Consider the following 142,280-nt stretch of genomic DNA (forward strand, 5'->3'; position numbering starts at 1 on the left):
CTGGGGGTTCATGTGTCATGGGGACAGAATTTCAGTTCTGCAAGATGGAAGAGCTCTGGAGACAGACGGCGGGGACAGCTAGACAACAGTGTCAGTGCCCCGGAGCAGGATGCTGAGAAGGGGCTACTGTGGTAAATTTCGCATTATGTGTATTTTAGCACAATAGAATAAAAGGACCCCGATTCACTGTCCAGCCCTGGGAGCACTCGGAGATGGCCAGCACCATCCTCCTCCCACACCAGCTTCTGGGGCTCCCAGGACGTCCCGCAGACTCGCCGGCGGTGGGTCAGGACCTGCGCCCGGGGTGGGTGCTCCTGAATAGAGAGAGACGGTGGCGGCAGCTGTCTGCAGTGATGGCTCGTTTTCCTAAATGCCCATTTAACGTTAAAAGAGCTGAGATCTGCTTGTCCCCCCACTCCCGAGATCACCCTGGGCCTCCCCTCCCCGCCCCCGGGCGGCCCCTTCCAGCACCGGGACAAACACGGACGCAGCAGAGGGACCAACCCAGGCAATCCTGTAACTGGACGAAATCGCCTTGCACCATCCCCCAAGGAGGGACATTCCAACAGCCCCCAGAGACCACCAGGGCTGCCAAAGGGCCCCTTCATGGGGAAGATCTTGCAAGACCTTAATTCACACATCTTCTCTCTGTATTTCCCCAAACCCCGATTCTAAGGTGTCAAGGATTTGGGGCAGGCCATGAAGCGGACAGAAGACCGTGTCCCCTCCTGCCTTCCAAGAAGAGTTCTTCTGGCTCTGGGTAGGGGGAGCGGCAGGCAGAAGGAGAGGAAGAAGCAGGCTCCTCGAGGAGCAGGGAGCCCAACGAGGGGTGTGGTCCCAGAACCCTGGGATCATGACCTGCCCCTGTGGTCTCTCTGCACTGATTCACTGCAGCCCCATCACAGTGCCATCCACAGGTGAGGAACATAAGCACAGAGAGGTGACATCACCTGGGGAAGGTCACACAGCCGCTCAGCGGGTGAGCCTCAACTCCATCCCAGGCTCTCCAGTAGCCTCTACCGGACTGTTCCGGCATGTCCAGCACCTCCCTGAAATGTGCGGGCTTCCTCCCAAACGCCAGAGCATCAGGGAGAGCCCGCTGGACATGCCGGAACCCAGCCACAGGGAGCCCGCCGGCTCCTGACTTGGGTGGGGGGAGGGAACAAAGGTGCAGTTACTCTGCCTGGCTCTTTGCGTTTGAAGACTTACTCACAGGCCAGGCTTCCTGGAAATCGGTCCCTGGGCACCTCACCTCAGGGCACAGGCCCCGGTAACTCACATCACGGCCCCAGGCCGGCAGCACGCTGAGCTGTCTAGCCAGCCAGCGGTGACTCAGCCCTCGGAAATTACAGGCTTCCGCGGAACGGTGGGTGCCTGTCGGGGAAGGCCGCCCATGTTGAAGGAGGCAAGCAGGGCCGAGCTGGCAACAAAACCAGCGGCCTGGGGGTGGGAGCAGGGCCTGTGCCTGGGGAGCCACAGACAGGCCCCAGCAGGAAAGACGCAGGGGGCGGGAGGCAGCCACCAGGACTGGGGGTGGGATCAACCCTCCTGGCCCGGTCAGGTGCCGCCTGAGAGAGAGAGGGGCGGGGGGCAGGGGGACCGGCCCTGTGCAAACACCCACGCGTCCGAAACCTTCCAGGGCTCTGCCTCACTGCAGCCTGGGGCAGGACTGGACAAGGGACTCATGTCGTCCTGGGCCCCCCAGCTCTTCCCAGGGCCCGGCCGGTCCAACTCACCTGTGCGCGACCCAGGCATCCCACTCCCCCCTTCGTCGCAGCGCACAGTGGGGTGTGGAAAGGCAATTTCTAGGGAAAGTAAGGGAACAGGAAGGGAAAGAATTGGCCACTTCCTTCTTGCTTTCATCTCCCAAGGGCTGCCCCAGCAGAGGGGCGAGAGGCAGGGGTAGGGGGATGGGGGTTGCTGAGGGGTTCCTCCGGAACTGGGACGTGCACTGAGTCCGTCTGAATTTCCTAGGCCTCCAGCTTATGGCGGGAAGACAGCAGCCCGTGATGCCCGTAGCGCCCCTGGAGGTGTGCGGTCCCCACCCCATTTGCTGCTGGAGGCTCAGCACCGGGCCACAGGGAACGGCGGTCTGGGCGGGAGAGGAAGGCGCTTCTGTCTCGGGAGGCCGCTCAGAAAGGCTGGCACGTGCATCCCCACAAACCCCTCCAGTCCGAGGGGAGACCGGCTGCGGGGGGGCGGGGTGTGTCTTCCAGGTGTCTCTGCTGGCTTCTCCCCGTCTCCCAGCAGCTGTCGCTGGGCCGCAGTCAGCTGTCTGCCGGTCCCCCAGCCAGCAGTGGAGAGCAGAGGCGCAGCGGTCCCTCTGCACGCCGTGGGGACGGCCGCTCCTGAGTTCCCCGGCTACGGGGCTGTGACGGGAGCTGGCTGACCTGCCGTCCAGCCCGGACCTCGTGACTCTGGCATGAGGCACTCACCCAGCTTTTCACAGGGGCCTGCGGTCGCCGCTTCCTTCAAACGGACCCTCTGTCACTCAGTCTTCATATCGAGGGACCCCAAGTCTGGAAAAGAGGGTGTGGACGTGTCTCTTCCCACCCTCTCTGCTAAGAAGCCTACAGCCCTAGGGGTGATACCAGAGGCAACCCACAAGGGATCCCGAAGAGCAGAAGGAGAAGCTGAGGCGGCTGGGACCCCGAGACCCATCAGGAGCAATGAGCCGCCAGGCGTCGTAGGACCTCCTGCCTGCACCGCACCCCAGACCCAGATACGTGCTTCCCAAGTCCCAACCCAGCAACAGAAGGCCACCAAGTAGGCTCATTCTGTCCTGGGCCCAGGGAGAGGCCCCTAAAACGGCAGGCCTGCCAGGCAGAACCAGCCCGGGAAGGGACTGGGAACCCCCAAACCATATTTGGCCAGGCAAGGGCTCCCCTTACTCACCCAGAGACACCCAGGGCCCAGGGAAGGCGCCCCCCCAGAAGCACGGGCCCAGGGGTGCTCTCTGGTCCCCTCCCACCGAGCGGCACCGGGCGGGCGGGCGGCCCTGTGTCCCCGCTCGGCCCTGGCTGTGAATCAGCCCCGGTGCTGGGAGCGCGGCCCACAGAGGTGCTGCAGGAACCAGAGCCGTGAACCGTCCACATTCAGTCTGGCCCAAGTCCCCTTCAAGAGCGACAGGGGAAAAAGACATCCTGTGACGGAGGAGACGAGAGGAATTCTGGCGAGCAGGCATATCCACGAAGAATGGCTTAGAGGAAGTTCTTCCAGCAGAAGGGAAATAATAAAAGAAGGTATCTTGAGCCTCAGGAAGGAATCGGGGATGATGGAAAGAGCAGAAACACGCTTCGGGACAACAGACGTCCCTCCTCGGGAGGCTTCCGAAGTGGATGTGGTGGGAGGTTAGGGCCGTCCCGGACTCCGACACTGAAGAGGGGAGGGTAACGGCCCCCACGGGTGGAGGTGTGTAAGTTTCCACCCGAAATGCTAACGCACCTGTGTCGGCCCTGGGCGGTTCGCCGTGGGGGGTCTATGCCCACGTGTGTGCGGAAACGCACACAAAACCTCAGAAACACCATAAAACCTCAACACGGGGTCCTAAAATATTGCCTCGGGTGGGCAAGGAAAGAGAAGCAAAGGAAGGAGAACCTGATGCCCAGAAAACACACCAAAAACCTCTCACACCCTCAAACGGCGGCGCTAAGCCTTAAACGGGGGCGCGGTCTCGACCCACTCACGAAAGGCAGAGAGCGTGGATCAGAGGGAAAACGCAGGACCGGCCAGACGCCACTCACAGCCGCTCTTCAAGCCAGCTGAGCCTGGAGACCAGAAGTAAGAATGGGAAAAAGACATGCCGTGCCAACGATTTTTTTTTTTTTTTTAAGCACGCGTGGCTGTATTCATATGAAATAAAGTCGGCTTCAGAGCAGAGAAAATTACCAGAGACCAAGAGGGACGTCACATGACGACAGAAAGATGAATGGATAGAGACACAGTCATCCTTCAGATGCCCGTGCGCGCGCCAAGCAGCGCAGCCTCGCAGCACACGGACGGAGACGAGCGGGGCTGAAAGGACAAACGGGCACACGGGCACATCTGGGGACTTCAGCCCCCATCCCAATCTGCGACCGATGGAGCCACCCGACCGAAAGTCAGCCAGGCCGTGGGGGATCTGACGGCCCCATCCGTCCCAGGATCCCACCTACAGACCTAGGAGACTCCACCCAACAGGAGAAGACAAATTTTTTAAAAAGATTTTATTTATTTATTTGAGATGGAGAGAGAGAAAGAGAGAGCGCACAAGCAGGGACAGAGCGGGAGGGAGAAGCAGGTTCCCCGCGGAGCGGGGAGCCCGATGCAGGACTCGATTTCAGGACCCCGAGATCATGACCTGAGCCGAAGGCAAACGCTGAACGACTGAGCCCCCCAGGCGCCCCAGGAGAAGACACATCGTGATCAAGTGCCCAGGGAACATTCTCCAAGATCCGCGGGTCCTGAGCCACCAAATAAACCTCAACACGTTTTTTACCACTGAACTCACGCCAGACACGTTCTCTGACCGTAACAGTGTCCAACTGGAAAATCAACAACAGAGAGACGAGAGGAAACTCTCTAAATGCTTGGAAATGAAACAACACACTTCTAGATAATCCAGGCTCAAAGAGGAAGTCTTGAAGGAAATGTAAGCATGGACCGAGTGAAAATAAATACACAGCAGGCCGAGGCGTGTGGGGAGCCGCCGCGCCGGTGTCCAGGGAGCACTGCACGTGAGCCAGAAGGAGGAGGCCTCAGGTCAAGTAGAGACGCAGGCAGACGCGGCACGGGGTGCTGAGGTGACCGTGGTGAAGGCCTCCCTACCCCAGGGGCTTCCGGCCCAGATGGACACAGAAGCAGACACACAAAGACCACACGTGCAGTGATGTCAGGGGCTTCCGTGGGGGGTAATGACAGGGAGCCAGGAGAGCACCGGCAGCATCGAATCCAGACTGGGAGAACCAGGGAAGGCTTCCTGGAGGAGGCAATAGTGAGCTGAGTCCTGGCAGCTGAGGGGAGAGCCTCACTGGGGAGATGGCACTCTGTGCTCGGGGGGGGGGATTCCTCCCAGTGTGCTGAGAGGAAGGAGAATGTGGCCCATGAGGGCACAGTCGGAGGGGGGCCAGGCAGGAGGGGCCTTCTGAGACCCTTGATGGAGTTTGGGCTCGACCCTGAGGTGGCTGTGTTTGCAAATACTTCCTCCCCTTCCACAGGCTGATTTCACTCCATCAGTTGCTTTCTTAGCTATGGAACCCCAGATGGGAAAGCGTTCTGTGCTTAGGTGTGGCCCACCATGATAATCTCCCCATTTCAAGGTGAGCTCCCTAGGGACCCCGAGGGCACTGCTAACCTGTTGGAGCCATGTCTAGACTGGCACTTGGCAGCACAACCAGGAGCAGCTGACGGCACGGCAGGACCGGGAGTCAGGACACCTTGGGACTCTATCCCCGCACACTGAGGGGAGGAGGCTGATGTCATTCAGCCGAGGCCATGGGCTGAGCCGTCCATCCGCAGTAAGGAAGATAGTAAGTTCTGGGCTGAAAGAGCACAGCGAGTCTGTCCCAGAGCCCTGGGGAGGTGCTGGAGCCTGAGTCCAATGGGGAGCTCTGGCCTCTGGGAGCAGAAGGGCAGGATCCGGCCTGGGAGTGGCACAAGAGCCCAGGCGTGAGGCCGATCCCTGGGATTCCCAGCACCTGGGGGCATCAGTGGGGGCCACCTCAGAGGGCCATGGTGCAGCCGGTCCCACAAGATTTAGGAAGAGGGTGGGGGAGGGCTGGGGATGGGAAGCTCCAGGTGACAAGTCAGTGGTCTTGCTACAAGGGAGATGCGACCAGCTTCCGGGGCTGCCCCTGAGCTGAAAGACAAGGCTCCTGCCTACCGTCTGTGAGCACAGCAGACGTGGGTCCTGCCACCGTGCTGCTCAGAGCCCGAGTCAGCATCTTCCTGGGAGGAGCACTTCTTGAGGAGTCCAGGGAAACACAGTAAGAAACGGGCTTTTGGTACATCCTCTGACCTCACCCTTTCTTCATAGCTCTCTGACCCTCATAATTAACTCAAAGTTATGCAGTTAAAGGTTTGGGTCATTACACAAGGCAGGCAAACAAGATACAAGTGACAAGGAGTTCACAAACTGGGGTTGGAGGTTGGGGGGAAGGTCAACCTGGTCCAGGTAAGCAACCCGGCGTAAGCAACTAACAGGGGGAATACGGGTTTCTAGCTGAGCACAGAGCAGGAGCACCCACCCTAATGTGGAGGGGTCAGAGAAGGCTTCCTGGAGGAGGTGGCCTCTAAGTAAAGGTCTTCAGGTTAGGCAAAGCAGAGAGAGCCATAGGGGACTGGAGCCAACTAACCTGGGCCAGAATCTCAGGTCCTCTACCTACTGGTTGCTGCTCCTCTGGGCCTCAGTCTCCCGTCTTCAAGCCGGGGAAGGAACAGCCTTGGGTGCCTGCAGGAGGACTGCTGGGCAGTGACCCCCCACTTGGTGGAATGAGGCTCGGGAAGATCAGTCCTAGAGAGAGTGTCCACTGCACATCCAAGCCCAGCTCTGGGGGTTGGACTCCTCCGCATGCTGCCCAGGACTCCAGGCCTCTGTCTTTCCTCAGGGATTCCCAGGATGTCACAAGACCCCCTGTGGGGCGGGCGGGGCCGGGGGGGGGGGGGGGGGGGGGGGGGGGGAAAGACCAGGTCTGGACAGCCCTCCCTCAGGCCCCGTCTGGATGGCGCACCGCGTGCGTTCCAGCAGGTGGCGCTGTGGCCCATGGGAACTTGGTCGGGCAGCTCCGGAGGGCGGAGCTGAAACCATCAGAGGAGACAGGGACAGGGGGTGGAGACACACATGCACGCACGTGCACAGGAGCACGTGCACATGTGCACATCACACACAGACACACACTACACACGTACATGCAGACACATGTGCACGTGCACACACACGACACACGTACATACAAACACGTGCATATGTGCACACGTGCATGCACGTACTGGTGGTGGCAGCAGGGAAGCCCCGGGTGGGGAAGCGAGGTCTCTGGGTGTGCAAGTGCCCTGTGGCTGGGTCCCGCACCAGGCACATGGGGAGGCGAGAGCTGGATGTCTGCGAGCAGCTAAGACCAGGGCTCTCTGACCGAACAAGGGCCGCTGGAGAGGGGAGCTTGGGACCGAGTTAGACACCCTGGAAGAGCCCTTCCAGCCTGGTTCTGCTTGGGGGCTGCAATCCTGCCTTCCATGGACAGGAGCAATGGGTGAGGCGCCCCCTGCCACCCTCCCATCCCGCCTGGGCCATAGGCCATCTGCTGCGCCCTGCCCACCAGAGCCTCGCTGGAGGTCGGGAGGCTCTCTGCCCTGCACAGCCGGGCAGTGCGGTCTCTGGGCTCCTGGGACCACAGGTGCCCTCACCACCGCCTCCCCTCCCTTTCTGGCCCTGACAATGACGCCTACAAGCAGCATCGGCTGCAGGATCTCACCAGACCCCGAGAGGCATTCATTCACGAGCTGCCCCAAATGCCGTAGGTCCCAAGGGTGTGCCGGGCAGAATGATGACCAGCCCTCGGGGCCCCCCTGGCGCCAGCAGTCCGAAGCCTACACTTCAGGGCTCAAGTAGGCCCAGAAAAGCGGCAGCTCCTGGAGGCTCATGTGTCTCCTCCACCACACCATCTCACGCCACCCTGGGGAACAGGGCATATGGGGCTCAGCTGGGGGCCCTCCCATTCCCAGGCACTGGCCTTTCTTCAGGCACCACCCAAACGCGCTGTTTCTGGGCTTTTCTTCTCTATGTCCTACAGCGAGCTACCCTACGGGCTCCAGTGTCACATGGTGAGTCACCTCCCAGCGCCTCCCAACTGGCCTTTGCTCTCCCTGCCCCCCACCCCGTGTCCTTCCTGCCAGGCCAATCTGTCCCTCTAGTGTCCTCCTGCTGGTGGAGACCACGAGCTTTAGTCCAACTTGGTGAGAGCTGGCGGCAGAAGCCTGGGCTGGGGGTCCCAGGGGCCCGACTGGAGCAGCCCGCCGACTGGCCCCATCACCGTGCACTCTCACTGCTCTGATTAAGTCAAATCCCCAGGGACACAAAGGCCTGAAGTCGCTTTTAAGGAACCAAGTTGACAGAACATCATTCACGTGCGACACGTCAGCCGTAAGACATTCCTGCCAAAGGTCTTCTACTCATGCCTCGTTCAGATCTAACACCCTATTCCCAGCAACATCAGGGACAAAGCAAGGGACGGTAAGCAGAAAGGATCGGACAAACCCCAAAGGGGGACACTCCACAAGTCACTGGGCCCAGTCTCTTCCGAGGTCCATGTCATTAAAAACCCAAGGGGGGTGGGTCTTGCTCTGGATGACAAGTGACATGAGACACTTGATCAAGGGCCGGGCACTGTCCTTTATCAGGTCCTGGTTTGAACAGCCAGCTGTGAGGACATTTGGGGGTGATGGACAGACCTGAATACGGACCGGGCGTTAAGTGACCTCAGGGAATTACGGTGGATTTTGTTGGTTGTGATAATGGCCTTATCTGAAGAAGAAAAAAGTCCTTGTTCTGGAGATATGTGTACTCAGATACTTTAGATGGAAATGTCACAAAGACAGTAATTTATTTAAAAAATGATTTCGATTTTTCCAGAATGAAGCAAGTACGTCAGAGTCTTAGCGCCTGTTAAACACAGAATGTTACTCTGTGTTTTCCTTTGTGTTTGAAATTTCACATAATGGTTTTCAAACTTAATAAAAACCAAGTACAGATCACCCGGAGGACGTAGGACCCAGGATAAACGCACAGTGGCAGCAATAAAGAGAATTTTGTGGCTCTTACCGAGGGGGAAGGAGGGTGGCTGTGTTGGAAACGGCACATGGTTGCTCATCAGAGGGCAGAGCCCTTGAGGTCCCCGGGGGGCCTCTCACTCTCTCAGAAGCACATGTCCCACCAGAAAAGCTGCCCAGGGTGACCCAGGCCTTAGACCAGCCCAGAGGATTCTGGAACTGTGGGGAGGCCGCTGTCCTCAGGCAACAGCTCCCCACCCCAAGTCCTTGGCTCTCTTCATCCCTTTACTGCACCTGCTGGAAGGCCAGGCTGCCGTCCACCTGCCGAGGCTTCTGGCCAAGGTCAAGGCGATCCTTTAATCACATGTCCCTACAGACCAGGCTCGTGCCCTAACTCCCCTCCAGTGAGTTTGTTCTGTTTCTGGAAGGAAGCTGTCCTTTGAGGCTGGCGGAATCTTCTGGAGCACAGTGCCATACACTGTGGGCTGCCCCCTGAGCGGTTTCTGTCCAAGAGCCTCTCAGTCGGTTCCCAAAGGTCTGGAAGGGCGGGAGCCTTGCCAGGAAGTGCCTGCATGGGGAGGGTCCTGGTGCTGGCGGCAAACGCAGCAGGCTGGCCGGTCCGTGGGTCCTCCCAGGCCACCACGCTGCGGCTGCAAGGCAGTCCTTGTCCACAAGAGGAGGCACGGTGACCTATCCCGACAGCCGCCCCTGAAACCAGACACAAGGACAGAAGGGTCGCGGGTGTCTGTGTTAGGGCCATGCGTCCACCAGAAGGACCAGAAGTGCTGGACCGTGCGCGAGCCCGGAGCCGGCCCTTTGGAAGGGCCGGGGCATACCGAGAGATCCCCAGTCAAGGTCATGTCCCCAGGGGGCAGTGCTGGTTCTTAGGGCCAAGTTCACGGGCTGTTCCCCATGTAACGTAATTCAGAGACAGACATCAGTGAGTGCCGACCTCTACACGGTGACTGTGCTCTTTAGCTTGTCTCCCAAACATCGGGTGACCCCCGAGGTAGCCTGCGCCCCTTGCTGGGAGGAGCCCCAGCTTTTGGGTCCCTTTCCCCTCCTGGGGCTCATCCAGGCCGCAGCTGTAGGGCCGGCTGCCTGTTCTCACTGGGTGTCTTCCCTTGGACACCAGACCCGTCTCCATCCGCTGGGAGAGGATGTGGAGGACAGCACGGCACAGCGGAGAGCCCGAGACCGCACCGGGCTGGGCTGGGCCTGGGCAGGGGCAGCGGCTCCAGGGTCCCAGTCACAGTCAAGAGCCCTAGAGGTTTCGGGCCGGTGGTGATCACCTCCGAGTGTGCGAATATGAGGTCTCGAGTCAGCCTGCCATCACTATCATTATCTGCCTCCTCGCCACGGCTAATAGTTCTAGAACCTTCCCACAGACGGGCCAAGCCCGATGCCTGTGAGCTCATTTCACCCGGAGACCAACCCTCCCAAGGTGCAGCGGTCTGGGAGCCTCCCCAGGGCTGAGGACTGGGACCCCGGGTTTGGCTGGCTCCCGGCAGGAAAATGGGCCACAGCGGGGCCGTCTGTCTCTCGGTTGGTGGACATGCGGCCGGTGGTGCAGGAAGGCTGCAGTCAAGGGGCAGGTCCCACGCCGCAGAGCACGGGGCTCTCGGAGATGCTGGGACAGAGACAAGACGCCCCCTGCCCCGCCAGGTGGCTCTGTCAGATGGCGTCCCAAGGGAGGCAGGGAACTGGGTGAAAACAAAATGGTGTTTGCCCCTTTGAGAGTTAACATCCCCCCACGCTGCCTGCTGTGGGTCAGAGCCGCGAGCCCGAGGACGCGAGAATCAAACGTGTGAATGACCGGACGCATCAAACTCAGTCCTTAGGGTGTGTCTGACCCCCCAACACGACACACACATGCCCCGGTTCTATCTCTACCTCCAAATAAATGTGTCGGTGCTTTAAGACAACCCCAGTCTGTGCTGAATGTCATTTACTAAACCCCAAGTCAGGAGAAGTCACCAGGGGAATCTGGCATCACGAAAGGACTCTGACTGGGGGTCCCTTCCGACAGCCTTGCCCAGGACACATCTGAACCCACGGGCTGGTGTCCCAGGAAGGTGTTTACAGAGCAGACTGTGGGCCACTAGCCTCGCACAAGGGACACGTCTATGCACTCGGGAGTTTGCGGTATTTATCGGGGAGAATGACGAAGGTGGCCCCACCATGAAGCTTACCGCGAAACAGCCAGTATGAAGGCTGGCATGGCGTGGAGGGGAGCTCTTCCCTGTTGGCCAAGTGTCCGGGCTCCCCGGCCGGAAGGCTGTGTTCTCTGCGCAGGATCAGGTGGGAGCGGGTCTGGGTCAGGGCCCAGCATTCAAGCGCTCTCGGCTCTCTGCACCGCCAGCGAGGTTCATTCATGATCGCCACGATTTCCAGGAGAGCGCTGGACCCTCGATGAAGTCCCACTACACCTTCTGTTAAAATCACGCTCATCACATCTACCACTGCATTTGCGATAGACCAAGCCCCAACCGGGAGCCCAGGGCAAGAGGTCAAACCCCTGTTCCACCACCACGGACTTGCTGTGTTACTTTGAGCAAATGTCTTAACCTCTCTGGGCCTCAGCTTCTTCCTCCCAGTCCTGAGTGTTGGATTAGAACTGTGATTCTCACCGGGGATGGTTTTACCCACCCAGAGGACAGCGAGCAACTTCTAGAACCGCAGTCCGTTGTCACAACAAGGGGATGCCAGTGGCATCTAGAGGGGAGAGGCCAGGGAGACCACTGGACACCCTGCAGTGCATGGGACAGCTCGCACAGCAGGGGACTATCCCGCCCAGGACAACAACAGCGCTGGTACCAGGAGACCCCGGAGCAGAAAAAGCCCCGCCCATGCCAGGTCCAGACCAGGCTGTGGGGACGACAGGACGGACATGCCTTATTGGGCTGGATGCAAACTGGGGGAGTGGAGAAGGTCCACTGCCCTTTCTCCATGGTCCTTCCAGAGAGTCGGGTGACATCTCTCAGGAGGTTCCCCCGCTCTGGGAAGAGCAGAGAGCAGGTCAGGGCTGACGGCCGCGTGACAGCCGCGAGGCTAGAATGTCCCATTCAGGGATCCCTGGAGTGTCGGTGACTGAGGCCAGTGCACCCTGCTTTGGTTTGTTCATCTTCACGGTGGCGGCCGCCGGCTACCTGGAGATGGGTTGGGGTCCCTGCAGGCGGCCCCTGCGACGCCCCTGAAACAGATCCGTGTCCACTCGGTGCTTCCAGAGGCAGAGACAGCGACAGTCTGCCTTTTCTTCTAAGGACAACCTGGGTGCCTCGTTCCAACCTGCGCTGGGAGCCAGAGCTGGTGCAGGGGGGTCCGGCACGGCCCGTCGCCCCGACGCCCGTCCGCAGCGGGGCAGGCTGGCGTCCAGGCACAAGAGGGCCGAGAAGCGTTCCCCGCGAGCAGCTGGCCTCCTGTCTTGTGACTTCCCAAACCAAGCAGCTTCTTGGGAGGCACGCTGGAGTGTTTAAAAAGGAGGCAATAAAATAAATCACTTGTTCTCGGAAGACAGCCTGTTGGTTATTAGGCTGCGTGTTTGTGCTGAGTGAACGCCGGCCGGGAATGCTGACGGCGGGGCCCTGGGCTGCCCGCCAGGTGCACTGACAGCAGGGTCCCCCCCACCCCACCCCGGGGACACAGGCCATGCGAGGGCGCTCTCGGCCAGGAGGGAAGGTGTGCAGGGACACCGGGCTCGCCGAGTGCTGTGATTTGATCCTGCAATATTTCAACACTTGGCACGGGCTCGCCGTCTGCAGGCAGCTGCCCAGCTGGCCCTGGGGCTCCCGACCACCTCCGCCTTCCTGCCCGCGCCAGCCAGTCCCTAAGCATTTCTAAAGAGAGTTTTTGTGGGTTTTTTTAAACATTTTATTTTTTAAGTCATCTCCACACCCAGCTGGGGGCTCGAACTCAGAACCCTGAGACCAAGAGTCGCACACTCCACCCTCGGAGCCTGCCGGGCACCCCCAAGAGGGCTCTAAATAGCTGGCAGTGAGGGTGCCTGGGGGGCTCAGTTGGTGGAGTGTCTGCCTTCGGCTCAGGTCAGGATCCCGGGTGCAGGGATTGAGCCCCGCATCCATCCCCTCCCCGCTCTCAGGTTCTCTCACTTTCTCTGCCTCCCTCTCAAAAAAATAAGTAAATAAATATTCTTAAAAAAAAAAAAAAAGAGCTAGATGTAAGTTTTGTCCTACAGCTACCAAGTCTGGAGAACGAATTAGGCCTAATCCAGTCCTCACGTGGCTCCTCACACAGAACCAACATTGGACGCGTCAGAGGTGTGAAGGTAAAAAAATAAAACCACAGAAGTACCTGAAGAAAATGAAGGAGAATTTCACATGGGGAGGTCCTTTCCGAGCAGGATGTAAAACCCAGACGCTCTCAAGGAAAGGAAGAGAAATCTGACGTCATAGAGACTACAATTTTCTCCTCGAAAACAAGCAAACAGCCCAAGCCCCGTGACAAACAAGACAGCCGCTCCCAGCAACAGTCGGAGCTAGAACCGCCAGCCGGTGGCCTCGCGGGACCCACGGGAACTTTGGGGCCTGGCCGCCCCACCCCCACCGCTGGCCTCCCACCTCTGTCAGGACGAGCTCCTTCCCGCAGGGGTGACAGCAAACCCTGAGGCGATTCCCTCCCACTTGCATGAGGTCCCTGAGGCTCAGGCAGCTCCGCAAGGCAGCAGCCACACCCCGAGGTGACCCCGACCCAGGCTGACCTGGGGAAGTGTGCCTCCTGCCCCCGCCAGAGGTGACATCGTCTGGCGGCCGGAGCAACCTCACGGGCTCCTGCGAGGTATGGGTGGTCCCAGCACCTGGTGAACTGAGGTTTCCCTGCCACAGCCCTCCTGCTGAACACACGCCTGTCCCACGGCCTCTGTGTTAGCGCCTCCCTCGTTCTAGAATGTTCTCCTGGAAATCTGCCAGGCTGGCTCCCTCACCTTTGGGTGAGGCCTTTCCTGCTCACCCAACTGAAGACTGCGACCCCATCCCACCCCATTACCCTGTCCGTTGTCACATTTACACTCCCCCGGCAGGGGTCACCACGTGAGATGACAGGAGAACGGAGATCACCTTAGCTGTTTCAAGCAGGATGTAATAGAGGCAGCGGCTGCTCATGTCTGGAAGTGGAAAGGGACACACTGGGACTCCCACCTCCAGGCAGCGGCCACTCACCTGGCAGCAGTGGGCCTTCTGGAAGCTGGGGCTGCAGGGTGGGACACGCGAGCCGCCATGAGGCTTGGGAGTGGGACACAGTGGGCGGTCATCCCACCAAGCCAGCCCCCGCCCCAACCTCACGAAGAAGCTTCCAGTCAGAGGCCATGAGGAAAGGGAACAAATGAGGGTCCAGCCCATAGGTCTGCCCGCTGCGCCCCCAGGACCAGGCAGGGAGGGCACCTGCCGCCATCCTGAGCCTGCTCTCCCTGGCCAGCCCTGTCTTTCTGCCTAGCTTCTAGGTACTCCATCCAAGCTCCCCTCAGGCTGGGGGCCACCGGGAGGGCTGAAGCTGGAAACTCTGTGGTGTATGGTGAATGTTACTTAGGCAGAAAAGTAAAGATAAGGAGAGACGCGCTGGAGACAGGAAGACCCCCAAGGGGCCACAGAGCAGCTCAGAAACAGTACGGGCTGAGCACAAGCCCCGGGCGCCTCCCTGGCACCAGCACAGGGACCCCTTTGCCAGATGCTTCTCCAGAGCAGAGGGTGTGGACCCTGCCAGGCATGGGCTGTTGCGATGCCTGACACCCCCCAGCTCTTAGCCTGGGCAAGCTAAGCCAAGGTAGGCACGTCCAAGGGCTGGGAGGAGACTCTGACTCACTAAAGAACTCCAGGGGTCTCTCCACATACAGCCATGGAGCCTTCTAGAAGCAGAGCATACTGTGTTCCTCTGAGGTTTGGAGTGAACAGAGGGCCGGCACATCCCACCTGGGAGCGATCAGACAGTGAGTGCATCCCGAGGGGCAAGCACCCCGCAGACTGGCCAGAGCCCCCAGGCCCAAGGAAGCATCAGCTCCCAGGACCAGGACCTCCCTTCCACACACCTCTGAAGGGTGCTGAGCTCTGCGCCCATCATGGTATGCAGAGCGTCAGCACAGACCCAGCACACCTGCTCACCAGCGCCAACCCTGGGGGCACGCGAGGGCAGCAGCATCCCTGTAGAAGAGCTTGCGGGGCGGCTCCCGGGGCAGCCAGCGGGCTGGGGCTCAGGATTCGCGCAGTGGGGAGGGTCCCTTCCCCAGCCCCCTTCTGGGGTGGGGCAAGGCAGTCTGCAGAGGCTTTCAAGCCTCTAGGAGCAGGGCCCAGGGTCCACCATTCTTTTAGGGGTCCACAAAAATGTTTTAACTTAAATTTCTTCTAAAAGAAGAAGAAAACAATGAGTATCTCAATGCTGAGTCTGTAAGGAATCTAGGCTGGGTCACACCCACCTTTAGACCAACCCACTCATGAAGTCTACTCATCCCACGTTCGCTCCCCAGATGCTCTGGGGGTGTCCATCCCGTGCCAGGCACTGTCCTGGGCCCTGATGGGGACAGACGCGTGAGAACAGCAAACATCCCGCCTCATGACCCCGCAGAGCTGTGCCTCCCTTGCCTTCTGGCTGGTTGAGCCCCCCGATAGAGGGAAAGAGAGAAGGTGCCAGAAGGGGCCGGTGTCCCCCTCCACAGCCCCTGGCTCCAACAGACGTTCAACCCACCAAGCTGTCTGTCCCTTTCCACGGGCGTCGGAGCAGAGGGGCAGTCAGGGGACACGCTCTCCCTCATGACCCCCTGCCATCCTGTGGCCATCGCATTCCCTCTCGGGAAGAGGGAGGAGAGCGTGCCGTTAAGCTTTCTTATTTCGCTTCTAACTGCAAGCTGTTCTTCCCGGAGTCTCCTTTAGTGGCGTGTCTTCCACCCGATGTCCAGTATGCTCTCTTCCCAGAGGACCCCAGTAGGCAAGGCACAGGCACTGAGTGTCCTCGGTGTGGGCACGGAACTCTGCACCCTTGTCCTAAGCAAGACCAGGACTGTATGGAACACGCCATGTTTGCAGAGCACTTGGAATTGAACAACACGGTCTCATCATCATTTGCTTGTTGTGTCTTTACAGCTACCCCGATGAGACGGGCCTGCCTCTTCCCATTTCATGGTAAATGATGGCAACAAGTTGGAGGTCTCCGGACTTGGCCTTCACAGCGAGAAGTGCGGCTCGGGGAGGCTAAGTGGCTTGCCCAATGTCCCCCAGCCTGCTGGACTCATAGCCACCTGCTCAGACACAGCCCTGTCCCCCCTCCAGGCTTGACCATCCCCAAGCTGCAAGAGCTGAAAACAGACCATTCTAGACTTTGCCACCTCAACTTGAACAGACCACAATTCTATTCTACATTCAGAATATAAGCCTATTGACGGAAAAACAAAAAAAAAACCCAAACCAAAACACATAGATATAAACCAGAGAAAGAGGAATCCAGATTAACCAGCTTTTTTTCTAAACGTCAAAGGCTTTGCAATTCTGGGGGTGTGGAGCACAGCTCCTGTATTAGTGGGGGTTCTCCAGAGAGCAGGAATCAAGGGAACGCATGCGTAGAAGATCTGCAGTAGGGAATAGGCTTGCGTGGTTACAGAGACTGACTGGTCCCAAGACCAGCAGTCAGCACCTGGAGACCGGAGGGCTTCATGGTGTTTTCTGGTCCAAAGGCCAGCAGGTTTGAGATCCAGGAGACAACTTTTTAGCCCAAAGGCAAGATTAGCTGATATCCCAGTTTGAAGACATTAGGCAGGAGGAATCCTCTCTTCCCTTGGCGAGGGTGGGGGGGGGCGGCTTTTGTTCTATTTGGGCCTTCGACTGATTGGATGCGGCCCACCTGCATTAGGGAACGCAGTCTGCTTCAGTCGGGCTACCCATCTGTTACTCTCATCCGAAAAAGCACATCCCCAGAAACACCCACGATAACGTTTGACTATGAACTCCCCTTGAACTATGGCTCCCCTTCTGAGAGATTTCAGGAGCCATGAGGGCTGGAGAACGTCCACCCTCGGCCCTGACTTGCAGAATGGAGCTGGAGAAAGGACGTTGCCACCACCCGACGTGGGGACGGAGGATGCGTGTCTGCTATGGGGCCACAAGGTGGCAGCGGGGGAGGCCCTTCCCTGGCAGGAGGAGCCGGGAGGGAGCCCAGCTTCAGCGGGCTGGAAGGCAAGGCTCCCCTTGGGGGCTGACCTTGGGTGTCACTCTGGCTGTAGCACCAGGACTGTCAGATCATGGGTGTAGACGGGGTTCAAGTCACGGAGACCCACACTGCTCTACAGACGGAGCTGGGGGCGTCCTCCTCCCTACAGCCGGGCTGCTTGCCCCTCGCTGGTTCCCAGAAATAGCCCGGAGAGCAGGCAGCTCGCTGTCTATCCTTCACGGGTCAGCGGACACAGGGCGGTTGGGCTGGTGCGCGGATTCCCAGTGATTTGCATATCCGAGGCTCGAGACTGTTTCTCAGTGGGTGTCAACATGGGTCCTGGAGACGGAGTTCTTAAACCCAAAGGCAAGGTCAGAGCGGGACACTAGTCTGGCCGCTGCTATTGGAAAAGCACGGGCAAGGGGCAGGGCTCTCGAGGACCGGCCTGACACCATGAGAACAACTGTGCGGTCCCCTGCCACCAGGGAGAGGGCTCCGTTTCGCTGTCCCACGCACACAAGCCCAAGATCAGATGGGAGCTGCTGTTCCCAGCTGCTCCAGCCCCGGCTCCAGTGAGGAGGACAAAGGAAAGAAAGCCTGAGTCCCAGCAAGAGAGCCGCTGTGACTCTCCCTCAAGGCAAATTACCTGTCTGAAGTCCTAGCCGAAAATACCACCACCCACAAACCTGTTTTCTAAAACAAAACACGGAGCCAGAGAAGCTCCTGAGTCCGACCAATGACTCACACCCAGGAGCTGCGCAATTGCCCCACACCCACGGGGCTGTCGAGACACCGTGGTGGTCTGGGGTTCTCACTGCGCTGGTCTGGTCCCAGCCAGATGCATCCCTATCGCTGGCCAAGACTCCTGGATCAACCAGGCGGACGCTGCGGCTGATATGGTGACGAAGAATAGAATCCTCCACATACGTTGACCCTGTTTCCTGCCCCTTTTAAAAAGTTGTCTGATTCAGGGCGCCTGGGTGGCTCAGTGGGTTAAAGCCTCTGCCTTTGGCTCAGGTCATGATCCCAGGGTCTTGGAATCAAGCTCTGCATCGGGCTCTCTGCTCAGCGGGGAGCCTGCTTCCCCCCACCCCTGCCTGCCTCTCTGCCTACTTGTGATCTCTATTAAATAAATAAATATTTTTTTTTTAAAAAGTTGTCTGATTCAGACACAGAGTGGTAGCACGCATGTACCACCCCATCTGCGGGCTCGCTGGCTTTGGGCCTTCAGGCAACACAGCCCTGAACCCCCCGTCTGCGGTCTCCCCCCGCACCCTGGCAGCCCGACCCAAGGGGGTGCGGCCCCCCAACTCGAACGCACCGCATGGACACCCACAAGCAGTGCTGCTGGCTAGAAATTCCCTGGCTTCCTTTCTTCCCCTAAAAATCCCAATTATTCCATTTCTTCCCCCGTAAAGCTCAGCCTTCGGAAAGCCTGGTTTCGGCCTGGCTGCCTCCGTCTCGCCGAAGCGACCCCCGGCGCTGTCCTGCTTTGCCCACCTTCAAGCCGTGTCCTCTTGGATGTCCCCTTCACCTCTGTCCTTCCTGATTTGTACGATTTTCCCCTTCTGTGCTTTTCTCTTAGAGCCTTATCTGCTGCATTTTTCACTGTGTCCTAGTTCTGAGTTTCTGAAGTGGTTTCATTCATTTCTAATTCTTGTCACTTCGTTTCTGGGCTTTTCTGATGCGTTCTTTCCTGTCCTGTCTGTTCTCTTAATGTCCTTTAGTTCCTTAAAACAAAAACAAAAACAAACGCAGACGCACACCCAGAGGACTTGTGGTTGCCAGAGGGGAGGGGGTGACGAGGGACAAACTTCCAGTCACGCAGTCGGGTGGTCCCAGAGACGAGAGGCCCGGCCCGGGGATGTCGACGAGGCCGTGGCGACATGGCCTGCACCAGGCAGCGGCCGCACGGGCCGCGGCGAGTGCAGAGGCAGGCACAGAACCGTTGAGTCGGTACGCGGTGTCCCCGACGCTAACGCAACGTCGTGTGTTCAGAGGAAACCGTTGACGTTTGTCTGTCTTGCAGGCACATCTTTCTGGCCTTTCCTGGTCTGTAGGACGCTCTGCGCCCGCTCAGCTTCGTATGGACTTGACTCGGGACGCTTTTCTGATGCTTATTTTTATGTGAAAGTAGATCGTAAACTTCCAGAATGAAAGGGGCTTCAAGAAAGCGTCTAGTTCTCCAGAGCTCCCTCTCCTGTGGCTCTGGGGAAGGTCACGCGAAAACCCTCCCTTCGCGGCTGCCTGCCCGGCTTCGGCCTCCTCTCCCTCCCTCACGCCCTGTCCCTAGTTTTCATCCCACTCCTGGCGGGCTTCCCTCAGTGTGGGGCCCTTCCCAGGGAGCCCGGCAGGCCGTGCTGGAAGCTCCACGGGGCCGACGGCCGCGCCGCACACACCGGCCGCGGGCACCCGGGCTTCCCCACCAGGAGGAGGGCTTCCCCGGGCCCTGCTCCCGTCCCCGCGACTGGTCCCCCCGACTGAACGCTGATGAACACTGGGGCTCGGGACTGTGCTGCTCAGGGTTTGCGCAGGTGTCTCAGCACCCGGTCGGGCAGTGAATGCTGCCCATACAGGGCGGGCAGGTCCTGGTAGAAAATAAGTAACAAACGTTGTCATTTTAACCCTTTCTAAGCCCACAGTTCAGACGGCTGCTGCTTTACACCGCATGCCGCGGTCCTGTTCCCTGAAACCCTGCTTTCCGAAGCCCTTTCATCAAACCAACCCGATTCACTGGGGGGTGGGGGAGCACCTGGGCAGCTCAGTCGGCTGAACGCCTGCCTTCGGCTCAGGTCACGATCCCGGAGTTCCGGGATCAAGTCCTGCGTCAGGCTCCCTACTTGGCCAGGGGTCTGCTTCTCTCTCTGTCTCCCTCTGCCACTGTCCCTCCTTGTGCTCTCTCACTAGCTGTCCCTCAAATAAATAAAATCTTTAAAACGAGATAAAACGGAGTCATTGGTGCGTCATGACATTTTACCGAGATCACCTCTGCCTTGAGCGGAGAGCTGAGAGGCGCCCTACGCTTGTGCTCAGGTACGAAAGGAAGTGATGCGTTTAAGCAGAACTACACATTGGAGGTTCGGCGACCCAGAAGAACACTGTGGCCGTTGTTCAGGACACCCCACTTGTCGCCTCGCTCTGAGACGGCCGAGAGACAGCAGCAGGCCACCCAGGCTCACCCGTTTCTCATGCCATCCCGGTGAGAGCCTGACACTACACCCACTGCCCGGCAGGCGCAGGCCCGAACCGAGGGCCGGCAGAGGCCTCTGCGCCCGAGAGGGGCTGCTGCGCGCCCTGCCCTCCCCCCAGCAACACGCTACGGTGGGAGGCACGCGGGGGCCGCTGCGGTGGGAATGACGCAGGTCACCTCCCTCGGCTGCTGGCAAAGCACAGCTCACGTGCGGCCACGGACGGGCGGCCACATCACGCACCTGCTCCGTCCCCTCCGCCAGCTCCCACACACCCTGACCAGGAAAAGAGACGAAGATGGGGACAGGCCAGCACGGTGTCTATCCCAGGCTGTTCTGGCCTTGCCACCCTACACACAACCAGCAAGCAGCCGGTGACAAGGGGGCCCAGGTTCCGAAGGTCCACACCTGTCCACTTTCTTCTTTCTGAAGCCACGTGATTCGAGGATCCGTGTCCTTACCGAAGAAACAGTGTCTCAGGCAGCCTGCCACAAGCCACGTCTGGCCTCACGGAGTCCAACGAACACTTGTAGGAGCGAGCGAACCGTCGGCTCCGGGTGGCATCTGTGGGTCGGCCGCTCACAGCTGCCATCGGTCTGCAGGGCCGCACACGTGACTGCAAATGGTCCCACACATGCGGGGCTCCACTCTGGAACTGGTAGAACCCAGCACCCTGGATCCAGATCTGTCCTCGACCTCTCCCATCTCCTAAGGTCCCACTCTCCAAAGGATGCTGCCGCGTCATGTCCCACAGGAAGAAAGAGACATGCTCGTCTTTAAACGGTTCACATTTATTATCGATAACAGTAAAAAAATCTTTTAAAGACTATCAGTATTGTATTACCAAAGGTGAGGTAATATGTTTACAAAACATTTACAGAATTTGATATGCAAATAAAGGGTTGAGGAAGAAAAGTGAGTTAAGACACTAGTAACATTGGGGAAACCAAAAGAACCCTTAGTGCGAAGAAAGGCGGAGAGTAAGAAATGCAGGGCCTGGAAGGAGGGGCACCGCCGGGTCCACGTGCCGCGGGCCCCTCTGAGGAGAAGCAGGTGCCGCGTCGCTCATGAGCAACCCTGCCGGCGTCTGCGCAGTGATGTGCTTTGAACTCTTAGAGACGCGTTCGACTCTCTGGGGACAAGACAGGGCCACTTCTGAGTCAACTTAAAACGAACACGTCTTCAGACTGGGGGAGGGAGGGACGGCTGCAACTCAGATAGTTCTACAAACATCCCTGGGCTGAGGTGGCCTGTGGAGGGAAGCGTGTCCTTGGCAGCTGTCAGCAAAACCGCCATCTGAGACACACACACAGAGAGAGAGAGAGAGAGAGAGGGAAGGGACCACCTTCAGGTCCTTATAATTTAGAAGCAGGAAGCACTGTTCGGAAGCAGCACAGGGGCACTACCTAACCCTAATGTGCTTTCTGGAAACAAGGCTTTAGGTGCCGTGCTGAACATATCTTTTCAAAGGGAACAACTCCAGGAAGGCCGGCAACCACGGAGAAGCCCAGTCTTCGTTGTGCGGGCCGCCTCACGGGCCTCACCGCCCAGGCATTCCTCCAGAGCCTGCTGGGGCTCACCCACGGGGCACCCACGCCCTCCACACCCTTGTCCACACCGTGGCCACCCGCCGCAGGCCCCGGGAGCAGATGGGAAGCAACGCGGCCCAGGCTTCCGTGCCTCACACCTGTCGCTAACAGCCACGTGGCTTTGGGCTCGTATCGTTAAAAACACGAACTCTTCCAACACCCACCACCACACATCACATCCTTATCACAAACACTAACCCAACGCAACATCCAGACAGATTCGCAAATGACCTGCTTTTCCCATAAAAAGCTGAAAAAAAACACGGGCCAACACAAGAACACTATGCTTGGGAACTGGGAATCCAAAACAAAACACAAAAGGCAAACCAGCTCATATTCTGATCTGCTTCTATGAAGGCTCCCTTGTAACTAGACCCCACTCTCCACCTGCCATTTCTCACCAACACCCCAGTGACGTCCACCCCACACCCCACCTCCACCCCTGCCACACACGCATGTGTACCCCCCACGCGCTGACACCCACTCCAAAAGCCCCCACTGCCACACTCACACACGTACCCCACACTGCCGCACTCGCCCACCCCACACACGTGCCCCATGCTCTAAGACTCACGCACGTGCCCCCCACTGCCCCACTCACATGCCCCACTCACATTGCCACACTCACACACAAACCCACTGGCACACTCACACGTGCATCCCCCATTGCCACACCCACCCCCCACGCCTGCACGTGCAGACACAGCCCCGCAAGCCGGCGGTTTCCGTCTATGCGGGGGGGGGGGTCCCCGTCAGCCCCTCGCTCTCCTGAGGCGGCCGCGCAGCGAGAACACTCATCAGCTCAGACGAACACTGGACAACTTTGAACGGCAAACACGACTGAGTCTCCAAAACAGCCTCCTAGTGACTAGGAAAACCACGTGGGCCCTGATGCTATTGAGCCAAGAGAAGGCAGAGGGCACGCAAGTCTCGAGTGAGCTTAGAATTAGCATTTGCAGGTAAGAACGACACCAGAAGGAAAAGGGAAAGGATCCCTGATGCGCGAGTTCACCTACAGAAAAATCCTGCTCTGAAAGTACCAAAAAGATGTGGAAAGGAGGAAAGAGAAGCTGTTTAATGGTGGCGGTGCTCTCCTGCTGCTGTGGGGGCCCCCGAGAGCCCCGGGCCCCACCCGCACCCACCACAGGACAGCAGGTCACCTGCCCAGGGGACCCGAGTGGGCTGCTCCCACAGGCTGTCCCCGAGCGCTCCCCATGGGAACAGCGCTGCTCGGAGGACAGGGGCCTGGTGGGCAGCCCCCTGAGCCGCGGGCCGTGCCAGGGACAGCAGGCGGCAACACCGTGACGTGGTGCGGGGACAGGCCAGCAGTTCCTGCTCCGTGTAGGAAGGAGGGCCACCGCCGGAGGATGGACGGATGGTGTAGCAATTCATCCGCTAAAGGACAGGGTGTGGAGGTGGCTGGAAACATTTTTTGCACCAACATTTGAGACGAAGTCAACCTCTTAATTGTATACAAACTACTTTGCTTTCGAAAGAGCCCTTGTGCTCTGGTTTGCTTTTGCGCACACTGTGTACAAAATCTATGGCTAAAGACTGCGAGTTAAAACGACCCGTCGAGACGGTCTGGGCTCAAGGCCTACGCCTCCATCTGGAGAGCTATCTGCTACCTAGAGGGTGGAGTCTGCACAGTGTGGCCGCCGGGCGGGTGGCGGGGAGCGGCGGGCTGTCCGAGGAGGCGCGCTGTCCCCTCCGCGCCCTGGGCACGGGCGCCGCGGCACTACCTGGAAATCATGGAGCTGGACTGGGACTGGCTGGAGGAGGTGGTGGCAGCGCTCAGCTGGGAGAACCCGCTGTGGCTGGACTCCAGGCTGGTCATAGAGCCTCTGCAGACGGCACAGGGAGGGGAGAGGCGTGAGGACGCCACGGGAGGCTGCCCCGCTTGACACCCCCAGCACTCACACGGCAGGCTCTCCCGGAACCGCGGCTCCCTGCCGGCTTGGCCCACGGGTCCCCCGAGCCCCCACCCCCCAACCCCCTGTGCTGCTGCGGGCCGGGGGCGGGGAGCCCGTACCGGAAGTCCTCGGAGCCGATCACCTCGGTGTAGTACATCACTTTGCACTTGTGCGACGACACCTGCAGGGAGGCCAGCACGTCGTCCACCCGCGGCAGGTTGGTGGCGGCACACGCAGGCATGCTGTGGAACCTCCACTGCAGGATGTAGAAGCCCGGCCACCTGGTCACGTGCGAGCCCTGGAACAAGTGGGGTGGTGCCGGCTGAGAACTCCCTCTGAGACCCCGCCTGGCCCCAAGCCCCAGCGCGCACCGCCCGCAGCCCTCCCCGAGCACGAGCGCGCTGGATGCAGCAGGCCGGCCGGCCCAGTGGCTGGAGAGTCGACTACGCGCTCCTGGGCTGGTTCCACTCGGGGTCCGCGGGCCCTGCAGCCAGGCCCCTCCCAGGTGCCACGTGGCCTCTGGGAGGGACTCTCGGCGCCTGTCCGCCCCCAGGACTTGCAGCTTCCGGGGAAGAAAAGCTGCCACAGAAGCAGGTGGCTGGTGGGATGGGATGAGGAAGCGTGGGCGGGGACCCCTCATCCAGCCTTCAGAGGCTCCAAACAGATCATCTGACCCGGCAGTGCTCTCTCAGACCTGCTTCCGATGCTCTTACTACAGCATTCTGGCTAACAGAATGCAATCTAGGGCAGAATGTCAACCTCTGAAAATTATCTTCTTCACTAATTCTAGAGCTTAAACTGTTTATTATTTTTAAAACCCAATAAAATACTCTCTTTTCCTCTACTTCTCGGCCCCCCCACCACTAACAGGCTCCTCCCTGAGAACTGTAAAGGCGGCAGAATTACGCATCTATCACACAGGCCACAGCACCTGAGAACCACCGCTCTTCGCATAAGGACTCAACATGACCGGCCACGATATGAAGAATGAGCTGGCAGAGCATTTCTAAACGAACGCGAGGGCTCAGTGACGACAGCTAATAGCTCCCCCAGCACATGCTGGTCTCCCTGCTGTTTAGGGTGACTGTCCTCTCGGGGAAGGCTGGATCCCAGCTGTCCACGGGCACAGAATGCCTTTCCCTGCCTTCCATGTCGCTTCTGTGAAACTAACTTCCAAGAAAACTCAGGCACTTGAGCTAAAAGTCATGAATTCATCCCAGAACCCTTGCTCGGGTTTGAGCTCCCTGTCTTCGGAGCCTCCCCGGGCTTCCCGGGTCATTCTGACCGTAACGAGCACTGGACACAGCCACGGGCGCTCCCGCAGACGGACAGCGCCAGCCACGCAGGACAGCAAGGCGGCAGCAGACCACTCCCTTTAGAAGACAAAACCCCGAGCTGTGGAGGGCCTTGGACGGCCCACCTGCACGCTCTCCCCTTCTCTGCAGATCAGAGGCGACTCCACCATGCTGTAGTCGCGGCCCAACTGCCAGACTCGGTCTATCAGCTGCACGTTGTTCCCTCCGGGGGAAGTGATGCTGTGTGCCCCCAGGGAGTCCTTCTTGGGGGGCTGGGGCGACCTCTTGGAGTGGTAGATGTTGAAGACGATGTCTCCTTTGCACACGTCAAAATCCCAAGTGATCACTGAAGAGGCATCCACGATCTGAATGAGAATCTGGAAGCAGAGAGTGCGTTCAGCAGGAGCCCCCGGGCCCCGGGCCGACACAGTGGCAGCCTCGTCTCTGCGGGGAGCTTCTGGGCCCTGCCGTGTGTGTCGCAGGAGGGAGGGAGGCCTGTCCCGTCAGCCCACCCACCCTTCCGCCTCCAGCTTCTCCTGCTCTCCCTCCTCCCGGCCCTCCTGCTCCATGTCACAGGCCGAGCTCCGCGCCCCCCCTCAGCTGCACCCGCAGCCCAGACTCCCCACTGCACGACCCTTAGCACCGACATGCCGGCTCCCGGCCGTAGAAATGCCAGAACAACACAGAGCAGAAGTGACTCAAGGTGGTTCAGAAGTGGTTCCATGGACTGTTCTAGGCTGGCGAGCACGAGGACGTCCCAGAGAAGGTGGGAGCTGAGTCAAGGGCACGTGGAGGGACAGAAGGGAGCGCTCCAGGCAGGGGCGGGGGACGACTCACAGGAACAGTGGCAGCCAGGGCCCGCCAAGTGGCCTGCGGCAGGGGAGGGCCGTGGGGACTGAGCGCCCGCCTCAAACGGGAACCTCCTCACGGCGCCCCGGCAAGGTTCCCGGCAGGGACTGGTCCGAGTCAGACCTGAGCGTGTTACCGGGGGCGCAATGGGAGAACCGAGCGCGGTGGCGAGAGCTCAGGCGGCGGCGCCCCCTCCTCCCGGGGCGACCCGGCTGGCGCTTCGCCCGTCAGGCCGACCCCGCGATTCCACCACTGCAGCTTCTCAGCACACAGCCACCCCCGGGATCTCCCTAAACAGCAGATTCCACGGGGCACGACAGTTCTGTCTGGGCAACGCAACCGTCCTTCCGCGGCACAACAGCTGCCCCGGGGCCAAGCTCTCCCCAGACGCGGCCCCCTCTGCGGACAGGCCCCCCCACCTTCACCGCGGGGACACGGAGTTCAGCCCTTATTTCCTGGCTCTTATGGCCTTCACTTGTGTTTTACTTAACCCCCAGGGCAGGGCTTAGCATTCCGAAGTAGAAAACTTCCACCTGCCACATGCCCCGCGACGCACGAGAACCGTCCCCGCCAGGGAGCTCCCTACCACAGACCACAGACCACAGACCACAGACGAGAGCGAGATACCTGAGACCAAGAAGAACTCGGCCCGCACCAGGCCTCTGAATACGGAATTACCAGAAATAATCCTCAAGACACAGCCATGAAAAATCCGAGACGTCCCCACTGAACCCACACGCGCGGCAGACCAGATCTGCCCCTGCCCGTTCGAACACGGCAACCGCAGCCACCTGCGCCACAAGCGGCCACGCCGGGACACACGCCAGCAAGGACGGATGGCAGGTGGCAGTAAGGGGTCGGCTGGAGCGCACGGCCCCGGCGCTGAGCCCTGGCTCCGTGCCCCGCGCCGCCGTCCGGAGCAACCACCCCCCAGGCACAAACGGCGCCGCCCAGAGCTCGGGAAAGCCCACTCGGTCGTGAGCCTCAGAGCCCAGACTGCCCGCCACATCACAGGACACACAGCGTCAGCAGCACACGGCAGTCCCCTCGCTTCCTCCCCTAACGTGACTGTAAGAAGGGAAAACAGAAAAGTGCTACTTTCTCCGGATCCTCTCGACTTACAAAAACGGGCAAATTCTTCCACGAACAGAAATAACCGAAGCGCGGTCATGAAGAGACAGACACGGAAACGAGCCCTGCAGTCGTTAGATGACCTCAGGCGCAGAGTCCGCGTCCCACAGGGAAGCCTCCCACCAGCCACCTGCCCCGCGCCGGCGCGTCCCTGGCAGAGCAGAGGTCAGGAGGCCTCGCCGCCTTCTGGGCGCAGGTCCCTCGAGAGACGCTTGTCCCTCAACGCACACTTTCACCCCAACTAAAGCTTTGGGGAAAAAAAAAAAACCCTAAAGGCCAAGACCAGAAAAAGCATTTGATGCTTCCTAAGGCACTCCTGCTGGGAAGATGCGCTGAGGAAGGTCCCTGGGGAGATGGGGTTCCTGCCACCCAGGCCCGCGGCGCGGACGGCGCACCTCGTGGGGGGCTCCTTTGAAGACGCTTGCAGACTGGTAGATGGTCTCGGTCCAGAGCCGGAGGTCCTCGTTCTCCAGCTCCTCCGCAGTCCTGTACAGAGACTTGGGGACCAGTCCGCCCTCGGGCACCTCACACTGCAAACACAAACACAGCAGTGAACACTGTGCACACGGAAGGGGCCCTCTGAGAACCAACGCTCCGTGGCGGGCCACGTCCCGGCAGGCGCAATGACCCTGGCCGCTTGGGAATGGAACACGCCAGCACCATCCTAATGCTGGCCGCAGGACTGAGCAACGTAACTTTTTAAAACCTCTTAGATCTACGTGTATAGGCTGATGCTAATTTCCCAGAAAATTTACACTACTATGTTAGAGGTACGGGACTCCGTTACTAATGCTGCTTCGTGGAAGAATGACAAGCAGTTACACGGCACTGTAAAGAGAAAACACGATGCTAAGAAATGTTTTGTTCTCGGGGCGCCTGGGTGGCTCAGTGGGTTAAGCCTCTGCCTTCGACTCAGGTCATGATCTCAGGATCCCGGGATTGAGCCCCGCATCAAGCTCTCTGCTCAGCAGGGGGCCTGCTTTCCCCTCTCTCTCTGCCTGCCTCTCTGCCTACTTGTGATCTCTGTCAAATAAATAAATAAAATCTTAAAAAAAAAAGTTTTATTCTCAGCAACTACAGGCAAGTTTTATTATAAACTATGACAGTTAATATATAATCAACAATGAAAGCTTTGTTGTCTAACCCAAGTCGGATCAGTCCACAACGCGAGACAGAAAGTAATTAAGGAGAGCCCCTTCTCAGTCCGCCTGCAATGGGCTAGGTTAATTAGAATCTATATACTTCACACATTTCCTAGCTGACCTTGACCTAGTGACTCAACACTGAGGTTCAGAGAACCCCAGCACCTCCTACGCGATCAGCCTGGGAGGTGGTGAGCCAGAGGCAGCCTCTGTTCGACGGACCCAGCAGGGAGCGCAGGAGAGCCTGGACCCATGGATGGAGGAGGACGACTCTCACCGTGGGGAGCACGTCACGGTCGGTCCGGCGTGCCGTTGAGTGAGGTCTCCCTCTGCTCCAGCTCACCGTCAGAAGGATCAGCCACTTCTGGACTGTTCCTAGCGTGAGTCGTCTGGGGGGGTCTCCCCACAGCTGACCTCCCAGGTTAATCTTCGGGCCTCGATCAGGGAGGGTCCTGAGGCTCCCCCGCCCCTCGCACCGCGCTGTGCTGATGTCTGCCATTCCTGACGCGGGACCGAGGCCCCGAGAGCTGAATCCCGCTGCTGTCCAAACTCCTCTAACCAGCCCAAAGACTCCCCTGAAAACTCGGTTTGTTAGCTAAATACGCGTATCCGAGCTAGTCTGTACACCTCTCAAAAGGACAATTTATTTTCCATAGGCTGATAGAGATCCTTTCTCTAAGGACAACCAGACTCCCCTCTGGCTTTAGCTGTCAACAGAGGAAGCCACCTGGGCCTCTGCAGCCTTCGGTCTCCCTCACCCTCACGGGAGCCGGGCACGCCCCGGGGGCTACGGTGCTCCAGGACCCCTCATCACAGTCCAGGGCAGAGAGGCGGATGTGGCCGCCCGAGAGCCTAGCCACGCTGTGAATCAAAGCCCCCTGATGACAGAATTCGTTCTCTTAACGTGTCCCCTTCAAAATGTCACCCTTATTTAATGTCAAGGGGGCGACCTGGCAGAACCACTTGGAGCTTTTCAAAGTGTTTTTATAAAACGCACGGCTCCTCAGAACAGTTCTATGACTCTGAGCTGCACAGAACTGAGCAAATAAAGGTGCAACTACATCAGGCTCTAAAACAAATTCTCATTACATTTAACAATGGAGAAATACACATGTTGCCAACAATTACCAAAACGGGTCTGTATGGTTTAGCCCTGGGTCAGAGAAATGTCAGCCAAATAAAGGAAAAGAAAACAGAACGAAAAACAATAACCCAAACTGAAAGTCTGAAATTCGTTTATACCAACCAACACGCACCCTTCCCGCCCCCGTGAAGCAGCCAAACGCAGGGCGGCCTGCCTCGACACATACCATGCACTCCCCGCTCAGGAAATCCGGAATGATCTCTTTATCGATGTAGTCCAGCAGGCCCCCGGGACCCTGGTAGTCATTTCCTGCATAAATCAGGAATTTCCTTCTGGTGTTGTCATCAATGAATGGACTAACCTGCAGGTAATGAGAGAAGACCAGGCAGTCATTTCGCTTTGCTGTGCCATTTCCAAAGATTAGAATTACCTGTGACAGCATGAGTGGGCGCGGGCAGGGAGCCTGACACACTTTTTCCGTAACGTCTATTTGCGTAACCAAAGGACTCTCAGGAGCTCTGCGGTTGGCGAGGGCCTGTTTGTTTCCACATTTGCTATTTCCTGACTAGCTAAGACGAACAGACACAGGGACAGGAAAGCCAGCCCAGGCGCCTCGTAAGTGGCTCCCGGCTTCGGCAGCGGCGCGGCCACACCCACCAGCGTCCAGAGGACCGGGAAGACGCGGGGGGCGCGCAGGATGAGGAGGCGGCCGAGCGTCTCGGGGTAGTTGGCCTCCACCACCTCTATGATGCGCAGCAGGGCCTTGACGCCGGGTCTCCACAGGTGGCGCATGTTGAGCCCCTCCAGGTCCACCAGGCAGGTCCACGAGCTGCGGGGGTGCAGACGTGTGAGCCACGCACTAGACACGCACGCCTGCAAGCCACGTCCTAAGTGATCTTCTTGACAGTACGAAACCGCCATTTAGAGCCGTTTCCAAAACCAGACCAGTTTCTAAAACGTCAAGCGCCAGGAACTGCGCTTCCAGCCCCTGGCCCGCAGCGCACGGACCTGTGGGGGAGCCCCGGCCCGGAGCAGCAGCAGCTCAGCGGCTCGCTGACAGAGAGGAACCCCAGTCGGACCCGCGCGCGACCCCACAGACAAGGCGCCCGATGCGCTGGGCCTGACTGGCCGGGCCACCTCGACAGACCGAGCGGGGCACGAGTCTGGCTTCTGATGCCCGGAGTGCCCGAAGCGCCAGCAGCTCCCCCGGCAGACACGACGTACTGGGGCTGACGCTGCAGCCCGGACTGGACCCTCGAGACTCCCTCCTGCCAGGCGGCGCTGCCCTCCCAGGCCCCCGCTGGGCCTTCCTATGTCCACCCCCGCCCCACCGCACGTCTCCTAAACAGTTCACCGTAGCGACAAGTACGGCTCAGAACTGCAAAATAACATCTTTGCAGCCCTGCAGCTACGACAGACAAAGCCGACCTGTGCCCGGGGCTCCCGAGGACCCGCGGACTAACCGGACAGGCCGACCCACTCAGACTGAGGGGACAGCAGTGCCTCACTCAGGGGTACAGATACCAAAATCCAGCACCTACCCCTCCCAAACGACCCAACTGCATGTACGGCTTTCGGTCTTCTACCTTCTGGAATACTGCAGAAAACGGAAAGCTATTTAGACTTGGTTCTAGAAATCTAAAAGCCTAAAAGTCAAACCAGATTTTGGCCCCAAAAGTCAAGTAGAGATATTTACCCCACATTCTCAATAAGCTGGAAGGGAAAACAAAATCAACATCTACCTGATAGGTCGACCGAAGACTTTTGTATTTTCTTCACACCGTCTCAGCCCTTCTTCGTTTATGGAAAGAACCTGTGTGTGCAATGGCCACAAAAGCCCACGATTGGTCTAAGTAACGGCACTGCGTCAAGCTATGAAACAAAGTGACAATCACACAGCCCACTGAGCAGAGAGCCCGATGCGGGGCTCGATCCCAGGACCCTGGGACCATGGGCTGAGCCGAAGGCAGACACTTAACCCACTGAGCCACCCAGGCCCCCTCATCTGTTTGGTTTTTAATTTAAGCACATCCTTCCCTTCGTAACTGTCCACACTGCAGAGGCTGAAATGGAGGGGGGAGCCTGGAGTTCGGGGGGCAGGAAGGAAGCATTTATAATCGTCCAGGTAAGAGATGTGAAGACGTGCGAGTAAGGCAGTGCCAGGCAAACACTACTATGAAGAGGCCTGACCTGAGAGAGCTCAAGAGGAGAGGGGAGGGGTGGGACCACGCCAGCGAAACAAGAGGACCCAAAACTGGTCCCCACGAAGTCATCTTGAGGGGCTATACAGATTTTTTTGTTGACGCTTCCCTATGAAAAACATTTTTATAATTTCCGTGCCCTCTTTTGAAATTTTAAAAATATATTAACAGAGTGGCCTGTTTTTAAATGGGAGTTTTATGTTTTAATTATCATTGCTTTGAAAACATACAGTTTTTACAATTTTTATTACATCAGTCACCGCACAGTTCTTGATTAGTTTTTGATGTGCTGTTCCATGGTTCACGGCCTAACGGCCTAACGCCCGGTGCTCCATGCAGCCCGCGCCCTCCTTAATACCCATCACCGGGCTCACCCATCCCCACAGCCCCCCCCCCCCCTGAAACCCCATTTGCTTCCCAGAGTTCACAGTCTCTCGTAGTTCACCTCCCCCTGTGACTCCCCCCTTCGTTCCCCCCTCTCGTCTCCTACTGTCCTCCACGCTATTCCTCATGCTCCACAGATAAGTGACTGGCCTAATGACAAACGCTCTCCACGTGAGACCACGGTGAGGTCACCGCGCTGCTGACAAAGGGAGGGGGCGGTGACCTCCCCAGGAGGCACTTACGTATCGCAGCAGAGCCTCCTCCCCGAGGGCTCGCACCAGGCCCTTGGTGTCCATCTGCCCCAGCCGGAGCACGTACAGCGGCCGCCCGTCTGCAGGAGGGGAGGGCAAGGGAGATCAGCCGCGTTCCTGAAGAGAAGCGGACGGTGCCACCCTAGGGGCCTTAACAAGGAGCGCGCTTTCCCGCTCAGAAGCCGCGCTGGCTGTGTGTGGACAGGAGCTCCCCCCAGCCGCTGCCCCTGTGCCCAGGATAAGACACACCAGTCACATCTCAGTCTCTCATCGGGGTCGCCGCTAGGCCTCCTCACTTCAACCACCAGGGGGCGGAGCAGAGCTGACTTTTGGTGGCGGGGTGGGGGGACACCTCAGAACATCCACAGAAACTTTTTTTGTGTGATTTTTTTCTGTGATTATGGAGTATTTTAAAATTGTTTCTTAGAAAAAAAACACCTTTTTTTTTTTTTTCATTTCACGAGTTAACAAAACGTTAACGTCTAGATCTTTTTAAAAGCCAGCGTCCCGACTCCCACCCACAGGATCAGGATAAATGAGGACTTCCAGGACATTTTTAAATCCGCCCCAAGCAGCACACGTTGGCTCTACGTGTTTATAGCCCGGAGGTGTAGCACATGGAACCCGAGAGGAACCTCCCTCACTATACAAATGCCCTGTCTTCACCGGCTAGCGACACAGAGGGAGAAAGATCTCGGTGGCCACAGTGTCCCCTGGAGTCCGCAGAGTCTCTAGAGCCTGGACTCCCGACACTCGGTGCCACAGGGGACCGGCAGAAAGGCAAGGAACGGAATCTGCTACTGACAAGCCACTGAGACTTGTCTTCTGATACTGGAGGGTCAGCCCTGTCATCTTGACAAAGAAGTTCAAATTTTCCTTGTATTTATCACCTGGCCTGGGTCTAGATCTGTTCTACTGAAAACAAAAAAGGTCTTTGTGCTCCTAAATCTTGTTGAAAGGAAGATTTATAAAAGGTGTTTCCCATATTTATAAAATACCTTTGTTAATGTTTCACTACCAAACTTTAATCTTTGAAGTGTGGGCAAGTAGAATAAACGTATGTTGCTAGGAAAAACAAAGAGCTACAATTAATCTGGAAAAGTACAGAAGATGAGGTCCGGAAAACAGACAAATCCGAGCAGCTCTGTTTTGGAAGAATCTGCTGGGGTCGGGCCAGGGCCACCCTCGTGTCTGCTCTACACCCACGATTCCGTTCTGTCCACGGTCCAGCTCCGAACCAGCAAAGAGTGAGCATGACTCTGGCAAACGCCGGCTCTCCTGCAAGGCGCGCTACGGAGAGCGATCCAAGAGAACTGCGCCCGGCTTAACCCACCCTTCGTTTGGGGGCGTCACTGCCTCGACTTGTGTTTTACTTCCTGCCCAAAACGCAGCTGAAGTTCCTCACTGTTTTGATAGAGAAAACCTGGTACATGTTGTCCTAGATCTTGTAGGGATTGCAGTTGAGGAACGTTCCTTTACTAGCACTGTGCTCCTGAAAACACTGCCCTCCAGCATGCCGGTTTTTTAATGAGTCAAAACAAAGTCTCTGTGACCAAGAGAGGAGGTGAAGAAACTTGGTGGCCAAGGGGCCACGAGCCGAGGGAAGGAGCAGACAGCCCGCCCCTGCTGCTCTATGGGGGGCTTCGGGGGGCTTCCGAGGGGGCGGGGTGGAGGGGGCTAGACGTATGGATGGACCCCACTCTGTTCCCGGGAGGGGCCCCTTCGACCGCACGCAGTGCGGCCTCGAAGCGTGTCCAGGACGCCCAGCCCACCTTTGTCGTGGTGGTGCCAGCCCCCCGCATAGTAGTCCTGCAGGACCTGCGGGGGGCTCCAGGTCTCCAGAATGTAGTCCACCTGGTGCTGCTTTCGCCAAGTCAAGGACTGACACAGGATCTCTCTGGCTTTGTCGATATTGAAGTCCCGGGCGCGTAGGAACCGAAGAATATGCTCGTCTTTTGGGATCTAGTGAGAGGAAAAGATGTTTCTAAGCAATGCTAAAAGTTGCTAAGGGGAAAAAAAAAAAAACCAAGTTACTAAGGAAATAACACTCTAAAACTCACTTTTCACCACAGGGAGCTGCATTATCACGCTACTTAAAATGAACCGTTACTAGAGAAAACCTTCCTCAATGCTTTAGAAAATCGGTATCGTTAATTGGAATAATCTTTATCGTGGCCCATCTCCGTTTCAGCCAAGTAGAGCAAAGGCATAAATAATTCGTTAAACATCAGATGCTTCAATCCACAGGACTGACTGAGGGTTACGAGCCGGGTGCGCTTCTCCGCACTTCCAGGCCACTAGAACAAGTGTGACAATACGCAAGCGCTGACTGTGGTCGGGCTGGGGACATTCGTAACACACTCCTCCTCTAAAGTCTGCTACCGCGTAAGGTGACCAAAACCATGTCGGGGTCTCCTCTGGCCTGGCTGTCTTCCTCTGCGGCCACGCGCTCGCCGCTGGTCCACAGGGCACAGGAGGGCGGCGGGAGGGGAGCCTGCCAATGACCGCACTGCTGGGAGAGCACGAGGCACGGAGATGGCGCCCAGGCCCGGCTTCAGAGCCTCACCCCAGTGCTCACTCGCCTCAGGCAAGTGACTTCACTGCTCCGTGCCTCAGTTCCCTCCTATGACAGAAACGCCACCACCTCAGGGAGGACCTCATCGAGATCGTGAGAGCGCCTGGGCCAGGGTGAGCACACCACAACTGACAGCCGTGACGACAGTTGCTGTGGTCTCGACAAGGGACACTGAACAGTCCTCAGAACGTGGCTCTTGTAACTGGGGCTGACGGCTGACGGAAGTCGAGCGCGGGCCCACTCCGTGCAACCCCAGCTTCCCTTCACTAAGTAACGCCAGCACCCAGCCGGACACGCCAGTCTGCCTGTGCTCGCCACCGGCCCCCTATCGGTATGAAGCTAGTTAGAAAAACCGGATTTCTGAACAAGGCTAAAATTCTACCAAAAACCTCAAAATGAAAGCTCAAACACTTCTGGTCTTGGAACCATCTGTGAGATCCTTCCAAAGCTTCTGAAAATTAAACCATCTGAATCCTTGGGGGCACCTGGATGGCTCAGTCGGTTGAGTGTCCGGCTCTTGGTTTCAGCTCAGGTTGTGATCTCAGGGTTGCGGGATGGAGTCCCAGGTTGCGCTCCTCACTCAGTGGGGAGTCTGCTGGGTATTCTCTCCCTCTTCTTCTCCCTCTATCCCTCCCCCCACTCTATCTAAAATAAATAAATAAATAACCTTTTAAAAACCTGAATATTTGGAATATAATATTGCCTTGTAACTTGACCTGCAATTATTCTTAAGGGAGACCCTCCTCTGGTAAGCCTCGAAAAGCACAGCTGACCGTACACAGCGGGGCATCTCAGCTCGCCAGGAGAGACTCGGAAGCCACACCCAGAAATACAGCTCCCCTGACACTGGGACTGAGAGGGACATCCCCAGCTACGGCAATTGGGAACATGTACTCTATGAAACTACAAGCAGGACCAGGTCCAGAGCAACAAAGACAGCACCGTGCACAGGGGTGTGGGTTCTCACTTTGCCCTTGTGGGTCTCCTGGAGCCACTGGCGAAGCCGGATCAGGCAGCTCTCCTGTAGGGGGGTCAAATCACCCAGGTACCTCTTGATGTAGTCCGCGTCCAGTTTGTCTGCAACAGAAGTTACAGGACAACATTTACACAGAGAACACTGGAACGTGAAGGCTTCCAAACTGGTCCTGCTCAGCAAAGTGGTTCCTTGAGTCGCGGAACTCAACAACACCCCAGGGGCCGCAGAGCCAAGCCGGAACCCTGGAGACCCTCGCTGAGAGTCTGTAAGATCAAATCACTGACCGAGCCCCGGGTCCAGCTAGTGATTCGGTTACATTCCCTGATCACTGCGTGGTCAACTCTATTTGCAAAATTGCAACACTACTCACGACAGGAGAAAATCTGTAACAGATGATGAGTGACTATTTTAATTCAAACTTATATAAAGAAGACCTACGTGACATAAAACTATGAAATAAACCAAGCATGTAGACTTAAACCTATTCTGAAAAGAGCTACTGCGCTCAAGAATACAAGAGGGGCACCTGGGGGGCTCAGTGGGCTAAAGCCTCTGCCTTTAGCTCGGGTCATGATCTCAGGGTCCTGGGATCGAGTCCCGAGTCAGGCTCTGCTCAGCGGGGAGCCTGCTTTCCCCTCTCTCTCTGCCTGCCTCTCTGCCTACTTGTGATCTCTACCTGTCAAATAAATAAATAAAATAAAATTAAAAAAAAAGTGTTTAAAAAAAAAAAAAGAATACAAGAAATCTTCTTCATGACGGGGTACCTAAAATACAGCAAATGCTCACGAGGTGGAAAAATAAAACGTGTCCCCAAACCAATTTAAGTCTCCGCCACCTGCGACCTACTGAATGGCAAACAAATCGCACAGTTTTGCTACAGAGAAGAAAGTGTGGGAAGAGAAACCAATACTTCAACAAAACTTAGGAGTGGTAGAATTTTCTTGGGTGGTTTCACAGTGGGCATCACTCTGAGAAATAAACAGGTGTGTGCGCGTGCGCGTGTTGTGTGTGTGCACACGTGTTTAGCACAGCACACCGGCTACATGCAGACCCCAGAGCCAGCCACCTCCGCTCAGTCCCAGTGCCACCACCCGCTGGCTGTGTGACTCCGTGCAAGTTACTCAGCTCCTCTGGGCCTCAGGTCACTCATGCAGAAAATGAGGGTAATAAGCACTTTGTAGTAAGACGGAACCACGGTCGAGTGAGTAAATTTTCATTAAGTGCTGACAACAGGGCCTAGCACAGAGTGTAAGGTGTTTGATGGTGATACAGCTGTGAAAAGGATCAGTTGCTACCTTTCACTCATTAAGATGCCCTGAAAATAAACACATTTCCTGGTATCAAGAAAAGAATAACTTGATATAACCCTTCCTGCCCATTAAAAAACATTAAATGTTTCTTCATTCTAGGAAAAAAATAAAAGGTGGCAAAGGGACAGTAATTATCTCCATGCGTCCTCAGGAAACAGGCATGGGTGGAGGAAGCAGAGGGGAAAGGACTCCGCGGAGTCCCCTGGTCTGGCTCGCGGGACGACCCTCTCTCTAACGCACCATCCGGGGTCCCCGCCGCGGGCTCCGGCGGCCCGCTGGGGCTGCTGAGGGCCTCGCTACCCGGCCCCTCCGCCTGGGCAGCGTCTGGAACCACAATAGCCAAGGACGCTGCCTGCTTCTTGCACAACGAGGAGGCCTCTGAGGACGGGGCAATGGAAGGGGGAGTCCAGCGGGGCACGAACGTTATGCCTTCTTCTTCCAGCTGACGAAGATAGTATTCGATGATTTCTTTTCCCTTTAAAACAAAACCAATTTTAAGGTTAGCGTATATTCAACATTCAAATCTTTCATCTCCCGCAGGTTTTTAAAACACTAATAAAAACTGAATTGCTACAGAATAAATCTATAAAAAGAAAGGTGAAATGCCTTTGTGTTTTTTGTTTTTCTAATTGTTTTACTTCCTCTTCTCCAAAGGTCTAGGAAATCATATCTAAAAAGAAAGAATTTCTTTTTAGGACGAGTTAGAAGCACTGATTTATCAAACTTGTACTCAGCGTATGCTTTGTGTCTCCATCCAAATTCGAACACCTTGAGAAGAAAGCAGGCCTTCCAGAAGCTCTCAGAACCCCACATGGATACACTTCACAACCACATTCCACACACTGAGCAGCGGGATAAAAATGAGAAGGAAATGGGGGTGCCTGGGTGGCCCAGTCGGTTAAGTATCCGACTCTTGATTTTAGCTCAGGTCATGGTCTCAGGGTTGTGAGTTCAAGCCCCACATCAGGCTTCGGGCTCAGCGGGGAGCCTGCTTGAGATTCTCTTTCCTTCTCCCTCTGCACCTTCCAACTGCGCTCACGCACTCCCCCCACCCAATCAAATAAATAAATCTTAAAAAAAAAAAAATGAGAAGGAAAGTTTTTCCACAGATAATAATAATCCAATGGCTGGGGGCCCCCAGGAGATCCCCGGCAAGCGTCTCCTCGAGCAGTGTCTCCTGCCCACAGACCTGAAGGTGGCAGCTGGGGGTGCTGTCCGCCGGCAGCTCCCACCTCACCCAGCCCGCCCCAACCTGCCAGTGATTCTAAGCAGGGAGCCACGGCCAGTGGCCACAGGCTCCTTGACTCCACTGGCTGCCAGCATCATCCGAGCCCCGATCCTACCCTACAGCGCCCTGGAACACGAGGCTCGAGGAAAAGCCAAGTACTTCCTTGTCTTGAAACGGCGGGGATCCCTGAACGCCCATTCCAGCCTTCTGAAAGCACTGCCAGCTCGGAGCACCTCAGAGGCTCTTGCCTCCGCTTTCCATAAAATCCCAATGTGGACTCACTTTTTTAATGTTGCTGGTGTACTGTTTCATTGCAATTTTTTCCACTGTACTTTCAAAACCAAAGAAAGATTTAATATCTAAACTTGCAGACTGTTCAAAACAAGTCCAATCTTCATTTTCAGGGTGAACCTGTAGATAAATGAGAGATATTCCCATTAACTATGCTGACAACTGACAAGGTCATTTGCTCTTCAATCAACTGGTAACCAAAAGAAAACATTTTATTTGACCAACAATGTTATTATCATGAAAGCACTAGATGAAAAAATGTACAGAAAGGTTCAAAATCATGAAAAGACTTAAATAATATTTCTGAAGTACTTTAAAAAATTTCTTAAAATGACTGTTCAAAGGAGAGCTTCAGGGGTGCCTGGGTGGCTCAGTGGGTTAAAGCGTCTGTCTTTGGCTCAGGTCATGATCTCAGGGTCCTGGGATCGAGCCCTGCATTGAGCTCTCTGCTCAGCAGGGAGCCTGCTTCCCACCCACCCCTGCCGCCTCCTTGTGATCTCTGTCAAATAAATAAATAAAATCTTAAAAAAAAAAAAAAAAAAAAAGGAGAGCTTCCTTTTCATTCTTGGTTCACCCGTCACCGTATTTACCGAGCAGCATTCTCCATCATAAACAAATCAAAGATCCCAGCCTTATGAAGCTGACGGTGTGGACGGGGAGAATGGCAATTAGCCGTAAACGTAAGAGGTAAGAAATTCTGTCATTGTTGGAAGACAAGTGCCAAGGGAGAAAGGAACAGTGGTGGAGCAGGCTAAAAGGACCAGGGCGTGTAGGGGTGGGGGGTGGGGCACAGGGAGGCAGCAGAATTCTACAGGGTGTTCAGACTGGCTTCATCCAGAAGGGCAGACAGAGCACAGACTGAAGGAGGTGGGGGTGGGAGTCAAGCAGAGACCCGGGGCAGAGTGCTCCCAGCAGAGGGCGCGCTTGCAGCAAAGGCCCTTAGGGAAGCACGCCTACGAGATCCGAGCCCCAAGACTGTGCGTAGGCTTGTGCACAAGGCAGGCGGGACGGCAGATGTGTGATTAAGAGAAAATGCAAGGCCTTATAAGCCACTGGAAGGCCCCTGGGCTCCTCCTCTGAGGGAAATTCAGTGACACTGTACAGAGTATGCCATGATCTGATACACTTTAAAAGGATCATTTTGGGTTCAGCACTACGGATATGTTGTAGGAAGGTACGAGAGAAGCAGACAGACCCTATTAGATCCTTCTAATAATCTGGTAACAGAAGCTATTGAAGACGGGGCGGCAGATAAAAGCCCTCAGCCTCATCCTAGAGGAATGCATTACAGGTACCCCCCTCCCCAGAGTCTGCATTCCACCACTTTGCTTTTCTGAAAGATCTACATATTTACCTAGTTTTGATAACCAAAAGAAATCCAAAGAGGATTTCCGCTTTTAGGAGAAAGGGCAAAAAGCAAAAACAGCATTCACTGTTTGTTTTGCAAAAGCTATTAGAGAGCAGCTCACACCCCAAGCCCAAGCCGTGAGATGGTCGCCAAGGCCCCTCCTGGAGAGCCACACTCGGCATCCCAGCATCAGGACTCCGGAGGCTCTGGCCGAGTCTCTGAGCATCTGGGCTTTATCTGCATTTACTTAGTGCATTTGTTAGCAAGATGTGTCCTAAGGTCTCGGAAAACCTTAAAGAGGTTATTTTGAGTCTAGGAACGCTAACAAATTTTTCCATACAAACTCATGGTAATTTGCTGTTTTGCTCTGCCCCATTTCGGCGTACGTTCACAGGAACACTCTACTTTCAGAGAGCGGAGGAAAACTAGCTCGGGCCCTTCCGCATATACTTCTAGAGTGTCAGAGTGGCGCCCGAGAGGAAGGGACACATTAAGGTAACATTTAAAGACAAATCAAGGCATCACCAGGCTCCCTTAACTGCTACAATAACGTAGTCCATTCTGCAGTAAACCACACCCGCCACCTTGCTGATCCCACCAATGAAAAATGAGGGACCACAGCTGCTGCAGAGCCACCCTTCGAGACGAGGCAGCGGATGGCAGTGACAAGTGTGGGCCAAGCAACCCCCCCCCCAGAGTGCGGTGGCCGCACGCGCGTCTGTCCCCGGAGGCCAGTTACTCACGGTGTAGCAGCAGTGCTCATTGATGATGACCCGGTTAGAAAAGGTTTCGTTGTGGGCCTCAATGTGCAAAGTACGTTCCCGAGAATTCAGTGAGTTTTTCTGGACAAAATAAACATAATCAACTCCTGCAATCTTTAGAAAACAAAATGAAGAGAAAAAGGGCTTATTAATAACACCAAATGCAACACGGGCTTTGAATATAAGTTCCTCTAGTTTGGGGATGGCCTAAGGTGTCCCCACAGGCACCTTTTTAAGCAGCCTCGGTGCGTCTATGTCCAGCTTACAGCGCCGTTCTATAACGTGAATAGCCCCATCTTCACTCTTGAACTCATTCACAGTGTCACTGTCCACAAACATCGGGATCAAAGGACATGTAGGAAACCTCCTTTCGTAGGCCTGTAAAAGAATTTTTTAAAAAAGAAATTGAACAGAGACGCAACACTGATATTCTCCCTGGGAAAAAAAGCATCTCTTAATACATGTCAACATGTTACATCTTCCTTTTTACATTATAAACTTCTATTGAAAAAAAACTAAAAAAAGACATTCTATGTTCATGGATTGGGAGACTCAACACAGTAAAGATGTCAACTCTCCCCATATGGATACAGAGATTTAACATAATTCCTACAAAATCCCAGAAAGGCTAATTATTTTTTAATCTACAGACAAGATTATTTTAAAATTGATAAGGAAAAGCAGAAGAACTAAAATAGCTATAACAATTTTGAAACGGAAGACTAAATTGGGAGGAGTCACTTTACATGATACGGTATTAGCGCCGACTACACAGCTACAGTGATCCAGGCTCTTGGTACTGGCAGAGGGATAGACACAGAGATCAATGGACAGAGCAGAGAGCCGTAAACTAACCCACACAAATATGCCCAACTGATTTTTGACAAAGGTGCAAAAGCAATTCAATGGAAGAAGTGTAGCCTTTTTTTCCCAACAAATATTACTGGAAAAATTGCACACCGATAGGCAAGAAAAAAAAATGGACCTCGGGACTAAAAATGGACCTAAACCACATGCCTTATATAAAAATTAACTCAAAATGGATCAAGGACTTAACCATTTTTGTAACCTTCTTGAAATGACACCACTATAGGGGCACCTGGGGGGCTCAGTCAGTTGAGTGTCCAGCTCTTAGTTTCAGTTCAGCTCCTGATCTCAGGGTCATGGGACTGAGCCCCGTGTTGTGTTCCACGCTTAGCCCTGAGTCTGCTTGAGATTCTCTCTCTCTCTTCCCCTCTGCCTCTCCTCCCCTAAAATAAATTAAATAAACAAGAAAGAAAGAAAGAAAGAAAGAAAGAAAGCAAGAAAGAAAGAAAGAAAGAAAGAACGAACACCACTGTAGAAATGGAGAACAGATGAGCGGTTGCTATGGGGTAGGGCAGGGGGTGGGGTGTGACCATAACAGGATAACAAAGAAAGATGCTTGGAAACTATTCTGTATCTTCACTGCATCAACATCAAGCCCTGGTTCCCACGAAGTACCAGAGTTTCCCAAAATGCTACCGGTGGGGGAAAATGGTTATAGAGCACATAGATAGCATCTCTCCTTCTTATTCCTTATGAATAATGTATTATCAATATATCGTGAATCTTCAATTATCACAAAATAAAAAAATTAAGAAAGTTTCACTTGTTATATAATTCATCCGAGCTTTCAGAACACGCACTCAGGCACCTGAGTTTGCCATGCGTGTGTGTGTGTGTGTGTGTGTGTGGTCATCTGTGAAGACATCTTCGCTGAAGACCTTGCTACATTCACACTAAAACCTAAGCCACCCAGCAGCTCACAGGGGTGTGTGAGCAGGAAACCACTGGACTCGGGATGACCAGTGCTGGGCTGTAAGAAGCAGCATAAAAAAGAAGCCCAGGGCCGGGGCATCACTCCTCCAGCAGGTGGCCTAAAAATGGGGGGGGAGGAGAGGCTGAGTTCCCACCTCAATCACAACCAAGCACAGACTTAAGAACTGTACAGTGTTAAAGAGATGAATGAAAATCTGAAGGCAACGCAGACTGCTCTGATCCTCCCTCAGACTAGGTGCGCGTGGTCTGGGGCATCAGCAAACTAACGAGAGCGCCGTTTCTACAGAAGTTTCCTGATGGGTCCCGTGAAGAGGCCCGATGCGTGAACAGAAGTAATCCTCCGATCATAACACCTTTTCTGAAACCCCGTAAAGCACCAGAGCCACCCGCTAACCCCTCTCCAGCTGGTTTTCACTAGTCCTGCTGCAGGTGACCCGCACCCCCCGTACATCTCTCCTCCCCCTCCGTAACATCGCAGGGTTACAGCAATCCGAAACCTTTGGGCTGTGCTGCTGCCATCTCCGTATTTACCAGATCCCACGCTAGCGAATGTGGGAGGGAGGAGAAATGGAAGCAGACGGTTCAGGAAAGGGAGTCAGGGTAACATAAAAGCATGTCCTAAGAATAAGCAAGTGCATAAAAGGCTTGAGGAGAAAGAGAACACCCTCAAGCTTCGGAGAGTTCGTGGTCTGGGAAGGCTGCACAGAAGAGGAAGCGCTGACACTGGTCTGTTTTTAATCAGCAAGGAGGGGAGAGATGTCCAGGAAAGAGAACCCAGGAGTGCACCTCAAGGGAATGTCGGGGTGCAAAGAGGCACCCAAAGCTGGCGGGGGGGTGACGGTGGGCTGCGGTGACACTGTGACAAGGCAGGTCTCTCCTGGGACTGACCACATGGCCAGGCCCTGGGGGTGCAGTGCTGGTCGCCCTGGAGCTGACCACCTCTGCACGGGATGGAGAAGGAGGAACTGGACCATGTGATGAGAGTCGCCTTCTCAGAAAATTAATGACAGTCTTGCATGGGGCAGTCTGGAAGGGAGGCAAAATTTATGTGGCCACCAGTTGTATTTGGTTTTTTGAATGTTTTTACTTCGAAAGTCAGAAACATTCTTTGTATTTATCTACTCCCCTCCTCCACTCAAATACATTCTGAATCCCATTACTGCTATAGTCTTGATAAATCACACAGTATTTGTCTCTTAATACGTTTTAAATAAACAACATTTAAGAAGTTTATCCAACTGCTCAGATAACACCACAGATAAGTCTCAAGGAGGCCCTAAAATTAGTTAAAGCACTACACACATGAACAAGTCTAGAAAAAAAATTTGTTATCCTTTGTTCTACAGCCACTGAAAACCATCTAAACCGACTTCCAAACTGTAATGCATCAAACAAGCAAACAAACAAACAAGCTGGCTTTGTACACTGCAACACCCTGACATACTGACAACCTGAGAACACTAGGGCTTCAAACAAAACAATTCTCTTTAACCCACTGAGCCACCCAGGCGCCCCAAAACAATTCTCTTTAGGTTACATAAAGGAAAAGCAAGCACTCGCCAAGAAACGACATAAGCTAGGGTCTCTCCTACCCAAAGGCCTATTAGATCACTTTCCAAATACCCACAACAGCTTTTAAACTCCTGAAAGAGAGTGGCCGTCACTGGGCATTTCCCACGCAGCCCGGCCCATGATTCAAAACACAGTACAAACGCTGCGTTCCCGGTAAAGCCATCCGGCCGTGGAGACGCCTGTGCACAGACGCTCACCCGCACCTTACTGCGAGCACCGGGCCGGAAGCATCTACCTCCCACCCTCTGCGCCGGTCACCCTGCCCCAGACGCGTTACTCAGCCACGGTGCAGACACCAAGTGCCATTTCTCTTGGCATTGCCTAAAACAACGTCACTGTTGGATAAACATTCTTTGACTTAAGGAATAAAACCTTACTAAATAAACCAACGAATCCAGCTTTTCGTTTCTGTGCTCACCTAACCTGGGCCAATCTTTCAGAGATATATATAAGATTAATGAATTCTGCATATCGTTGGCACAGAAAACCCTAACTTTCTAGAAGCCTGCAGAAAGCCTTAAGTCTCTGAAATTGCTTACAGATCCCAGATTCCAGGTTTCCAGTACCAATTACAACCTACTAAGCAGCTACAACCTCTGAAAATTAGCAGCGTTCCAATTTAATTACAAACATTAATACATGTTCTAGTTTTAGCCACAGGAAGGGCCTAGAAGCAATGACATCTCAGCAGCCACGAGAAACATGGCATCTAGATCGTGGTTTCTAAATATCACCCCTACCACGGACGAACGCACGCACCGTGAAGTGGCCGATGACAGGTCTGGAGGAAGGGAAGGTCAAGGTGAATCTGAAGAACTTACCAGAAATCAAGGATGTGCTCGGTGACCGGTGGAGACAGGAGAAAAGGACACAAAAACCAACCCGAAGGGGTTCCCCTCCCCAACTCTGGGGTCATTTGAGCACCAGAAAGAGAAAAGACAGTGAAGCTTTATAAGCCACAGAGTAACACTCAAAAAAAAAAAAACGGGCAGGGGAGGAAATCATGCGGGAAAATGTCACCTAATAACCACCAGAGCGAACGACACAACCGGAGAATCCCAGCTGTGCAAGCACCAATCCTCGGTCACGGGTGCAGACAAGGACCCTCAAATGGCACTGCTGGGGGTGGCTGTCAGATGGGGCATCACAGTCTCACACCATCATCCCGCAGCTTACCAGGTGCGAGGGGACAAAGGGGCCTTTATGCGGAAAGATCTAGCAGACACCACCTGGGCCGAACAGTTCAACTCAGGACCAACAAGCGGACAGGCCCGGCGGGGAGCGCGCACAGCGGACGCGGTCCTCACAACGAAATGGCAAGCCTGGAGCTCACCGCGAGGAACCAACAGCGGGGCCCAGGCTACGGAACGCTGCGCAGAACCACCAGCCTGCACTCTTAAAAAGACATGGAAAAAAAATTAAATGAAAAATGCTAATGTTTGAAAGATGAACACAAAAAAGCAGAGAACGATCTAGAATAAAGGCAACTAAAGAGACAAGACCACTGAACACACTGGCTCTTTCATTAGAATAAAACAGCTGTACGGACGACTTAAGGAAACGTGAGCACGGGTCACACGTGAAACAGTCATTCTGTCGGTGTGAAATCTCTCCGTGTGACGCTGGCGACCGTCGGGCAGAAGTTCTCTTCTTAGGCAATACGTGCATTAGCATTTGGGTCAAAAGCATTACGATATACACAACTGACTTTCAGATGGTTCTGCAAACATATGCCGTGTGTGTGCGCGTCTGTGTGTGAGTGTGTGTGTGTAAGAAAACAAGCAAATGTGCGAACTGATCTAAGTGGAAATGTATACAGGTATTCACTATACTTCCTCAAGTTTTTTAAAAATGGAAATTTCTCAAAAGAAAAAGTTGGGAAAAATGTTAACAGGAGAAGGCACCTTGGAGGGGGGGCCATGTGGAAACTAGCCATGTTTCTGTACATAACTGACTGAGGATGACACTGTCATACCTGATACGTGGAACTGCACAAACCTGAGGTTTGCTCAGGCCCTGGCCCAAGAGCGGCCGGGTGTGCGGCCCACCAGGGACCCGTGCCCAGGGTCCGTACAGGGGCCCCCTGCCCAGTCCTGCCACCAGAGCTCTGAGGCCCAGAGAGCTCCAGCTTCCGGCTGTTCAAGAGAAGACAGCAGTCGGAATTTCTGTGTGAAGCTTCCCTATTTTTAAAACCTTGTTTGGGCCAATGAGCCCAAATAAGCAGGCCGGCAAGTCTTCTCTCGGCGCTCAGAAGTCTCCGGGAGAACCGGGCGAGAACCCAGGCTTCCGCTCGCGCTGGGTTCAGATGACCGCCCCGAGGAGAGCCGCAGGGACTTCCAAATGTCTTCTCTCTCGTGACCATCCGCAGTATCATCAAGTCACTTCCTCGCACTCAGCATTTATCAAACACAGAAATCAAGAAAGGCTGAACAGGGTTAACTCTTCCAGAGGGAACTTCTCCAGAGAGAGAGAGACGTTCTTCGCTATCTCTTAAAAAGGAAAAGTTGCTTTTGCCAGAGAACTCACTGTTATCATCATTCGCTCACTCTTTTTGTTTAACACAGCAATTGTCTCACTAACAAAACAAAACCAGGGCCTGGCCCATTCGCCCCTGGAGGAACGCAGCCTTCTGGGTAACTCAGCTCCCTCCCACCTTCCTACACCCACTCTTCCTCTTGCAGAAGGGATTTCTGAGCCTGTAACTCGGGAGCCTGGCAACAGTACTTTCGGTTTTTAACCAACCTTTGGATGCAATTTGGAGATGTGAGAAGCTTGTACTGTGCTGAAGAAAACCATATTTTAGTGAAGACATTTCAACTTGAGAATTAATGAGCTTAACAGCCCATTCTGCCAGGAAAACCCATTTAAAAGAAATTCCATTTAAAGAATCTAGCCTTAAATTGAACTATGTCTGTACACAATTTAGCCAACAAACTAAGCCAGTTGCTTTCCGTGTAACAACTTGGATATTCTATGGCACTGGACACGACCATCAAACTCACTTAGACACAGATCTGGTTCTACCCCAGGAAGAATCCGTAAGGGAAAAAACTAAACAGGGCTGAAGTGTGTGTCAGAAGTCACCAGGGCTCAAGGAAGCAAATATAAAAGCAAAGTGACCCAAGTCCCTCAGAGTTAGGATTCCGTAATTCACAGACTGTCGGAGGGGCAGGGACAGGCAGGGGCCCACCATCTAAGCACCGCGTTATGATCCCAGCAAACCAACAGCAGAGGACACAGGGACGGGGCTGCTTTAGAGACAAGACAGGAACACATATCCCGTAGACAGCAGTGGAACAGAAGACAGGGAGGAGGTGACAAGTGTCAAGGAACTGTACTGGCGCTACGATGCCTGAGAGAGCCCGGGGGAAGGGCTCCGGGTGGGGTGGTGAAAGGCCTTCCCCACGCGCACCTGCAGAGGGGAGCAAAGGGCGCACAGCCTGGGGCGGCCTTACAGACCTGCTTCCAGAAGGGCAGTTTCGCAGAAGCGGGCCAGGGCCCAGGCCCAGGAGGTCCCTCCGAGAAGAGCTCCAAGCCCTAGGTCTGGTGTTGAAACTCAAAAGCATACCAACAGCTCGGCGAACTATAGATATGGAAAGTGTCCATCGCCCAGGAACCTGGGGCCTGACACTGTCTCCTCACAAGCCAGGGCTCAGCTGGTGGGTTCCTCTACCTCCACTACTGCTTCTGTTTTGTCCCCAGAAGGGGTTTCGCGTTACGGGCTACTTGGGAATGTACGTGTTCATACTTAACAGGATATTTACAAACGTACATTTTTGAAAGGGTGAGCCCTTTTAAAGAAAAGCTGTGGTCCTGGTAGGCTACCTTATACTTTATTCATCCAAATTCATTAAGTGACACCCCGGTATGATGAGCGAATTTTCAAAGGAGCCCAAGGGCATGAGCAAGTGCATGAGGGCAGCACAGAGCGCACGACCCGGGGAAGGAAGCACTATATTTACAGCCAAATCCTTGTCCTCAACCACCGTTTTCAGTGAGACCCACATGGCCAGCCACGGCCGACTGAACACCCACCGGAAGCTCAAACAAGAACACGCCATGGCTCTACTAAAGCTATAAAGAAATCTGTAAAAATCTGGTCGATCCCAAGCCATCTCCCTCTGAGATCAAACACATTTGAAGTTTAAATTATGGATTTCATCTGAGAAAACCTCAAATCCCATGGTTCTGATCACACCTTCTTTCCAGGGACCATTTAGTGTGGAGAAGGCGTGACTTCAGCAGCCTCCAGGGCTGTGAGCTCTAAGGACGAGGAGGGCAGGGAGATGAATGCCCCAGTAATCAGGCGAAAACACTTGGATTCTCTCCTAGGGCCTCCCCGTTGGAGTAGGAGCGCGCCGCGCTGCGGAAGGCACAGCCACAGCGAAGAACAGATGGCAGACGCCGCTCACATGCCAGGCGCTGACACGCTCCCAACTGCAAACAGTGGAGACAGTTTCCACCAGAAAGAAGCACCTTCTTTTTGCCATGCCTCTCTCCAACACGCGCCCTCACTGCCACCACACCGTGACAGAAACCAGCCATATTACTGTGAAAACACACGTGCCACAGGGCGCTCCGGAGAAGTGTGCAAATACTGGGAGGGCGCGCACGCGTGTCACCAGTGCCCTCACTCACATCTCCACTCCTGGGCTCCAAGAGTTCTCCGCAGGAAACAGTATTGTGAAAGGACAGAAGAATGTCAGAATTTCCTTTAAAACCCACGTATATTCAGTTAGAAAACAGCACGCGGACGCAGGGCATGGAGCCACTGAGCGTGCCGGGCCTCCATCGGGGAGCAGTCACTGCGCAGTGCCCATCCGTGTCCCCCACCCGCAGCCCACACCGGGCTCCGCTACACCTGCCCTTTCACTGGCCTTTAGAAGACCAGCAGTGACAGCAGTGGCACGGTTCTCCACAGCCTGGCAAGAACTGCGCGGTAAAAATTACCCACAATATTAAAAAGACTTCACATGTAGGAAGTTTTCATTCCGGAGAAGTCATTAATCTTACTTACCCATACTATGATAATTTTAAATAGCATCTAAAAAACCACACAATGGTAGGGTATTTTCGTCCTCTTAAAGTAACTGGGGCCAGGGAGACCCAACCAGAGCTTAACACCACTCCAAGAGACAGTGTTCTTTGTCACAGACCTGAACAAAAGGTGGGATGGAGGGCTCTCACCCCAGGTGCCTGGCAAAGGTCTCTCCCGAGGAGTAACACGAATTAGCACTATAGGAAGTTCTGCCAATATTAAGATTTTCTACCATAAATTTTCCTAACACTTTGGCTCCTAGAAATAAATGCTAGTACATGATCCAAAAAAAAAAAAATAGTGAGCAAAGGACCAAGGAGCAGGAACAACCCCAGCAAGAGCTGGGCACCCCGAAAGTGCCCCTGCCCTGCCCCGCCCCACAAAGGCCAGTGAGCCCCAGGCTGATTTTATCCTGCACACACAGCACTAAGGATCCCACTAACCAGCTGTTCCTGGTTGACAGCAGAGAAATGACTAGAAGTCAGTATTACACAACAGGCAGCAGAAGTCCCAGGACTTCTCAGCATCTGAACCATTGCTCTAAGAACAAAACAAGCAGGAAGACAAAGAATTATCCTTGGAAGAAAAATAATCATGTAAATCTATTAAAAACTTAGCACGTTTGGGGCACCTGGCTGGCTCAGTCGGTAGAGCACGTGACTCTTGATCTCAGGGTCATGAGTGCAAGTTCCATGCTCAATGTAGAGCTTACTTAAAAAAAAAAAAAATGAGAGGGGCACCTGGGTGGCTTAGTCGGTTAAGTGTCTGCCTTCGGCTCGGGTCACGATCTCAGGGTCCTGGGACCGAGCCCCGATCGGGCTCCCTGCTCAGTGGGCAGTCTGCTTCTCCTTGTGCCTCTGTCCCTCCCCCAGCTCACGTGCGCATGTGCGCACCTGCTCTCTCTCTCAGAGAAATAGATAAAATCTTTAAAAAAAAATTAGCATGTTTACATTTGGCTAAAGCAAAGTCAACTCACAACAGCAGGATAGTTTCCGGTGTTCCTGTTAAAGACAGACATCAAACCCTTTCTTCTCTCCATGAGGTGTGCAGCCAATCGTACAGCAGAAGTCTTGATTTAGTAAGGTCTTCTAGAATCCTCTATCTTACAGTATTCATAATGTACTCCTTTTAAGAATTTCCAAGTAAGGCTACCTGGAAACTTTTAATAACGCAATTTAATAGACTGACACGGAGCTCTCGAGCTTTCACACCCAACGCCAAGCACGATCTAGCGGTCCAGCCTGCTTGATTAACGGCGCGCTCTGCTTTCTGGCCTGGATGAGAAAGCTGGGGCCCGCCCGGGTTCAGCTGCGTCCGGTTCCTGCAAAGCACTCAAGACCAACACCTCACATGACAGCCCAGGGTGATTTCAGCGTGTTTACGGTCTTAAAGATCATCACCGATGACATTTCTGACTCTTCGTCCTCAGGCCTGGTCACAGGGAGCTCGAGGCTTTCCCAAACTTCCCTTCACAGCATCCTTAAAATTGCAGTAACTTCTCCACGGTGCCCCAAAGCCAAACGAAATAACATTTATTATTAGGGCCAAACAACTTAAAAAGCATCTGCGTCCTAATAACTCAGTAGCCATCTGAAACCATAATACGTTTAAGTTGAGGGAAAATGTATTTTTGTTTCCTTCCTAAATACCCAGGATTACCTGGGAGCATGTGTCCTTGGGTCCTGCGGAGGCTTGGAATCACAGGGGACACTCGTACTCGGATTTCCTGCTGCTCACTGTTCTCAGGTGGCAATGGCTTTTTAGCACAGCAACCAGCGAAAACCCGGCTCCACAAAGATCCTCACACCATTAAAAGAAATTCAAGGGGCACCTGGGTGGCTCGGTGGGTTAAGCCTCTGCCTTCAGCTTAGGTCATGATCTCAGGGTCCTGGGATGGAGCCCCGCATCGGGCTCTCTGCTCAGCAGGAAGCCTGCTTCCCTTCCTCTCTCTGCCTGCCTCTCTGCCTACTTGTGATCTCTCTCTCTGTGTCAAATAAATAAAATTTTAAAAATCTTAAAAAAAAAAAAAAAGAAATTCAAAGACGCCCGGGAGCCTCAATCAGTTGGGCAGCTGCCTTCAGTTCAGGCCGTGATCCCTAGGATCTAGTCCCACGTTGGGCTCCCTGCTCAGCAGGGAGTCTGCTTCTCCCTCTCCTTCTTGTTCCCCCCTCCAACTGTGCATGTGCACCCTCTCTCTCTCTCAAATAAATAAAATCTTAAAAAAGAAAAAAAATGCAGTGTGATCTAATCTTAAAATGTGAGGCGCCGTGGGCTGGAAGCTTGCGCGGTGTCCAAGAAATGATGACTATCCCCGTGTTTCCTCCAAAATTAAAAATATCCTACAGCCCTGCGGTGCTCTGGGGGCCTCAGAATAGTGAGAGAACTGTGGCGCCCAGTGCTCTGAACTGTACCGATTCGCTCACAAATTCTTCTGCCTGTGTAAAGAGGCGGCATTCAAAATCTAAACAAATGAGCTCCATCCAATCGATCATCCTCCACCATCAAACTTTCTATCAAAAACAAAGGGCCAGTGTTCTAGTAAGTTTCCAGTGTCTGCATAGAGACCTTTAAAAATCGGAGAGAGGGGCAAGCAAGCTTTTCCTGTAAGTGAAGGGACAGATAACAAATATTTCCAGCTTCACAGGCCAGACAGGCTCTGTCGAGAACACGGCGCCACCACCAACACGGGAACCAACGAGCACAGCTGTGCACCGATGAGACTTGACTTTCAGACACCAAGAAATGAACTTCATAAACTTTTTACATGTGAGGAAACTTTATTCTTTGGGGTTTTCCCTAACCATTAAAAAATGTAAAAAGCTATTTTCCCTAACCATTAAAAAATGTAAAAACTATTTTTTAGCTTTCTATTTTAGAAAACAGGCAGCAGGACATCGTCTGCCCACTCCTGATCAGAGATTGTAACAGGTTCCATTTAATTATTTTCTCACAAAAATTCAAGAGTTATTTAAAATGCCAATCAGTCAAAACTGTGAAGGACAAAAAAACTTTAAATAATACAGGAAGAACTGTAAAGCCAATAGATTACCACTTACCATATCTGTATTTATACTCATCTAAACCATTCTCCATTTGATGACAGAATTCCAACAAATACTCATCTAACTTATATACACAAATTTGACTACACACAGTTCACCCAAAAAACAAGTGCGAGCAGGGGAGAAGAGGGAATGAATTTGAAAAGCAAGGAAAACACCCACCATTCCAATCACTGACAGAGGACTCCAGAACCATCCCGGGAACCAGCAGCCGTAACCACACGTGGCTATGTTCCTGGGGACATCTGAGTGGCTCAGTCGGTTAAGTACTTGCCTTCGGCTCAGGTCATGATCTCAGGGTCCTGGGATCGAGCCCCACATGGGGCTCCCTGCTCAGTGAGGATCTGCTTTTCCCGGTCCCTCTGCCCCTCCCCACTGCTGGTGTGTGCTGATAAATAAAATAAAATCTTTAAAAAAAAAAAAAGAGCCACATTTAAAGTTTAAGAAGTTGCTCTGCTGTTCTTGGCTGACTTACGATGCATAACTGAATCCTGTAACAAACGTTTTGATGTGACTATTCCACGCCTTTGGCCTAGTTAAAGTCCTGACAATGTCCGCAGGGCTGTGCGGCAGATGCCCCAAATCCTAAGTCTTATGATAAATTTCTTCTCTCCACAAAACCCAGAGAGTCATTCATACTTATTGATAAGCTAATTATATTAGTCTGAGTTCCAATTCTGTTTTATTCATTAGGCTCTGTTATTTAAAGCCTTTCGTCCAGGTGCAGACTAGAAGTCTGTAACCCTATATAACAACCTCTGGCAGCAGAGGGAACTTCTTAGAAAACAGGCAACCTCTGAACCCACACACCGATCGATCACAAAGGTAACTTAACATGGGTTAATTCCTTCAAGGACAGCCTACTGGGGCGGCTCAAAGCTCTCTTCAACCCTTCTGAGGCTGCTCCCCTCCCCCTCAGGCCCCCCCAATCCTGCTCTACTCTCCCCCCAGCTTGATCCCTGGTATTCCTTCCCTCTCTAGGTCCCAAGAGTCTTAGACCTAGTTTTGTTTTCTGCCTAGAATGTGACTTTAGTAACTGCTTCTCTTTTTTCCTTTTGCTGACAGCCTAAAAAGTATCCCTTTTATTTTCTAGTTCATAAACATTAACCCAGAGTTTTAAGATAAATTATAGGAAAAATAAAAAATAAATAAATTACAGGTTTTATTCTTGATTCTGACAGATCCAAAAAGCTCAGAAAAGCCCTACAGAATTAGAAAGTGTTCTTTTTTTTTAATGCCAATGTTTTCTGCTGCAATATATAAAAATAAACAAATTGTGCTATGCCCACCCAATGAAACACTCTTCAGCAATACAATGTAATGAACTATTTATTTATGCACGCATGAATGAATCCAAAATAATTATGGTGAATCAAAGAAAACAGAACAAAAAAAGTACATGTGAATCTATTTCTGTAAAATTCTAGGAAATGCAAAGCAATTTATACTAACAGAAAGCAAATCAGTGGTTGCCTGGCAGTAGGAAAAAGGAGAAGTTACAAAAGGCATAAAGAACTTCTGGGCTGATGGATATGTTAATTATCTTAACTAAGTGATGGTTTCAAAGGTATATACACATGACAAAACTTATCCAACTGTACATCTTTAAAATGCACAGTTCAGTATTCATCATTTTTACCTCAGTAAAGCTAAAAAAATAAAAATAAAAACACAAGTATATATAGGTTTAATTGACAGGCCAACTTAGGGAAGCATTTTCTAGCAGTGCCCAGGATTTCCTGATAAAGAAACCCGATTCCATCAGCCAGCATGGAGCAGGCACAGGTCAAGGGCATTTGAAAGGGACGCAGCGTGGAAGGCTTTGTTCCTAATCATCAAACACTAGGAGCAGCCACCATGTCCCATAAACTGTGGAAAAACAGAGTGGGGCATATCCACACGATGGAATATTATTCAGCAATAAAGAAAGATCAGCTATCAACCCACAGAAATACATGGAAGAAACTCCAATGACTATTGTTTAATGAAACGGCCGCGTCCCCTAGGATTCCAACCACATGACGCTCTGGTAAAGGACAACGAAGGCCACAGCCAAAAAGCTCAGTGGCTCCCAGGTACTGGAGGAGAGAAGGGAGGGAAGAGTGGGTGGAGCACAGAGGGTTTTCTGGGCAGTGAAACTGCTCCGTCCAATACTGTAATGTGGACACATGACATCTACACGTGTCCACACCCACAGAATGTACAACACAGAGAGGGAATCCTAATGTAAATTACACACTTCAGTTAATAATAATGTATTACTATCGGTTCATCAATCAAAACGAACACAGCATACAGGAGGTCAATAATGGGGGAAGGGGCGCCAGAGTGGCTTCGCGGGTTAAGGGTCAGACTCTTGATTTCAGCTCAGGTCCTGATCTCAGAGCTGTGAGATCAAGCCCAGCGCTGCGCTCCACGTTCACTGCTTGGGACTGTGTCTCTCCCTCTGTCATATCCCCTGCTCACGTGAGCACGTGCGCCCGCCCTCTCTCTCAAATAAATAAATGGGAAATTATAGAGGGGTATATAGAAACCTGGTAATATCTGCTCAGTTCTCTGTAAACCTAAAACTATTCTAAAAAAAAACCCATACCTATTAAATATAAGAAAAGGAGCAAACACCTATTAACTCTGCTATAAGAAAACAAAAAGACGAACTTCTTTTCAGAAGAACCTAGAGAAATTCAGAAGATCCCTTTCTCAAAACATTCTCTCCCTTCCCTAGGACAGGCGCTGGAGGGCAGGTGCTGAGGGGGCACGGACAGAAGGCAAAGACCTCATGCGAAGACCACACACCATGGGGGAAACGAGCTTGAGAACAGACTCCCAAACCCCGGCCTACGTATGCCCCATAAAAGGTTACCGAGATTAGTGCGTTTACTAGACAGGATCTCTCTATTCTGAAATGAGGAAATGGGAGGCTGAGAGGAGCAAATGTTCCAGGATTTGAACCCAGGTCCGCCCCACTCCTGATGCAGATGGCCTTTCTATGTCAGAGCACAGACCCTGGGAAAAGAGTTTGGTTTCAAATCCCAGCTCTGCCCTCAGCCGGAAGATGGCCTTGGGAGGTTACTAAATGTCCTCATCTTCTTTAATGTACAGAATTGTGAAAGATTAAAAAAGGAAACGTTTAATAGATCCTGACATAGAATAAGAACAATCGTCAAAACACGTGGCTACTGTTCCCCACTGCCTGCGAGCCCCGCAAAGAGGGAGAGAGTGACAAACCACGGGTAAGGACACGGCCACCCTATAGTCCCAAGCAGCAAACTCGGCGATGCACACGGAGAGGAAGGACACCTTTCTAACACAAAATTTTTTTGACATTTACCTTTGCTATTATACTTCGAAAATGCACCCCTCAAAAAATCCATGTTTTCACCAGACTAAAATGATAAATATGTCCCCAGTGGCCCTAGAAACACAAGATGCAAATCTCATGAGGCTCTGGTGGAAACCGACTGTGTCAAGTTTATAAATAGCCAACATTAAAAAAAAACAAAAAACAAAAAAAACCCCTTGGTATAAATACTATCATACATGTCTCCCACTTTCTATAAGGAAAAGTCAAACAGAAGCTAAACAGAAATAATCTTTATTTCATTTAGACACTGCAGATAAAATACTCCCTCTGTAATATGAAATAAATGTAAGACATAAATGGGTTTAGCTAGTTAAACCACCAATTAATTAGCTAAATATACAACATTCAGTTACTGGGAGCAGAAAATACGGCGCTGAAGGTAAACATAACCAGAGCCGGGAAGAGACTTTTGTAAAATGCATGGGGGGGCGCCTGGGTGGCTCAGTGGGTTAAGCCGCTGCCTTCGGCTCAGGTCATGATCTCAGGGTCCTGGGATCGAGTCCCGCATCGGGCTCTCTGCTCGGCGGGGAGCCTGCTTCCCTCTCTCTCTCTGCCTGCCTCTCTGTCTACTTGTGATCTCTCTCTGTCAAATCAATAAATAAAATCTTTAAAAAAAAAAAAAAAAAAAAAAAAAAATAAAATGCATGGGGGCTGGCGGGGGCCAGGTAATAAGATGTTCCTTCCCTGAAAAGGTTTCGATTACAGGCGGCCCTGAATCCGGCCTGCTGTCAACAGTATTAACGTTTTCCACAGAATGAGGAAATACAATATACCTGGAAGGGAAAGGACGCATGTTGGGAAACTAACTGCCCAGCTCCCGAGGCTAGAATAAATGTAAACATTGCCCTGCTGTTCCCGGGGTCGGGGGAGAGCCATCCCTGTCCCCTGCCCCACCGTCCCCAGACAAAGTCTTCCCTGGGGCATCTCGCACAACCGCTGACCAAAGACAGGACGCCCCACCTGTGCTTGTGGACTCAGATGGACTGTTCTGTTTTATTTATTTTTTATTTATTTTTCAAATGGTCTACTTCAAACTCAGAGCACCAGCAACTTCCGACCCACCCCGCACCCCGACCACATCAATTACCGAGTGTCTGACTCCGCGACTCCCCAGTGTGCTTTCCCTCCACTCCGGCAGCACGTCCCCCCAGGACTGAGGCACAAACCAGGGAGCCCCAGCACAGAACCAACGCAGAGCTTTGGCTCCGGAGTCAACAGACCTTGATTTGAACGCCAGCGGTGCCCACCCACGAGCAAGAGGCTTCTGTTAAAGAGAAAAGCTGGGGAGATAGGGCACTGGGGAGAGAAGTTTTCCTGCCCAGCAGGGAACTGGGTCAGACACAGATCAAAGGGGGAACCCAGAGGAGAAAGGAAGAGGAATTTTAAAGCAAAGGCCGTATGCCCCGGCCCTGTGGAGAATCAGGAAAGGCAAGGGTGGGGCGTGGGCGGCTGGCTGGTGGGATCCAGGTTGGTCTGGAGGTGAGCCAGTGGCAGCGGGGCCACCCCTACATGCTGGCGAGTGGCCCCACAGTCACTGGGCGAGGCAGCCAGGTCAAAGACTACCACTGGAGAAACAAATTCAACCTCAGTTCTCTCCTTTGTACAATGGAATCAGAGACCACCTATTCCAAAAAATACACCCTTCCAGTTGTAAGTCAGTCAGTTGGTGGAGCGTGCGACTGCTGACCTCAGGGCCAGGAGTTAAAGTCCCACAGTGGACATAGAGCTTACTTAAAAAGGGGAGGGCACCCGGGTGGCTCAATGAGTCGTTCGGCTAAGCGTCCAGGTCAGGTTCTCAGGTCCATGAGATCAAGCCCTGAGTTGGGCTCCGCATTCAGTGGGGATTCTGCTTGGGGATTTTCGCTCTCTCTTTCTCTCTACAGACCCCACCAACCCCGCTCACCAGCGCCTGGTCTCTCTCTCTCTCTAAAATAAATAGATAAATAAATAGCTCTTTAAAAAGAAAAAAAAAACTGGTAATTCCCGGGGATGTAACGTACAGCACAGCGATTATAACTAGTAATACTGTACTGCATATTTGAAAGCTACTAAGAGTACATCTTAAATGTTATCACCAGAAAAAAATGTGTAACTATGTGAGGTGATGGATATTAACTTATTGTAATGATCATTTCACAAATATGTACATATATCAAAGCACTGTAGTTCACCTTAAACTAATACAACGTTAAATGTCAATTATATCCAAAGAAAGCTGGTGGGGGCCCTACCCAAAAAGTAAGTGTAAGCAGTAAATGAGATACTGGCAGCATCCTCCATTTCTTCTGGATCTAACTTAGATCTGCGGAATTAACACAGTGTCTACATTATTTTTTAAGATTTTATTTTTAAGTAATCTCTGTACGCAGTGTGGGGCTTAAACTTACAACTCCGAGATCAAGAATCACATGCCCTGGGGCGCCTGGGTGGCTCAGTGGGTTTCAACTGCCTTTGGCTCAGGTCATAATCTCAGGGTCCTGGGATCAAGCCCCACATTGGGCTCTCTGCTCAGCAGGGAGCCTGCTTCCTCCTCTCTCTCTGCCTGCCTCTCTGCCTACTTGTGACCTCTCTTTGCCAAATAAATGAATAAAATCTAAAAAAAAAAAAAAAGAAAAAGAATCACATGCCCTTCCAACTGAACCGGTCAGATGCCCCAAAAGTTTTAAACTTTTAAAGTTAAAAATATGATACAGTTGTATTTGAGGACCATTTACAAAACAATCAAAAATTCCTTTCATGAAAAACAAACATGACTTTAAGGATCACGAACATAAAGGGACCCCCACACATACCTTTCCACAGTAAGGTGACATTGTCATAGTGTGTACATGATGTACACACTGCTCTAAGTCTGACCCAGAAGCCGAGGTCGCGACCATTCCTCTTTTGCATTCTCGGCCGCGCGGATCAAACTAAAGGACAGTCAAACGCACAAACTACCACTACGGGCGCGGTTCACGGCACAGAAGGGCCGCACGCTGCTATGTCAAACAGTCGGGGCCAACAAGCTGTCCGCGGAGCCCCCGCCCTGCCTCTGGTTGTTTTCAGCCTCAGGCTGGGTTTCGAACAAACCCAACTTAAGGACCCGGCTGCCACGGATTCACTCAAGTGCAGCAAAATCGAACGCCATCCAGGTCAGTGCGCACCAAGCCTGAATAACGTATGGGCGCCTTGTGAGAGAGAAGGTTTTTGGACCTTTGGTGTTGACCAGTTATTTATTATGTTACTTAAACATGTACAAACTAGGTAAAAGCTCATACAATTATAAAGCCCACGGCATACGTCTACTAGGAAGGGCGACAACTTGTTGGAGCCGACGTCTCCTTCGGCGCAGACACAAACTGAGGCCCGGGCACGGCGCGTTCAGACCTGCGGGCGGGCCGGGAGGGGCTGCACGTCCACCCACCATGCCCGCTGCTCTCTTTAGCTAAATCTTTATTTGTACAGCTCCCTGTCTGCGAGGCACCTTAGCCTACACTTGGCTCAAACACATCTACATATTAATTCCACCGCAATTCTTTTCGCATTTGCTTTCCACCATTAAAACAGTATTACTGGGGGTACCTGGGTGGCTCAGTGGGTTGAGCCTCTGCCTTCGGCTCAGGTCACGATCTCAGGGTCCTGGGATCAAGCCCTGCATCGGGTTCTCTGCTCAGCGGGGAGCCTGCTTCCAACTCTCTCTCTCTGCCTGCCTCTCTGCCTGCTTGTGATCTCTGACTGTCAAATAAATAAATAAAATCTTAAAAAAAAAACCCAGAACAGTATTATTGGGTACCTCCAAATAACCCTAGCAGGAAACCACATTCTGTCCAATAGCACTTAGCTATGTCAGGCACCCAGGTGATCTCGTACTTTCAAAATAAAAAGCACATTAGCCAATCCCCGTTAGAGAATTAAAGGACACGACAATGGACCCTTGAACACAAGTCTGAACCATGCAGGTCCACAAATACACAGATTTTTTTCAATAAATAAGGTACAGTATGGTAAATATATTTTTTATGACTTTCTTAACATTTTTTTCTTTACCTCATTTGATTGTAGGAATATGGTATATGACAGACACAAAATCTGCATTAGTCAACTGCTTACGTGACCAGTAAGGCTCTGGCCAACAGCCTTAACCTTACTGGTTAAGTTTCTGGACCAGCAAAAGTTATATGCACGGGCGCCTGGGTGGCTCAGTCACTGAGCGTCTGTCTGCCTTTGGCTCAGGTCGTGATCCCAGTGTCCTAGGATCGAGCCCCACCTCAGGTTCCCTGCTCCGGGAAGCCTGCTTCTCCCACTCCCCCTGCTTGTGTTCCCTCTCTCATTATGTCTCTGTCAAATAAATAAATAAATAAAATCTTAAAAAAAAAAAAAAAGTTATATGCAGATTTCTGGGGCGCGTGGGTGGCTCAGTCAGTTAAACAGATGCCCTTCAGCTCAGGTCATGATCTCAGGGTCCTGGGATCGAGCCCCATGTCAGGCTCCCTGCTCAGCTAGAAGACTGCTTCTCTCTCTCCTTCCACCCACTGCTCTGCCTACTTGTGCTCTCTCTCTCTGTGTGTGTCAAATATATAAATAAAATCTTTTAAAAAAAGTTATAAGCAGATTTTTACCTGCACTGGGGGGAGGGGAGGGTCCATGCCCGTAACCCGTGTTCAAGGGTCAACTGTGGTTAGAAAAAAACCGGGGTAGACACATCTTTTAAGTAGATCTTTATACTTAAGATAACTTCCGTCAATAAATCTTGAAGGTCGAATGTTTCAAAGGCCACAATTACTAAAGTCCCAGGCAAATAAGAGTGTCTGGAGTGCTATGAAAGGTTTCTCTTCTCTCAGGTTTCATGTGCAATCACATGACTGAGCCGCAAGATCCAATGGCCTCCGCAGTACACCACGACTTACCAAAACCATTCCTAATCCATAAACTGTTCCGTCTCATCAATGGCAAAAAGAGTCTATAGGTGGCAACAAAAATAGCAATTTTGCATATTCCTCCTCAAATCAAGCTGGATTTGGCAGAGTACTGTTTGACTTTCCAGAGTGTAAAAAATAAACCCATGGACTTCAGAAAAGCATCTGGTGTTCCAGGGAATCGCAGCTGTCAGCTTTGAAAGATGCCATGTGTTTGCCCACATAAAAGAATGTAATGAGCTGCGGAAATATTATCCGGCTTCATGAACCAGAATAAAAACTCCATCATTAGGAGGCCGGAAGCAGGAGCTGTATCAGCCCGACGGGAACATATCTGTCGCGCGCTCTTTATTGGAGGCCTGATGTGCAAGTCGCACCGCCGAGGCCTTCCAGTGCCTGCTTCCCTGTTTTCTCTGCCGCTTCTCGCCCCTGACGATGGGAGCCACCACTGTACTTTGGAGGCTCTACCCCTGCTGTTAGGTGCTGGTCCTTCTTCAGAACCCAAGAGCAACGGCAGCCACGAGATGTAAATTACAGATATACTTTGAATAGACGGGACCAGATTCAGGAATAGAATTCTTCAAGGAAGTTGTCTTTTGGATCTAGAATCTATTAATACAAAGGACAGGGGCGCCTGGGTGGCTCAGTGGGTTAAAGCCTCTGCCTTCGGCTCAGGTCATGATCTCAGGGTCCTGGGATCGAGCCCCGCATCGGGCTCTCTGCTCAGCAGGGAGCCTGCCTCCCCCCCTCTCTCTGCCTGCCTGCCTACTTGTGATTTCTGTCTGTCAAATAAATAAATAAAATCTTAAAAAAAAAATACAAAGGACAAAGAAACCTAGAGAGAGCCACATTTGTTTTCTTGACATTATAGTCAAAAACTTATAAAGATCTTAAAAGTGCACAGTAAACACAACAGCCGAAAAGCAGAAGCGACCCAAGTGTCCACTGATGGATGAACAGAGAAACAAAATGTGGTATATACATAAAATAGACTATCCAGCCTTAAAAAGGAAATTCTGACACCTGCTACAACATGGATGACCCGTGAAGAAATGATGTTGGATAAAAAGCAAATCGCAAAAGGACAAATGTAGGATTCCGCTCACATAAGGAACAGTCATAGTTCTATTCAGAAACAAAAAGTAAAAAGAGAGGCAGGGTGTCTGCCAGGAGGTGGGGGATGGGGAGCTGGTATGTAATGGGCACAAAGTTTCTGTGTGGAAAGGTGAAAAAGTCCCGCGGATGAATGGCAGTGAAGCTGCATAACGCTGTGCACACACTTAGCTGAACCTCACACTCAGAAATGGTTAACGTGGCAGATTTTATACAACTGTCTATTTACCACAATAAAATATAGTACAAGCCTCCTCCACCTGGAAATTAGGAAAGTCACACAAATAATTAGATTAAGACGAGTGCGAAGAAACGCATGCTGTAACTTTGGGATCACAGAACAAACTCAAAACGGCAGCCTGGAGAAGCACAAAAAGCAAACCAACAGTCTCTCTCTTGGCACGCCGAATCCTTCAGAAGAAAACAGAATGTAACAAGGGTCTCTATGAGACAGCCTGTCGCAGGATCTAGTCCTTTCCAAAAATGTAAAAGTTATAACTGAAACCAACTTCCCTTTCTCCTATTCCATTTGCTACTAATTCTAATTAAGGAGAGCTACGCCCGTGCTTCTCAAACCTGAGACGTTATCACAACTGGCCACACCGCTGAGCCGACTCTCAGAAGATCCTGATTCGGTAGACAATCAGAACTTAGAAATGCCAGAATTTGCATTATACACCAACTTTGTGTTAAAAGTAAAATGAAGACAACAGGTGTTTGGCATAAATCCTGCAATACAACCAACGATTTCTTAAAGAAGTAAATGAATTTACTTCTTAAAATCTGTACCTTACAGGGCGCCTGGGTGGCTCAGTGGGTTAAGCCTCTGTCTTCAGTTTAGGTCATGGTCTCAGGGTCCTGGAATGGAGCCCCACATTGAGCTCTCTGCTCAGCAGGGAGCCTGCTTTCCCCCCTCTCTCTCTGCCTGCCTCTCTGCCTACCTGTGATCTCTGTCAAATAAATAAATAAAATCTTTAAAAAAAAAAAAAAAAAAACTAAAAAAAAACCCCAAACTGTACCTTACAGCTTTTAGGCTGGACTTGGTTTTTAAGACATACACAGGGATAAAGCTACGAAAAACAAGAGAAACACATACATTTATGATTAGGACTACCTAATATTACAGAATAACTTATTCCTAAAGGAAAAAGAGTCATATAATAATCAACCTTCCAGGTTTAAACCTGAAGATATCTCAAAAAAAAAAAAAAAAAAAAACCACACGCACACAAACTAGACTACCATATTACCAGAGTCAGCAATTTTTTTTCTTTTTTTAAGGATTGTATTTATTTATTTGACACAGAGAGAGATCACAAGTAGGCAGAGAGTGAGGCAGAGAGAGACAGGAAGCAGGCTCCCTGCCAAGCGGAGAGCCCGATGTGGGGCTCGATCCCAGGACCCTGAGATCATGACCTGAGCCGAAGGCAGAGGCTTAATCCATTGAGCCACCCAGGTGCCCCAGAGTCAATAATTTTTAAATGAATATTACATTCTATAGAACCAGAGAAATGAAATTCTTTTGTATTTGGTATTCATCACTATGGGAGAAAAGCCACTCAAAACACCAAATGATACATAAGCCAGGACACATTTTTTAGTCAACTACAGTGATTGTAAACGTCACTGAATAAGGACGCTATTTTACCCACAAAACATGATCTGAGTCAGATTCCTTCAAAACATAATTCGAATATACGTAGTAAATACATCCAACCAAAAGCATATGACCCAATGCGACCTTCAGTCAAAATGTTCGCCACCAGAAGCAGGAGGATCACGGGAGCACAAGCGCAGATCCGAGACTGCGGATTCTTCAGACAAGTCTGCTTCGGGGAGCTCACCCCACACTCGCGCTACAAGCTGCAGGTGGAGAGACCAGTGAGGTGACAGCAGCCCACAGAGCAAAGAGAGGGAATCCCACCTGGGAGAAGTGAGTCCGACCAGCTAGAGCCCACCAGGTGGGAAAGAGGGAGGGGGACACCCCCGGGGCAGTTCACAAAAAGGCCCAGAGGCCACGGGAAATAGCAGCACGCTGACCGAACTCCAACTGGTCCAACAGAGCTGGCCATGCGGCAGCCGTGGGGGGGCTCTTGCGGGGAGGTGAGGCTGGGGAGAGAGGCAGGAGGAGAGGGGGAAGGGCCCCGGGCACCAAGCTGGGTACCAACTGCAGCCTCACTTCGAAGGTGCGGGGCAGACACTTAAGAATTCCAGCCTGGAACATGCTCGGGTTTACAATCAGAGCCCCTGGCGGCAGCCCAGGCAAAGAGTAGGTGGGTGAGATGGGGTCAGGAGTGCGAGTCCAAAGGCCCCGAGGATGCCAGGAACTGTCATCGGAGAGGAGCCAACGTGACTGGAGACGGGCAGATTCAGAAACAGTTCCGGTGGGGGGGCTGGCTGGCTGGGTCAGAGGAGCAAGCACGTGACTCCTGACCTCGGGGTCGTGAGTTCCAGCCCCACCTGGGGTGTAAAGATGACTTAAATAAATAAAACTTTAGAAAAATCAAAGGGTGAGAGGGAGGGAGAAAAAGAAAGACAAACAGTTCAGGAGACATTCTGAACAGGGGAGGGTCTGGTCATCACTGAGCCTGAAGGGTGAGCCAGGAAGGCAGCCAGGGACGCTGAGGTTTCTGGTCTGAGGGCAGAGCAGGCCACGTGGCAGTGGCACTCGTCAGAAGCAGATCACAGGAAAAGGCAGAGCTTCCGAGTGGCATTTTACTGGGGTTTTTTTGGTTTGTTTTTTTGTGTATTTGTTTTCTGTTAGGCTATGTTCTTTGCACAGGCAGGAGGAGGGAGTGGATTCTGTTTCAGAGACACTAAATTTGTATATAGTCAAATGGAGATGTCCTAGCAGGCAGCTGGCTGGGAATCTGGAAGCTCCTGAGTGGGAGTCTAGGCTGAAGATAAACTCTGAGAGCTTCTGTTTATAAAGTAACAGCTGAAGCCGTGGGTTTAACTGAGGCTGCTCAGGTGAGAGGGAACTGGATGGTTCTAAGATAGCATTAACTACCAATTAAAACACCATGATGTTTATGAAGCCCAGAAAACACGAAATATACAACCAGTGGTCCCCAAATAGCAAAACGAGTATCATCAGAGGAGTCGTCTGTCCACCCCCAGAAAGGCATGGAAATCGGGAGAGAGGCGAGATCGGTCAGAGGCGCAGGCCGGAGAGTCCCACATGCAGCCTCTAATCAAATATCCAAGATACTGGGGCGCCTAGGTGGCTCAGTGGGTTAAGCCTCTGCCTTCGGCTCAGGTCATGATCTCAGGGTCCTGAGATAGAGCCCCGCATCAGGCTCTCTGCTCAGCAGGGAACCTGCTTCCCCTCTCTCTTGGCCGGTCTCTCTGCCTGCTTGTGATCTCTATCTCTGTCAAATAAATAAATAAAATCTTTACAAAAAAAATATCCAAGACACTGACACACCGCGTGCTTATCAGCAACTCCAAGTGTGCTCTGGACATGCCGGTGCGGAAACACGCAGGAGGGCCATGCAACAGAGGGCAAGATTTCTGAATGGAAAAGGGATTCAGCACGCATCAAGACACATAGAGCAGTTACCTTATAGAGCGTGATAATGACATATACATAAACTTTTCATTAAAAAAAAAAAAAAAAAAAGGCTAGTTCACCTAACATCAGATTGGACCCAGCAAAAGAATCTGAATGCGGCACATGCTCTCGGTTTCAACGTGTAAGTCACTCCCTGAGAACTACACAAGACTGTTTCCCTCTTACACAGGTTAAAATCAAGAACGAAGACTCAGTTCCAACAGGAGGCAAGCCACGGCCTCTCTTCAGTGAACTTCTCTGTGGTCACTTCTCCAACCAGCCTGATATCCCTACCCGGGGCTCCCATGGAAGAAGCACCGTTAGCCAGACCCCTCAGACCACGCCCCCTCTGCCCCAGCCTCACTAGCCCCCAGCCAGGCCTCCACCAGCACCCTCCGCTCTCAGTCAGACCTACCAGAAGATGAACTCCTTTCAAGTGCTTTCTGTGTGAAAAATTAAAACCAATGAAGTAGGTTAAAAAGTAACTATGGATAGACCCAGTTTAATGGGAAAGAATACTCTGTATCTTATTTGCAATTCCACATTCTTGAAGAGGGTCCCTGGGGCCAAAGAGGAGCAGCAGGTTTTCGCCACTAAATCAGTAAGGCCAATCGCCATCACCAAGCATTTCAGCCAGAGCTGCTACGTGTTGCTGACCTGATTCGAGGCTCCATCTGCTCCTATCCGCTACTGCGAACAATTAAGTCAGCCAAAGGTCAGGGGGACGGGACTGGACGATGACCCAGTTTCTCTAACAAAGTGAGGGCATGAAAGGAAACAAAGGGAAGGGAGAATGTGGGAGAAGCGTGGAGAATGAAGACACAAAAACCAAGAGCGATGGCTGATCTGGAGCGGGATCCAAACAATTTCTGAAAAGACATAGTCCCAGACAGTCAAGATAAGTCTGAACACAGTGTTTTCGTTAAATATCATGAGGACATGGTAATCATGTTTACAAAAGAAGAAGGTCCTTATTGGTTAGAGATACATGCTTCAGGAGTTAGGGATGAGTTCGGAAGATGTCTGAAATCTACTTGAAATACACCAGGCAAAGAAAGGGGAGGGGGAGATGATACAGTAGTGAGGCAAAGTGCTGCTCCTGCTGGCATGGGGTCATGGGCCCATGGCACTAACTGGACACTTCATCCTCTCTACTCATATGCTTGAAAATGTCCATAATACAAGGTTTTGGGGGTTTTTGTCTGGTATTTTGTGTTTTCACAAAAACAGGTAAATCAAAGAGGCAAGGAGCTGAGTCAGATCCTGCTTTATTTCTCCTTAGGATATTTCCTACCGAACCACAACTATCTTCACCCTAGCACATTAAAAATAATCTGGAATGCATAATGTGTTCGCAAGTGGATGTAAGAGAAAGGAAAATGCCTAGTTCTATACAAAGTAGCATGTAATGAAAGTGTACTATAATTGTCCATTTCCAAAACCAAGTGAGCCTGACTAATTACACCCCAGCTTGTATTAAATGCAACAGGACTCACACTATGGCACTCGAACAGCCTATAACTGAGAAGACTACAATATCCCCCCACTGAAAACTGACCTTAATACGCCATCAAAGAAACTGGATCATTTCCCTCCATTCCTGGACTTGAATAAATTGCTGAAAGTCAGCTACCCAAAATACAGGACACTGATTATTCACCTCTGAGTAAAAACAAAGCCCACTGCCCATCAGGCTGCCTGAAGATACAACCCTGCCTCGATCAATGAGAGGACACATTTTAGTATCACCACGAGAAACTGGGAAACCAGAGTCAGGGATGCTGAAAGGCCCAGGGATGAAATCTAGGATGAGAGGAAGAAGATGTGCTTCGAGAAGAACAATGAGTGGTGCCTGGGTGGCTCAGTGGGTTAAAGCCTCTGCCTTCGGCTCAGGTCATGATCCCAGGGTCCTGGGATCGAGCCCCGCATCGGGCTCTCTGCTCAGCAGGGAGCCTGCTTCCTCCTCCCTCTCTGCCTGCCTCCCTGCCTACTTGTGATCTCTGTCAAATAAATAAATAAAATCGTTAAAAAAAAAAAAAAAAGAACAACGAGAGAAGGGATGACAACACTTCAATCTAAAATGCCACTCAAAGCCCTGACCTGACTCAGGTCAGAGGGAGAAATGGTGAAAGTGGGACAGGTGGCTCGAGATTTCTTCCGGAGGATGCACGGGGCTACAGGAGGCAGGCGGCTGCCAGGAAGAGTGAGCAAGGACGAAGCCGGTCCAGGTTCCCACAGACTTGTGCCCCTCCGCCCCAGCCAACCTGAGCAACGATGGAAGTGGGGTGGCTCGTGTGCCGGGCCGCTCCCCAGGAAGAGCTCTATTTCTCGGATTTCTGCACACCTCGCTCTCACCCCAAAAAGAGCGGTCTCGGTTCAACTCAACGTGGGGCTCTTCTCACTGCAGCCGCCCATACAAGTCTGCCTGGGGTCCCCAGGCATCCCCTGCTGTTTTGATACAGGAAACTTGAATGGACAGAATAAAACCTAAATATAAGTAGGAATTCCTGTTTAATCTAAAAGAAATCTTAAAAATAAAAGAAATATACACATTCAGAGAAGTCATTTACTTACTGATTCATTTCACCTCATATTTGGAGGTAGGGAAGAGGGGAGGGCATGGGAATCGCTAGGCCCTGTCCTCCCTACTCTCCTTTCTGTGGGCTAATTCCTCCGCACCACAGCCCGACACCAGGTAACTGGCCTAGTAACTGGGCCCCCAACTGGTCTGTGGCAGGGACTAGATGTGCACCCAACTCACAGTAAATCTCTCCTGCCTGCCCTCATCATCTAGTCTCAGCGGGAAGCCAGGAGACACCCGGGGAAAGGGGAAAGGGACTAAAAACACAAAGAATGAAACAAACAAAAATACGAGAGAAAAGAGCACAAGCAAATGGAGTGGGGTAGGACACTCAGCGGCAAAAAAAAGTCAGATTCTTCACAAAAGGGCTCTGCTCCTAAGGGCAGCGCTGGCTAACTGAAAATCATAGTGCGTTACTTCTCTTCCATGGAGAAAACATAGACTCTCTCGTCTGAAAACAGGCCACGGAGTTACATGTGCGATCTGAGTTTCCAGCATACCCACCTCCCAAAGCTTCTGCACACAGACGTCCACTGACCAGGTGCCACCCAGGGCCTATGACATGCTCAGTGCCAACACGTGAGGGAATGAGGAAAAACTCCGCTAAGTCACTGCCCCCGAGGAACATATGAAATAGCTACGCGGAACCTGGAGCATAAACCCCGGGGAGCAGGGGAAGCAGCTGACCCTGACGAGCCTGATAACAAGACGTGGAAGAACAGGAGAGAGGCCCGGGCCACTCCTCAGAGGCCAGGGAGGTGGGCGAGGTCAGCAGGACCGGGACTCACACAAACGAGATGGATGGGAAGAAGCAAGCAGGGAAGGGGAGGAGGGAACTGTCAAAAGGGTGTACGGGCCGGAAAAACACCGTGAGGCACCCAGAACAGCACAGGACATATTTAAAAACCCATGTTTGTGAAGTAAGGTTAAACAGAGAAAGGAGGACAGGAAGGGCCTTGAGGAAGAGCACGGGAGTTTATAGCAGGTGAGACAGTAAGAGGTCACTCAAACGGGACTGCCAAGTGGACACAGCGTCTGGCAGGAGAACACAGGGTGACCTGAAGGCATACAAGATGGAACAAGCAGGAGACAAAGGGACAGAAACGCGGGACCCGAGAACACAATCGGAGGCTGTGTCTGCTGGGCCACAGATGGCAGGGGACAGGGGACCCTGGAAGACGGCTGATGCTCCTGACAGCGGAGCCCCGGGCACACTGTGCTGGCATAGGGGGGCGACGGGGCCTTGCCCATCACGGGCTCCACCAGGTCAAAACAACAGCTGTCCTGGGGCCTGGGGCCGAAAGGGATAAGGGGCCAGTCCTCACTCCACTTGTGTGCGCTGGCGCCGAGCTCCCTGGGCCACGAAAGACAGAGGGCAGGCCTTTTCCCAGCAACCTAGAGGTACAGGGCCCTCTCCCAGCCACACTCCCACACCCTCTTCCACCCGCTCCCGGCTCCTTCACCCCTCCTCGGGTTGGCAGTAAGAGGCCTGCAACATCAGAGGGGGAAAGCTGTGCTTGAAAATGTTTTGTTTCAAAACTGTGTTTTCCAGCACGCCTGGGTGGCTCAGTGGGTTAAGCCTCTGCCTTCAACTCAGGTCATGATCTCAGGGTCCTGGGATCGAGCCCTGCATCGGGCTCTCTGCTCGGCAGGGGGCCTGCTTCCTCCTCTCTCTCTCTGCCTGCCTCTCTGCCTACCTGTGATCTCTGTCTGTCAAATAAATAAATAAAATCTTAAAAAAAAAAAAAAAAACAAAACACCTGTGTTTCCCCCCAGAAATGTCAACATGAAACTCACCTGCGAGTGCATCAGAGTCCTCCCGGCCATGCCAAGCTCCTGCTCTGTGGGATCCCCTCGCTCTGCCCGGGTGAGACTCCAAATCTTAATTGTCCTTCAGGGATTCACTATGCCTCCCAGCAGCCCAGGCAGAGACTGGACAAGCCGGAGGCAGGATGGGGAACACGAACCTTCGAAAGCCCCTGCAGGCTGCCGGGCGATGGACTCGGGAGCAGATCTCGGCCACTACGTGCGCCTCAGGCTCCTCACCCTCCAAGGTGAGACGGGGCTCTCAGGCCATTTCTCCACTCACTGAAGCACTAACATGCTGTATCTGGGCAAATGTCTCACAAAAGCAAGCCCTTAAAACGCCCTAAGGGCCCGGGGGGAAAACTCCCCTCCATCTTGCTTGTTTACCATCTAATTCAAAAGAGTCAGTGAAAACATCAACATTATTTCTTCATGCTACAGGTACACTGATCCCAAGATAAATTTTCATTCAATCAATCAAATGCAATTAACAAACAGTAGGCCCACCTGTCGCTAGTTACACTAGGCCATTTCCACCTGAGCCATTTTCTGGCAATACTGAACTCAGTCACTCTCCCAGTTGACAGACAAGGCCATGTGTCAACTGACTGGCATTTTCCCCAACAGTCTCCTTCCCCCAGGGGCCCCCCGAAGCAAGACTTGGAGGCTCAAATGCATTCCCCAGGCCGACCACCTGCCCAGCACTCCCACCACTACCCAGCCCTCGCTGTGGCGCTCTCTCAAATCCCTTTCCCTCGGAGGAGCATCTGGCTGGCTCAGTCGGTAGGGCATGGGACTCCTGGGTCTCTGAGTTGAAGGTTCGATCCCCACACTGGGTGTGGAGCTTACTTAAAAATAAATTCTTAAAAAAAAAAAAATTCCCTTGAAGCTAGAGTTTTGTTCCTGCTTCAACTATGTCTCTCTTCACCCTGAAGAACTGCACAGAATATTTCCAGACTAAATCTATTATACTACTGTTTCTCCTCAATGAAAAAAATAATAATAAAGCAAGGTAAATAAAGAGAATTTTATGACCTACAATTCCAGTCCGAAAAGTGGCCAATGACACCATTCAATAATCACTAAGGACTTAAAACATTCTAGGTCCTGGGGCGCCTGGGTGGCTCAGTGGGTTAAAGCCTCTGCCCTCAGCTCAGGTCATGATCCCGGGGTGGGCTCTCTGCTCCGCAGGGAGCCTGCTTCCCTTCCTCTCTGCCTACATGTGATCTCTGCCTGTCAAATAAATAAATAAAAATCTTAAAAAAACAACAACAACAAAACATTCTAGCTCCTGTCTAATTCTGGAAGGAGAATATATTTCATTTTCAGATTATAAAATACTTTCCACAACCCAAAAGAAAACGACTACTTGCCTCAAAACAAAAGCAATTTAAAAAGCAATTTAATTTTAAAAGCCTAGGGGGATGGTTCAGAACTTCAATTTCAAATTATCCTGTAAATCCACGCATAAAATGGGCAGGACAAAAGTCACCATTTTGAAAATAGTCAAGTAAGGAAAATAAGGAAGTTGATCATTAGACGGTCAAAACTCCTCTTTATGTCTAGTGTCTGGAGAAGAGACAAAAAAAACCTTTGCCTCCCACAATCAGGGTTGCACTGAGCTTTTAACATCTACTGAAAGTTTTACGAAACAGAATGCACCACTCCTGGCTCCTGTGCCCCCTGGGGACCTGGCCTGGCCCAGCCCCTGGAGCCGGTTGCAGCCTCATAGGGGGCCACTGGGCTCCGCTGCTCCCCACACCTCTCCCCCAACTCCACCAGCCTCCGCCCCCACCCTGGGGTGGGGCGGGAGGGGGGGATAACCCACAGGCTGGCCAATAACCTACAGCCTCACTCCGGGGTGGGGGGGAGGGTGCCCAGATCAGGTCTCTCTAGAATCTGAACTGGCAAACATGACGAGACTTGGTCACTTAGAAACTGAAAGAATGCAGTGATGGAGAACTTGTGACCAGGCCGAGCTAGGGCTGGAGGGGCTCTGAATAGCTAAGAGGCCACGAGAGCTGAAGCACAGGGGAGGGAAAACCAGGAGTGGGCAAAGCAGCCGACTGGCAGGAGAAGGGGAAGAGAGGCTCCCCACGATGGAGCGAGGCCGGCCGAGCCCCGCAGGGCAAAGTTGCAGGGACAAGTGCGGCCGAGGTGCCCAGAGCTGCCCAGAGCTGCCCAGAGCTGCTGGAACCACCTTCCAAGGCCGGGTTCTTGGAGCTCAGCCCAGCCAGTTTGCATTCCTGCATTTCTGTGCGATTCCCGTCACCCCATCGCACCACATGTGTCCCCACGAACAATACCCCTTCTCAGGCTCTCTGGAGTGGGTCTTTGCGGCATACGACCAAAAGCCAAAGCAGCGTGCAACATGCAAACAGGAAACAAGCCTTCCTGACAAACCATTCACAGAAAATACTGAACAGTCCCGGTATTTAAGGGAAACGAGGAGGCGCCTGGCTGGCTCCATCAGTCAAACACAGGACGCCTGGTCTCGGGGTTGTGAGTTCGAGCCCCGCACAGGGTGCAGAGATTATGTAAAAAGGAAATCTTCAAGGAAAAAAGAAAGGAAATGCAGAACTAAAAACTCCACCCCCATGCCAAAAGAAACCCTCCCCCCAAAACCTCACACGGACCGAGAAGAGGCACAGAGAACTTTTCTGAGGTAATGGGCGGGAAGGTGCTGCATCCTGACAGAGGTGTGGGTCACTCTGCCATCAAAACTGATCAAACTGGTCACCTAACGTGACCATTTCACTGTATGTAAATTACGTCTCAGTTTTTAAAAATTCTCTAAACCTAAACTGTTTCCTTGAGAGGGCTTGCGTTTGGGGGGTTATTTTTCAGAAATATATTGCTCTGGATAGATGTCACCAATGAGGCTGCCCAGAAGCAGCCAGATGCAAAAACACCTGAGTTTCTAGTTAAATATAGAACAGAAACAGCCAACACTCATCAATGGAGTTCCGGGTCAGAGCAGCAGCTAACTCTGAGGTGCGAGGGAGGGGGCAAGTGGGACTCCTCGCTGGGCTGGTATGTTCTGGATCTTGATCTTGGTCCAGTTGGGCATTTCCACCCTTATGTTCATGACCAAAGCATTTCCTGTACTTAGGCTGTATTACACCTTAACAGTAACACAGAAAAGAATACCCAAGAATAGTCTAAAAGTGACTGCGTCTAGTGAAATGCTTATTTTCAGCCTAACTCTTCAGATGAATAACAAAGAAAATTAAGACTTGAGTTAACCCGTTGGTGGAGTTCTGCTATGCCACCCGAACTTGACTTCAGGGGGAAAAACTCATTCAGCAGAGTCGTTAGAATCATCAAATTAAACTCCATCCCATAGTGCTCATTGTTATATAACTGAATTCCGACAACCAGAACAGACTTCTGAACAAGCAGCAGAGGGAAGAAAAGCCAATCTCCACATCCCTTTTCTACTTCAACGAACAAACAAAAAGAGCAAAATCCAGAAGAAGAAGTATTTAGTCAGAAACCCACTTCTGTGTTTTCAGAGAGAATTAACTCAAATTCACATATTAACCGGAGGTGCATTTAAAAAAAACCAAAACACGCGCGTTTTCATTTTTAGAGATTATCGGTTTAAAAACATTTCAAGAACTCTAGATCTGGATCATAAGCATAAAAACAGAGTAAGTAACAGCAGAGCAATGGAAACAAATTATAAAATTAACACCTGTTTACAGATCATCCCATTTGAATACTTAAAAAAAAAGCCAAAGACTAAATTAAAATGTCAAGTACTTACAGCCATAATTAATTCAAAGGGGTGTTTATACACCCTCACAGGTGACTGGTATTTCTGCACCATGATTGTAACACAATAGCAATCGTCTCACACCTGCAAAACACAAATATATATGATTAAAAAAGCCATGATTAAGTCTGGAAAAAATTACGTGTGCATTTACTCATCATACCACAATCTAACTGTAGAAAGGGACCTCAACAGGTCACATAATTCCCTACAAAATCCCGAAGAGGACGATTGGACTGTACAAGGAAGGAGAAGGTGAAAAAACAGTAAGAAATGGTGAAGGAAGTCCAAGTGTCCTGAGGGAAACAGCTCTGCTCCGCCTCCCCGGGGCCTCTCCAGGGGCTGGGAAGGGTGCAGGATCCCAGTTCTTTCCAGTACTGAAACGTTATGATCCAATAATTAGTTCCGGAATCATTTTCCCCTGCCACAACTTCTACAAGAAGCTAAATGAAAGTGATGGCACTTCAAGATATTAAGTCTGGTGACACACAAAAATAAAAACGGGAAAAAAATCCTACAGTATCTCAAATTATGGAATACTCCTCAAAAGCTAGCTTCAAAGTAAACCTGTCAGTCCCTGTTTTCTAACTGCGTAGACTACAATCTCAGGCCTGTCTTCAAACGGACAGCAACACCAAGCACTCGGGCTGAGCGGACCTCCAGCCTCAGACCGATGTTGATGACTGTCAATCACTAAATGGGGCCTACTTCCCAGAGAAAGGACTCCTCCTACAAGATAACCTATTCCCACTCTGGTGCCAGTCTACACGTATTTTTCTGAAAAATACACGTTTTTTGGAGTCCTCTGTGTGACTTTACTTTCCTATTTAAAAGTGAGGAAGAAGGGGCGCCTGGGTGGCTCAGTGGATTAAGTCTCTGCCTTCAGCTCAGGTCATGATCTCAGGGGCCTGGGTTGGGCTCTCTGCTCAGCGCAGAGCCTGCTTCCCCCCTCTCTCTCTTTGCCTGCGACTCTGCCTACTTGCGATCTCTCCTCCCTGTCAAATAAATAAATAAAGTCTTCTTTAAAAAAAAAAAAAAAAAGTGAGGAAGAAAAATAAATCCAAAGAGCCTACCTGTCCTGCTGAGAATAATCATTAAGGATGTCACTTCATGCTGAATACGGTCAGAGAATATTCGAACCTACAAAACGGAATATCCTCAAGGCGCCCAAAGTCTAGCTGTAATAAAAAAAAAAAAAATGGAGATATATTTTGTTTCGGAAGATTCTTATCTCTATCATTCCATTTCACCAGGTCTGGAGCTCTCTGGTGTGTTTGTTCAGCGTATCTCTCCCGGCAAGAACAGGTTATGTTGGACAACACTGGCAGTCTGAAAGCTGCTACAGCACTACTCCCGGTGACCTCAAAGCAGTCATTTGACTTCCTTCGGACTCGGTTTCACCTCTGTAAAATGAGGTTTCGGGTGAGATAATCTCAAAGAACGTCCAACTCTGAAATCACAACGTTCAGAGCCAAACTCCGGAGTCCTGCTCCTCACTCCGCCCGGCACTAATACGGGGTCTGGGACTGGGAGGTCCCGATGTGTCGGGACCACGTTCTATTCCGTTCTGCAAACCTGACCAGGCTGGTGCACAATTCTGAAATGGGGGAAATTAACTTCAGAGCATCTCCCAGAGACAGGGAGGCTGGCTACAGGGTATAAAAAGGGTTGCGGGAGTTGGGGGAGCCTTGAAAAGCAGAATGCTCGGTGGAGACACTAACACCCATTCAGGATTCTACCGCCCGGAAGAACCCAGAGTGACTACGCCGGGGAACCTGCTAATTCACGAGCTTCTCAACTCCTGCCGGCGCCCGGCTTCGGATGCTCAGGTCCGGAGAAACGTCCTACGTGGGACTCCGGAGTTACAACGGCCGGGTGGATCCCGGACCAGGGCAGCCTCTATTGCATGACAATCGGTGCTTAAAAATTAGCCAATGGCCGGAACCAGGGAGTCCGCCGCGCGCAGGCGGAGGGGCGGCCGGGCCCTCGGGCCGGTCCGGAGGGTCCAGCGCCGCGGCTCCCGCGGGCCCCCAGCCCCCGCCAGCCCGGGCGTGGGGAGCCGAGGGCGGGCGTGGATCCCAAAGTCTGCTCCCCCCAGGGAGGGTTCCCGGAGTGCGAAGGCGGGGGCGAGGGTGGGGGGTACCGGGGCAGCGGGGGCCGTGGGGCCCGCTCCCGCCCCGGCCGAGGAAGCAAAGGGGCAGCGAAGAGCCTCGCGGCGCTGGGAGGGGCCGGGCCGGGGTCGCGCTCGGAGCCCGCCGCGGAGACGCGCGCCTACCTCTTGTCAGAAAGGCCGGGCCCGGGACGCGGGGCGGCGGGGGGCGCTCATGCCGGCGGCTCCGTGGTGCCGTCGCCGTTCCACTGCCGGCGGCCGCAGCTCCGCCGCCGGTTCCGGGGAGTGGACCGGGGCGGGGGGGCGGGAGCGGGAGGGGCGCGGCGAGGCTCGAGTGGTTGTTACGGGTGACGGGGAGGGCGGGGCCGGGCGGCCGGAAGGAGCGCGCGTGCGCGAGCGCAGCCGACGGACGAAGGCGGGCGCGACGACCGTTGCTAGGGGAGGGGGAGGGGGCACCACCCGGGCCGAGTCGCGCTGCGCAGGCGCCATCTCGGGGGCCGGCGGGCGTGGGAGGAGCTCGGAGCTGGCGCGGGCCGTGACGCACCGGCCGGTCTCACTAGAGGCCGCTGGCTCCGCCCTGCTTGCGTCACGGGGCGGGGCGAGGGCGAGGGGCGGAGCGAGATGCCAAAGGAGGCTTCGGGCCCGGGTCCCCTTCTGGCCTTCTGGTTTTGCGGCTGCCGGGGGCCGGGGCCAGGGCGCGGCCCCGAGGTCTGGCCGGCGCCGGAGGGCCGGGGCCTCCTCATTTTTTGTGCACTGCTCCGGAGCGGCAGGCCTCCTCCCTTTGGTGCCCTGACCACATTCTCGCCGAGTAAGGCCGCTGAGGCGGGTACCCGGGCTCGGGAGGGGCTGGGTGGAGCCCAGCGTCGTCTTGTCGACACGTCCGGACCCCGCGGTGGAGCTGACGTGGGGCCACGCCGGCCCCCCCGAGACCAGGGGGCGGCGTTCCGGCGGGACAGCGCAGTTCCAGCCGCAGCTCCGAAGCTCGAGTGTGATGCACGCGGAGATGCGATCCCTGAGGGGCGAGGACCGTGGAGGGCCACCGCGCTCGTCTGCCCACACAGCCAGGCTGGCTCTGCACCCCACGGCGAGTTCTCCTGCGGTGTCCCCGCTGCGCCCTCCGCATGAGTCACCCTGGGCGGCCGCACGTCGGATGCACAGCCCATTTCCGGAGCGGCTGCGGAATTTCCTTCAGGGCCAGTTGAGCAGCCAAACGGGAACATCGAGAACATCGCCGACGATTTGATCACGCCTCGTTTTTCGCAAACCATCATTTTCCAGCTGGAGCACCCACACTGCTCACGGCGCTCAGCTCCGACTGGCTTTCGCCTGTTTGTAAAAATCACACCCACCTTCGAAAGATGCTTTCAAAAAAGAGACATCCCGGGAATGACGAGCCTCCTGGTGGGAGTGAACAGCAGCTCCTAGGAAATGGTCTTGGTGAAAACTTACCGGATCTGATAAGCCTGTAGGTATAACCACCAATGTACAGGACACAGAGGACAGAGGAACAGGCCAAATGATACCATGGGGAAAACAATGGCCTGAGCGTCAACCCTGCAAGACAAACATATACTTTATCAGATAAATTCCAAAGGAAGGAAAGGGGGAAGGGCCTACAAGGGGTTGGGAGATCACCGATCTGTACACTTAGGACTCCTACACTTTTGTCTGTATATAGTACACTTTAGTTAAAACTTTTCAAGAAAAAAACAGATCTGAGACATCAGCCTATTGCAGTATATAAACTTGATTTCCATCCGGATTTTCACGAAGTGTTATGAAACCAGGGAGCTTAAACACTTTGAACATACAGTGATACTAAAAAATTACTAATTTTTAAGGTGGGATATGGTATTATGGCTAACATTTTTCAAAGAAGCCCTGTTTTTTAGGGACACGCTGAAATATTTTGAAGCAAAATGATGTATTGTCCAGGATTACCTTCAAAATAAGCCAGGTGAGGAGAAGAGGGAGTAAAGGCTCAGATGAAATAAGACTGGTCCTAAGTTGGTAATTGATCATTGTGTGATTGTGTCCACATCTGTGTGTGTTTGTAATCACCAATAACAAAACGTTTTTCACACACAAAAAAGATGGCCTGTCACCCCGAGGCTGGAAAATCAAGACATAGTTACAAAAGACGTATTTGAAGATGTCTCAAGAAATAGTAGTATCAATCCTACAAGAACAGGCTCTCAAGGAATCTAATTGGAAGGAAACAACCTTGTTTCGATGTATAAATTATGGTATGTTTGTTTTTAAATCAGTCTTACTGCGCAAGTGTCCGAAACCTGTGAGAAAGTCTACCGAGGGACATACTACAGAGTTCAGTGAAAAGAACCAGTCTCCGTCTTGTTAGCACATGTTCGCGGAGCTCTTACTGTATGGCAGATCCTGTGTGAGGCATAACGATGAGTACGGTGTGGAAGAGAGAGCAGAGAAGTGAGGGGACCAGGGTTGGCGGTCGGTGACCAGAACCCCCAAAGTAAAAGTGTCATGACAAAATAGAAGCGTATGTCCCCCACCTGTGAACTCAGTCCAAGGCTGGTATGGTGCCTCCATCACCAATATCAATGGCCAGCTCCCCCAGAGGACCATCAGAATAACGGGTTGATGAACCAAACCAAGGCAAAGGTGACTGAAGCAACAATAGCAGGGGAGAGCTCCACTGGGCCAGAGTCAGCCCGGAGACACTTTTGGTCCATCAGCTGGGGGAGGTCAGGGGTACATTTCAGGGTGTAAGGGTCTTGGCTTAAGTGTTCAAGGCAGGCCTCTCAAAGCTGAGACCTCAGAAGGGCCGGGCCATTTTGTGATGTAGTTGTTAAGGCCTGGTGGACACAACCAGCAGAAGGTCTCAAAGATTCTAGTCTCGATAAGGGAACAGTTGTCTGATAAACAAGCCGTTTGCCCCGGTGAGCAAACTATCCTCCTGAGAGGGGGTCGTTTGCCAAGATGAGCCACCTTTTGTTAGAAGATCTTTTTCATGAGTATCCTGAAGCAAATGGTGAAGTTCTTTATTAGTTACTTATCTGCCCAGGCAAGAATTCTCTAGATAAACAGCCAGTCCGTGTTGACACAGGAGTCCTGACAGTTAAGCTATGTGGATTCCGGTGGTCTCATTCCTCATCATCAGGACCATGGGTCCCTTCTGTCTTGCTGCCCTGCCCTTATCTCAATGTCAGCTCGGCCCCCAGCCAGAAGGTAGGAGGAGAGAGCAAAGAGGACCATACACCCTTCCTCGAAAGACACTTCGTCGATGCAGCATGTGTGTGAACACATAGCAAAGGGCAGGACTGATGGGATGGCGCAACACTAGTGGGGGTGACACGATGTGACCTCCCCCGTCTGCAGCAGCACCCCTGCTCTCTTCCTCAGACTCTCTTGAAAGTCGTACTACGGGAGTGTTCTAAGACACCCTGAGTGAGGTCCCAGGTTAATGGGCATTTTTATTAATAAATCCTCGCCTATCCGTTGTCACCTCTCATTTGGTGGCTGGAAGCTTTGATGGGTGCCCTGGGATGGAGACCGAAGATTCCCAAGTTCTCGCATCCACAGAGCGACCCTCTGATTCCTTTGGTTTCTCAGCTGAGTTACCTAGGGCCGCCCCTGGCTGATGTGGTCAGGACGTGGTATCAGTGGCCTGTTCACATCTGCCTGGGCACCGACACTGAGCCAACAGGATTAACCAGAGCTGGGGACACTGTCCCTGTTCCCTACGGCCACATCTTCTCCATTGCTCTTAGTGCACTCCCAGGAGTCATCCCAAGGAAAGCATGGGAAGTTGGTGACACCGAGAGGATTGGGGGTATAGGTTAAGGGGAGGGTCATGGCAGGAGAGACACTAGGAAGCAGGTGACAGTCCTCGCTCAAATTTCAGCCTGCAGAGCCCAACCTCTTCCCCACCACAGACACAGCAACGGGAAATAAGGTCTGAAAGATCCCTTTGAATGTAACTAAGAGTCAGGGTCAATTAAACATCGAGGCTGTGTGGCTCAATGTTTAAGATTAAGTGGCTCTTAATCTTATTCCCCGGCGGCCCGCCCCACCCTGGCATTTGCCCCTTGAATGTCGATCTGTCCCAGGGACATGTCGGCTCTCCTCCATGTCTGGAAGAGTTCACCTTCTCATTTGATGGTAAAAGACAGCCTCGCGAAACATGACAGATTCTCCTGACATGGGCCATCTGGCAAAGTCTCCAGCCTGGAAAAGTATGGACAGTGTAGCTCACCCTACAGGCACAGTTTCCTGATGGAGCTCTGGCAGTCTTCCCGCGGCCTTGAGCTAATACCATTGCATCATTCGCAACCTGGGAAAACTTCAGGCCAAGAAGCCAGAACTGCAAAAGTTATCATCTGACCTTACACATTTCTGAAATACCTCATTTCAATCTGGAGAGGCAACGTTCCCCTTCCCTTAATCGGTTTCGCTGCCAAAAAAGCCTGCCTTCTTCCAGGGCCCTCTTCGTGCTGCTGGCAGAGTTCCGTTTCCAAACAACACAAACACAAAACTCACGCTTTGGCTCGAAAACCACACTGATGACAGAAATAAATGAAGCATCAAAGGCTGCCATCTGAGATCTTCTATAAACCCCGTCCCCAGCTTTCCTTTGTCCAGAATGATTTTTCTTTCCACCTCCACTCTGTTCATTTATTCATCCCTTTGTTAACTCAGCAGACATTTATTCAGCTCTGTAATTTATTCCAACACCACATTAAGCACAGGAGTGTGGGAAGATAAAGTATATAAAAGCAGACCTGCCTTCCAGGTGCTCAGCCTGCTGCATAGGGCAGACATGGAAATGGGGACGATGTAGCTGGTAAGTTCTGCAGCCCTCTCCGAAGCCTTTCCTGTCTCCTGTTCTTTTTCCATAATGCCTATGAACTTGGCACTTCCACTCAGGGCATACCGCCTTCAATGAGACTGGAAAAGAATCGGGTCTCATCAGACTGTAACTTGCTTGGGTCCTAGGACCGTATCCACTCATTTTCTTCTCCTTGTCATGGCACCTGCCATTTTCCAGAACCCTATTAAATACTGGATGGGCTGAAGTCATGAGCCTTACATTAGATCTTCATTCTGAGTGCATTAAACACACCTCTCTGTCCCATGGACTGAGCGGAAGCATCCTTGGGGGTGGTGCTCTCCCCACCCCGTTCTGTCCTCTGTGTCACCGAGCTAGGACACCGAGCCTGGGGAAGCAGCCGAGCGAGAGAATTGCTACCCTGTGGGGAAGCTTGGCGCTTATCCGATGAGATTTAGGGCGACAGAGGATGTGACCTGAGGCCTTGCGGCTTCCAGCTCAGAGACCCACAAATAGCCAACCCAATCATACTTCTTTGTAGTTTGTTTGTTTCGCAAAATAGAGTCCTCGATTCTGCGACCCCGACGCAGCTGCGTGGCACTTCTCTGGCAGGCCAGATCGGGACTTAGCAAGTCAGCGATCGCTCCCAGGCTGCTCCTTGCTGGTTGTACAAGACGGAGGCGGGGTTGGCCGGGCAGGTGCAACAGAGTGCCAACAAGGGACAGGCCGAAGGTCACACAGCAAGATGACGCCGAGTTAGGGACAGAAGCAGAGCATCCTAAATGAGATCCACAGTGCATTTTCCCCAAGGCTACAGAGGGAAGAGAAAGGCCTGCTCCACTCTCAGTCCTGTGGGCAGAGAGTGGACCTCACAGAGAAGAGACAGAGAGGGCCCAGATTTCCCCCACTTTCTCTTTGACATGGATGAAAGACAGAGCCACCTCAGACCCCGAAATCTCCTGACACCCCAAAGGCTTTTGGCCGTGGTCTGGGGGGAAAGGGGTGTGTGTTTCTGTTTGATTCCTTATTGGGAGTGCAACCCACAGCCAGGCCTCCCGCAGCTCTGCCTCCAGAATGTTCTGTGACCTCCCGCCGAGAGCCACACATCTGCTTATTTCACACCACGCTGAAAACCCCGTCTCTCAGCCCTTCCCACCTTGGCAGCGCCTGACTGGACCATCTCTGTAGCCCAGAGCACCTTTTGAGATCTTTCTCTTCCAAAGGAAAAAAAAAATTTTTTTTTTTTTAGATTGGATGTTCATGGGATTTGATGTCAGAAAATGCATCTCACAGGGTTGTAAGGCTTAGATAAGACAGTGTTCGTGAAAACACTTTGTAAATAGTTAGCCTCTGTGTACATGCTTCCCGTAGCCAGACATCTCACAGCTCTGCCTCCGGAACATTCTGCAACCATAGATTATTTTTACCCTGCCTACCCCTTTGGTTGGTTACTAGTATCATCCTCTGTTTATTTAGATTAGTCCTTCCCCATCTGAAATTTCCCCCAAACAGAAGAGTAAAACAGAGAGTGCTGATCAAAAGACCAGTCCTCATGTGACCGGCTGGAAGCAGACTTACCCCTTTCTTGGTGAACCACCTTCTGTAATTGCAACCTACATAGCACTTGAAGGTGTCAGGGAACGTAGGCAGACACAGTTGTCTTGCTTAGTGGGGCACGAGAGCCCCTGCCACCCGCCAAGTTCAAAGAGAGCCCACCCCACTCCAAAACATTCACGTGTAAATGCGTAACCTTTCCTAAAAGGAACCACGCCTCCCAACCCTGCCTCACATGGTGGCCTCTGTCAGGTATGGTGCTCTTGCGAGGCACCACCCGAAGCTGCCCCCAGGACACTGGTGGGGAGTGTTCTGCTGACGCAAAACCAAGAGCCCGGTCAACCTTCCTCCATACCCCCAGGGACACAAGTTACACCTTTGAACTTGACTCAGCAGGGAGAGCGGACTTTTTAACCACCAGGCTCAGGAAGCCCCCCGCAGCCTGAGGACAAAGACGTCACTGTCCTTGGTAACCAAGGCTGGCCTCTGTGTGTCCGGGCTGACCTTGTTCAAAGGTTTGGCACATGCACCTGTCACAGGCAGGTGTGCAAAGGACTTCTCTGGGGACCAGCCTCTTGGCCGCTCAGGAGACTCTTCTAGGAATCCCTGTGATGCTGGCAACCTGAGTTTATTCCATACTCAGGGAAACCGAGGCACAAGGAGGCCAGGTTGTTCAATCCCTACAGAGAATTGAGAACTTCGGAGCCAGCTAACCGTGTCTCTCCTCCCATACAACATCTAAATACTGTGCCCTACTTAATTTAGTTAAATGCAGAGCTCTGGCTGAAGAAAAAAACAGCTCCTCGGCCGCCGACCAACTATATTGGGCAGCACACCTCCTCATCAATCCTCAAAAGAGCCCATTTTACAGATGGGGACACCGAGGTACACCCAGGAGAAGTACGTTTCAGGGCACAGACCCTAAACCCAGCCCTGACTCCAATGCTCATGGGGGTGTTACCACTGCCTTAACTTCTCTCTGCTGCCCTCAGTTTCTTTGCACTTTGTTCTTTCCTCCAGGTCCCCAGTTTCGAGATTTATCTGCCCAGGTGTGCCACGTGAGAAGTCCATCAGCCGTCAGCACATCAGGCTGTGGAATGCTGGACTCGCAAACACCCGACAGGTGCGGGGGCGCGGACATTCTCGGACACTCCGCCTAGCAAGCAAACCAAGAATGTCTCTGGCCTTCAGGTCTTTCCATATGGGCCCTCAGTAGCAGTTCGAACTGTCTTGACTTATAAATTCTTTAAATAACAAGTGGCAAGACCCTGTACGACTTTTTAATGTCCATTTATTCTTCCAACCGTCTGTTCTGAGATTTACAATCATGGAGCTCCTTGAGTGCCTAACACACGACATAATGGAGGGAAGAGAAACTTTGCAACTTTGCAAGCAAGGGATTTCGTTCAAGCTTTAGAATGCTGAGTGAAGTTAAAGGTACCCTTAACTCGGCCCAAAAAATATGAGGAAGTTTCTTTCTTTTCCTTTCATTCCCCCCTCCCTTTTTTTAGTAATCTCTACCTAGTGTGGGGCTTGAACTCATAACCCCGGGATCAAGAGTTGCGTGCTCTCCCGACTGAGTCAGCTGGGCATCCTAAGAATAAGTGGATTTAAAGAAAAAGTGGGGCTCCCGGATGGCTCAGTTGGGAGAGTATGTAACTCTTGATCTCAGGGTTGTGAGTTCGAGCCCCATACTAGGTATAGAGATTACTTGGAAAAAAAAACAAAAAAAAACAAACTTTCTTTAACTTACAAAAAAATAAATCCACTTCTTTTTACATTCTAGCAGCAAAGACTGCAAGGACAATTCGAATCTTAATGCTTCTTAAAGCATTCTTTAATGCTTTAATTCTTCTTAAAGCTTCTCTGACAGGAGACATTAAAACCATTGGCTTAACTTCTGCATCTCTTGCTTTCAACAGTTGAGCAACTCTGCAAGTTGAAAGGAAACAAGGACTTCCCAGCAGCTGAGTCAGCCCCAGCTGAAAACAAAAACAAAAACAAAAACACAACCCAGAGGAAGTTTATGAACGCAGGAAAACCCGAGGGGCCTCCAAGTTGTTTCTGCTACCTTGACCCTCAGATTTGCAGCGCTGGGACCTGGAACCCTTCCAAGACCCATTCACTCACCTTGGCCAAGCCTTCAACATTGAAGTAGGCTGCGTCAGGTAATGTCTGCTGAAAGCTTGGCACTCTTCATGGCCAAGGACAAAACTTAAAGTTGAGCCTTGACGCCCTGAGACTGGGACCTTCTTAGCCAAGCCTGGGAGCCCCCATCAGTGGTCTGGCTCACGTGACCCAAGTGACAGTTGTACCTACAGAATTTCGGGCCCCATGACTGCCAACTGGGTCCTGTTCAGTTCCTGATGTTCCCAGAGATCAAACAATTCCCTGGAGCAGACCCAGCACGGGCTTTTTGTTGCTGCTGAGGCCATGATTATCTCCTGTTAGGAGCAGCCAGGTTTCCTAAACAGAGTGGACCCAGCAACACAGTTGACACCAAAGTCCTCCACAGCGGGTCCAACCACACAAGGGTAATTTTATTTTATTTTATTTTTTATTATTATTATTTTTAATATTTATTTTTTTAAAGATTTTGTTTATTTATTTGACAGACAGAGATCACAAGTAGGCAGAGAGACAGGCAGAGAGAGAGGAGGAAGCAGGTTCCCTGCTGAGCAGATGTGGGACTCCATCCCAGGACCCGATGTGGGACTCGATCCCAGGACCCTGAGATCATGACCAGAGCCGAAGTCAGAGGCTTAACCCACTGAGCCACCCAGGAGCCCCACAAGGGTAATTTTAAATTTTTTAAAAGTTAATGTAGTGTTTTAAATAATCAAATGATATCTACCCTCGGAGACTCTCCACACAGCACCCATGTCCCCATGTCTTCACTCCTAAAGCCCGCTTTGTTCAGGCTTTTGCCCTTGTCCACATTCTGGGGCTCCTGGGGGAAACTGGGTGCTGCCCCAGCTCTGGCAGGTAGACCAGACGAGGCGAAGGCATCCCTTCTGCCAGGGACTGATTTAGGAGTGAGCATGTCACCCAGTCCTGACCAATGAGACCCGCAGGACAGTCTGCCAGGAGGTTCTGGAAAGGTCCCTGCATTGTGACAAAGGAGATGCCTGAACAGAAGTCCCGTATTTCTGTGTGTGGACACTGTTGTGTCCAGGGCCGGCTCCACGGGTGCTGTGTGCCCGAGGGGAGCCAGCGTGTGCTGGGGAGGATGCTGGGACCACAGGGAGGAGAGGGGGAAGCAGAGGGAGTCTTTGGTGACAAGCCCTGGTCATGTGAGGGGCCCTCCCTTGTGTGCTAGACATCAGGTCCTGCAAACACATCAGCGTTGTCACTGGGCCATCCAGCTGGACGAAGGGTTTTCTGGTCCTTGTGGCTAAAAGCAACTTGAGCCCATTCTCATTTTCAAAACATGTTTAAATGCACAAACACATTTAAAATTAAAAACCACCTATAATCCCACCACACCGTAATGACCACAGTTTATGTCCTGGTGCTTCTCCATCACTCTTCGGCAGTATTAATTTTGATGTCTAATTACATAAGGAATCCACTTGCTTCCAGCAAAGAATTCCAACAGTGCAATTGCCTTCTGCAGAAAGGAAAAAAAGCTGCTGGGAACCTTCTGCCCCCTCATCCTGCCACCACCGCAGTGGTGGACCCTTTGCAGTGTTTTTTCTTTCTTTCTGTTTTTTTTTAAAGATTTTATTTATTTATTTGACAGACAGAGATCACAAGTAGGCAGAGAGGCAGGCAGAGAGAGAGGGGGAAGCAGGCTTCCTGCTGAGCAGAGAGCCCGACGTGGGGCTCCATCCCAGGACCCTGGGATCATGACCCGAGCTGAAGGGTGAGGCTTTAACCCACTGAGCCACCCAGGCGCCCCTGCAGTGTTTTTTCTGAAGGGTGCTCTGCTCCTGACTGATGAAGGCCCGCACATACATAAACTGTAGAGTACCTCAGACGTGGGCGGGAGAAGGAGAAGTCAAGAGGAGAAAAGAGAACGGGATGGGAGCTTCCACTCCCTTCTGTACCCAGGGCTGGCCTGGGCAGAGTAACAGTGGAGAGATCCTGGGTTTTGAGCAAAAGAATCTGGGTTCAAATTCATGAGTCACCGTCGAAGGCTGTGTGGCCTTGGGCAGGTCCCTTAACCATTCTGAGACTACGTGCTCATCTGGAAAACGGGAACAATTATGCCTAACAGAGTTTTCGTGAGGGTTGGAGATAATGCACAAGGTAGAACCATTATTCTAAATTGACAAAATTTAAATTCTAAATTGACATTATTCTAAATTGACAACATTTAAATTCTAAATTGACAAAAATATTTGTCAATGTCCTCTATCTCTTTCTTGACACTTCTATCATATGCTGAACATGCTTTCCCCTGCCCTCCGCTGTCCTTGCTCCATCTGTATGGGCCGGGGGTTCTTAGCTGGAGACAACAGAGTCTGCCACAGCTGGCTCAAGCCAAAGGGATTTCTGGAGGGGCAGACAGCTCACAGAACTGTTGAGATGGCCAGAGATGCAGGCCCTGGGCCGGCTTCCGGGAACAACCGACTCCCCGAGTTACACTGAAGAACCAGCCCCCAGCATCACCTCCCCGGGATCAGGAAGCTGCCAAGTCAGGATGTTGCTGCCTTGGCTCCTGCCTCCAGAGCTGGGCTGGCTCTGCCAACGATCCATGCCAACAAACGATGCCCTGTCCCCTGTCTCCGTGTAAGTCAGTTCTAAACCCAAGTCTCCTGCAGGAGCATGCAATTAGTGGAATCGAAATCACACCTCTGAGCCCCAGCGGGGTTTATGTGTCTACACTGGAAAGCGGATACCTACAATCTGGAAATCTGAGTACAATCAGGGCATGGAGACGAGGTTCAAAACCTTCGGGGCAGCCTCACAGTATGGTGGGGAGTAGATCAAGGATACATGCTTGGTAGTCATGCACCTGTGTCCTGGTCCGTTGGAAATGGCTTTGCACGTGACCCAGTTAGGCCCCAGCTGAGCTGGGCCGCAGGAGGCAAAGCCAGGAGATCGATCGATCAGGCCATGCCTAGGGGCACAGGTTTTGATGGGTCCTTCACATTCACACTTTTAAAAACAGGTTCAGGATGGGGTTCGGGACACACTACCCCCAGTTATGGCACCTTGGCACGTTAAATAGTGCATACTGAAGGGACTTGAGAAGACAGCTGAAGCAGAAAGTCCATTCTGACCTTCCCCTGCTTCTCCCCTGACACAGGTCATAAAATCCTGCCATGAGAGGTGCCCTCCCTACACCCGGGGCCACAGAGCATCCTTCCCTCTGATGACGGGGGGATGCCAGGAGAAATGCCAACCAACAGGCCTTGCTGAGCTTTCCCCAGATTACCACCCCTTACCTCAGATTCTTTGACCTGTCCCATCCTTCCACAACTGTCCACTCAGCATCAAACCCCACACAAAAATGCTCAGGTTTGGGGCACCCAGCTGGCTTGGTCAGCGGAGTGTGCAATTCCTGATCTCAGGGTCCTGGGTTTGAGCCCCATGTTGGGGGTGGAGAGGTCTTAAAAATCAAATCTTAAAAAAATAAAACTACTCAGGGCACCTGGGTGGCTCAGTGGGTTAAAGCCTCTGCCTTCAGCTCAGGTCATGATTCCGGGGTCCTGGGATCGAGCCCCACATCGGGCTCTCTGCTCAACAGGGAGCCTGCTTCCCCCTCTCTCTCTCTCTGCCTGCATCTCTGCCTACTTGATCTCTGTCAAATAAATAAGTAAAATTTAAAAAAAAGACTTGTTTGGGGGCACCTGGGTGGCTCAGTGGGTTAAAGCCTCTGCCTTCGGCTCAGGTTGTGATCCCAGGGTTCTGGGATTGAGCTCTGCATCGGGCTCTCCACTCAGCGGGGAGCCTGCTTCCCCCTCTCTCTCTCTGCCTGCCTCTCTGCCTACTTGTGATCTCTGTCTGTCAAATAAATAAATAAAATCTTTAAAAAAATAAAACTACTCAGATTTAACTGTTTCTTCAAGCCTTCACTTCCCATCCCACAAAACTTCTATTAAATAATCATCCGTGTTTCTCTCCTGTGACTATCTTTGTCAGTTCCATTTTCAGACCTATCCGGGGACCCTCCGGGAGTCCAGAAAAGCTTCCTCCTCCCTGTGTTTGTCCATTCTAATCTCCAGTTGATGAACTCTGGGGCAGGGTCACAAATGAGCCAACATCATTTTCAGTGCAATAAAAGAAAATATTGTCAGTCAGGGGCAAATGGAGCCGGAGGGTCAGTGAGGCCTGGGAAAAGTCCCCATAGTCACGTTCCTGAAACTGTTCCTGTTTTTCTAAGTGGTGGCCTCTTCTCTGGCATGTGATCGGAATGTGTCTGTACAGGTGCGAATTTGTCTGATACTCCTGCCTTTGCACCAGGGAGAAGGTCCCGGCAGGTGTGAGCCCAGTTGGCTGATGTCATCCAGGGATCACACACTCAGCACAAGGACGGACCGTTACTGTGGAAAGGGCCCCCAGGACCAGCCGGACCGGCCCTCTTCTTAAGGGTGATGTTATTAAGGACCCACACGTGCAGATTTTGCACTCCCTCAGCGTGAATGATTTCATCAAACACTCCTTCATTCCGCAGGTGGACAAAAGAGAGGCTGATTCGTGTTGCGCCCGGGAGCTGGCGTCCCTGACCACCGCCGTCTGCTGGCCCGCAGGGCGCGGGGTCAGTCGAGAGCTTCTCCGGCGAAGGCGCTGATGTGAGCCTCATCATTTCAACTCCTGAAAGCAGCAGCTGCTTGGGGCGTCTGGCTGGCTCAGTCGGTGGAGCAGCCGACTCCTGATTTTGGCTCAGGTCATGATCATAGGGTGTCAGGCCCCGTGCTTGGCGTAGAGTCTGCTTGAGATTCTCTCTCTTTCTGCCCCTGCCGCCCCTCCCATACACAGACACACACACACACTCACTCTCTCTCTCTGTCTCTCTCTGTCTCAACAAATAAGTAAATAATCTTAAAAAATAAACAAACAAACAAAATGGAAGCTGTTCAATCCAGGGTAGGACAGAAGCCTGGAATCCAGCCATAACCCCTAAGGAGAGGTGCCTAAGTGACCTTCTAGATCTCTTTTCCTTCCCCCATCGCTGCACGCAGAGGCTTATTTTCCTGGATGTCACTCTAGCTCTTGGGACTCTACACAGGAAGACAACACCGCCAGTGCTGCCTTCCTGTTGTGGAAGGGGACGGGATGGTTACTGGAAGGTACTAGTTATTTCTTTCCCGTTCTAAAGCCCCCGGGGGGACCTGGCCCGTCAAAGCCTGTGCTCCCTGCACATCATGCTGTGTGCTGCGACAGGAGCAAGGCCAACGGCAGGAAGCAGGGACCGTAGCTTCTAGACGTGCCGCCCGAATGCAGGTACATACATGTTAGAACAATCAGACGGAAGAGGTTCCTGCGCCTGCGCAATGATACCTTGACTGAGGAAAGATGACCTGCCCTGGCTGGGGCCAGGGCTCTCCTTAGGTCAAATGCCATTTCTGGAAGAGCAGCTAGAAATACCCTGTGCTTTGTTACCTTTGGGATTGTCTTCCATAACAGAAAAGTGTTCATTGTCCCTTGGAATGTGCGGGGCTCAAAGGACAGTCCAACATGGGTGACAGACGACAGGGTTGGCGCCAATCTCTGCGTACGCCTGTGACTCAAGGTAATTATTCATAATGCCCCCCTGTCACTCTCAGAAGTGACCTGGTTGGATGGTAAATTTTAAGATCATCAATTTGTAATTGTCAAGAAATGGGGAGATAACACCTCTCTGTGGGGACAGACCCCCTTGAGAGCCTGCCTGGGTCCGAGGCATTAGGTTGATGGAAGAAGCAGCTCTTCTAAACCCTTCCAAAGAGCTGTCTGCTGCGCCCACCCTTCATGGCTCTGAGCAGCCAGATACCCCGGCTCCCGAGGCACCAGGGAGCCCTACCAAAGCCAGGTGGACCTGTTGGCCTTCTCAGCACGCCCGGATTGGAAACACCGCCTTATGCCTGCCATCCGGTTGACCCTGCAGCTGACCAAGATGAAACGCTGGTCTTGCTTCTTGGCCTCCAGGCCTCAGGCCTTCTGGTCGTAGGTTCCAGAAAGCATCAGTGCCCCACGCTGGTGCAGCGACTGCTCCTAGGGAGTCCCATTCCACCATCCTATGCAGATTCTTGCCTAGGGAGATGGGACTGAGAGGGAGGGGCTGGGCAAGGGTCTTTGGGGAGTCTCAAAGACCTGACACACCCAAACTTAGCCCTGTGCCTCCAGCTCCATGGTCATGAAGACTGGTCTAACCCCTCAGCCCTAAAAGGTTTCTTCCCGCAGGAAGTGGCCAGGACCAACAGGAAGACGGGTTTTCCTGAGCAATCACTGGGGTCAGGCCAGCTCTGTGGAGAACATTCTCATCTAGGGCCTGATCTGTGAAGTGACTCTGTAATTCAGCAGCCTAAACGCTGTAGAACACATCAGTCACCATGAGGCTGTCAAAACATTCATTTAGCTGATGAGAAGAGCTTATTAGGGCTTTTAAAAATACCAGTCTTTCACAAAGATGTTGGTTGGGTTTCTTTTTTCTTTCTTTCTTTCTATTTATTTATTTATTTATTTATTTGACAGACGAAGATCACAAGTAGGCAGAGAAGCAGGCAGAGAGAGAGGAGGAAGCAGGCTCCCCGCTGAGCAGAGAGCCCGATGCGGGGCTCGATCCCAGGACCCTGGGTTCATGACCTGAGCCGAAGGCAGAGGCTTTAACCCACTGAGCCACCCAGGTGCCCCGGTTGGGTTTCTTCATGCACCCAAAAAGTGTCTTTGCACTCAGATTCGTTCACTAGCATTTACTGCAAAGAGGAGAGAGGTGAGAGAGAAACAGAGGGGTCAGCGGTGTTCAAAAGACCCAGAGATCGCCAAGTATGGCATGAAAAGGACGCTGAACATTTAATTTTGTAAAGATGGGGTGTCGGCCTGAAATCATGGTCCCAAAACTCCCCCTACCCGCAGCCTCATCCCCGCTCACACCCACACTGTCCATGTGCGTGAATTCTACAGTGAAAGACTGAGTATCCTGCCAGGCGGGTCGTCAGAGGAGCCAGAGGGTAGGTCGTGAAAAAGTCTGTGGAATTCCACGGTTGTTCAAAAATGCTGTCGCTGTTAAAAATGTCTCTTTGAATTTCAAACAAACAAACAAAAAAAACCCCAAACTCGTAGCAAATTTAGACTTGTAAAGCACAAGACTTGTAAAGCACAATACAAAAATAGCAAAAAAAAAATACCCGATTTTGGGTGGCTCAGGTCATGATCCCGGAGTCCCGGGATCGAGTCCCACATGGGGCTCCCAGCTCCATGGGGAGTCTGCCTCTCCCTCTGACCTTCTCCCCTCTCATGCTCTCTCCCTCTCTCAAATAAAAAAAAAAAAAAATCTTTAAAAAAAATACCGAATTTCGGTTTAACTCTGCCCCAAGAACCGAGTCCGTCATGCTGCTGCTTGAGGATGTCGTCTGTCCCAGGAGCACACGCCTTTCTCCTTGCTGCCCCCTCTGGAACTTTGAGCCTCTCCTGCCTGGGAGGGCTTTTGTCCCAGGATCTGCTCTACCAAATCCAGCCCCATCCCTCAGGGCTCAGTTCCCCCACGAAACACCCCGATGGAATGGTCAGAATTCACTCCTCCTTCCTCCGGATTCTGGGTCGGCTTTTGCTCATACTGTTAGTCAAGCTCTCAGAAGATTCTCCCTTGGGCGGCAGTCCCCAGGCTCACCAATACCCCCTCCGGCAGCACGACCCCCCCAAAATGAGCTCTTTTGCATCTTTACAGCTTTGTGAATTTCTGTAGGGTTTATAAAGGCGTGGAAGTCAAACTCTTTCATTTCTTTCATTTTCTTTCCTGCACAATGATCTGGTTTCAAAGCAGCCCTTAATGGAGAGGATTTTACATATAAGTGCTCCTGCTTTATTCTGCCAAGCACTCTCAGATACTTGGAAAACATCTCCCATGACCTCTCCCAGTGCTAATTTTGTTCCCTTTCATTTAGGAAACAGTGACTTGCTTTCTGGGTTTTGGAAAGCAAGAGAACACGCTGCTTTGGTGGCCACAACTTGCAGGCTAGTCAGAGCTCACAACGTCCCTCTTTGGGGAGGGGGGCAGCATTCCAGAAGGGCTGTAGCCACCGAGTAAAGGGCCTGAGAGCCGTTCCCACCCACCCATCATACACAGAGCCCAGGGTCTGGTTCCCAAAAGGGTCTGAAACAGGTGGGAGCCCCCCTCGCCCAACCGTAGCTGCCAAAGGCAAACCCAGAGGACTTGGGGCTTTAGGCAGACCATACAACCACAGCAATGCTCTGCCTGACATTCTCCATGTGAAAAACCCACATTGGCATTTAGCAGTTTATTGGTAGCTGGCGGACATCAGACCCAGGAAAGAGCCAGAAGGCCATAGTTTTCTGGAGTGACCCATGACAGACGAAACAAAAAAACTGGGACTTACTTCATGCTTTGAAGATGGCTCCTGACTCCTGAGTCAGAAGGGGGGATGGAGGGGTGCCTGGGTGGCTCAGTCTTTACGCCTCTACCTTTGGCTCAGGTCCTGATTGAGCCCCACCTTGGGGCTCCCTGCTCTACAGGGTGCCTGCTTCTCCCTCTCCCACTCCCTCTGCTTGTGTTCCCTCTCCCTCTCTCTGTGCCAAATAAATAAATAAATAAATAAATCTAAAAAGAAGAAGAAGAAGAAAAGGGAGAAGGAGAAGGAGGAGGAGAAGAAAAAGAACACAGTGGAGGGGATCAGCTCCCAGGACTCCAGGATAATGTCACTTATCACAGATACCCAGAGGGGCCACACAGTATTGTAAAAAAAGGTGTCACTTGGGTCTTGGTGGCTCAGTTGGTTGGGCGTCTGCCTTCGGCTCAGGTCATGATCCCAGGGTCCTGGGACTGAGTCTGAAGTGGGGCTCCTGGCTCAGTGGGGAGCCTGCTTCTCCCTCTCCCACTCCCCCTGCTTGTGTTCCCCCATTGCTGTCTCTCTCTTTCAAATAAACAAATAAAATCTTTTAAAAAATAAAGTAGCATCAAAATTTTAAGCAGAAAAATCTGGTTTTCTGGATAAGAAGAATATTGTTCTACAAGCCTGGAAGGAGCATGTGCGTTTCCAGGGGGTGTGACGACTGGTGGCGGGTCTGCTCAAGGCTCAGGTGCTTAAAAAAAAAAGACTGATTTATTTGAGAGAAAGAGAGTGAGAGAGACAGAGCATGAGCGGGGAAAGGGCAGAAGAAGTTGCAAACTCCCCACTAAGCAGGGAGCCCGAGCTGGGGCTCCATCCTAGGACCCCTAGATCATGATCTGAGCCGAAGGCAGACGCCCAACCAACTGAGCCGCCCAGATGCCCCTTAAGTGCTTTTAATTCATCTTTTTTGAACGTACACCATCAGGTGCTCAACACAGGGCTCAATCCCACGACCCTGAGATCACGACCTGAGCCACAAGCAAGAGACTGACGCTCAACCAGCAGAGCCACCCCGGGGCCCTTGCACACACGTTTCCAACTGAGAAAATAGGACCGAACTGCACATAAGATTTTAAAGTAATTTGCACCGAAGTATAGCATTCAAACAAAAATCACAGATCCTCAGGTAGTAAGTGGGTATCATGAAGAGACGTGCCTGTGTGGCCACAGCCCCAGCCAAGAGCTCTTCCAGGACTGCCTGCCCCCAGATGCCCCTCACCCCCTGCCTGGTCACCCACATCCCAGAGGGAACCTCTTCTGCTACAACCACAGCCTACTGCTGTTGCCCGTGGCCCTCACCCACGAAATCACACCATCTGCCCACCGTGCGCTTCCTGTCCTACGGAGCTCTCACTCACGCCCAGCGAAAAGCACAAACTCTAGGCGTGTTTTCACATTTGCACCCACTGATGACCTGCCCTGAGAAGGTAAAGATAAGGACCAGGTCCCGCAAGCACCCCGCCTCCCCAGAATAACGGGTTTTCTGACTTCTGTCACCGCAGAGTGACTTTTGTCTGAGTTGGGACTTTGTGTCAGTGGAATCAGACAGTTTGCAGAGAACTCTTTGCTCACTCACCACAGTACCAGGAGCCCTTTCCATGGCACAGCCCTTCCACAATCTGTTTCCTCGGTCCCCCCCTTTCTGTCTCTGGTTGCCTGCAATTTCTGGTTGATTTTGAGAACAAAGGAGCGGAGACACATCAGCCTTCTCTGAGTCATAGAGGCGGGCCTGCCAGTGGTCAAAATCCACTCACAGGGCCCGGTCCTCATGCCTGGTTATCACACCCCCGCCTCCCCCCACCCCCAGCAAGTGGCCCTTCCAGCCACTTCCACTTCCGGCACTGATGGAAAGGAGACTGTCTCCTGCTGAAACAATTGTTTTCTCACAGTCCCACGACCCACAATACGGCCCCTGCCGGTCCCAGCCGCCAGGCAACCAAGGAGGCATTTCCTCCCCGAGCTCCGGAGCTCCGTCAGCCGATCTAATTACCCCAGCGGAGCACCGTGTCCCCAGACAGGAACTTTTCTCTCATGGGTGCTTTGGAAGACAAAGAATGTTCCTGAATGCAAACCAAGTAAACAAGCCCACACCTCTATTCTGGGTAACGGGACAAAAGTTAAAACCAAAGCAGTTTGCCTGCAGTGGGTTCCAGCTACTGTGTTTGCACGGAATTAGGAAGCACGGGGGTGGGGGGGTCAGTGGTGGGAGGGGTTGGGAGGGAGCCCAGCATATTCCAGGGAAAATGTTTGCAGGCCGACAAATCACTATGAGGGATGACTCCGCTTTCCAAAAATGTGCATATTAGGAGATTGGCATTTCATGCCTTGGGGGAACACAGTGGAGACGGGTCAGTTGGGCAGGGGTGAAACTGCGAGCCGGAAGCAGGTAGCTGGTGAGGTACTTGTGGATCATCTCGGTCCTCGTAGAGCATGGGCAGCGGTACACGCTTCCAGGGCCGGACAAAGAATATAAACACCACAGAAAGTGAATGGAAGGTAGAGCTTCGGACGGGGAGTTTGAGATCACTCTCTTTCAAAGGGAAGCAGGTAGAAACTCTGATCGAACACCCTTTGCAACTGTGTCCCAGAATTTTTTCTCTTGGGATGACCGCAGTTCTAACAGAACCGAGATGACAAGTCATTTGGGACAGAAGAGGCCACTCGTGCACACGATGATCTGTAAAACCAGGGTCCCCTCCCTCTGGCCCTGTGTCATGTCCAGGGGCGAGAGTGGGGGTAGGGGGGAGTGAGAGCCGCCTGGCCCCAGGACACCCTCCCTGCCTGTCCCTGAGATGCATAGGTGACCCGGCTGCGGACCTCGGGCTGTGCTGACACTTCAACTGGGCAGCCGGGGACTCGGGCTGAGGGAGCTGCTGGCAACAGCTGGACCGTGCGGGCCGCATCACCCCCAGACCCCACTGCATGTCGACCTGTGTGCCACTCTTGCCAGAGGTCAGGAAGAGCCCCTCTTGCGGCTCTCGGTGCTGCCGGGCCACCGGGGCTGTGGGATAAGGGGTAAGGGGTCCTGAGGTGGCAGCTACTTTCTGCCTGTTCTCTCCCCTGGGGGTCTACAGGGTGCTGGGCCAAATGAAAAAGACTCCTCATCGCTGCCCCAGGATCTGAAGGCACGGACACTCCCCCGTGGGCAGCCGGTTTTCCCTAGGACAGAAGGGACTCTTCCCTAGTAGATGACAGCTCCCGGGGCATAAATGAGTGCCTGTCGCGGACAGGCGTGGACTGGGTGGCAGGTGCAGGGGCTCACAGGAAGTTAGCTGTGGGGTGAGGCGAAGGCAGGGGGGAAACTGGGAGGGACTGGAGGCCGGGCCGGCTTCTTGCCTGACTGGAGAGCGGACCTGAGTAATTTCAACTTCCCCTCACTTGGGAGGAGGGAAGTGGAGGATTTCCTTGACTCCCAGCAAAATTAGATAAGAAGAAAGCCAGGGAAGACGCCCAGAATAAGAGGCATTTTTTGTTTTTGTTTTTGTTTTTTGGTACTGTTTGATTTTCTGAGTTCCCTTATCTGCCTCAATGCAGAGCCCCCGGAAAAAGTCCAAGTGTCAGGGCGCCTGGGAGGCTCAGGTGGTCAAGTGTTTGACTTCCTCTCAGGTCATGATCTCAGGGTCCTGGGATGGAGTCCCACCTGGGGCTCCCCGCTCAGCAGGAAGTCTGCTTCTCTCTCTCTCTCCCTCTGCCCCTCCCCACCACTTGTTCTCTCTCTCTCTCTCAAATAAATAAATAGAATCTCTAAAGAAAGAATATAAGTGTCATAAATGCCCTTCCCAGGCTAGGATCACAATCGGAGAAGACCGCGGACTCCTAGCAGCTGAGAAGAGCAGTCCACACCGAGACGAGAAATCAGCCTTCTCACAAGACTCTCACATCTGCCACCTAAAGGCTCACTCACCTTTCCTAAAAGTCTTGCTTTCCTGCAAGTGTCCTTCTCCCCTCCTCTCCCCCTCGAAAGATGGTAGATGAGCCCTGGATTCTAAGCCTCCTCCAGGCACAGGTTTCTGTGAGCTCCACTAAAATTTGCCTTTTTCTTGCTAAACTGTCTTTGTCAGTTTAATTTGCAGGACTCCAAAGACAGTAAGAGGATAGAGGAGTTCACATCTCTTTACTATTGGAAAAGAAAAACATCCTTAACACTTGTTAAGGATGGTGAGGCAGGCGTGCCTTGGTGGCTCAGTGGGTTAAGCCTCTGCCTTTGGCTCAGGTCATGATCCCAGGGTCCTGGGATCAAGGCACGAATCCGGCTCTCTGCTCAGCGGGGAGCCTGCTTCCCCATCCCCACCTTCTCTCTGCCTGCCTCTCTGGCTACTGGTGATCTCTCTCTCTCTCTCTCTCTCTCTCTCTGTCAAATAAATAAATAAATAAATAAATAAAATAAAAAAAAAAAAAGGATGGTGAGGCAGCTCCATCCGGGACCCTCATGACAGGCTGATGGGAATAGGAATAGGGACCAGGTGCTGGGATTTACAGCGGGGGAGAGAGACTGGGCTCGACTCCTGAGTACAGCAGGGACAGGCGGGGATTTAAAACCAGGGAGCACAGGAGCGGAGCAGCAAGTAGAAAACCACTACGAGGCAATGTCATGGGTGAGGGGGCTTCTGGCTAAACCGACCCAGCAGGATTCTGGCTGAAGGCAGGCCAAGGCGTCAGGCATCACCCGGGCCGGTGGAGGATTCAGAACCGGGTCAGACATCCAAAGTGCAGGGGGGTGGGTCTGGTGAAACTGACTTAGCACGGTTCTTGCTAAAATTGGATTTTATACAGAAGTCCATGGATGGGCCTAGGAGCCTGACTGAAGTTTGCTCAGCAGCCTTGGGTAAGAAAGCTGTCCATGAAGGTAGAAGAAAGCAATGTTAGGCATTAAACCACACTGTGAGGAACCCCCACGCAACCCACTGAAGGAACCAAAACACAGAAAACACCATCTGTGATAGAGCCAAGCAGTTGCAAGACAATGGGTCTTCCTGTGCGGTTGCTATTAGTCAGGTGACAGCGGAGTGGGACTGTCCCCTCCTAGGACACTGAGAGCATTATCATCCTCACATTTAAAAGAGGAGGCTCTCTGGTCCTAGGGAAGACATTCCTGAGTTGTGAGATGGGCCAGAGACTAATTTAGCCCTGAAACAGATTAGCATATCTGTGAGAGGGCGGAGAAAGAAAGGCAGAGAGCAAAGGGAGAGAGGGTGGGGGAGGCTCATCCCCTGTTTCCTACTTTTAAACAATGGCTTATTTTTACAGGATCTCAGATCTTTTTTTTTTAATTGAGATATAATTGGCATATAACATTATATGAGTTTCAGGTGCCTGGCACCATGATTCAATGTTTGTATAGACTGCAAAATGATCACCACACCCGTCACCCTTCCCTGGTTTCCCACAGGGAGAACGAGACCTCCAACTTTCTGTTTGCATTTCGCCCTTTCACACAGTATAGGATTCCTGAAGCCAGACTCCGGAACACCAGGAATGTCCTGGAATTCTTCCTTTTTCCAGCTGCTTTTCATCACCCGTGTTCTCTGAGACTAGGGAACGAGGACCACCGACAGCAGCTGGGGGTGCGGCCGCCCCTCTTTGCCTGAGAGTCCAAGACCTCGCTAGTGTGCCCTGCCCTCTGGAAGGGACAGAACCAACCGTCCGACTGCGACACGGGGCTCACGCTTTTCCCGTGGGAAGCCGAGTTCCCAAATGTGACACTTCTGGCATTGGCTCTGGATTAGACATATCGAATCATATCCAAGAAGGAAGGAGAACAATTCCCTGACGATGCACCTAGTTCCTTAGCCAGGAAGAGTAGGGAGAGCCTCACTGCCCTGTTGATCACTGCCAGGGAGAGGCTGTGGACAGGGCCCATCTATCTATGCCAAATTTCTTGTAAATTGGGATGGACTCTGCAAACTTACACATGAAGGTCAAATCTTAGTGAGTGTGTGTTTTTTTAAAGATTTCATTTATTTACTTGACAGAGAGAGACACAGCGGAAGAGAGAACACAAGCAGGGGGAGTGGGAGAGGGAGAAGCAGGCTTCCTGTCAAGCAGGGAGCCCAATGCAGGGCTCCATCCCAGAAGGGATCATGGGATCATGACCTGAGCCAAAGGCAGATGCTTAACAAGTGAGCCACCCAGGTGTCCCCAAATCTTGTTTTTTTTGGCTCCAGAACCCGGTGGGAGACCTTGAACAAGTTGTTGATCTGAGCACCTGCTTTGGGGCTTTCCGTCTACCTCCTGCTGTTACCAAGAGCTAAATAAAATCAAAGTCTTACGATGTTCACCAAAAGGCATGGGGTGATCGTGAAAGCACTCGGCTGCGTTCGCTCCCTAAGCAGCACCCGGAAGCGTTTCCACGGGAAGGAAGCACCAGTCCACAAGCACGTGTCTGCCTCCCGTGGCCTGTGGGCCCAGCCTCTGCTCAGAGAATGTGTGTTGACGTGAGTCAAAACAGCTATGGAGAACAGACCCCTCCAAATACGCCTCTTTGGCATATTACTTTAAACCGGCTCTTTTTAAGAAACTGCGTCACAGGAGAAGTTCTTACCCTTTCGAAAGAGACATTTCATTCTGAGGGAAAGCTCCATGTGTGCGGGTGTCTCCTGAGGTCTCCAGAAGCTCATCAGTGGAAAAGGTGTGGGCCTAAACCCTCACAACACCCTCACCCTGTTCTCAGTGCTTTTCCCGATCACTTCCCACAACAGACCCCCACCCCCACCCCAACATTCTCTATGCCTTTAGCGGGAGGTGGTATTTAAGGTGATGGCTTTGGCCATTTTGGGGAGTAACTGTATTTCCTGTCATGTATATACGAAGTGTGCATGTTATTAAACAACTGTTTTTCTCCCACTAATCTGTCTCATGTCAGTTTAATTATCAGCCCTGCCGAAGAACCATAAGGGGCAGAAGGAAACCTCTTCCGCCCCCACAGCCTCACAGGGTGACCTCAGCTGACACCTTCTCTGGCTGACTCCCTCCTGCAGCCACCCTTCTGCCCCCGCCCCCACAGCACTCCTCCCATGAAGGAAGTTTCCTTTGTGCTGAACTCTTCCGGACAGGACCCTGGTCACGGTATCCCACCTGGTCGGGTGGCCCCTCCACCCCAACAATCATCCTTAGTAAGACGGTCTGTTCCCTAAGTCTGGACTTGTTTTTTATTTGACACTGGGCGACAACATGGCAGAGGCCTCAGTGGGGAGACCACAGACGTGAGTCAGGCAGCACCAGGTTCAGGTCCCTGGCCCACCTCTAGTTGCGTCCTGCCACGTGGCCTTTGCACTTGCTTTTCCTGCCACGTGGAATGCCCTGCCCTTCTCCCTCCCGGCCCACTGCTTCCTGTGATTCAGCTTTCAGTGCAGACACCACCCATGAGGCCTGCCCCCTCTGCCAAGCCAAAGCAGGAGCCCCAGCAGCACTCAGAGCAGGGACTGTCCCTGAAGGCTCTTTGTGTGTTCTATGTGATGTTTTGTTTTTTGGGGGTAAGGGGCCTTCACTCAACTAGAAAGCCTGCTCCAGGGCTGTGGTGATGGTCTCGTTTCCCCCCTACCCCCAGGGCTTAGCATGGTATCCAAGTGTGTGACCCACATCTGTGACTGAGAAAGTAGATACTAGCCTGTGACCCCGGGCAGTCCTCAATGAACCCACTCCCCCACGCAAAGTGAGAGGTTCAACGAGGTAACATTTGCAAATTATTTGGCACCTCCTCGACCTGTCATAAATTTTGCTTACTATTCTCTCTCAGTTATACAATATTTCCTTTTCTCTCAAATTTTAGAGAATGTTCAAATTAACCTCAAAAGGACTAATGAAGGTCAGGTTAGGACAAAGATTCTTTGTCAGATTCCTGGACCATCTCCTAGGCCTGTCTGTGCACTTCCTTATAAAATCCAGTTTTAGCAAGAACGGTGCTAAGTCAATTTCATCAGAACCGCCCCCCCCCCCCCCCCCCCCCCCCCCGCACCCCTGCGCTTCCTGGATGTCTGACCCGGTTCCTCATCCTCCACCGGCCTGGGTCATGCCAGACACCTTGGCCTGCTTTCAGCCAGAATCCTGCTGGGTCGGTTTAGCCAGAAGGCCCCTCACCCGTGACATTTCCCCTTAGTGATTTTCCATCAGCTGTCCCACTCCTGCTCCCTGTCCCTGCCACATTTGGAACCGAACCCCATTCTATCCTGAGCTCTCTTTGCCTTTACTGCACTAGTTCTGAATAAAAATCTGTTTTTACCACTTTAATCCAGCTCTGGTTTTTGACAGCTGGGAGGTTTTTAAATGATCTTTCATGTGACTTTAGTTTTATTAGACAAACAGTAAGGAGATGCTTGCCATCTCACAGACTCCCCGCCGTACCGATGTATGGAACGGCCTCACTGAATGCAGCTTAGATACTAGAGAGGCCTCGGCGCACAGAAGGTAAGAAATCATTACCACCGCATGCCGTGTCAGGAAATCCTTCCCTAATATAGGAAGCCGGTTCATGAATATGTGTAGCTACCGCTAACAACCACAATTTGGCACATGTCAGACAAATTAAACCTACACCCAAGTCTACCGCCAATGGGAGGTGCACCAGGCCACCAAAAATGCCCTTTCTTACTCCCCGGACCAGCAGCACCAGGGAACTGGTGAGAAATGCAGAATCCCAGGCCCCACCTCAGCCCCACTGCACCAGGATCTGCATTTAACAAATCTGCCAGGGATTTGTGCGTGCGTGTTGTTTGGGAAGTGCTGAACTAGGCAACACTTTCCTTTACTTTTTTTTTTTTTTTTAAAGATTTTATTTATTTGAGAGAGATAGAATGAGAGCGAGTGAGCATGAGGGGGAAGGTCTGAGCAGGGATCCTGACATGGGGCTCCATCCCGGGACTCCAGGATCATGACCTGAGCTAAAGGCAGTCCCTCGACCAGCTGAGCCACCCAGGCGCCCCTTGTTTATGTTCTTAAAACCAAAATGCAAGAAGATGCATTCTTAAGCAAGTCAGATAGGATGTCGAGGTCAAAGAGAGGGTATAAAAAACTGATCTAGGGGCACCTGGCTGGCTCAGTTGGTGCAGGGTGTGGCTCTGGACTTTGGGCTTCTGAGTTTGAGCCCTATGTTGGGTGTAGAGATTACCTAAAAATCAAATCTCCAGGGACACCTGGGTGGCTCAGTGGGTTAAGCTTCTGCCTTCAGCTCAGGTCATGATCCCAGGGTCCTGAGATCAAGCCCCGTAGGGCTCCCTGCTCAGTGTAGAGCCTGCTTCTCCGTCTGCTGCTCTGCCTACTTGTGCTCTCTGTCAGATAAATAAATAAAATCTTAAAGAAAAAAATTTGGTGGGCACCTGGTGGTGTTGTTAAATGTCTGCCTTCAGTTCAGGTCATAATCATGGGGTCCTGGGATCAAGCCCCACATCGGGCTCCCTGCTCAGCAAGAAGTCTGCTTCTCACTCTCCCTCTCCCACTCCCCCGTTTGTGTTCCGGCTCTGCTGTCTCTCTATCAAATAAATGAATAAAATATTTTTTTAAAGATTTATTTATTTATTTGACAGACAGAGATCACAAGTAGGCAGAGAGGCAGGCGGGAGGGGTGGGGGGGAAAGCAGGCTCCCCACTGAGCAGAGAGTCCTACATGGGGCTCGATCCCAGGACCCTGGGACCACAGCCCGAGCCGCAGGCAGAGGCTTTAACCCACTGAGCCACCCAGGCGCCCTAAAGAATAAACTCTTAAAAAAAAAGATTGGCCTAAACCTGGCTTGGGACAGAGCCTTTTTCTGCCTGATTAAAATTCTGGGGAAATTGGCATCCTTTGACATAATTTTTAAGGAATTTCCTGGGAAACCAGGTACCTACCCACCCAGCTAACTGTCAGACCTTCAGCCAGCATTCTTTTTGTATTTGCCCTGACAATAATCCAACCTAAATATTTTCCTGTAAAATATAAAATTCCTAACTAAAACTGAACTTCTGAATTGGCCTACGGGGGGGGGGGGCTTTTCCCCTCACGCAGGTGCTTATAACAAAACCTAACAACATTCTCCCAACGACACTGTCTGAAGTCTTCTTTCACACATCTAAGGAACAAGCAGAATGGACACATGACGTCACGTGGTTGCCCTTGTGTAAAGTTAGGCCGAGAAGATCCGGGGCACGGCCAGTGGGAACAAGAGCTAATGACCAAAGAATGCTCCGCTAGAGAAACAGCAGAAACGAGGGGAGAACAAGAAGGAAACAAAGAGGGTCTCGCAAGGCGAAGCCGGGAGGACGGTAAGCATTGTTACCTGCAAGACAACACAACGCTGAGCTGAACAGAATTCACACGGGATGACTGTACTGGAGGAAGGGGAAGGGGAAACAGAGGGGTCTGTGAGGGCTTGGCCTGAATCCCCCAGAATGGAAGTTGACAGGCAAGGCTTAAGACGATGAGCCAAAAGCAGCAGCACATACACGATGGTGGGAAGCGGGGAGACGAGCGTGCCTGGAAGACAGAGCCACGTGAAACGGCTGTCCGAGGGCAGGGCCCCCGGCAAGAGCGGTGCAGGGAGCAGCTGCTGGGGCCAGGCTTTTAACCCTGAGCTTTAAAACTCGTGCATTGTTGGGGCACCTGGGTGGTGCAGTCAGTTAAGCACCTGACTCTTGATTTTGGCTCGTCATGACCTCGGGGTTGTGAGATCAAGCCCGGCGTTGGGCTCCACGCTGGTCGTGGAGCCGCTTAGGTTCTCTCGCTGCCCTTCCCTCACCTCTCTGAAAACAAAAAAACTTGTGTAGTTACTTTAGGAAAAAAATTAAAAAATGAAAACAAACACCAAGCAGTGCTTACGTGTATGTTAAAGCAACCGGAGGAAGGAAGCCCTCTATTTCATTTAGACTTCTTTTTTTTAAAGATTTTATTTATTTATTTGACAGAGATCACAAGTAGGCAGAGAGGCAGGCAGACAGCGAGGGAGAACCAGGCTCTCCACAGAGCAGAGAGCCCAATGCAGGACTCGATCCCAGGACTCTGAGATCATGACCTGAGCCAAAGGCAGAGGCTTAACCCACTGAGCCACCCAGGCGCCCCTCATTTAGACTTCTTAATATTTTTTATCTCCTCCATTAAACTTTCAAAGGGGTGTGGCAATTTGGAACAGAGACGGCACAGGAGTGAAAGGGATTTGGGGACGCTTTGCCCGTAAGTCTTCATGACGGATGACAACCAAGTCAAGGTTTCAAAGGGGCGCGAAAGTGGGGAGTTTGACTTTAAGAAATGTGTTCCGCGGGGACAGCCGCGGGCATGGAATACGGTTTACAGAGCCTCTAGTGGAAGTCAGCATTAAAAGCCCAAGTCTGGTTTTAACAAAGAACATGTTGTTCAAAGAAAGTTAAAGTCTTATTTTAATTCCATATGATCATCTGAAGGTTTTGCTGACGGGGGCCGCAGGTCGAAAACAGTGTTGCGTAACCAGGACACGACGGCTCGGCTGCCAAGCCTGAGACACGTGACCTTCCCCTGACTCACTCGGCTCCATTTTTAATTACACTTGCAAGAAAAGAACTAGTTTTCTGCTGCAGTTGCATAATTGATCTGAAAAAAATATCGGAATGAAGAATTGCTTTTAAACACAGTCATTATGTGTAACCCCGTAAAACCAAAACAGGCCCCTGCGCTATGAAGGTTAGAGGAGAATATACTTTGTTGTCTTCTTGGTAGTAATTTAAATGACACAGATCTACTCTTTGTTGGGAAAAAAAAAAAACAAAAAAACAAAACAAGAAGTACATGGTTCCTAGAAGTGGCAAGAGGCTAGAGAACAGACAGTGGGTGAGACAGGACGTCTGGGCGGTCTCTGGCTTCATCTACAAGATGAAAGGCAACAGGCTGTCCCAGGAACTTCTATCCAAATGTCTCTTCCCAAGTCCAGGTTAGTTCCCCAAGGAACAACACGGTTACGGTTCAACAGAGGCGAGAGGGTGCCTCCCACAGCTGCACACTCCCTCTGCACAGATCACGGGTCCCCGCACCGGGCCAGTCTGTTAGCCCAAGAACAGGAAATACTTCGAAGGCCAATACTCTGCCAGCAGGGGAAAATGGTCCCTAAAAGAGGAGAGAAAACTGTGAGCTACTGACTCCTGTCTGGGAGTAAAAGTGAGACTTTCCTACGAGGCCCTGCAAGAGCAGACACCCAGACACCTCCAACCCTCCCCAGAAAGCCGCCTTGGTCACCCGCCTTCCCCACTCCCCCTGCCAGGATGTGCTGCCAGACTTGGCATGATTTCCTCTATTCCCCTAGGATGCGGGCCCTTTCCTGACCACCCTGATCTGAAGCGGCAACTCCACACCCGGCTCCATCCTGGCCCCGTTTTCCTTTCCTCCAGAGCACACCCCACGCTTCTCCCTTTCCCTCATGACCTCTCGGAGGGAGGGGAGTTGCCCGTGCCTGGCTCCCCAGCCCAGCCTAACTCGCCAGGGGTCGGTGCTCAGTTAAGCATGTTGAATGCATCAGAGAGCGGTCAACACGGTTCCCAAACCCGGGGACATTTAGTACTCCACCTAAAACGACACTTGGAGATCGTAACTCTCTTTTTCCAATCCAACAGCACCTTTCGAGCGGACGAGGATCGGCAGCCTGAACCACAGGGGCTCTGCACAGATCTTGTTCTGTGTTGCCGTGTACCTTTCAAGGGCAAGTACAAGCGACATCCTCCCGAGAGGTGCTTCTAAACCCTTACTATATCGTCTGAGGCCTTGAGGACTGGTATGCGTTGCACGCAAGTCCTTACCAAGAAAGATCTCTCACACCGCCTAGAACTGGTCCCCCGGAGTGAGTGTGGACGGAAAGTTGCGTTAGGACATGCTCTCGTGTTCTTCTCCCCAGGTGAGTGTCCCGTGCCTGGGCGGGGGCTTGGCTGGTCCATGACATGACGAATGCTTCCCAAGAGCTGTGTGCAATGGGGACCTCCTGGCAGAGTCCTAACAAGGAGCCCAACCCTGCAGATTAAACTTCTGCAGAACTTTCTGGTGAAATAAGGGCTTGGCGAAATTAAAAACTAAAATTGGACCAAGTTACAAAAGCGAACAGGGTGGCGCATCAGAACTGCGTCCTCTAGTGGACAAAGAAAGAAGTTCAAAACCGTGCAGCAGGCTGTTTTCTTAGTCCCTTTTCTGCGACAGGCCTTTTGTGTTCCATGTTTTAACATTAAAAAACATTGCTTCTTACGGACTGTGCATTTCAATAACCACTGCTATTATTAAAAGGCCCAGCTCTTTGAAAAGACTGGACTCCTGCCGGCCTCAACCCTCTCTTACATAATCCAGAGGAACAAAACCCAGAAACGCTGAAGCCTGTCCACGTCATATGGGCAGCCTCTTTTAGCTACGTGTTCTTTGGGGGAAGCAAGTACACCATCGCTGCGCCCAGGCCAGCTGGAACCGAGTGACCGAGCAGGAGACAGCTGGGGAATATTCTCAGGTAGGGCCTCAGCCAAATGCAATCCTAAGCCCCTCCTGTGGGTTCCGGGCTTCCCTCCCATCACCGACAGAGCCGCGCACACCGCACCAAGGTGCAGGATGGATGGAGGCTGTCGTCTTGGGGTGCGGCCCCAGAGGAAAGGGGCAGAGGTTCAGTGAAGCACCCACACTGGGGAAGCATCTGGAGGGGTGAGGAGGGGAGGGGCTGCTGGGGAAGACTGCAGGATCTCAGCCCACACCCCTCTGAATCAGAGCGGCTCTCTTCGTCCGTCCTCCTCCTGTTCTCTGCAGGCTCTCCCGCCCTGAGAGGTCTCAGACCGAGCCACATGGACGCACCGGGGAAACGCGGGCACCCTCCTCTGTTGACGCTAACACCAAACGAGAACCAGAGGCCCCTGTACACCACAGCTGACCCCACCAACATGAAGCACTCCTGTGCCATCATTTTCCGTGCTAGAAACACGATGTTCCTGTGGGGGCTGCAGGGGGCGGGGAGCTAATGCTTCTGATTCATCTCTCGAACCAAAGGTTGAAGAACCTCACTGGGTCAGTCTACAGACAGAGCCCCGCCGCTGCTCCAAGACACACCGAGGCCACGAGGCCCCGTCCGCAGCTGCTGTGCCCGAGTGGACGTTCACATTCCAGAGAGACACCCAGGAACAAGGCAGTGAGCGGGATCCAACCTGTTTCTTCCAGAAATACCAATATGTATGATTTCCCCCAGGACACGTATCCCAACACAATGTTAATTTGGGCAATTATCACGCTTCCTCTAAGGTCCCTCATGCAGAGGGCAGGGCCCGCCCTAGAGTTATGTGCTCTCGTGAGTGGCCCAATCGTGAACACGAACCGGGTGAAAAAGCCAAGAAGCTATAGCAAACCTGCCCGAGCTCCCACACCTGGGAGCAGGCAGGCCCCTCCTGCGACAGACGGCACCTTGTCTGCCAGGACCTGCTGCACGCCAGCGCTCTGGAAGCTCGTGGCCGGAAACACCATGAAACGCCCTGGAAATCTGAGAATGGGCAACAGCCAGTCCGTGGGTCTGCCGTGCTCCTGAGCACGTCCCACGACTTGCTGACTCCTCACAGGTGCCCACCTTTGGGAGTCACCGTCCCCATGGTCCCCATTTTACTAAGAAACGGGGAAGCGACCAGCCTAATGAGACACAGTGGGCCAGGGACGGAGCCAGGATGGGAAAGGCCCGCTAACGCTCGGGCTGCCGACCGCGCGGGTACCTCTGCCCTTCAGGGCTGACAGGCCGGCTGCCGTCCCCCGGGGGGCCATGCCTCCTCTCCACAGTGACGGGCTCTCAGACTAGGGGTCTGTGACAAAGCCCACCAACGGCTTCCCTGGCAAGGTCTGAAGTTACGTTCTTGGCTCTGCAGCAACTCGGGGGGCGGCCCCTCCAGGAGTTGAGCTGGACCAGAAGAGGGTTGGGCGAGAGGATGCTGAGGCAAAAGATTCACTAAGTCCGGCAAAGACAGACACAAGCGAGGACGACAGGCAGGAACTCCGGGTGTGGCACTAGGTCTGAAGGTCAGGATAACCGTCCCGGACTACATAAAACACGTACAGGTCGTACCTGTCACGTAACGACAGCAGGAAATAGAGGAAAGGCTTCTCCTTTCCTCACATCGATACGTGGTGAGCATTCAGAGAGGAAGGCCGGGAGAATTCTCCGTGGAGACGGCGCCCGCTCAGGGCTTGAGACCCGGGTGAGGAAGCAGAGGTGGGCGCCCAGCAGCTACCGGTGACCAGTTCTGAGGCCAGCAGCCACTTTCTGGAAAACTCTATCCAAAGTGAAGTCTGCACAAGGTGAACACGACCCGAAACTACACTCACCACCCCTTCCTCCTAGATCACGGAGACCGAGGTCACCTCCCTCCACGTGCCCCCCGCTTCTAGACAGCCCCAGCGCCCACACTTCCTACAGAGAAGCGCGAACAGCTCAGTCCCCTCAGCTGGGAGCCGGGCCGCCAACTGTGCACCTCAGCAGCAGAGGTGACACACTGCGCGCAAGGTCGGTGAGGACCAAGACCATAAAGTGCACGAAGAAGTCTCCTTGGGGACGGACCCCTTTTATTTGTATCCATACAAAACAGGGTCTTCAGCAGGTCGGCATTCAGAAGCTACATGGTCGAGTAAATGAAACCCAAGGAAGCTGGAAAGTTCCAAGCCCCCAACAATTACACTTCAGGTACACGGAAGCATTCACCCCGCACACAGATCTTCCCGTGAACTCACCTGCAAAGAAAGTACACTCCATCAGTTTTCATTCTGCCTTCGTAAGTCCGTTAGCACCATAAAACACCCCCCGAGATCTTACCACCTGGAATACACCGCGGAAGGTGCCCTGCACTGACCCCGCGTCTACCGGCCCCTCCTCCTTTCAGGTCTGCAGGCTCCATGCGGGGCTGGCCACCGCCCCGGTCGGTGGGGGCAACCACAGGGATTTCATACCCACCCCCTCCCTCTCCGGCTATCATCTGCACAGTACCTGGGGCCCGCCTCAGACACCTGCCTGCATGGAAGCCGCAATGAAGCTGGGCTCTGACAACGCCCCGAAACCCCACCCCAGCCTCTGCGTTCCTACATTCTCTTCCCTGCCCACAGCCACATGCTTCCCCAGATTGGCCCCGACTCACGAGCTGCCCACATCCTCAGGCACGTCCACCCCTCCTGCCCTTTGCCACGTGTCATCAGCAGGAAACAGCCTTTATGTCCCCACGGGGTCACATGCCATTATGTCCTATTGGCTATGTCCCTTCCTGTGGCTCCACAGCACTTACCATGCCCACCTCTCTAGATTCTAAGCCCCCCCCACAACACCGCGACTCCTCCAACCCCACCCTGCTCCCCCGGTCACAGACAGCATGCCCGGGCCACTGCAGGCACTCCTCCATCCGGGTGCTCACGACCACCCAGGAGGCCAAGGGATGGAGTCACTTCGCGAGGAGCACACGGCCTTCCAGCCAAGAGCACAAAGGCACTGGTAGGTGTGAGCTGGTCAGAAGACGGGAGGACTCTCTGAAAAGCAGAATCCCTCAGCCTTTACCCGGGAGGGGATGAGGTGCAGGAGACGTTAGTCTCTGTGCGGCTCGATTCCAATAAAGGGGCTCCTGCGTCTCCGATACCCGCTAGACCTGTGCTCTCCAACATCATGGCCACTGGCCACACGGGGTTACATACATTTAAACTAAAATGAAAACCCCAGTCCCCCGGCAACACCAGCCACACTGCCAAGTGTCCGACAGCCACACGTGGCTTGTGGCTGCTCTACGGGACAGGGCAGACCCAGACCATGTCCAGCACTGCAGAAGCTCCACGGACGGCACTGTTTTGTATCTGGTGTTCTCGTGAGATTACAGACGTTAGCACCTCATCCTCTTTAAAATCAGAAACATTTACGACCCAGAATGGCCCCCCCGCGTGATTAGGAAAGATTGAAATACTCCTGTGAGCCACAGGCCCTGCGTGGTCTGGCCCCTCCCCACTTTTCAGCTTCACCCCACACCATTCCCCTTGCTGTTGGGGTTACAATGGCCTTCCTCCGGCTCCAACACTGGCCACGTCTGCTAGCTCGCTGGGCCTTTGCACTTGCGGAACCCCAGCCTTCCAGAGAACTCCTGCTCGTCCTTCAGAGTCTAGCTCAGGCAGGCCGCCATCTGCTCCTCGTGATGTAGCTGCTAACGGGACCGCGATGTCCTTCGGGGTTTTGGCCTCAGCCTGAATTACACCCTCTGCAGGGCCATCATTTGATCTCATCTCCCCAGCGGGGCCGAAGCTCCCCCGAGCACAAGGGCCTGGGCTGTCCCGTCCGTCTCTGCGCGCACGAACATTGGGAATGGCGCATGGCCGAGTACCCGTCGGTACGCACGAAGTCCACTCTGCTCCGCGGTACCAACTCTAAGGCCCCCCCGGCGTGCGGCCTGTTTGCAGTATCATACATGATCACCAAACTGCTGCTAGAATGCTCACACCTGTTACTGCAAATTCAAACCCCGGGGGGCACTGCTCCCGGGAATTTTCTCTAGGTCAGGCTCGGGCTGCCTGGTACAAGGCTGCACCCACAGCCGCGCGGGTTCAGCAACGCAGGAGCCTTTCCCCAGACCATCGGCCTCGAGACTCTCCGTCCCGGCGCGTGACCCACGCACCTAGACTCCCGCACCGAGCGCGGAGGGCTCGCCCCGCCCGCGGCCTGCCCGCGTCTCACCGCCGGGGGCTGGAAGTTCTCGTTTTCTGACGAACCCTGGGGAGAGAGAGTCGCACGGCGGGTTCCAGGAACCGGAGGCTCAACCGCGGCCCACGCGCTCCGCAGACCCCCGCTCGGCCCCCGGCCCGGCCGCAGCCCCGCCCCGGCGTCGGAGCCTGAGTTCGGCCCAAGCCCCCTCCGCCTTCCCCGTCCGAGGCCCTGCTACCCAGGCTGGGGCCGGTGGCGGCGGAGACCCCCGCGTCACCCCGCGCCCCGCGCCAGGACTCCCCTTCCTTACCCACGAGCAAGCGCGCGCCTCCACTCACTCCACGCCCCCTGCGCCGAAGCCGCGCTGCACACGCACTTCCGGCCGGAAGTGACGACGCACCATAGAGGCGGGGGCCAGAGAGTCGCCCCGGGCTTTGAAACTGGGTCCTCCAAAGTCGTCTTAAAGGGGCTGAAGCCGGCGGGTCCTAGCCAGCCGCGATGGGGCCCCTGCTTTCGAGCTCATCCAAGTTGTGACACGTATCGGTGCTTCGCTTCTGGTTAGGGCTGAATGACATCCCACGCTAAAAGACCGGGGTTTTATGTTCCAGTCAAGAGGACTGTGGACGTGCCAAAGGCCCCACTTGGGGCAAATGGTGACTTGCTCCAGTCGGCCAAAAGGCAAAAGCCGCCCGCCTTCTGCTTTCCTTCTGGCCTCTCCAGCAGGGATGGCCCGAGCAGCCCGGACAGGGATCGCATGTGTCCTGAGTCTCCTGACAGAGTGTGTGGTTTCGCGGGTACAGGTGACAGAAACCCAGGCCGAGTCGCATTAGAAAGTGCACTTATTCCTTCCTGTGCCCGGTGTCCCCGGGCGGAGCAGCTGCAGGGGCTCAAAAACCCCATCGAGGGACGGGGTCGGGCCTCTGGAACTCTGGCTCCACCCCCCGGCCCGCCCCTCTCCCCTCTGGTGCAGGGGGTGGGGTTGAGGAGGGGCACAGAGGGGACAGCTCCCACAGGAAGTCATCTGCATGTGTGAGGTCAGAGGGACGGGGTGTAGTAGGTCTGGGATGAAAAGCACAATCGCTCCCGTGGCTGTGCGTGCCCTAGTCCTCGGACCCCGGATGTGTCACCTCACAGTGCAGAAGGGACCCTGCAGATGAGATGAAGCTGGGAACCCCGGGATGGGGATATGGTCCTGGACTGTCCAGGTGGGCCTGACGTCATCACAAGGGTCCTTGTAAGACAGAAGCAGGAGAGTGAGACAGAGAGGAGACGTGACCCTGGAAGCTGCTGGACTTGAAGGTGGGGAAAGGGGGCCATGAGCCAAGGAATGCAGTAGCCTCTAGAAGCTGGAAAGAGCAAGGAAAGTCTTCTCCTCCGGAGCCTCAGGCAAGAATCAGCCCTGCAGGCACCTTGATTTGTCACATTTGGCTACAAGGGAGTTTGCAAAACGTACTGTCTTTTAACTGCGTGCTCCTGTTGCTGGAGGGAAAGGGGAGGTGACTCTGGTCTCTGCTTCCTGGTGCTGTGCAGGGTGTTTGGAGGCTGGAGGATGAAAGGGCCAGGTGACAGCTGGTGCCCAGGAAGTGATGCTTTCGGAAATCACAGATGTGCTTCTCTGTGTCCTTCTTTTCAAAATGTCCCCTCCAAACACCGGGCACATTTGTACCTGTAACAGGAACTCTGCAAATTGGCTGTGATTCACTGATTTGCAAGACCCGCTGTCACTTTGATGTAGCAAACGAGCTCTTAGACTAGTGGCTTGTCTTACAAGAGTCACAATGGAGGGAGAGGAGCAGTGCCCAGGCTTGGAGTGCTGCCTAGTAGTTCAGAGTGACTCCCACAGCTCATCTTAATGAGGACTCTTCAACGCGCTCTTCGGTCTGGTGGCTCAGAGAGGCCCAGGAGGACCTGGCTAAGCCCTGTCACCACTCAATGGCTCTCAGTGTCCTTGCTCAGAGGCCAAGGGGTGGCAGCAAGCCCGGGGTTCAGCAGACAAGAGCTGCCTTCCGTACCTACCTTAGGAGACTTCCCTTTGGGGCCCAGGGAGTCCTGGGTACTATTTGCCTTTGAACCTGATGCTCCCCAGCACACCCCCTCTCTGAGGAGTGAGCACCCTGCCCCGGATTTGCAGCTCTCCCAGGGCTGAAAACATGTTCTGGAGGCTGAGAGTAGATTTATTTGCTCATTCTGCCTTCTGTGAAAGCAGCCAGTGGGAGCTGGACCCCCTCATGTGCCCAGATTTATGCCCTTGCCAAGCAGATATGGGCAGCCCCACAGCCCACCCATCTTGGGGTACATGCTTTCCTGCAGCAGCTGGTGCATTAGTTTTAAACCTATTTATTTAGCGGGGCACTCAAAGGGCTTCTGATTACTGCCACTCTGCGGGGCTGCCGGAACCAATTTCCTGAGGGTGATGGATTTCTTCTCATTTGCTGCTCTCAAGCTGTGGGTTCCTTCTGGGTGTTGGAGGAAAACATTTTCAAAAGATGCCATCTTCCCGGACCATCCCGCAGGGTGGGGTTGCAGGGGGGTTGTCCTGGGCTGCCACCACCTGGTGCTTTCTGCACAAAAGTAGGCAAGTTTCAGGACCCCTCACCCCCCATCCCCCACCCCCCAGAAGCACTGTGGAAGCCCAGCTGGGCCTGGGTGAGGAGCAGAGAGGAGGGATGGGGCAGAGCTGGGGAGGGAAGGGGTGGGGCCCAGAGGTAAGTGGAGAGTGGGAGGGGAGGGGAGGGGAGGGGAGGAGAGGGGAGCTGGCCTTCTGCTCCTGCTTGTTTGTCTTCCGGGCAGTGGTTCTTTGGAAGTACAGCAGAATCACCTAAGAGCTTTAAGGAGCCTGACACCAGGGACCGCCCTCCACAAATACTGATTTTGTAGGTCTGGGGTGTGGCCTGGGAATCAGAATGTTTAAAAGCTCCCCGTTCACAGGGCTGCCTGGGTGGCTCCTTTGGTTAAGCGTCTGCCTTGGGCTCAGGTCTTGACCAGGGGTCCTGGGATCGAGCCTGGTCCGGGCTCCCTGCTCTGTGGGAGTCTGCTTCTCCCTCTCCCTCTGCCTGCCACTGGTGCTCTCTCTCTGTCAAATACATAAAATCTTAAAAACATAAAAAGTGAAAGCTCCCGGGTGGTAGTTTGCTAGATTGAGATCCTCTAATCCCTGCCAAGAGGGATTGTCCGATTGGAAATGGGCAGAGGGATGCAAGTACGAGTGAACTTTCCGTGGGGTGTGGGCGCAGCCCCCTCCCCAGGGCCCACCTGGCTCTGGAGGAGTATGTATGGGAGGCTAGTTTACACCTCGGAATAGGGGGGAAGTTAAGTCGTGAGAAATGGAGATAATTTTTGTCCATAACAATGCAAATGCATTTTGTCCCACAGAGTTACAACTGGTGTCTGTCCTCGGGAGAAGATGCCATCAAACCTTCTGTCTTAGCGCCCTGTGGAGCACCGAGCATTGTGGCTCCAGCCAGCAAAGCCATCCCAGCATTCCTGATTGCCTGCACGCATGGCCGACTTTCACATTCTCTTCTCAACTGGTCTTAACATCTTAGTGGTTTCTTCATTAATTAACACGTTGGAAAAATTACTTCTGCAAACTCATTTTAGATGTGATATTCCTGTTTTAACTTGTTTGGGAAATTATCATTTAGGCCCCCCTCAGAGATCGTGGGGTGCCCCCTTCCTCTCGGGCACCTTACCCGCCACCCCACTATGGCTCCATCCTATTACATGATCTGTCTCCACCTGCTTGTTTCCCTGAATACATCAGGCCCACGAGGGCCTGCATTTTACCCTGCTGGTTAGATCCTATGATAATTTGTGTGCCCTGCCCCTGGCACGGGTCAAGTGCACTCAGGACGTTCAGTACAAGGTTGAACAGAAGTGGGACCATCGCCTTCCCAAGGGCTTTTTTTTTTTTTTTTAAGATTTTTGTAAAAGTAATCTCTACACCCAACATGGGGCTCAAACTCACAACCCCAAGATGAACAGAGTGTGCCCTACCATAAAGAGAGCCAGGTACCCCTTCCTAGGGCTTTATTGAAACTCTTCCTAAAATGTCACCATTATATACGTATTAATGAATTATATACATATTTGATGAATCCTGCTAATCAGGTAGGAAGGTTCCTTTTTTTTTAGATTTTATTTATCTGAGAGAGAAAGAGAGAGAAAGAGAGCATAAGGGGGGAGGGGCGGAGGGAGAGGAAGAGGTGGGACCACCCCACACCCCACCCCCGCTGAGCAGAAAGCCCACTCCCATCGCAGTGTTCTGTCCCAGAACCTGGGGATCATGACCTGATCCCAAGTCAGATGCTTAACCTGTCGGAATCACCCAAGTGCCCTGGAAAGTTACTTTTTAATTCTAGTTTGTTAGAGTGTTTTAAAGTCAAGAGTGACCAAGGGGGCACCTGGGTGGCTCAGTCAGTTAAGCGTCTTCCTTCTGCTCAGGTCATGATCCCAGGGTCCTGGGATCAAGTCCCTCATCGGGCTCCCTGCTCTGTGGGAAGCCTGCCTCTCCCTCTCCCACTCCCCCTGCTTGTGTTCCCTCTCTCTCTTGCTGTGTCTCTCTCTGTCAAATAAATAAAATCTTTAAAAAAAAAAGTGACTATGATTTGTATTGGGTGTTTTTTTCTGGGTCCATTAAGATGGTCACAGAGTTGTTCTCTTTTAACCTGAAGGACACTAAGAGAGTTTGTGATCTTACTATTTTTACATACCTGAAATAAAACACAACCAATTTTGTTTGAGGTCGGCAAAGTTAAATTTACTGTTATTTAACTTCCGTATCTTGCATGTATCTACAGAAGGAGGAAGAGGTCTTTACTTTTCCTTCTCCTGATGGCCTTTGTCTGGTTTTGGCTTTAGATAAGATTGGGTGCTATGGCTCCCATTCCCTCCCCTTTTTTCTTCCGAAACAAGGATAGTATTTGTTCATTTTATTTCAAAAGTAAGCTCCATGCCCAACGTGGATCTTGAACCCCAAACTCAGAGTCTTACGCTCCACAAACGGAGCCAGCCAGATGCCCCTGAAACAAGTGTTTTCTTCCCAGTGTTTGAGGAATGGGAAGCAGAGAAACATGAATACTGATTCAATTTCTTTAATGTTCATTGTTTTATTCAAGTTTTCCTTCCTTAAGTCAGTTTTGGTAATTTACATTTCCTCAGAGAATTCTCCATTTCATCTACATTTTCAAACGTGTTGACATAGAGTTGCTCACAGCGTTCATATGTAATTTTAAAAAATCTACGAAGTCTGGAGTTAGGTCCCCCTTTCTATTCTTGATACTGTTTGTCTTTTTTCTTGCTTCAGTTAGCTACAGTTTTCTTTTAAGATTTTATTTGTTTATTGAGAGAGGGAGAGAGCGTGTGCTCAGTCATGAACATGGCAGGGGGTGGTGTGGGGCAAAAGGAGAGGGAGAAGCCTTATGTGGGGCTCAATCCCAGGACTCCAGGATCATAACCTGAGTCACCCAGGAGCTCCTGAGATACCAGTTTTGAAGCAAAGAAAGTTTTGTTACTGGAAGGGCAGCTGGATGGACCCGAAGGCAGGGGATTGTTCCCAAAGCTGCCTTGCTTGCCTCACTGAGTCTAGGACAGCTTATATACGTAAGAGGTGGGTAAGGGGGCTCCTGAAAGCTTGAGTGAGGGGGTTCTAGAAACTCTTCCGGACAACGAGGCCCTATTTAGGACCTGATATGAGCAAATACGTCAAGACGAATGTCACCTTCTGGTCCCCATTAGGTTTCTACAACCAGTGCGTAAACAGGGAGTAGGGGTAAAAAGGCAAAGTTAATGATTGACCGTGCATGAGGTTAACAGGTGCATAAAACATAATTAAGTAGGGACCAAAACAGAACGTGGAGCTGAGTTAATAATGCAACTAATACGACTATAGTCCTGCTTACGTTCTCAAGACAGGTCTAGGAGCCAAGCTTCTGGCCCCAGGGATGGATGGGTAACAGCGCCAGAGCAGTTAAGCATTCAAGGTAGAATCCAGATGGTCTGTGCGTCTTTGTCAATGTCCTCAGCTCTGCTGCATATTTCAAAATGTTCATAACAAATGTGGGAGGGAAAGGGTAGGAAACAGCTAGGGGAGAGCCCCCTGGGTGTGGGTCCCCCAAGGCTCACTCCTGCCCAGTGAGGCTCATCATGGTAGTAAACGGAGCAGGACAAACTGGGGAGGTTGATTTGACAGATGCTAATCTTGACCTGTAGTGAGTCAGAGCTGCCGGGAGTTCACAGTTGGGAGGCTTTTAATCTTGCAAAACAATTTTGCAGTGACATAAATTGTCTCAATTACGTCCACTTAGAGGGAAAGTGTTTTAACCTCATGTTTTAGGAGCCTGGGTCATAAATGAAAAACACTGGTCTGGACTCCGGCAAATCCAATTTTCAACATTGGGTCCTATTACCCGTGAGCTGGGCTGCCTCGGGCCAGTCACTGAACCTTTCTGTTTCAGTCCGTTCCCCCATGTGTCATGTGGCACAGTTACGTCTCCCTCACACGTAGGGTTAACGGGAACCTGGGCTTGGAAACCTGCTGTGCCTGGCGCAGATGAGTTCCCAGGAAGGGGTAGTTTTTATTCCTCTCCGTATGGAAGTATTGTATCTGATTGTATCCAGACTACGACTCAGAAGGATAGCATATGTCGGGATTTGAGCCCCGAAGACATCTCGTCAAGTCCAGTATTTCTGACATGTGCTGTTCACGGGTCCTCTCCGTCCACCCCTTCTCAGCATCTTTGATTTTCACTGGAGCTTGACAAGAAAATCGGCTCTGTCTCCCGGTGTTCCACAACATGTCAGCCTCGCGCTGTGATTTGCTACATGTCTTTTCTCCCGGCGTCTTTCTTTCAAAACAGCAGCTATGGGAGTGAGGAGCATGTACTTGTTTTATAAATTCTCACTGCCTCCTGTGGATGGCTTGGCGAGCTTCCGATTCCGTGATGACGGCGAGAATGGGCCCGCGGCGGTGCCCGCACCCATTCATCACCCTCTCCCGTGCCTACGGCCAAGACTTCCCGGCTCCGACTTCCACCCACTTCCATCCGGTCTCATCTCTCACAGCAGCAGGCTCCGGAGAGGGTCTGCTCCTTCCTGCTTCCGTGAGGAATTGGCAGTGGGTGGGAGAGGTGGATGGTAGAGTTCCCTTCCCCCTCCCTTCCCCTCGGGTGTGTAAGTGCTTCCAGACACACACGACCTGTTTCTAGTCTGACTCTGCAAGCAGTTTGTTTGGAAGGATGCCTGGCTGGGGAATGGAAAGGAATGGTCTTTGGGATTTTTTGGCTTCCCACGGGCCGCTATTCAGTTACCCACGATGGAATTCCTAAGGAATGAGTGCTCTGGCCAGCTCTGGCCCCAGGCTTTCCAGCGGCTCCCGAAGAAGCCATTCTGCTTGTCCCCAGGCACTGACTCATTGTGTGGCTCCTTGAGACGGTGCCCAGCGGTGCTCAGGAATAACCCTTGTGGCTGGAGAGCGATGGGAAAATCGTCCTGCCTTCTCCCCGCCCCGAAGGTTCTTCCACTCTTTCTTGTCTTTACTGCACCTATGACAGTTTGCCCAGGGTAGAACTCAGTGAGGCAGGAGGACAAACACAGACTCTTGAGTCAGAGGGCCCTGAGTTCAAATCCAGGGTCCCCACCTGTGGTCAATGAATGAGATCTTGGCTTCCCACTCTCCACGCACTCCCTGTATCAGATTCAGACCCTGCTGCTCTTGGGTGTGTGGGTTTGGAGTCCCGCCTGCTGGAACGGGCAGCACAGGTGGCTGTGGGGGAAGGGACCCTGAGGTCCCAGGTGAGGCCTTCAGCTGATGTAGGAGACAAAGGTAGAAGGAAATGTAGGGAAAATGAGGTGACCTTAGAACCTGCAGCCCGTCGACAACTACCTGAGGCAGGCAGAGTGTCACGTTCCTCCAGAAAACTCCCACCTGTTTCAATTTTATTTATTTATTTTTAAAATATTTTATTTATTTATTTGACAAAGAGAGAGAGAGCACAAGCAGGCGGAACTACAGGGAGAGGGAGAAGCAGACTCCCCGTGGTGCGGGGAGCCCGATGTGGGGCTGGATCCCAGGACCCTGAGCCGAAGCTGGAAGCTTACCTACTGAGCCACCCAGGTGCCCCCCACCCCCCCAAGTGTTTTCATATCCGTGCCTTGCTAGAGGGAAAAACAACCTTAGCTTGGCAGTAGCCAGGCCTCCGGGGTCCTGGAAGTCTTGTTTAACAGATCAAAGTCCGTTTGAAACTTTGCTTTGTCTTGACGTCCGCCAACCCCAAAGTCCCGGGGCAGCACACGGCAACAGACCTTTCCGTCCACAGATCCTGTCCACTGGCTTTTATAAAAATCACCTTTTTTGGTACCAAAGACATCACAAGAATTCTTTCCGGGCCCTCAGCTCTGGACCTCACCAACGTTCCAAAACATCATTTCTGCTGTACTTCCTCTGCCAACCCCAAGACGGACGTGCCCTGGCTCCTGCTGGCCCCAGACGGGTGCAGACGGAGCCCCCTCTCCCCAGCCAGCCCGCAGCCCAGAAACAGCCCTCTCCAACCCAGAGAACTGCGAGTGAGAAAAATCAATGTTGGCAGGGTTTGGCTAACTTCTTCTTTAAAGGACTGGCTACTAATTATTTTAGACTGTGAAGGCCAGATGGTCTCTGTTGCAGCACTCTCAGTCCGAAGGTGTAGGGCATAGCAGCCACGGACAATCCGTACACAAATGAGGGTGGCCGCGTCTATAATAACATTTTATTTATGGACATCGACATTTGGAATATCCACAGATCTCTCATGTCACAAAATAGTCCTCTTGCAAATTTTTCTTTTGACCACTTAAAAATATAAAAACCGTTCTTAGCTTGTGGGTCTTAGGGAAATTGGTGCTGGGCTGGACCTGGCCCTCTCTTGCCATCCTTGGCTACCCGCCCCCCCGCCCCCAGCAAGTCATTGAGATCCGTAAGATTTCTTTGATACACAGAGAAACAGATTAATACACCATCTTAACAATGCGATCTTGGACAGAACACCTTCCCCAAATCTCAACTTTTTCATCATAAGATGGAGGCAAAAGTAGACTATTTCTCTCAGAGTAAATGAAATAATATGGGAATTGCTTCATTATAAGTGTTTAATCTATTGTGATTTTATTCTGTGTTCCAGTGGTTTGGGGTGGGGAGGGCGCCAAGTGAAGGAGGGTTTTCACCCCCAGCAAACCACACAGTGGGACTCCAGGGGCTAACTCTCAGCATGGAGGGTCTGTGAGGAGAGGGATGGGGGCCATGCTCCTAGCTGGGGGCTTGCTGAGCTCCAGTCGTCCCTGTTATGCTCTGAGGACAGACCAGGGCGTGGAGAAGGCATCCCCGGGAGAGCCAAGCTTGCATCCTCTGGAGCAGTGTGCAGGCAAACGTAGGAGCTGCTGTCTGCTTCCCACCACTCCGGCTGGAGCAGCTGGTGATGCTGGGCAAGTAGGTACTGGGATGCCGTTGCCCAGAAAGAAAGGATGGGGGTTCCCCCAGCCCACATCTTCCCAGGACTTAGGATGCACTATAGAGCTCCTCACTGATTCGTCTGGTTTTTGTGAATGACCATGACACCGAGGACAGGCAGCAATCGTGAACCGCCTGGGGATGCCCCACAAAGGGCTAGGAGCCCAGACCGTTGGCATGGCCTGGGGGACACAGGCATCGTTTTGGAGGGTGTTCTCAGCCATGGAGATGTCCAGCAGGAGTCTGGACATCCCCCTAGGGAGGTGGACGGATAAGGGACCTGCCATCTCCATGGAGACCACCTTGTGGGGCTGGCACTCCCTGGGGTGTGGATGGAACCAAACCAAGTCAGAGAGAGCCAGGCAGCTACGCTGGGGTAGGGGATGGGACCCAAGGTTCAGAACTGGGCTGAGGCTGTGGTTTGAAGCCAGAGGGAGTTTCTAATAACTGTGAGGGAGCAGGAAGCAGTGGGATCTGGCTGAAATGTCAACAGGAGACGGAAAGCAGAATATAACAGAGTACGGCTGATGGCGTTGATCAGAGAACATATAAAACCATTTTGTGTTTTTATGTTTATTCCCCGAGGCTGCTCCATAAACCAGCTACGCATCTGACTGCCATCCTCGTGGCTCCTCTCCGCCCCGTCTCCCCACTCCCCGCCAGTGGGGAAATATTGCACAGGGTTTCAGCCTTTTGCTGGAGGAGGGAAAGAGAGGGAGAGACAGGAGCGAGAAGCATAGGGCTGGTGGCTATCGGCCAAGACACACTTGGGCCCAGCACGTGCTTCTTATTTCCATCTCCCCTGAGCTGGTGAGTGCGGTTCTCTGACCGCCAACGGGATTTTACTCCAGGTTATAACCTACGTGGGTGATAAAAACGTGGAAACCCAGCTCAAAAGACAGTTCACACTTCTGAGCCCAAATGAGCCAAACATTTGCAGGGCTAAGCAGAGAGGGCAGGACAGAGTACACGGGAGGGCAACGTCCTCCAAGGCCAGTGGCAGGAAGAGAAGAGCAGGTATAAAGATGTGAACCAAGGGGCACTGCCAAGCCTAGGAAGCAGCAGCAGGAAGGAGAGCCCTCGCGATGATGGAGGGGCTGGAGAGCTAAGGGAAGAAGGGACAAGGTTCGTGCAGTTGGCAGAGGCCTCGCAGGACGGCCTGCCGGTTGGAACTGCTTCTGCCGCAGCCAGGATCCGCGTTCCGGGGACGGCTTGTTGTAGAAGCAGGATCACGGGCTTTGGGGTCTGACATCCTGCCTCCCGCTCAGTCTAGCTGCGTCACCTTGACCTGGATAACGACCCTCCTGCAAAAGCCTTCGTCTCCTCCTCCATGAGCTGGAAACGATGCCTGTCTCTGGGCTTGTTCTAAGGATGAGATGAGAATTCTGTGAGCTCCCAGGACTGTGCCCTGTGCCAGGGGGAGGCCAATGCGCTGGCTCATTTCTCTTTCCCCCCTTTTCCTTTGAATTCCACAAGAAGGTAGCTGCGGCCGGGAACCCAAGGATACATTATCTCTTCAGGTAAAAAGGTTTAAAGTCCTTGTTGGTGGGTTGCTTTGGAGGCCAGAGATGGTGTGGCAAGATTGTGGGTGTGGGCGTTGTAAAGCAGGGATTCCCTATCACGCCCACCCTGGAGGGGAACGGAGCCCCAGTGGGGCTATGCCCTTCCCAGGGTGTCACGTCCAGCCCTTGTGCATCTGTTTGCTTGGAGGAAGGAACGACGGGGTCAGGACCGTGGGGATTTTGGGAACCAACATGGCACCAGCTGGTTGAAGCAAAATAATTTACATGTGGACCCTTCTCCTGTAAAACGGACACACCGGGGGGCCCCCCCAGCTAGCTCAGTCCGTGGAGCTTGTGACTCCTGACCTCGGGGTCCTGAGTTCGAGCCCTACGTTGGGTGTAGAGATTACTAAAAATAAATTAAAATTTAATACAGTAAAATAAAATATGGTGTGCCTGGGTGACTCAGTCAGTTGGGTGTCTGACTCTTGGTTTCAGCTCAGGTCATGATCTTGGGGTTGTGAGATCGAGCCCCGTGTCCAGCTCTGCGCTCGGCTGGGAGTCTGCTTGAAATTCTCTCTCACTCTCTCCCTCTGACCTCTGCCCACCTCCCCACTCAAATGAATAAATGAATCTTTAAAATAAAATAAAATAAAATAAAACAAAATTGAAATAAAATAAGACACACCAGCAAAGCTGATTTCTAAAGGGTTATGAGTGAGCCAGGTTTTCTGGAACGCCTCCTCAGCTCTCGAAAGTGTCGCTTGCTGTCAGCTTGAATCTGAATCACCTAGAGCAGCTATGAATGGCCCGTAGGTGTCTAAGAGCCAGATCTTGAAATCATCTCCGAAAGCTGCAAGGACATCAGTCGCCTCTCCTTCCATGTTTCATGGTTACAGCCAGAGAGACAGAGACAGAGAGAGACAGAGAGGAGGAAAGGAGAGACAGACAGATGGCAGGGGGAGGGGGAGGGAGAGAGCGAGTGTGCACGCTAAGGAAGGATTCTCGAGATAACAAAATACCAATTTTTGCCCTTCTGCGGGTTCCCATTTCTCAGGCTGCCATGGATGTCAGTGCAAAAACGGTCATCCTGTGTGCCCAACGCCAGCCTGAGTATGGTCACCTGTCACTGCTTTGCGTTGACCGGCTTTCTGCCACACGCTGTCCTCCCGTCACCGCGCTGGCGGGAGCGGCATGTTTAAACCCACGCCCGCGTTCGGGATCGCTCTCCTTCCTGCTGGAAACGCTCCTGCAGACCGAAGGCAGTGGGACCAGGGAGAGGAGAGTAAGTCCCAACACGGACTAAGTGCCCTGAGTAAGTCCCAACACGGACTAAGTGCCTAAGTGCCCTGACGGAGTGTTCCTGGATCGATGACGCCGGGCGATCCTGTGACGCGGGGGGGGGACCGTAGTACCACCTGCTGGAGGCAGAGGGAGGAGATGCAGCCACAGAGACCGTGGGTGCTGCTGAGGCTCGGCCGTGGCCTCGTGGACACACTTCTAATCCACCGGCCACGCCTTGCTGATGGGTCACCAAGCGTCACAACAAGCCCAGGGACAGTGGTCTACAAACATTTACTACTGTCAATGTTTTGTCTACTGTCTGTTCACCCCATAGAGCTTGGGTTCCGTGAGCATGGGGGAAGATTGGTTTTAAATTATTATATCCTCAGTAATTAGAGCAGGGCGCAGAGTGGTACCGAAGATATTTGGGGAATGAATGAAGGAAGGAATCAGCAGGGAAAAAAGCGAATGCTCCTGAAGGTCTCACAAGACGCTGTTACTCCCCACGTTTCCTGCGTAGATGCCAGAGTTTGAGAACCACGTGCCCAGGGATCGTGGCCCATTTGGACACGTTCTTCATCAGCTCTGATGGCTTGGGTGGTCTCTGAAGTCTCTGGGGCTCAGACCGTCCTGCTTCCTCCATCCCCCCCAAATTGTTCTGGAAATCTCCTTTATCCCATTTTTGGGGGGCAGAGATGAAAAAGGACAGGGGAAGTTTAGCCTCCAGATCCTCTGATCTACTTAACGGGTTCAGAGGAAAAGGCACTTCTCCAGCGGAGTGCTAAGGCTGGCTTGCAGTCCCGTTGGTGAAGGAAAACACAAAAGCAGCCCCTGGCGTTGAGAGAGAGTCTACAGGGCCTGAGGAGGGAGTGGGGACATGCTTACGGATAAAGTATGCTTGGGGCATCCACCACTTCCCCGCCCCTTGGCCCCTCGGCTTTTGGGGGGGAGCATGGGGACAGGGTGGTAGTCCCCTGCCTCCCACCCGCTCCCTCGCCCAACCACGTGGGTCCCCCTGCGCCAGCTCTGCACAGTGCCTGTGACAGCGTGTCCCGGAGCCCCCTGGCGGGCCGAGAGAGGGGTTTATCAGCACAAAACACTCCAGCCGCTGGTGGGTTTTATGGGATTCCCAAACCGTAGCAAGTGGAAGAATGCTTTCCCCCCACGCCTCCCTCAGGAGAGGAAGAGAGAGAGAGAAAATGAGGTTGGGAGAGATGAAAGGCTTTTTTTTTTTTTCTTCCAAAAATTGGAACCTCACTTCAGATGAAAATAATACGTCTTGAAGGCGGTGATAAGATAGAGGTGAAAATCACCCTGCCTGTGTTTAAGACAGCGCCTCCTGTCATCTCCCGGCGCCCCCCGTCAAGTGGGGACCGTGTTCCCTGCTGATTGAGAAAACCTGAGTCGGAACAAAAGCTATCTTTAAAACATGGTCTCCGAGAACATTAACCTATTTTTAAAAGTGTTTCATTTCAAGGCTTCAACACATCCCCTTCCTTCCTTCTTTCTTTCCTTCCTTCCTTCCTTTTTTTTTTTTTTTTTTTTTTTACATTCCATGAGACAGTTGTGGGGAGCAGATAAAATACGGCTGCCAATTAGCGCTGTGTCTTCCTTGCTCATCCAACGGCTCCATCTTTTGTTAAGCTGTAAGCGCGTTTTTCCAAGCCACTTGGCTTCTCGGATGCTGTGTATTTAATTTCCCTGGAACATTCTCGTAGATCAGGCGCTTTTAAACTAGCATGTCATCAGAGCCCCATGCGATGGCTTGGGGAATGGGGCCACGGGGCCAGGACACCAGGTAGGGGTGAGGGCAGCCTGCTGTCTGGCTCCGTTGTCAGCTCTGTAACGGCTCCTCCTGGCTGGTCCTGGAGGGACTGGAGGTCTCAAACATCTTCCCCTGGTCAGCACAGCCCTGACCACCGCCTTTCATCTTCCCCGAGGCTCTTGGCCCAAATATGTCTTTAGCATACAAAAGTGGCTCACCACTTGACCCAGAAAAGTCTGACTTTCTAGAACATTCCTTCACACTCAGAACAATCGTTTGGAGGCTTGCCCCTCCAAGGTCCGCCTGGATGAGTCTGGCCATGCGGACATCTTCCGAGCCCTGCTGACCATGGGGAATGGCCCTCGGCTGAGGGGCTTGAACTCTGTTGTGTTGACCCTAACACGAGCTTGACAGCCACCCATGGGATGACAGCTGGTGCGCGAACGACCTGTAGGGCCTGGGGGTTGACAAGAGAGGGTGGTGAAGCCTGGGAACTGATCTGGGGACACTTCATGGGCTAGGGACATCTCCGTAGCCTTGTAAAGATGGGGAACAAGGGAAATGAATGTGGGATGTGAGCAAGCCGGATGTGAATGATATTTTGTGGTGGGAGCGGGCAAACCCAGGGTGGAGGGCCCCAGGTATGAGTGCAAAGAAGGGGACCTCGGACACACACGGAGCTTGTTCTCGACCCCAGGGTAAGGGGGGAGCCCAGTAGTATGCGACCTGCCAGAGGCTTACTGCGGAATGAATGGTGTCCCTTCCTGCAAAAGACATGTTTAAGCCCTAACCCCCGGTGAATGTGGGTCATTGCATTATTTGGAAAGAGGGTCATTGCAAATGTGACCGAATCAAGAGGAAGATGTGCTTGGTGAGTGTGGTCTAGAGCTCCGTTCCAGTGTGACCGGTGTCCTTGTAAGAAGGGGAGACGCACACACGCACGCGCAGGCAGACACGCATGCACGCACACACACACACGCACGTGCAGGCACACACGCACATGCACACACACACACGGACACAGGGGCAATGCCGTGTGGATTGCCGGAGCTCCCGGGAGCCAGGAGAGCGGAGGCATGGACCAGTCTCTCTCAGGGCCTCCAGACGGGAGCCAGCCCGCTGACTCCTTGGTTTGGGACGTGTGGCCTCCAGAACGGGGAGAGAAGAATTTCTGTTGCTTTCACCACCCCATTGTGGTCATCTGTTACGGCAGCCGCAGGAAGCTGACACGCCGGCCTTCTAGAGTCTAACGACAGCTGGGAAGTGGATGGTGGCTCCTTTCCCAAGATGCTCCAAGCGAGCACCAGGGTCGGGATGGGAACCCTGGCCGCCCGACTCCCCAGAGGACCAGCCCAGGGCAGAGATATGGCTCCGTGCCTCTCCTCTCCTGCAGTGACACAGACCCGTGCCAGCGTGTCCACCTCTGCGACACCTTCCTCCCCTGTGGGGCCGACCTCTCCCTTCCCCATCCCTCTACCTTTGGCCCCACTGCCCTCCATTCCCTCTGGCCTCCGGCGGGCGGAGGGGTGCAGCCCTCCATCCGAGGCTGAAAACCCTTCCACAGAGGGGATGGGTCAGGTTCCCGCCAACCCCTGTTCCTCGCGCAGCCCCCTCCGCCACAGGTCACACCAAGTCTATTGCTTTCCAGAGAGCTGGCCCTAGGTTTGCCCAGAGGAGACTCTGAGCTGTTTGAAGGTACCTAGAGTTCTGGTCTCTGTCCTGGAACACTCCTCCCTGCGGTGAGCCTGGGAGCCACTAGATGGCAGGAAAGACCGAGCCTGGACTAGTCTCACCGCCAGGGGATGGGGGGAGCAGGGGAGACCCAGAAAACCCACTGCCGAAGGGAGGGCATTCGAGCCACCGGTCCTTGTGAGGGACCCAGGAAAGGGGCTCAAAGAATCAACGGGTGGTGAGGACGAGCTGGGGCCTTGGATTGGGACGGAGGTCTTTGGGGGTCTACCTGGTTCCTCCATTTTGAAGCAGGTGGCTTTCCAGAGCCCCAGGCGTTCTTCACAGGAATTACGGAGCCCGAGGCTGCTCGCCAGACTGTGCGCATCTGTGTGTCAGGCAAGGAGACCCAGGGAGATGGGGGGAGCACCGCAGGGCAGAGCAGAGGCTGCCGGGGTGCACAGGCCTGGGGGAGAAGCCTGGCACCTCTATCTACCCGCTGTGACTCCAAAACAGGCCACTTACCCTTTCCTCACCTGTGAATTAGGGAAACGGTGGCAGGGTCGCCCCGGACAGTGTAAGGAAGAGAAGCACAGTATTTGATACCCCGTTTAGCTCAGAGACGTTAGCGACATCACCAACTCCATAATGCTTGCTCTCCTTGTTTTGTTTTTTTTTTTTTTAAGTTTTTTTTTTTTTAAGCCATCTCTACCTTGAATGGAGGGCTCGAACTCACAACCCCAGAGATCAAGAGTCACGCGCTCCCCGCCTGAGCCAGCCAGGCGCCCTCATGTGCGTTATTCTTCACAGCACAAGGTTATCTTCACAGAGGGGTCAGGTGTACAAAAAGCAAACCACACTGAAACCGACTCACACAGGAAGTCCAGCTTTGAATGGTAGTGGGGTCAGCCTGGCCTCTTCCTAGAGCCCTTCCCAATATGGCGCCTTCCCATGGACGGCTCAGCATTATCTGAAGATGTACTCAGGCTCCCTCCCTGAATGTCAAGGAGGAAGGACCCTGGGTGCTGGGGCCCCGGGAAGGCGTCTCTACCTGTCTTTATCTTCCATAACTGTAAGGAGTTGTGTCCTGAAGGGGCCCCAAGGTCAAAGCCAAGAGAACAAGCCTCAAGCCAGACATTGCTCTAAGGACCAAGCTGAGAGTGGGAGCCATTGCGTGGAGCCCCGTGGGAAAAGAACAAGGCCAGGCAGAAGGTCTGGGAGGTCACGGGGCTCGGAGCTCAGAGGGGCGACTGGCTGGAGAGCAAGCCTAGAGAGAACACGTGGGGAGTGGCCGCCTTGTAGGTCATTCTGTGGCTGGTTTGGGTGGCTGGTTAACGAGGCTTGGTGGGGATATTGTTTGGTTCTCTGGGGGGACGTGGGGGTCAGGGGCTCAGGGGTCTGGTCGGAGGCCTCTGTGTCCCTTCCAGGAGCAATTCTGTCCAGAGTGTGGACTTTCAATAAATGCTCTAGGAGAGAAAGGGCCAACAAGTAAAAGCTCGAGGCATCCTGGCCTTCATTCACTTCCTGCACAGCAGGCAGGATGCCTGCAGGTTAATTAGTTCTTCGGATCCTTGCAAACCTCGGGGGCAGAACCACTTACGGTCACCAGCATGCATCACCACGTTCGGGGTCCCTGGGCCCAAATCATGACCAGCCCATAAGAGGCTTCACGGGCTCTTTGGACCCGGGGTTGACAGCGAGGAAGAAGCAACAGGGAAGGTTAGTGAAGACATTTTAGTTCCTAAAAATAAGTCTGACCATAATAGCTACCATCTGTCAGATGTATACAGCGAACCAAGCATTTTGTGTGTGTTACCTAATTTAATTCACGATGACCTGCTCGGACAGGGCGGGAAACAGCGACTGTCATCCTGCAGACGAAGAAATTGAGGTCCGGAGGGTTGGTGGAAAGGCTTTAAGTTGCAAAGATTGCTTCAGGCACAGTTCCACTTCCCCTGAGTATTTTCGAGGGACCTTACGGGAGATCCCATGAGCATGGCTCCACAGATAAGATGGTTTGGGCAACACTGGGTTAAGCGCCGTGAAACGGGGCTCCTTGCAGCAGGATTTTCCCTTCCACTGAGCCCAAGCGGATCTCTGAGAAAGGAGGGTACGGAGGCATAACAGTTCCAAAAGCTGGTGGGACTTGGGTTCCAAAGGACACACTTTGGGTGACGCTGCTCCCTTGGAATCGGGAAGACTGACACTCACAAGGCGTTAGCAGAATAATGGCTCCCCAGAGACATCCTCCCTACCCTGGAACCCATGGAAATGTTAGTGTCGTGTGCAGGGAGAGATTGACCTTGCCCAAAGAGAGATCTGGCCTTCGGCTTTCACTCTCAGCTCCCGGGACATTACCTCTGAGCTCTTGGAAGGTCCTGTCTGCTAAGAGTGTCTTTGTTTCCCTGGGGACCTCGGGCCAGCCAGATAGTGTATGATAACAATGAGTTTTAGGGTTGGGGCCTTGGGCCACATGGTACTAACTTGACCTCTGGAGAGGATGCAGACTGAGGCCAGCCCTGTGGACAGTCAGCTATATGGACATGACCGAGACCCACTGAAAACAGTGCACACCGAGACTCAGGGGAGGGTCCCTGGCTAGCAGTACTCCACGGGTGCTGGGAGAACAAAGGGCTGTCCACATGCCGCTGTTGGAAGGACACCTGGAAACTCATCTCTCCCAGGCCCCACCCCACCAGCCTCTTCCCATTGCTTTTCATCTCTGTCTTCTCACTGCAAAAAACCATAACCATGCGTATAACAGATTTTTTTTTCTAAGTTCTGTGAGTCTTTCTAGTGAATTATCAAACCAGAAGGTGGTCTTGGGGACTCCCAAACTTTGCACATGGCAAAAAGGACTTTGTAGGTATAATAATAATTGGAAATTTTTTTTAATTTTTAAAATTTATTTTTTTAATTAATTTTTAAGCTTTTTTTTTTTTTTTTTTTTTTTTTTTTTTACAAAATTGGAGATCTTAACATAGAGAGCTCAGTTTGGATTAGTGGTAGGGGGGAGGGAATCTAATCCCACGACCCCTTCAAAGTGGAGAACTCTTTCCAGCTGAAGTCAGAAGAGGAAGCAGAAAGAGTTCGTGGACGTTAAGGACTCGACCTGCCATGGCTTGGGGGGAGGGTAGGGACACAGGAGAAAGAGACTGAGCATCCTCGAGGAACCAAGACTGGCCCCGGTTGACAACCAGCAAGGAAGGGGGATCCTCAGTCCTACAAGTCACAGAACTGAACTTGGCAATTACCCGACCAACCTTGGAAATGATTCTTCCTGAAACTTCCTGATCAGAGCCCAGCCTGACTGACACCTTGATTTTGCCCTTGTAAAACCTAGAGCAGAGAAACGAGGGGAGCCTGAACATTTGACCTGCGACCTACTCAATTTCTTTCCTTTTAAACTGCCAAGTTTGTGGCAATTTGTTACAGTAGCCATAGGAAATTAACACACTCACCCAACATGGATTCTTTCTGTTCCTGTTTTCTGGACTGAATTGCATGATCTTTGGTCCCCCTGCCGTCATGCCCCATCTGTAGTGTCTCCAGGGTCTGTCTCGCTCTGTCCTGGCTCCAAGGGAGAGGCCAGAGAGCCAAAGCTCAGAGGGCCTTTTGAAGTTGTCTGTGTAAAATAGGGTCTTTGAAGCCTGGAGGGAGAGGCAGGGAGGCAGGGAGGATGTGCCTGGCCCCACAAAAGCTATTTTGGATTCCAACACAAAGATTCCAAATCTAGAATCCTTCTCTAGCACACAGACTGCATGGAAAATTAAAGTTGCTTAAATATAATTATCTGGCTTTATGCTGAGTTAAAGAAGCCAGACACAAAAGAACTCATTCTGTGTGATTCCATTTCTGTGAGGTTCTAGAAGAGGCACAACTAATCTTTGGTGACAGAAATCAGAACAGTGCTTGTCTTGGGAGGTGAGGGGGTGGGGATATTTGGGGGGGTGGGGATTGACAGGGCAGGAGGGAACTTTCTGGAGGAGAGAAATGTTCTGTGTTTTGGTAAGACTGTGGGATACACTGTATTTGTCAAAAGTTATCCAGCTGTATACTTAAGATAGACACATTTCAATGTATGTAAATTATACTTGGATTTAGAAATTAGGAAAAATTAAAATAATTGCTTAGAAAAAAATTAGTCTTGTGAACAAACCTATGTCATTTAGAGGAGAGATGCTATAGCCTTACAGATAAGGAAAACACATTTCTCTCCAGGATCTAAATAACACACTTCAGCAGGCAGGATTGGCTCAGGGGTCCAAGGGCGACTGACAGATGGTCTGTTTCTGCTGCTCCATCCCCAGTGGGTCCGACTGGATGGGAAGTTCATCAATGTGTCATGTGCTGAGAGAGAATGGGAAATTCTGGTGTGTGGTTTAGGTCTGCCCAAAGCAGGGGTTGGAGCACAGGACGTTCTGAGGTGCCTGTCAGGTGGCTTTGGGGACATCCTCCACCACCCAGCTGCCATCTGTGTGCAGGAGACACTGGGAGAGTGTTTGGGGTTCAGAGGGGTCCCCTGGTGTTGAGAAAACACTTCCTTAAGCACCGGGGTGTTATAGTGTTGGGTGATCCCTACTGACATTAACGGTTGGGTTTGACCTGGCAATGCCTGTCGACCTTGGTGGGGGAGGGCAGTGTCCTTGGGAGGGGGCGGGTGGAGGCAAAGAGCTCCAGTGGTCCAGCCTACAGCTCCTTGGAGTGCTAGTTCTAACCGCATGAAGGGGAAGGGGTATATCTGACCTCCCTTGCCAGGAGGCGGGGACCCGGGCTCTGGCAGGGCTGAGGACGGTTTGGTAAGGTTGGTGTGTGGATGCCAGGAAGGTCTGGGTCAAGGCTGCAGGTTGTGCGCCTAGAGGAAGCCCAGCCCCCACAGGCAGACCTGGGGAACAGGACCAGTCCCGTCATCAGTCCTAAGGGGTGGATGGGCAGAACTCCGGAGGGGGAGTCAAATTGGAGGTTCGTGCTGACAACTAGCAGGAAGGAGGCAGGGAGGCAGAGTCTGGACAGGTCCTGAGACAACAGAGCCTTTCAGAGGTGCCGGCAGTGATCGCGGGCAGGCAGGGTCTGGTAAGAGCGCTTGAATCTTTCCAAATGTGCGTCCTACTGAGAGCAGCTGGTTTCAATGTAAAGTCATTCCACTTTCTTTTTCTAACCTTTAGATCTAGGGGTGCATTCGTAAATTTTTTTTTAAAGATTTTATTTATTTATTTGACGGAGAGAGATCACAAGTAGACAGAGAGGCAGGCAGAGAGAGAGAGAGAGAGAAGCAGGCTCCCCGCCGAGCAGAGAGCCCAACGCGGGACTCGATCCAAGGACCCTGAGATCATGACCTGAGCCGAAGGCAGCGGCCTAACCCACTGAGCCACCCAGGCACCCCGCATTCGTAAATTTTAATTACCGACTCTCTGGACCAGAAGTTAAAACAGCCGTGATTTATAGTACCTCGCATAAATACTCCCCCTGTGGCTGATTCCAATCTATCAGCATGAACAGAGTTAGGCGATACCGTTCACCTAGTGTTTCCACTAGGTGAATAACCTCAGGAGCACAGAGAACGGTAAAATGGGGTAGTTAAGGTGATGAGCTTGAGCGTTCATGATCTCTTTATAGAACCAGGTCACTGTAAGTTTGCACAATTTATATTTTTAGATAATGGCTTCATTTAACAATGGCTTTGCCAGAGTCCTGAAAATTTCAGTCCTGTGAGCAAGGAGGAGCTGACTCCAGGACCGCACCATTAGACCAAATCCCAGAGACATACAAGCCAGAGGAGCTCCAAGCTGGGAGTCTGGGCAGTAGCCAAGCCACTGAGAAGTGTGACCGGAAGAATGGGGTTTTCAGCAAGGCTCTCTGCCGAGAGCACACAGCCCTGGGAGAGGCAGGAATGGAACAGGCAGACCCTCAGCAGGGCATTGGTCCGGGAAATGGGAGCTTACTTTCCCTCGGTGCCCTCCCACTCATTCTTTGTGCGTGATTTAATGCTGTGCCCTGATTTAGGATTTCTGTTCGCCTTCTGCACCCTCCACGTGAATCTGTGTCTGAGCGTTAGTTGGAGGTTTTTAAGCTCCTGGATATCTGGTTATTGATTCTTGGTCTCAGCTGGACACTGACATCATCCGCAAGACTTTAAATAATTTGGAGGCCTGGGTTATAGGCTACCCCTAGATTCGGAATTATTGGCTCTTGGGTGTGTCCAACAATGGCTGGTTTCTTTAAACCAGCCTTGGGCGGTTTAATGTGAGATGATGTCGAGGTGTGGTTCGTATCACTCAGACACTGATATCCTCTGTGTGTCAAGTCCCTGATATGACCCAGACACTGGGGGAAATAGGTGAAGAACCCCTCGGCTGAGGAACTTACAGTGCATGTCCCGAGGGGAAAACAGGCCACCGAGTGGAATAGTCCTGGTGTCTATTCTCCAACACCCGCTGTGTCTGCAGCAGAGATGCAAAAATTGGCCACAGGTTCCTTCCATCCCTGCCTGAGTATCCCTTTGCAATGTGACTTTGCCAACCCTTCCATTCAGAAGGGTCCTTGACTTGGTCTAGACTTGTGATTTGCTTTGACCAACAGAATGTTCCAGAAGCAGCATGTGATAGAGTTTAAACAAACCACGTGGTTTGCAGGTGCTGTCTTCCACATGACTGCCCTCAATTCAGACACCAGCTGCAAGTTCAGGGGCTGGCTATGAACTTGAGGGCCCCCACAAGCAACCTCCGGTTGGACAATTCACTTAGAATGACTCACAGAGCTCAAGAAATTGTTATCCTAGGATTACGGTTTTATAGTAACAAAAGCATACAAATTAGAACCAACCAAAGGACAAGGCGGACAGCAGTAGGGGTCCAAACATGAAGCTTCCGGTCATCCTCCCCATGGAGTCCTGGATGGTATAACCCCTGCTGGTTATGATTTATGAGAGCACATGAGAGTATTGTCAATGGGGGAAGCTCGCAGAGCTTTGGCGTCCAGAGTCTCACTGGAGCTTGACTTCCCACCACTACACGCTGACCTTCAGTCACCAGCTCCTCTGGGCATTCCAAGTGCTATGGCATGTCCCCAAACCCACCATGAACCACATGGTCAACTCCCAGGGGCCAAAGCCCAATCAGGTAAGACACTGCAAGTGTCCAGAGATCACCTCCCGGTAGCTGAGGGCAGAAACCAGACCTCTCTCTGGGTGAGGTTTTTCTGAGCTTAGACCTCAAGGGACCTTCAATTTCCACTTGTGCCTTCTTGGAATGTTCCTGTCACCAGGCTGGCCTCCCTGAAGGTGGTAGACCACGTGGAGAGAGATGCCACAGGACCGCCAGCACCCAGTGCCAGATGGGATGAGTGAGGCCATCAGACTGTCCAGGCTCTGTCGGCCACCAGATGACCGCACCCGCAGAAGTGGCCCTAGGCTAGGCTGCCAAAGAAGGTGTAGGACACACCACTCGATTTGAAATTTATGTAAACAATGAATATTTTTTAGCATTAATGATTACCCAAGACATACTTATCCTTAAAAAAATTATTTATTGTTTCTTTGAAGTTAAACTTTAACGTGGCATCATGCATTTTTATCTACTAAATCTGGCAGTCCTGTCAAAGGTGAGACTGTAGAAGACCCAGCCAGCGGAGCCCAGCCTGAACTGTTAACCTGTGGAGTCACGAGCAAATCAATGGTAACTGTGTAGGATGCTGTGTTTTGGCGGGGGGTTGTTTGTTCCTCTCCACCAGGATTCTCAAACTTCACCACGTGCTAGAATCGCCTGGAAAGCCTATTAAGATGCCACTTGAAGAAATTAGTAGCATGTTCAGGTCTCACCTAGATAAAATGTTTTTACATAAAAACACGTGCGTCTCACATATACAATCTTAGAGATTTGTACTTAAGACATCTTCACTTCCTTAGGAAATTGGAAGTTCATCTTGTGCTGAACGGTGGCTAAACCCTGGGAATTAGACTAAGTATAGCTAATGAAATATAGTTTTAAAAAGTGCAGCCTGCTGAGGTCCACCCCCACATTTTCTGATTCAGCGGCTCCGGGACGGGGTCCAAGAATCTGCATCTCTACCAAGTTCTTCCTCAGTACTGAGGCGGCTGGGTTGGGTACCACTCCTGGACCACCAGGCAACCCTGCTTCTGTGGCCGGTGATTGGCCCAGGGAGGAGCATGTGACTCCGTCCTGACCAATGAGTGCTAAGGAAGTCTGCGGATGCGCTTCTAGGAAAGGGTTTCCTGCCTCTTTTCTTCCTTTGGATGCTGTTCTCTGGATTTGGTGCCTGGAGCTGCCTCAGCCGTCTAGTACCCCCAGGGTGGGGGGCCCAGCCTGGGGCCAAGGCCAGCACCCCGGGGGAGAGGGCTGGGGGAGAAAAGGGCCGAGCCCTTGTGACGTTGTTGATTTTCTGATATGAACTTGCTCCCTGCCCTTCCCCCGCTGCTCTTGCTCTGGACACAGCAAGGTTCCTCATGGATAAAGCCAGGTGGAGTCAGGGCCCCTATGACCGCAGCGAGAACACCCAAGCGGACCTACCTACCTGCAAGCAATTGCCAAACGGCGAGGCAGATGCCAGAAGGAAGCTATACCCTGTATCTGGGGCGGCTCACTTAGGTGCCTCGTGAAGATTCTCACGGACAGAGCTGGACATGATGTGGGGGTCAGATGCTGGCCTGTGAGGTGGGAGAGAACGCCGGTCTTTCTCCCTGGGCCCAAGGTCAGAATGGCTGGGACCACCAGGCCTCCGGTGTTAGGAGTGCTGTGTGCACCTGCCAGGGGCAATCATGGGATCAACCGAAGGTCTCAGTCGCCGATGCCCCAGGATAGCAAGAGGTTGAAGAGGAGGGGAAGATGGCAAGGGGGGGCTCTTCCAGCTCTTCTAAGCTCCTGTGGAGTGGGATGGAGGCAGTGGGGCTGCTTCCCCACTAATTTCATGTGGGGAGACAGCTTTACAGAATGTGAGGAGAATTAAAAGGGATTTGCGTTCCTGGGTATGGCTTAAGGAGACAAATAAACCCTCGGTTATTGGATTAGCATTGCTGGGGCAGCGGCTGATCCAACTTTGCTTTGGGTGCTCCTGAGCAGGACACTAGAACTGCAAAAGCGTTTGGCCACTGGTCAAACCCTGCCTCGGGGCTGCGAGGTTTTTTGTTTTCTTTAGCACCTGATCTTTAAAAATAAAAGAAGTAAGATACAAAGTCCCCAGCAAAGGCCATTCAGATGCCACAGCTTGACTGCAGTCCTTTCTCTGACAGATACAGGTCCTGGAACAAAACAAGGGAAGGGGAGAGAAGAGGACAATGGAGCTGGGTGCCTGGGTCACACAAGGTCAGACCCTCTGTTGTGGGGCTCGGGGGGAAATGGGCTGTGAAACAGGAAGAAGTCATTTGACCATAAAGGGGTAAAAGCCCTGTGAAAGCCAGGCTTGAAGTCATTACTCATCAGTGAATCAGGAGTCATGAGTGTGACTTTTTTTGTTTAAAAATCGAGCTAAAACTCACATCATGTCAAATAACCAACTTAAAAGCAAACAATTCGGTGGCACTGCCTACATTCACAATGTTGGGTGACCACCACCTCTAACTAGTTCCAAGACATTGTAGTCGCCCCAAAAGGGCACTCCAGACCCACTAGGCTAGTCACTCTCCCTTCCTCCCTCACCCCAACCACCACCAATCATCTGTCTCTGTGGATTTACTTGTTCTGGAAATTTCATAAAAATGGGATCTTACAACATGTGACCTTTAATGTCTGGCTCCCTTCACTTAGAATTCCGTTTTCAAGGCTCGTCTATATATTACATATCAGTATCTCACTCCTGAATATGATTATACCAGAATAATATTCCATTGTATGGATATACCACATTTTGTTTTTTTGTCTGTTTGTTTGTTTATTTGTTTCGGATATGCCACATTTTTTAAAAAGAGTATTTATTTATTTGAGAGAGAGAGAACACAACTGGGGGGGAGGGGCAGAGGAAGAAGCAGACTCCCCGTGGAGCAGGGAGCCCGACGTGGGGCTGGATCTCAGGACCCTGGGATCACGACCTGAGCCACAGGCAGACACTCACCGACGGAGTCACCCAGGCGCCCCTGGACAGACCACATTTCGGATTATCCGTTCACCTGTTGATGGACATCTGGGTTGTGTCCACCTGTTGGCTCTTACGAATAATACTGCTTGCACATTCTTATTCACGTATTTGTTTGAATACCTGTTTTTAATTCTGTGGGACGTGTTTTCCTTAATTTATTTTAGGACATGTTTCTAGGAACTTCTTCCAGGCTAAGTCTAAGCGTACAGGCACACACACACACACTCACACATGGGCCCGCTCATGCTCGTGCCCACACACACATCTGCGAAACCAGAATGTTACCGCTCTTACACTCTCAAGTTGGTACACAAGCAGTTTAGGGACTGGAATGAAATGAACCCTGTGCGTCGGCATCGTGCAGGCTCCACACTTAGTATAAACAGAATTTCTTCCGTGGGAATGGCCAAGTAAGTGCTAGTACAATCGGAATATGGAATACAATGCAGCCATTAAGACAATTTTGCAAGACGGATGCCCCTGGGTCATGAGATTCTGTTCCGCAGAAGAGGCAGGAAGCCAGAGTCTAATATGCGATGTGATCATTATTTGGTTAAAAATCCCCGTGCACAGATGAAAAGCTGCAAGAAAATGCATGATGGGACTCTGGGTTTTATTTCCCTTCCTTGTAATTTTGTATTTTACAAATTTTCTGCATTGAAAACGTTAGGAGGATTAAATGAGTTAATGTATCTAAAAGACTTAGAATCAGGCTCACCTCAGAACTGTAATAGAACTCTTTGCTCTCGTTATAATGATTTCTGCTTAGAAATAGACCATTTTTAAAGACAAAATACTTCTTTCCACCCTTCCTGAGGATTGGAGTGTGCACCTCAGAGAGGGCAGGGAGCGTCTGGGGGACCCTGGGGGGCGGGCGGCGGCTGGCCCCACGGATGTGGGAAGGAAGGCAACCCTTCCTGTCCTGGACAATTGTCCCAGGAGAGAGTGAGAGCCTCCCCTCGTTCCATGTCACCTCTGAGATCCCCTATCCATTCTAGAAATTCTGCAAAGAGGTCTCTCAGCACATTGTTGCTATGGAAGGTGTACAATTGCATCGGGCTAGAGTCCAAGGGGACACCCGAGGGTGGCTTTGGTCCCAGGGGAGGTATCGTTTCCAGGTATCCATGGGGCTCTGCCCTTGAAAAGGACCCCAAGACAGGTTTCATCCTCTAATACCTGGGATTCTGGGGGGAAGAGGGGGGCCAGCAGGGGACAGGAGGGGATGTGCTTGTACCCCTTGCTTCCCAGCACCCCCTAAAGGTGCCCGCAGGGCGCCGACCCAGGCGTCCAGCCGCTGTGCCTGCACGGCTTTGCCACAAGGCGGAGCTCCGGAGCTTGGATGTGCTCGCGCTGAAGAAGGAAAATCCTCTTTTTAAGGCGAGGGGCGATGCTTTAGCCGCAGCCATAGATCCTTCTTTACACCGGGTGCTGCAAGCAGGGAGCTGAGGGGGGCGCTGAGGAGTGGGTTTGGAGTAATTTCTCTGCCTGGCCTCAGTGCAGGGCCTGAAGGCGCAAGGCCACCCGCAGAGGATGTGTGCTCCTCCCCGGAGAGCAGCGGCCTGTGAAGGAGGCTGGGAGGCGGGAGGCAGAGGCTTCGGATGCTCAGCGAGGCCAGAGGGCCGAGGGGTTCAGAGCTGGCCCCTCCCAGCCCATCTGTGGGAGGGGGGGCAGGCGGGGCAGCAGCTTCTGGGGTGAACAGTGTGGTTTGGGCCCTGAGGAGCTTCTGCTCAAAGTTAAGGCCTGGCTGCTGGGGCTCTCCAGGGCCTCTGCCACGCTGTAGCTGAAGACCCAAGTGTTGTGGGAACGTGTGTGAGAAGGTGTGCACGAGTGGGGCCCTGCGCGTGACTGCGCATCCCGCGGTCGGACACCTGCAGAGCACCTAGCTGGGGCCAGCAGGATGTTTCCGCCTCAGGCTTAATGAGGTGAAACCGGATCTCATCCCGGCCAGCGGAGAACCGGAGGACGGCCCAGAGCTGGTGACACATGCGTGCGCACACGCGCACACCCACGGGCACGCACGGTCACACACACGGTCCACTCACAGACGCACGCACAGACACACGCGCTTGCGTACACAGGCATGCACAGACACTCAGATGTGCACACACGCACACATGAGTGCATACACAGGCACACACAGACACGTACACACGCACACTGGCGGTCCACTCACAGACACATGCACACACACACAGGTGCACAGGTACACACACGCCCATCTCTGGTAGGAAATAATGCGACAAGACACTCCAGAATGAACAAAAAAATGTCGAGGCTGGTACAAGCCAAACCTGCAGGCTCCTGGTTCCCTGTAATCAGCCCCATGGAGCCGAGTCGTGACTGAAGCAGAAACCCAGTGATTTGCTTGCTGACAGGCCACGGAAGGGCCCTAAAGTCAATTGCTCTGGTGGCTGTGCTTTTCTGGCCACTCACAGAGTTGGGGAGCCGGGTCCCTGGGAGGAAAGGAGCAGAGCTGGGCTTGGCCAGGCTGACAGCATAGCTGGCTGAAACCCACCCCACCCCCCTCGCCTGCCCCCCAGGGCAAGTGACGGGGTGGGGGGTGATGTCCCCCTCCTGCCGGCTTGCAGAGCTGTCTCCTCGGCCTAGGTCTGCTCAGTGGCCTGCAGAACCTTGAAAATAGAGCTGGGAGCTGTCTGTTTCCACCCTGGGTGCTGGGGGCACCTCCCCACACCCACTGGCCCCCAGCCCGGAGGCTCCTGCTTTCACCTCCTTGGCGGCTGGGTTAGAGAACAGGCTCCTCTGACTTTGGGCCAAGGCATGTCCCACCCTGGATCCGCCTTCCTCTCTCCTCAAATTCTGGGACCCCCACCCCCGAGGTCCCTCTTCTCTGGTCCCTCCTTCTTGCACACTTTTTTTTAAGGAAACTTTTTTTTCTCATGAGATTTGTCCCTTCTCTCTTTGCACCCGCCTCATCCGGGAAGGAGGCTTTCTGCAAGGAGGAGTAAGAGCTTCCTTTGTGTGATTCCAGCCGGAGTCGGTGTAGAAGAGACGAGCATCCACCCTGCAGAGGTTTGTAGGAACCAGGTGTCCTCTCGGGTCTGACTCCACGACGGAGCTGGGACCCTGGGGTGGAGAAGGGGTGTGGAGGCAGAGAAGCCAGGGAGCTAGAAAGAGACAGGGGGGTGTTGGGGAGAGAGGGAGGAGGCCAGGGAGAGACGGACTTCCCAGTTAGATGTTAGCCCAGGGGAGTGAAGGAGTATTTGCACTGGGCCTTCCGGACACCATGAGGGCCAGCGCACCCCAACCCTGAGATCTTCTCTCCTTAGAGCATCTTCACACCACCTGGGCCCCGATGCTGCAGGGACAGCTTGCAGGTGACCCGCAGGCAAAAGTGATGCTGCTGGACCCGGCTGGTGACTCTGAGACCCCAATCCCAGACCAGTGTCCAGATGCACTAGGTGCCCCCTGCTCAGGGTGAGGGGCGAGGGTGCGGACGACAGCATCATGTCAGTGACAGGGGCCAGAGTGGGCAGAAAGGGAGAGATGGACGGGGCCACCCAGGGGCGTGGGGAGGGCAGGACAGCACAGCTTCCAATATATCTGCTCTGGGCAGCCCTTGGGAGGGTGAGAAGGGGTCCCAGGCACTTCAGCAACAGGCCTCGTACCCACTGGAAGGGGTGGCCCGGACCTGCCCCATGGACAGCCCAAGCCCTCCTCTCCAGGTTTTCCTCAGCACTCAGGATAAAGCCTAAACTTCAAGTACTTGGCCCCAAGACTATCCTTCCTTGTGACGGGCCTGCGACTGTCCTCCTTCATGATGCTGCTGCCCGAGCAGGCCATGTGTTCAGGCCCGCAGCTCAAGTTCCCAGAGCCAGAAAGAGCAGAGTCAGAATTTGAATGCGGACCTTTCTGACTCTGAAGCACTGTGATCGGGACCTTGTGGATGGCGGTGGTAGCTGAGGGCTAGCGGGAGACTTCCCGGAGCCAGACTCTGTTCCAAGTGCTCCTTCCACCTCGCTCCTCTGGCCCTCACACAGCCAGCGAGCCCAGGGCCATTTGAACCACTGTTTGTTTGTTTGTTTTAAGTTTTATTTATTTATTTGACAGAGAGAGAGCATGAGAGACATGAGCACACAAGCAAGGAAGCAGAAGGCAGAGGGAGAAGCAGGCTTCCCGCTGAGTAGGGACCCCCCCCCCCGCCCCCCCAAGGCAGGACTTGATCCCAGGACCCTGAGATCATGACCTGAGCCAAAGGCAGATGCTTAACAGACTGAGCCACCCAGGCCCCACCGAACCACCGTTTTATGGACAAGGAAATGGAGTTAGGGTTCTAAATGAGGACTGGACAGTGAGTATTTCAGGGAGAAGGAAGAGGGTGAGAAGCCATGATGGTATTCTGTTGGGAGATATTGTCCAAGCAGCAGCATGCCGGGGGCCATGCCCGGCTCAGCTCTATGGAGTGACACCTCCCACAGTCGTCCCTCACTCCAAGGAACTCCTGATGCAGAAGGGCACAGGGTAGCTGGTGCGCTATGAAGGTGGTGGGGGCAGGAGCTGCCGGTGAGGGGACTCACGGGTCATTCTGAGGAATTTGGACATTCTCCAGAAGCCCTAGGACCCCTCGAACCAGGGGAGGAACAATCAGCAGATGGACAACTTCTCCCGTGCCCCTCCCACTCTAGCACGCTGGGGAGCGCTTGTTCCTTCTGTAGTAGGAAGAACAAAATTGGCATTTAAGACAACATGAAATGAAACCCAAGTGCACCCATTTCTGTCCGTCCCTGGGGAGGGTTCTGGTATAAAGCCCATGTACGTCCCTTAGACAAACACCTGTTCTTCCTGTCCTGCTCATCCCTAAGTAGTGGGCTTTAGCTTTCTGCTGGTCCATGGAATGACTCAAACAAACAAATCACATCCTACCAGGGAAACAGAGGTCACCTCAGCCTTTTAATACTACAGTGTCTGTCTCCCACAGCCCATCGCCACGCTCACTCTGTTCCTGAAGGCAGCCCTGTGTGGTGTGTGGTCCCACGTGGCCTTCAGGGTCCTCCCCTCAGGCTCCGAGTACATGTGACTAATAAACTGTGGATAATCATCTATCCAGGGCTGGGTGCTGGGTGTTTAGTCCTCCCTCCCTGACAGGGTCAGGAGGAGGTGATGCAACATGTGTGTTTGGTTTTGCAAAGATGCCTTGATGGGCCTTTGTGGTGAAGACAGCAGGTGGGGGTTCTGAATGAGGCAGGGCTGCACCGAGAGAGGAGAATGTCCCTGGGACTCTGGCCTGAGCAAAGGGCAGAGAGTCCTGGGGAAGAAGAGCGTGGGTGAAGGGTCCTGATGGGACCCGAGTACGCTGAAGGTGGGGCTGGAAGAAGGAGGGCGGGTGGAGGTGGGGAGCGGTGTAGACATTTCTGAGTGGGTTCTCCAAGGAATTCAAGAAGAATAAGGGATATTCACTAACCATAATAATAAGTGCTTTTATAGTGCATGGCCATGTCAGGTGTTTTGTTTTGTTTTGTTTTGTTTGCAGGAAGAAGTGCATCTAATTTTCAAGAATGCCCTCAGAGTCAAGTGGCTTTCCCATTTTGTGGATGAGGAAAACAGAGGCTGGAGAGGCCAGTCCTTGGTCCACAGACACAGACTAGTGGATGGTGGAGTCTGTCTTTAAACCCATGTCTGTCTGGCTACAAAGGCTCGACCCCTCACCGCTGGCTGTGCTGCCTCCAGCAGGTGACAGGAGGACAATGCCGTGTGGCCAAGGCTGACCCAGGGTCTCAGCTGGCCCACTCTCTGGATCTCCTCTGGCTCTTTGTTCTTCATTTGCATAGACTGGGGAGTAGCCCTGGGGAGATGCTTCTCATCAGGGTCCTGAAGTGGAGTCTCCTGGAGAGGAGACCCTGCCTTGAGCAGTTGGAATGGGCATCATGCTTGGGTCCCTGGGCCCCTGGACTGCCTGCCTGGCTCCTTTTCAGGGACAGGAGGTAGTATTCAAAGTGACAGTTTAAACCAACAGGACTGGCAAGACAGGGAGGCAGGCTGCAGCTCTGGCTGCAAAGCTGCTTCTTCTGTTCAGCTGACAGGGTATGTGGGGAGGTGGAGGAGGCTGGAATTTAGCTTCTGTCACTGCCTTTTGGATAAGCTTGGCCTTGACGTGGCTGACATCACAGCACGACTGAGGGATTTTTCTATTTGCACAGTTTTCAATTTATCTTCTGCTTTTTTTTTTTTCCTAATGCTTTGAAGAGCTTTTAAGTGCCCATCAATAATACTTTCCAAATGTTCACAGATGTTGGGTAATTGATTGGGGCTGGCATCAGAGCGTGAACAAGGGAGGAAGGAGAATGCCTGTGAGGCATCCTTAGCATAGTCAAGCATGCTCTAACTCCCTCTCCACCCCACTAATGGGTTAATGTGGTTAACCAGGGCCAGAGTTGGGGTCCCTGGTGGAGTAGACTAAGCACCTACTTGTCTGTTCTTGGTTGTCTTAGAAAATGTTCTTTTTTCTGTTTTACTTTTAAGTGAAATCCAATGTGAATGTTATTGTGCCTGTAGTTGAAAAGATCAAATAATAACAAAAAATCGCAGCCCCAACCCTCGGTTCTGGGACAACCAATTACAGTGTTTTCGTCTTTCCTTTCTGCATTTTGTCTCCATGATTCTAAATGCTATGCTTACATTGTTATTTTCTTGATTTATTAAGTTTAGGTATTGTCTATTTATTTCCTATTCTGGTAGGTGAGGATTTAGCTCTTTTATACTTGAATTTCCACCTTATTCTTTCCCAAACTTTCCCAATATGGTTATATTGCTTTTTTTTTTTTTTAGTTAAATAGTCAGTGTTTGTATTATTATGCCTATCTAAATATTGCTGTTTTCTTTCTTCTACAGCCTTTTGTTTTTCCCAGTGTTAATCATTGCCTCAGGTTTTTTATTTGTATAGTTTTCAATTTCTCTTTGATAATATTTTCCCACATGCTTTAAAAAAAATCTCAGATGGTTATCAATAATATCTTCCA

At 52.5% G+C, this 142,280-nt stretch overlaps 1 protein-coding gene, 1 long non-coding RNA gene and 1 other non-coding gene across 8 annotated transcripts; all 3 read right to left on the reverse strand.

Moving 5' to 3' along the window:
- Positions 1-20,842: 20,842 nt before the first annotated feature.
- On the reverse strand, positions 20,843-75,384 carry SEC14L1 (SEC14 like lipid binding 1). Of its 6 annotated transcripts, none has more exons than XM_032870510.1 (18): positions 75,241-75,384; positions 74,039-74,139; positions 72,957-73,049; positions 40,629-40,778; positions 40,383-40,514; positions 38,283-38,411; positions 37,013-37,247; positions 35,454-35,563; positions 33,684-33,873; positions 31,903-31,991; positions 30,818-30,888; positions 29,733-29,904; positions 29,302-29,436; positions 27,245-27,379; positions 24,995-25,246; positions 23,694-23,872; positions 23,404-23,505; positions 20,843-21,368 (listed from the first exon to the last, which is right to left on the reverse strand). In XM_032870510.1, exons 3-18 carry the CDS (start codon positions 73,017-73,019, stop codon positions 21,353-21,355), a joined length of 2,160 nt encoding a protein of 719 aa, XP_032726401.1. In that variant the 5' UTR covers positions 73,020-73,049; positions 74,039-74,139; positions 75,241-75,384; the 3' UTR covers positions 20,843-21,352. The 6 variants fall into 6 exon arrangements, with proteins under 6 accessions (XP_032726401.1, XP_032726400.1, XP_032726403.1 ...); XM_032870509.1 differs by having other exon boundaries at positions 74,039-74,143; XM_032870512.1 differs by lacking the exon at positions 74,039-74,139.
- Positions 75,385-107,397: 32,013 nt separating this feature from the next.
- Positions 107,398-110,150, reverse strand: LOC116875237. Its single transcript, XR_004384162.1, has 3 exons — positions 109,831-110,150; positions 109,495-109,589; positions 107,398-107,584 (listed from the first exon to the last, which is right to left on the reverse strand). It is a non-coding gene; the product is annotated as an uncharacterized LOC116875237 (long non-coding RNA).
- On the reverse strand, positions 109,268-109,454 carry LOC116875529. The gene has a single exon (XR_004384211.1).
- Positions 110,151-142,280: the final 32,130 nt, after the last annotated feature.

This window comes from Lontra canadensis, unplaced genomic scaffold (genome assembly GCF_010015895.1).
Source record: "Lontra canadensis isolate GAN:19392208 unplaced genomic scaffold, GSC_riverotter_1.0 scaffold41, whole genome shotgun sequence".
In the NCBI taxonomy this organism is placed as follows: Eukaryota; Metazoa; Chordata; class Mammalia; order Carnivora; family Mustelidae; genus Lontra; species Lontra canadensis.

Coding starts and splice junctions, on each gene's coding strand:
- SEC14L1 (XM_032870512.1), bottom strand. CDS start 73,019: ATGGTGCAGAAATACCAGTCACCTGTGAGGGTGTATAAACACCCCTTT. Junction 40,515..40,628: donor CACCGAGGCTGCTTAAAAAG/GTGCCTGTGGGG, acceptor TGTTTTCTAAAG/ATTGCAGGAGTTGATTATGT. Junction 30,889..31,902: donor AGGAGGCTCTGCTGCGATAC/GTAAGTGCCTCC, acceptor TTGCACACACAG/GTTCTTTCCATAAACGAAGA.